Here is a 113,770-nt window from a genome sequence, read left to right as displayed (position 1 = left end):
GCTGCGGCAAGGGCGATATGGGGGGGAGGGGAGGGGCTGGATGGGCGGTCCCACCCTTTCAGCAGCGCGCGGCTCCGGCCCCAGTCCGGGAGCGTTCCACAGCGGCCCAGGCTTGTTGTCTCTGAGGCCCGGGGGGCCGTTGCAGGAGCGCGCGAGCCTCCCGTATTAACGCCCCCCACCCTGAGCGGGGCTCTGACGTCACCGGCCGAGTTTAGGGCACGCACTGCCCGCCGGGGGCGGGATGACCGAGGTGGAGCGCGGGGTGGCACTGAAGGGAGGGTTGTACCACGTGGGTGCCGAGGAGGTCCTCGGCCAGGCTAGGAATCCCAGCCAGGACCGAAGGGGAGGGTGAAGGCATCTTCCCCTCAATCTCGTACCCTCTCGCGATAGTCTCCCCGCCCCCTCCCTTTGGCGACCGAATCACGTGACGCCGTGACGGTGACGTTAGCAGTCATATGACCTGACGAGGGGGGGGGTGTCTCGCGTGTCCGGTAGCAGCAGTAGCCGTAGTGCGGAGTCTCCCCTGCACCTCCTGCCTGACGCGGCTCCCTCATGGCTCGGATCGGTGGCGGCCGCTGGCTGCTCCTGGCCGCTGTGCTGCTCGGTAAGAGGCGTCGGGCCCGGCCGCGCCGCTTCCCCCGGGAGGGGCCCCGATCTCCGGGTCGGCGGGGGCGGTCGCGGTTCGCCGGCTGGGGGGGGCCTGGCTGCGCAGCCCGGCGCGGGTGGCTGGTGCCCACCTGGGGGCTCTGGGCCCGTCCCGCGCTGGGGCCGGCCTGTGACAGGTGGGTGTGCCCAGCCGTGGCGCTGCGTCCTCGCAGCGGCTGCCTAGAGCGGGGCCGGGCTGTGAAGCGGCTGGGGGTGGTGCAGCCAGCGAGCAGCGCAGCCTGCCGGGGGGCGGGGAGATTCAACGCCTCGGCCAAAACCCATCCCGTCTCCTTCAGCCCCTGTGGGGCCTGAGCGAGCAAATCCGCCCTTCAGCGCTGCCGTGGGGGTAGGAGAGGGGCTTGTAGCGTCAGGCCAGAGGAGTTTGGGTGGATGTTGGGCTCTGTTCCTGCCCCACACTGAAAACCTCCTTTGCTCTTATCTTGTTTTCCTGTGCAGTTTTCTATTTTAATGTTGTAACTCTAAACTTGTTGGGGTTCAGGTTTCTTGGCAAGATGCTCAACCTTGTGTGTTGTCCTTGGATTTGCCAGATAAACGTACGCTACAATTTAAGGGCAAGTTTCTTTCCTGGGTGGGGATGGTGGAGGGGTCCTCAATGGAGGATAAGTATAACAGAACCCACCTCCTTTGTGCTCCCTGGGCCACGAAATGAGAGGCAGAAGTTTAAACTTGGAAGCGATGTAGTAATACCCAGCAGAGCTCCCCTGCCTGAGAGAAATTCTTTGAACATACACAGTCAAATTACAGCCTTTTATGTTATTTGGCCCGTAGGTGTCTTAAAATCAAGTATTTAGGGGACTTCACTGCACTACAAAGTTCTAGTGCCTGAATATGACTGAACCATTAAGTTAAATGACATGGTGCTGACAACTTTAATGGTCAGTGTAGATGGGACAAATATAGTCAATGTTGTGTTTATAATGCATTCAGAGTGTCACAGTGCATTGATATCTGGCTGATTCTGCAGACAGATGAAACGGTAGCTCTCAGATGTAGTGAACTTTCCCATTTGTTTTAGGGGCTTGTTGCCTAATGTGACTGTTTCAAATGACAACAGTAGTTTCCTAATGAATACATTCAGCAGAAACAGGGGAGGGTGCAGTGGGGAATGGAATTAAACTTTCATCCCCCAAATGTTGCTACTGATGAAATGTGGAGGGAAAACTTGCAGGGAGGGGAAAACTGAATTCAGTATCACTAAGTAAAGGATCCTCTATTGACTTGGGGGAAACAGTAAAAGGAATGAGTTTGTGAGGGCAATGTGGCCTAATTTTGGCATTACTGTTGTATGTTGTAGGCAGGGCTGTCCTTACCCATACGCAATGGCCCACACCCCAGCCCCGCCTCTTCCCATCCCTGCTCCATCCCAGCCCCGCCCTCAATCCCCTGAGGAGTGCAGCAGGGCCAGGCCTGCAGTCACCAGCAGCAGGAAGTGCAGCAACCTGGCCCCATCCGTGCCACTGGTGAGTGCTGGAGGTGGTGGTTCCCCCTGCCCCCCAAGTCAGCTCTCACCACGGAGGCCTGGGGCCCCACCCCCCACATGGGGAGGCTGCGTAGGGCCCCAGAAGAGCTAAGGAAGGCCCTGGTTGTAGGTGCTTCTTTCACTTAATTCCAGTCTAAGGTGCAACTTTGAACCTTGCCAGTGATGTCTTGGCTCTCAGTTCTTGCATTGGGTGTGCTGATTAAACAGGGTCATCTAACAGTCACTTGCTGGAAAGCACTAACTCATAAAGGCAATTGAGGAAATACTTTTCAGACACAGTAGATGCAGGAACTATGTGGTTAATCTATTTGTTTCTCTTTAAAATGCGCATTGGTCATACTGGGGGACAATACAGGGATTGTTAGGCTAGAAAGCTATTGTCATAGGTTCATAACTGCAGATGGTCTGGATACCAACACTGTAGAACTCTGGAGTTTGAAAACCCATATCTGAATCTTGCAGCTTTAGTTCTTTTTGAAAACTTAAGTTGCAGGGAACTTGTACGTGAATGTTTCAGAACAACTTTGTACTGTTGCTAATCTTATCTTCACCGATGGCTTGTTGAAGGATGCTGTTCTTCAGATAAAAATCCTATATAGCTTACAATGTCCCCTAATATATCAAATCCTGATGAGCCATTAGAGTGGACTTCTATAACTTTTCTGGCTTCTTCTGAAGAAACACGGGTCTGGGACAATGTACTTGGCACAGTGAAAACTCTTGACGGTGTAATAAAGTGCAAATGTTAAGTGGATCCTTTAATCATCCTCTTCCAACTGAGATGAGCTTCCTAGGTGTCTGTTCAAAGGCAGCTGAGTTGTGGCGTTAAGGGTTTGGCCCCTGACCAAATGGCCTTACTAAATTTTCATGGGATGCATGGCATTGGTTACAAGTAGCACTACATGGTCTGCTGGTGAGCTAACTTGGTAAAAACTATTTTCCTTGAGATGCCAATACTAGGAGCCGAAACTAAACCGCAGAGGATACGTCTACATGGCATGATGGAGCAAGCCATCCAGCCCGGGCCAACAGACTATGTTACTGGGGTTTGCTCTAGCTCTCTAAATTACATCTCTGGCTGTGAAGTTTTAAGCATGAGGTTGGACTTAACAGCTTGAGCCCCAGCCCGAGCTGTAACTTGAAAGTACTGTCTACATGGCTGGTTTTAGAGTGCTAGTCTGATCTCTCGACCCAGGTCTGACCTGAGGTGCCTCGGGTAGCCCACAATGAAAATGCCACGGTCAGGGCAGGCTGCTAAAAGGAGAGCAGATTCTTCCAAAACTGGTGGTTAACAATGTAGTTAGTCACCAACCAGCCACAAACTGCTCCTGATTCCCCCACACTCTTTATTAAGAAACAAAGAAAAATAAATCGCACAGCCCCCTTTATTGCATTCCAGTTCTCTGGCTCCCAATCGGCAAGTAAGACCGTAAGAGTGGCCATACAGGGTCAGACCAAAGGTCAGTGTAGCCCAGTATCCTGTCTTCCAACAGTGGGCAATGCCAGGTTCCCTAGAGGGAATGAACAGAACAGGCAATCAGCAAGTGATCTGTCGCCCATTCCCAGCTTCTGGCAACAGAGGCTAGGGACACCATCCCTGCTTATCCTGGCTAATGGCCATTGATGGACCCATCCTCCATGAATTTATCTAGTTCTTTTTTTAACCCAGTTATAGTCTTGGCCTTCACAACATCATAATAGATGCCCAGTAAGGTGGGGAGTTATTTAAAACTCTACTTACTATACAAAATGTTCTTCTGATCCCCAAAGGGTCATCCATGTTACCAGATCAATAATAGTTTGGATCTTACCCAAAATATCCTGCTGCCAGCCAATCCTTTGGTATCTAAAACTAAAGGTTTTATTATAAAAGAAAGAGAAGAGAGCTGTTAAATGGTCAAAGCAATCCAATACGTACATATGACAGACTTCTTAGCAGCATTGGTGAGTTTGCTGGCTTGTAGAGTCCCTCTGGAACACATCCACATGGATGGGTCTGTTAGTCCTTTGTTCAAAGCTTCAGTTTGTAGAGAAGTTACTCCAGAGGTGAGAAGCAGGATAGAAGACAAAATGGAGAAGATGCAGCTGCCTTTTTTTATATCCTTGCCATGTGGCTTATCCATTGTTTGTCCCAAACACAAGCTCACAGCACATGGGCATGGAAAAGCATTTGGAGTCCCATGTCCACAGATGTGTCCCTATATGTCGTCCTGCTGACTCATAGGTGTAACCCCTGCCTTTTCTCAATGGGTTTATTGTACAGCTGATTGTCCTTCATGGGCCATTAAGCAGGCTAGATAGAGCTGATGTAACACTGTCTGGGAAGTGAGGGGTTTTTACCCATGAAAACTTATGCCCAAATAAATCTGTTACCCTTTAAGGGTGCCACCGGACTCCTTACTGTCTGGGAGTGTCACCCAGAAACACAGCACAAGTTTGATATACAAATATACCACACATAATCATAACTCGCAATACATACATAAACCTGATTATCATATTTAGCCAGTCATAACTTTTCCACTGATGCCTTACATGGCATATCTTGTCTTTGAAATTTTGTAATACTGATAGCAATAATATTATAAGTGGTCACCCATATTCCATACAGCATCACACTGGGCTGGAAGGCTTGCTGCAAAATGCTGCATAAATGTACCCTGAAAAGACAAAAAACATAAAGCTGCAGAAAAGTTACCTTGCTAGAGAGACAACTAGCATTTTTTTCAGCTAAACTAGATGCCCAAATTTTGATGGGATTATGGCTTCTTTCTGGTACTAAAGATGCACACTTTTCCAGTAGCTATTTTCATTTTAACTGCTGTCAGCTGTATTCTTTCCTTCCAGGTCACACATAATCATTTTAAAATGAGTAGTGGCTTCAGCGAGAGGTGTTGTGACCAATTCTGCTTTAGCATGTAAACGAGTCCACCGCCAACCATAAGACCATAAAGCTTAGTACCAATTTTAAAACCTATCTGAATGCTTCATTGCACCATCTTTATACTGAATTGTACATGTTTCAAACTACTCTTTATTCATGTGGTGAGACTTTGGCGTGCCAAATGTAATATTTGAACCCTTTTTTTATACTTTTGCTTAGTAACTTGGAGGCATGTTTATAGTTTTAAATAGCTTTGGTTGTGATGTGGATCACAAGGTGAGGATGACTGGTTGGTTTGTTTTTTCTTTGCTCAGCTTTTTCTACCCTTCATTGGCAATGAATAACAGAGTACCAGGTAGTACTGACAGCCTTATTTTTTAATGAAAATGTAACAAGTGTAGTAGCACTCCTTCCCTTTGATCCTAGAACATTCAGCTGCAAATGTGATGTAACATTCCACAATGGGTAATGCATAAGAAACAAAGACAATCTTGGCATTCAGGCTTGGGCACAGCAATCTGCATTTTCATCAAGTGGAAGAAAAATAATTAAGAGGATTAAAATTCCGTTCATTTCTGATAAAGTGGGTTCTAGCCCACGAAAGCTTATGCCCAAATAAATTTGTTAGTCTCTAAAGTGCCACAAGGACTCCTCGTTGTTTTAGTTAATTTCTAGTTTGGTCAGATGGCCCTTTCTAAACAGCCGTCTTGAAAAGAGCACTTAAGGAAGGCATGTACAATTTCTGCATGAAGGCTGAAGGTGCACCGGATCGTTTTGTTTAGATTAGAATGTGAAGATGGTTCACTGAACCAGTTTGGTCTGCACCTCTTCTGTTATCTGTTTTTCTGAGGAGACTTTTCTGTTTAGTTCACTGTCAGCCCTGAGTTTGAGGGTATTCCCCACCCTACCCCATCCCGAAGAAAAAATGTGATTGTGGGCTATCAACCGGACAAACATTTTTTCATTATTTTTTTGCTCTTTTAGAGGAAGAGAATCCTGTTGTAAAACTCTTGAATCGAAACTTTAAGTTTCACATACCAAATGGAACTTGATGCAACTTCACAGTGACTTGACAAACCACGCTTGCAGCTGCTAAATGGCCTTTTTCTTGTTTTATTTAAGCTGGAAAAGTTGAGTGAGTAAACATTGCAGCAGACTTTGACCTTGTCTTTATAGTGGATTTGAGAGCTAAGAATCTACATAAATATTTCCCCCCATAACTGATGTGAAACATTTATTACACTAACATGCTTGAAAATCATGAGTCAAAATTAAAAATCGAATCCTTGGTAAAACTTGCACTGCATGTTGATATTCCACATGATTTCTGCTCTGCCTCTCTGGCGAAATACATTTCTTTAGCTCTATATGGAGTATGATGTAGTCCTCTCTGCTTCATTCTCAAACTCTTACCTTCTGGCTAATAGTTTGGTTACCTTAGGGTAAAACACTTTTGGAGAGTATTTCCATTAGCCTTTACAAACCTGTTAACTACCATGAGCTAATTGGCTATCAGTTAACTCATGGTGGAAATCTAATATAGACCGATAAAGATACCAATAATTAGCAAACACTGTCATGAAAAGTATAGCATAAAAAACAACCCAGTGAACTACATTCAATATTCTGTTTACATTTAATATATGCTGTAATACTTTGAATTGAGTTTCAAAGACCAAATTTTAGCCTCAGTACCCCACTTGGGATTTCAGTTACTCATCCTTCCTCAGAAGGGAAGCCTGACCAGGCTGGGTGCTGTAGAGAATTCTCTTATCCTCTTGGAATAAAAGGAGTCTTTCAGAGGGTTTTTTGTTGGTGGTGATTGTTTTTAAACTTACTTTGACTCTTTAGGTTCATCTACAGCAGAGAAAAAAGCTGTTGCCACTGCTGCTTCAGGCAACTGCAGTGACTGCAAGACACTTCTGTGTCTGTCCTAACACAATACACATGTGGTCCATGTACCATTGTTACATCTCAGGTCAAGTCTTAACAAAGTTTGCACGTGCATTGGCCACTGCATTCACTGTAACACCAGTGTGGATTGGAACAGGTTTTACAGCTGCATTGGTGCAGTTGGTCCCTCCCTCCCACTCCCTGTTCTAATTGGGTCCGAAGGCAGTTGATGGGGGTCTACTCTTGGATCTGCCCATTGCTGTTCCCTGCTGTCCTTCCTCTCTACTCCCAAAAAGGTGGAGAGAGGTAGACTCATAACTTAATGTATGTTTGTATTGCTTCTGTAAAAGCAGCAGAGAGTCCTGTGGCACCTTAGACTAATAGACGTATAGGAGCATGAGCTTTCGTGGGTGAATACCCACTTCTTTGGAGGCATGTAGTGGAAATTTTCAGAGGCAGGTATAAATATGCAAGCAAGAGTGAGTCAGGCTAGAGATAACGAGGTTAGTTCAATCAGGGAGGATGAGACCCTCTTCTAGCAGTTGAGGTGTGAACACTTATGTAAAAGGATAAATGGACACAAATCAGATATTAGGAATGGCAATATACAAAAACCTGTAAGAGAACACTTCAACCTCCTTAGACACACAATAGCAGATTTAAAGGTAGCTATCCTGCAACAAAAAAAACTTCAGGACCAGACTTCAAAGAGAAACTGCTGAGTTTCAGTTCATCTGCAAATTTGACACCATCAGCTCAGGATTAAACAAAGACTGGCTAGCCAACTACAAAAGCAGTTTCTCCTCCCTTGGTGTTCACACCTCAACTGCTAGAAGAGGGCCTCATCCTCCCTGATTGAACTAACCTTGTTATCTCTAGCCTGACTCACTCTTGCTTGCATATTTATACCTGCCTCTGAAAATTTCCACTACATGCATCTGAAGAAGTGGGTATTCACTCACAAAATCTTATGCTCCAATACCTCTAATCTATAAGGTGCCACAAGACTTTTTGCTGCTTTTACAGATCCAGACTAACACGGCTTCCCCTTTGATACCTGTATTGATTCGAACTTGCATGTCACAAAACGTCAAACCTAACCAGGTGCTGTGTTGTCCTCCTCTCCTGTTTCTCAGGAGAGTTAACAAATGCACATTAAACACCCGCTTAAAATAAATCTCGTTGTTTATTTGATATCCCATGATTCAAATACTGCTGTTCTCTCACATCCCTCTCCTCTGTCTCCTCAATCCTCTAACAAAGGTCTTGTACTGGATGTGCCCCTGGGATGCTATTACTGGGGTGGGGGAAGCTCTTCTCTCAAGTCTGGTATGGACCACTCCGCTGTCTGGATGTAGGAGGGAATGTTAAAGAAGCTGTTAATTCAGCCGTAAAACAGGGCCCTAGGCTGCAGGCCCTAGTCAGCCATTGAAGTGACTGTGGGTTGCAGGTTCTAACCCGCAACCGGAAGTACAAGATGACAGACAAACATCTGACTTATTTAGACAAAAATCAAACCAAATTCCTTACCTCCTTGGAGCATTGTTCTACCAATAAGCACCACACCACTTGGGAATATGCCCCTGGCCCAGAGTCTGTCTGGCAGAAGGTACAGGCAATTTCCTGCTACACTCAAGCCATAGTATCTGCATGCACAGCTCTTGCATAGTGGAAAGCAAATGTTAACAGGTCCAAATAACATACCGTCAATTATCCAGCAGCTCAAGAGTGCTGTACAGAAGTTATGGGACAGGCACCAACTTGCACAGATTGTGTTGTGGCAAGTATTATGTGTGCAGTGCCTTTGTTGGCACACACACTGGGCTTATGGTTATGGCATGCTGAACCATTGCAAGGCCATAGTGTTCTGGCAATGGTTAGCTACGCTACCTGGAAATAGTGACATTGTCCATAGCATAGAGCCCTTAAGTGACGCCTGTAACGGGACTTTCATACTGTAGTGAAACCGATTACAATGTGAGATTTCAGTTGAGGTGGATTCTGGTGGCTAACCCCCTTCCTCTCCCCTCCCCAAAAAGGCATAAAACTATTAGGGGGAAACCCCAGCTGCATGGACAATGTGAATCCAAGCTAAACAAAACTGTTACATAAACTCTAGTTCTTTTAAAAACTAATCTGCTGGCTTGAGATCTCTGTGTACCAGGCAGAACTCTAGAATCATGGAACAACCCTAATAATGAAACTGCAGCAGCAGAGTAAATCATTAACTCCTGCAGGCAGCAATTTGGGCAGTTTTCTTTGGGAACAGATACACTAGGGTAGTCAGTAGGTGGACTGTGGCTCAAATCCAGACCTCAAGATACTTTTGAACTGACCCTGAAATCTTTTTACTTATCATTATTCTTTTATTGTTTTCTTCAGAGCCAGACCTGGACCATGACAAAAAATAATTGACTACCTCTGGCATACACTGTGACAACTGAAAACATGTTTCAACAAACATTTCAGTTTCAGTAAGCGCTAAACCCCTTTTTTTCCCCCTCTCTCTTCCTCCCCCCCCCCCCCCCCCATTAAACCTGTTCTCTGTCAGAGGCTGGATATTGAATTTAGTGCACCCAATCTGAAAGGGTAAATCCTATGTTACAACCTTTTATAGATGTAATATTTGAAACTTTCTCTGAGGGTGAAGAAAAGGGAAATCCTGAAATTCTATTTGAGCAGTAAGTGAAAGTTACTTAGCAATGAAAAGTTTAAACAACTAGTATTGTTTTTCTTAGTGAATTGCCTGGTGGCCTGTGTGTGTCTACTTGATTACACTGGTCTACAGTTTTTGAGAAGTCATCTGCTTCAGAGATAAAATGAAACAAAAGGCAAAAAACTGTTCTATACATAGTTTAGACCTATTCAGTGTCTACTCAGCGCTTCTTGGCTTGTCTCGTGTATTCATTAAATGGAGCATCTCTTGTCACTGTCCAGCAATAGTCTGCAAGCATTGATGGGCTCCATTTGCCCTGATAGCGTTTCTCCATTGTTGCAATGTCCTGGTGAAATCGCTCGTCCGCAGTTCGGTGGAAAAAAATCTAGATGAGAGTGCAAAAAATGTATCTTTAGTGACATGTTGCAACCAAGGCTTTTGTATGCCTTGAGGAGGTTTTCCACCAACAACCTGTAGTTGTCTGCCTTGTTGTTTCCGAGAAAATTTATTGCCACTAACTGGAAGGCTTTCCATGCAGTCTTTTCCTTGCCATGCAGTGCATGGTCAAATGCATCATCTCGAAGAAGTTCACGAATCTGAGGACCAACAAAGACACCTTCCTTTATCTTAGCTTCACTTAACCTTGGAAATTTTCCACGGAGGTACTTGAAAGCTGCTTGTGTTTTGTCAATGGCCTTGACAAAGTTCTTCATCAGACCCAGCTTGATGTGTAAGGGTGGTAACAAAATCTTCCTTGATTCAACAAGTGGTGGATGCTGAACACTTTTCCTCCCAGGCTCCAATGACTGTCGGAGTGGCCAATCTTTCTTGATGTAGTGGGAATCTCTTGCACGACTATCCCATTCGCAGAGAAAACAGCAGTACTTTGTGTATCCAGTCTGCAGACCAAGCAAGAGAGCAACAACCTTCAAATCGCCACAAAGCTATCACTGATGTTGGTCATAGTTTATGCACCTCAAAAGTTGTTTCATGTTGTCATAGGTTTCCTTCATATGGACTGTATGACCAACTGGAGTTGATGGCAAAACATTGCCATTAAGCAGTAAAACAGCTTTAAGACTAGTCTTCGATGAATCAATGAACAGTCTCCACTCATCTGGACCGTGAACGATGTTGAGGGCTGCCATCGATGTTGTTGCAGGCTACAAGATCACCTTCCATGAAGACGAATGGGACAAGATCCTTTGACGGTCACGCAACATGGAAACCCTAACATTACCTGCCAGGAGATTCCACTGCTGTAGTCTGGAGCCCAACAGCTCTGCCTTACTCTTGGGTAGTTCCAAACCCTGACAAGGTCATTCAGTTCACCTTGTGTTATGAGGTGTGGTTCAGAGGAGGAGGATGGGAGAAAATGTGGGTCCTGTGACATTGATGGTTCAGGACCAGAAGTTTCATCCTCTTCCTCGTGTGAGACACAGTGATGTAAGCTTTGTTATGATTGCATCATCCATGACTTCTAGGAATAACATGATGCAATTCATATCATGTATAACGCAATACCAGCTTCAGATTGCATCATTCATTGTTTTGCCTAAAAAGCAAGTACTGTCCAAACCCAGTCATAGCCAATCAACAATTTTAAGCATCATTTTCGTTCTCAGTGACCCAGAATTAGTAAAGTTTGACTACATTTATTTCAGAAGCATTTTGGCTGTAGAGCAGTGTTATTTTGTATTTAACAGGGAACTGAAATGGTAACTTTTAACAATACTCCACCAGCATGTTAACATAGCTAAATAAAGGCAGTTCTGGAAATAAAGGCTCCTTCAGTAAGAGATTCAACATACACGTGGAAACACAGACTTCAGGTAGAAATGCAAGTTGCATTGGTTTATTCAGATAGGCAACAGGTAAAGATTCACAAGTGGGCCTTCAGAAAATCAGTCCTATTTATCACTTGCATGTTTACCTGCATTAAGTCACAATTTCTTGAGTATTGTATTTATTGAGCTGTGGTGTAAATCAGTCTTTAAAATTACAAAAAGAACAAGAGTACTTGTGGTACCTTAGAGACTAACAAATTTATTAGAGCATAAGCTTTCGTGGACTACAGCCCACTTCTGAAACCTTTAAAATTACAATGTCTTTGAATACTCTGTACAGTAGTAGCAGTGCAATGAAAAATACTTCCCATGGAGATCACTGGCCTCTCTTCGCTTTCTGTGATCATAAGGTTACTTGTAAACACTAGTCTCTAGAGCTATTTAATTATATACCCTGAAAGTAACCACCAACTTTATGGAACCAGTGCTCTATTGGTAACAAATTGCAACAGTCTTCTTTGGAGCTGTCAACTATTAAACTAAAAGTCAGAAGGTTACATCACCAATTGCTTAAAGTAAACAGGAAAAAAATAGGTCTGCTGAATTAGCCTTTACTACAGTAAGCACAAGCAGTGCTGTAATTGTATAGTATTCCTTAATGAGATGCATTAAGTAAGGCTCAGTTCTAGAGTAGAACTTCTTCCTAGCACTGACTCATTGTAATACATTGGTGTGGGTGTGGATGTACGGTCCCGTCTTTAGCACTGTGACAGTTTATAAATTCTCTTACATCTTATAGATGGGCTGAGACTGTCACATTCTGTAATCTGTTACGATCTGTACTGAAACTGTACCCACAAAATCCACAAACGGCTTCTCCCTTGCAGACTCAAGGGACTTGAGGCTGCCTTCTTTTGGTTTCCTTGACTGTTCTTTCCTAACTCCCTTCCTTTCTGACTGGTCCTTCTGGTATGTTCTCTGCTCTCCCTTTGCTTGTGTTCCCATGTCACTGATCATCTTATACATCACTGTGCCACTTCAATGACCTAATCAGCTCCTGTGGTCTTGAGCCTACACAGTCTACCCTCAACCTACTTCTGACTTCTTCCCCATGTCTATGGGTATGTCTACACTACGGGATTAATCTGAATTTACAGAATTCAAATTTTGGAAACAGATTGTATAAAGTTGAATGTATGCGGCCACACTAAGCACATTAATTCGGCGGTGTGCATCCATGTACCAGGGCTAGTGTAGATTTCTGGAGAGTTGCACCATGGGTAGTTATCCCATAGTTCCCACAGTCTCCCCCACCCATTGGAATTCTGGGTTGAGATCCCAGTGCCTGATGGGGCAAAAAACATTGTCGCAGGTGGTTCTGGGTACAGCCTCACCCCTCCCTCCATGAAAGCAATGGCAGACAACCATTTCGTGCCTTTTTTCCTGGGTGAACAATGCAGACTCCATACCACGGCAAACATGGAGCCCGCTCAGCTCAAGACAGCAGTCATGAACATTGTAAACACCTCACACATTCTCGTGCAGTTTATGCTGAACCAGGACCAGAAAAATGAGGTGAGGAGGCGGCGACGGCAGTGCAGTGACGAGTGATGAGGACATGGACGTGGACACAGAATTCTCTCAAACCGCGGGCCCCGGTGCTTTGGAGATCATGTTGTTAATGGGGCAGGTTCTATCCGTGGAACGCTGATTCTGCGCCCGGGAAACAAGCACAGACTGGTGGGACCACGTAGAGTTGCAGGTGTGGGACGATTCACAGTGGCTGCGAAACTTTCGCATGCATAAGGGCACTTTCATGGAACTTTACTTGCTATCCCCTGCCCTGAAGCGCCAGAATACCAAGATGAGAGCCGCCCTCATAATTAAGAAGCGAGTGGCGATAGCCCTGTGGAAGCTTGCAACGCCGGACAGCTACCAGTCAGTCGGGAATCAATTTGGAGTGGGCAAATCTACTGTGGGGGCTGCTGTGATGCAAGTAGCCAAAGCAATCACTGAGCTGCTGCTACGAAAGGTAGTGACTCTGGGAAATGTGCAGGTCATAGGGAATCCCATTGCAGCAAAGCCATCCACTAACTGTGGTGGGGTGATAGATGGAACCCCTATCCCTATCTTGGCACCAGAGCACCAGGGTAGCCAGTACATAAACCGCAAGGGGTATTTCTCAATGGTGCTGCAAGCACTGGTGGATCACAAGGGATGTTTCAACGACATCAACGTGGGGTGGCCGGGAAGGATTCATGATGCTCGCGTCTTCTGGAACACTACTCTGTTTAAAGGGCTGCAGCAAGGGACTTACTTCCCAGACCAGAAAATAACCGTTGGGGATGTTGAAATGCCAATAGTTATTCTTGGGGACCCAGCCTACCCCTTAATACCATGGCTCATGAAGCCATACACAGGCAGCCTGGACAGGAATCAGGAGCTGTTCAACTACAGGCTGAGCAAGTGCAGAATGGTGGTAGAATGTGCATTTGGCCATTTAAAAGGTCGCTGGCTATGGTTACTGACTCGCTCAGACCTCAGCCAACCCAATATCCCCATTGTTATTGCTGCTTGCTGTGTGCTCCACAATCTCTGTGAGAGTAAGGGGGAGACCTTTATGGTGGGGTGGGAGGCTGAGGCAAATTGCCTGGCTGCTGATTACGCACAGCCAGACACCAGGGCGATTAGAAGAGCACACCAGGAAGTGCTGTGCATCAGAGAAGCTTTGAAAACTAGTTTCATGACTGGCCAGGCTACAGTGTGAAATTTCTGCTTGTTTCTCCTTCATAAAAACTCGCTCCCTTTATTGACTCATTCTCTGTAAGGAACCCACCCTCCCCCCTTCGATCATAGCTTGCTTTCAAAGGAAATAAAGTCACTATCGTTTAAAAATCATTTACTCTTTTTGAATTTTTTATAAAAAAGAGGGCGAGAACCCAGGAGGGGTTTGGGAGGAGGATCAGCGAGAAGGAAAAGGCCACTAAAAAAAGTTTTAAAAAATGACAGCCTTTTGCTTGGGCTGTCCACTGGGATGGAATGGGAGGGTGTACGGAGCCTCCCCCTCCGCATTCTTACACGTCTGGGTGAGGAGGCTATGGAACATGGGGAGGGGGTTATACAGGGGCTGTAGCGGCACTGTTATCCTGCTGCTGTTCCTGAAGCTCCACCAGACGCTCACGCAGCAGCCCCAGCGTTGCATCCTGCCTCCTCTGATCTTCCTGCCGCCACCTCTCATCTTGAGCGTCCCTCCAGTCCTCACGTTCACTGGCATCTTTCCTATACTTTGAAACCGTGTCCTTCCACTCATTCAGATGAGCTATTTCACTGCGGATGGATTCCATGATTTCCGCAAAAATCTCATCTTGTGTCTTCTTTTTCCAATGTCTTATCTGAGATAGCCTTCAGGACGGAGGAGGGAGGCTTGAAAAATTTTGTAGCTGCTGGAGGGAGGGGGAAAAAAGGAGGTGGTTTTTTTGGTTTTTTGGTTTTTTTTTAAAGATACATTTTACAGAACAATGCTTATACTCTTTCACGGTGACCAACACTATTCACATTACATAGCACATGTGATCTCTGTGCAAGGTCGCATTTTGCCTCTTAATATTGAGTGCCTGTGGCTTTGCTGTTAGAGATCACAAACGCAGGTCGGGGCAACAGAATTCGGCTTGCATGCAGCCATGGTAAGCCATTGTCTTTCGGCTTCTGCGCTCTCCTTTCCCACATACCAAGCAAAGCCCGTTGAGTGCTGCAGTTTTCCTGTTAACGTGCAGCAGCAAAAAACTAACCCCCCCCACATCCAATTCTCTGGATAATCGCTTTATCCCTCCCCCCCACCGTGTGGCTGGTATCAGGGAAGATCCCTGCTAGCCAAACGCAAAAAGCTCAGGGCCAGTTCTCCCCCCCTTGCCCCTCCACGCTTGGCTAACTGCAGGGAAGGATTTCTTTTCAGCCACAGGCGAACAGCCCAGTAGGAACAGCCACCTCTATCCCCTTAATTAAATTCCCATATTTCAACCAGGTTACCATGAGCAATATCACTCTCTTGAGGATTACACAGCGAGATAAAGAACAGATGTTGCTTGAATGCCAAACACCGGGACCATACGCTGCCAGGCTTTGTAAACAGTGATACCAGATTACTTGCTACTAGCATGGCGTGGTCAAGTGTCCTACCATGGAGGACGGAATAAGGCTGCACTGCCCAGAAACCTTGTGGCAAGGCTTTTGGAATACCTCCAGGAGAGCTTCATGGAGATGTCCCTAGAGGATTTCCACTCCATCCCCAGACACGTTAACAGACTTTTCCAGTAGCTGTACTGGCTGCGAATGAATCCCAAGCCCTCAGGGCAAAGTAATAATTAAACGCTTGCTTTTAAAAAGTTTTGTATTTTAAAAGGTAAACTCACCTGAGGTCCCTTCCATTGGGTCATGGTCTTGGTTACTGGCTTGGGAGGGTTGGGAAGGTACTTCAGTCAGGCTGAGAAAAAGATCCTGACCGTTGTGGAGAACAGAGCACCCAGCACTCTCTGCAAGCTCGTCTTCCCCGTCCACAGAATCCTCAGGTGTAGCTGATGAGATTGACCATGGATTCCGAGGCGGGAATAGAGGTGGGGTAGTGGTTGGGGGGGGCCCCCCTTAGAATTGCATGCAGCTCGGCGTAGAAGCGGCATGTCCGCGGCTCTGACCCGGAGCGACCGTTTGCCTCCTTTGTTTTTTGATAGGCTTGTCTGAGCTCCTTGACTTTCACAAGGCATTGATCTGAGTCCCTATTGTGGCCTCTCTCCATCATGCCCTTTGGAGATTTTTTCAAAAGTTTTGACATTTCGTCTTTTGGAACGTAGTTCTGCTAGCACTGAATCCTCTCCCCATATAGCGATCAGATCCAGTACCTTCCGTACGGTCCATGCTGGTGCTCTTTTTCGATTATCGGCCTGCATGGTTATCTGTGCTGATGAGCTATCTGTGGTCACCTGTGCTCTCCGCGCTGGGCAAACAGGAAATAAAATTCAAATGTTCGCGGGGCTTTTCCTGTCTACCTAGCCAGTGCATCCGAGTTCAGATTGCTGTCCAGAGCAGTCACAGTGGTGCACTGTGGGATAGCTCCCAGAGGCCAATACCATCGAATTGCGGCCACACTAACCCTAATTCGAAATGACAATATCAATTTTTGGCGCTACTCTGCTCGTCGGGGTGGAGTACAGAAATCTATTTTAAGAGCCCTTTATTTTGAAATAAATCGCTGCGTTGTGTGGACGGGTGCGGGGTTAACTTGATTTAACTCTGCTAAATCCAAATTAAAGTCATAGTGTAGACCAGGCCTAAGCTTGCATATCCTTCTGCATGTTCTGTTAATGCCCTAAATTAAACGCAACAGAAGCTGAACTGTACTTTTTCCTCCTAAACTACCTGGCCTCCTCACTTCATCAGTAACAACTCCACTGTGTTCTGTCGGTCTCCTAATGCTGGAGTTACTCTTTCCCTCTCAGTAAATCTAGTCACTTCCTAACACTTCCCATGCTTTCTCACTGGTTAAAATGCTGATTCATGCCATGGCATGAACTCTTAAAGGGGCTACAGTAAACTGCTCTTCTCCTACAACTTCCTCCTCCTCCTCCTACCTTGACATCACGTAGCAACTAAAATAATCCTCTCCTGCCACTTTAGCTTTGGCCTTTCATTCCTCTTTGCTTAAAGATCAGACTCCTCATCTTTGCTAAGGTTCCACTTCAGTCTCATCTTCCACTCATTGGTCCTGAACTCTCTCACCTTCTGGGGCTCTCTCCTTTCATTGTTGCTTCCTTAATCTCTGACTCTGACATTCATTCCGCTCTTCATGTTGCTCTTCCTTGGCCTGGAATGACATCCTTCCAGTGTGCTAAGCCTTTTCTCTCTCCCTGCAATCTCATATCAAACCCCACTTCTTTCCACTGCTGGCTTCTGTTCCTGTGCCACCTGATCTTAATTCTAATAGCATCATGTTTGTTTAAAGGCTAGAAATCCAGCCATCTGACTGTGCAGCTCAGTGGCACCTAAATATGCGGTAGATTTTCAACCCATAACTCTTCACTCTTTTCATTTGTGGCTCTCAAAGCACTTGCAAAGTATGGGCAAACCCCAGTATCCCTGTTGTACCGATGGGCAACCTGAGGTATAATTTAAATGTAGTGCTGGATCCTCCGCTAATTTAAACCTGAGCTGTTTCACAGCATTCAATGGAGCCACATAGAATTGGTGGTCTTTTTCCCAAAAAAAGGCTTTTTGACTATAAAATAGACTTTCATGGACAAGCCTCCGATTTGGTCAAATCTTTCTGATTTTATTGAAAAACTGAATGTTCATTGTTGGTTTAAAAACTCCTAGTTTTTGGAAGCAGGAGTAAAATGTGAGCCCAGTGCAGTGCTTCCTTCAAAATCAGAAGGCCTATGGACCTTCCCCAGCCCCCCCGCAAGGGTTTAGGTACTGCCTCAAGGTGTGTGTTTTGTGATGAACCCTGATTGTGGAATCATGGAATAATGGAGATCCTGAAATATAAACACAGCTTACAAAACCCTACAAAAACTATCAATATTCACAAAAAGAACAGGAGTACTTGTGGCACCTTAGAGACTAACAAATTTATTAGAGCATAAGCTTTCGTGGACTACAGCCCACTTCTTCGGATGCATATAGAATGGAACATATATTGAGGATATAGATATAGATATTCAGTGGATCAAAGGCAACTAAACAGTGTCCTTCACCCTGCCAATCCTCACTGTGCCAAGTCATGTTGATGAAACTTGCAAAATACCCATCCTGGTGAGATGGGATCAGATTGCTGCTTGGCTGTGTGTAGGTGCCTGGCTTTATCCCCACAGCTCTTTCCCATCATAGGGAAGGAGAGTGACAGATTGGCTTTTGTCAAGGGCTGCTGGGTTGGGAAATAGTGAAGAATCCCCTCATTCTCAAGTAATGTGAGGGAAGGGAGGTGTCATTCTTATCCTCCTGCCCTCTTACTAACTAACCAGCCATTCACTCATTTTAGCACTGACTTTTGTATGTGTCAGTAGCTCCAGTGCTCCAGGTGAGCTGGACATGTATTGGGAAAGATATTTATTTCCACTAATAAAGACAATGGAATGGGAAACTGACCATTGGTAGCTTAAAAAGGCATTCTGTGCTAAGATAATGGGAGATGGCTTCCACATGGAAGATTTAAAGTAGGGCTGTCAAGTGATTAAAAAAAATTAATTGTGATTAAATATGCAATTAATTGCACTGTTAAACAATAGAATACCGTTTATTTAAATATTTTGGCTGATTTCTACATTTTCAAATGTATTGATTTCAGTTACAATACAGAATACAAAGTGTACAGTGCTCACTTTACATTTTTGATTACAAATATTTTCACTGTAAAAACCAAAAGAAATAGTATTTTTCAATTCACCTAATGGAAGTACTGTAGTGCAATCTCTTTATCATGAAAGTTGAACTTACAAATGTGGAATTGTATTTAAAAAAAAAAAAGTTTATTTTTTGAATTAAATATAAAACTTCAGAGCCTGCAAGTCGACGCAGTCCTATTTCTTATTCAGCCAATCGCTCAGACAAATAATTTGTTTTACATTTGCAGGAGATAATGCTGCTCACTTCTTGTTTATAATGATACCTGAAAGTTGTTACCCAAAATTGGGCCAGCTAGTAAGTTTAGGGAGGACTAATGACCCACCAGAGTTTGGCAGAAAGCAGCACGTTTTTTATACTGATAGCTAAGCTCAAAAGAAGTGGGGGAGCTCGCACTCGCATACTCGTGCTCCCAGGAAAAGCACGGCACTGGAGATGTTAGGATCCTTGAAAGTAAGTGTCCCAGTGCAGTGATGGACAGTGTGATGAAGGTAAGCCTTCCCGAGGCACAGCGAACCACTGACTAGGTGGTCTGGGCAAAGGGCCTTTACGGGAGGTACAATCTTGGGCGTGCACTACTGAGCACATGGCCCCTTCCCATTTAAGGACCTGCTCCTCATAGTCTGTGACTAGAGGTGACTTGGCCACATCTGGTTGATCACACTCCACCTCGGACAGTGTCCATACAGTGGGTGTGTGAGTGCTGCCCAGTTAGAGTCCCAGACATCTTGTCTACCTGGGAGCTCTTCTGATCTTCCAGCTGTTCAAGCAGCCCATTCATCCCACAAGCATTCCAGGAGGGAGGGGGAAAGGGAAAGCCACTTCACAGGTATTCAAAGAGGGAGAGGAGACAAAAGGGAGGGGGTGGGAGTGTAACAGACCTTTTTGAGCATACAGCTTGTACATAGCATACAGGTCATTGCTGCTCCTACAACAAAAGTGAGAACAGGTATTTGTATGACATTGTTAGCCGGTATTGCAAGATATTTACATGCCAGGTGCGCTAAAGATTCATATGTCCCTTCATACTTCAACCATCATTCCAGAGGACATGCTTCCATACTGATGACGGGTTCTACTCAATAACAATCCAGACCAGTGCAGACTGATGCATGTTCATTTTCATTATCTGAGTCAGATGCCACCAGCAGAAGGTAGGTGTGGTTTGGTTTTGGGCGATTCGGGTTCTGTAGTTTCTGCATCATTGTGCTGTTCTTTTAAGACTTCTGAAAGCATGCTCCACACCTCGTCCCTCTCAGTTTTGGAAGGCACTTCAGATTCTTAAACCTTGGGTTGAGTGCTGTAGCTATCTTTAGAAATCTGATACTAGAGCCGCATTTGTGTGTGTTGTCAAATCTGCAGTGACAGTGTTCTTAAATCAAACATGTGCTGGGTCATCATCCTAGACTGCTATAACACACAATATATGGAAGAATGCAGATAAAACCGTAGAGCAGGAGACATACAATTCTTCTCCAAGGAGTTCAGTCACAAATTTAATTAATGCATTTTTTTAAACCAGCATTATAAGCATGTCCTCTGGAATGGTGGTTGAAGTGTCATATGAATGTTTAGTATATCTGGCACGTAAATACCTTGCAATGCTGGGTACAAAAGTGCCATGTGAACATCTTTTCTCACTTTCAGATGACGAAAATAAGAAGAGAGCAGCATTATCACCCATAAATGTAAACAAACTTAAGCCATTTGCTAAGAAAAACAAATAGGACTGCATGGACTTGTAGTCTGTAAAGTTTTACATTGTTTTGTTATTGATTGCCGTTATGTAACACACATCTACATTTGTAAGTTTGCACTACAATATTTGTATGAGGTTACTTGAAAAATACTATTTCTTTTGACATTTTTACAATGCAGATATTTGTGATCAAAAGTAATATAAAGTGAGCACTGTACACTTTGTATTGTGTTGTAATTGAAATCAATATATTTGAAAATGTAGAAAAAAATCCAAAAATATTTATTTAATTTCAATTGGTATTCTATTGTTTAACAGTGCAATTAAAACTGTGATCTATTGTGATTAATTTTCTTGAGTTAATCGCGTGAGTTAACTGCCATTAATCGACAGCCCTAATTTTAAAGTATTCCTCCCCCGCCCCCAGAGTACAGAAGTACTAACTAGTGTCTTCAGAACACACCCACAGATCTCTCTGCAGATAAAGATGAAACTGTTTTCATCACAGACTCTCTGGACTGTAACCTGTCACTTCAAGACTTTTATCCAAAGCTTTTCTTGCACCAGTTGGAGAGTTGTATGCACCAGTCCTTCTCTTGGGCTCTAAAGTGAGCACTGTATGAGTGTGTCTATACATACAGTGCTGTAGTCATGCAGCCGATACAGCTGTGCCATTGGAGGGTGTGTTGAAGGTGCTTTATGCTGACGGGAGCCCGTCGGCCTAAAAATGCCACCTCCACAAGCAGCTGGAACTGTGTCTGCAGAAGCTCTCCCACCAATGTAGCGATGTGCAAACGAGCGACATAAGTTAACCGACCTAAGCGCTTGGGAGTGGAACGTTCACAACCTTGAGCGACATGAGTTTTTTGTTGACCTAGGCTATGTTTACACTACAGCCTATGTTTCTTCAAGTAACACTTTGTTTGAAACTAACTACTTGCCACTCTTAACAGTGTTTTTACAGATGTCCTCGTCAGCATTTGAAGTGACAGATCAGAGTGGTAAAGTCTGCATAATAGCTAATCTGTCAGTGTCCTTCTCAGTGGAATACAGCACAAAGAGTGGTCAACAGGTAGGAGCAGTAGCTCAATGTTTACTTCTAATTTGCATTTTAAACAGGCAGACTGATGTTGGTGCAGGTGGGTTCTGTTAGAAGTTAAAGCAAACATTAAGCCAGAAAAGCTGCTTGCGCAAACAGTGCTCTTTAAATCTTTTATTCCTCCTTGCTTCTGGAAGAATGGCTCTCTGACGCTTTATTTCCTGAGTAGACTTTGGGAAAAACTAATAGTACTAAGACTGCCAGCTGCTGCCTGAACTTGAGTGATTTAATTTATCAATTTGGGATCCTAACATCAATACTAGAAGCTGCTGCATTTTGCTGCTGCTGAAGGGTGCATTTAATACTTCAGATTACATAATACACTAGACCAGTGGTCCCCAAACTGTGGGGCATGCCCCTCTAGGGGGCATGGAGGAATGTTCCGGGGAGGGGGGAAACGCAGCAGGACCCAGGCCAGACCCCACTGGCACTGCCCAGCTCTACTCCCAGCCTGGCTCCTGGGGGGTTGCATTGTGAAAAGTTGGGGGACCACTGCACTACACCAAGAGCAGCAACGTTTAGTTTGCCTTACCTCAGTATAGACAATCTCTCAAATCCTGCAGATATTGCTGTTGGCTTCTTTCCTAAATTGTGACCTTCAGTTTAGCGGACAGTGTGCCCTTCATACTGTGATTCTCCTGCTTTGTGTGTGCACTTAATCTGCTTTTATGCCAAGAAAAATTTTAGACCCTATGGACCGCTTCAGGAGAATTCTCTAGATGTCTGTCTGCCAGTTGTATAGCTAGACTCCACTTGAGTCTGCTTGGTTTTGTTTTTTTATGAGAGCTCCAGTGTATTGGGACAATTGCTGAAGCTGCTAGGTTTACCTATCCAGTTTGTAGCTCAGTTATTAGGTCAACAAATGCTATGTGCTCATTAAATACTCATTTGAGTATTTTAATTGTCCACTGCTTTTAGTATTCCTTTTGGAGACAGCATGATACAGCTAGCCTTGCCACCTGGCCAGGTTTTCCCAGCATGTCCCTCTTTTTTGTAGCCATCCCTGGAAATCTGTAAAGGTTTGTACTACACACGGCAAGCTGTCTAGTCTTATGGGCTCAGGATCATCCAGGTGTCTCTTTTTTGTATCTCAGAGGTGACCACTCTAGGTCCAGTGGACAGGGCACTGGGTGGGGAGTTTAGACCTGGGTTCTATTGGCTCTGCTCTGCTACTGACCTGCTGTGACCGTCAAATAATTTTTGCCTGTGCCTTAGTGTCCTCATCTGTAAAATGTACTTACGTTAGCCCTTATATCTAAGGAGCTCTCAAAGCATTTTACAGAGGAAGGGAACAATTGCCCAAGCCAGTCTTTTTCCATATGTAAAGCAACATCTAAAACACTGCATCTGCATTATGCCAGTTTCAGTACAGCACTGCCAATTGAATCTGCTTATTTCAGTTGAAATGAAGCGCTCTTCAGAAGCAGCTGCAAACTGTTTCTGTAAGATTATTTTTGCTTCCCTTATTCTGAAACTTGGAACACTCACCTTTGAGCATACTATTACCTTAGCTTAGTTCATGTCTCATAAATATACTATCACTAAAGCTGAGAGTAAGTAGCTTTTGAAATTTAAAACCTTTTGCATGACATACAAAAAAGTCTTCAGCGATCTCAGTGAGGAGTTAGTTGGTTCAAAGTCTGTTGTCCACATTCTTCATATATTCCAGTGGACTTTATTTGAAATGTTGCTTTCGTTCTAGAGTTGAAAGATAGTTAACTTGTTTGCAAATCAACTGCTTAGTTACTTTGTGCTTCACTTGACTTGATACAGATTTTACACTAGCAAGTTCATTATTCCTAAAGTGCTGCAATGATCATGCCAGATAAAATACAGATCATGAAATACAGAAGTTCAGATCTTGAATTATTTAATTTTTATAGAGAAAACAGTCTAATAAAATCTCCATATCTATAAATAATTAGTAGCACCACTGATTTAAATCATATTGCACCAAGTGTCAGTGATTATCCTCTTTAGGGAAGTGTCTACTGGAAATCAATTAAGGACTGATTCATTGCACCTGCTGCCCTTCTGGCTGAAAAAAATAGAGCTTGTAGGCAAGCAGCTCTTCAAGTTTCACGTCCACTGATCTCACTTGTGTTTAAAACTGACTTGGATTTAAATTAACTTCTTTTAAAACCACTGCAGTTAAAGTTGTAACCCTGGGTACTATTGCAAGTTGTAGGAGTGTATAATGGGTAAGATCTTGTCTGCCTGTCTCTGTCAGCCCTCCAGGATATCACCCTAAATTCACTGCATATCCTAAGGCTAGGAATCATGCTAAAAATCTCTCTCAATCATTCAGTTGAATAAATTGCACCTGCCATGGATGAAGAGAACTGGGAAGTGCTGTATACTTCAGCACTGAAAACTAAAAGGAAATCCATATGCTGATTGGTAGGATGTCTGTTTGGGCTGCCTTCATGGTAGATAGCACTTGGCCAGGGCACCTAACTTTAAAAAAAACAAAAAACCTGTTGGTTGCCACTTAGTCAATCTGGAAAGGAGTTAAAAGGTGAGAGTAGATAAATCGAAGTGTATGTATAGAGAAGAGGAATGCAAAATGAGATGGCTAGTAAGGGGACAGAACAGAATACATTGAACAGGAAGATGAAATTGCTCAATGGGCAGAAATTACTGGATTGTGGGATATGATAGAAACAGAAGAGAGAATGAAAGTAAAACTGGAGATGACTTCCTGTTGTGTGAATACTCATCCTCAATCTTCTACAAATTTCATTATGTTCTAAGGAAACGGTTAGCACAGACGAGATGGAGCCAAATGTCTGCTTATACATCCTGTATAAAGTGCCCTTTTGAGCAGCTAGCTTCCCTATCAATCTGTAATCCCTTGAGCTTCATGCCTCATTAGTAGACAATATTTTAGAATGTCCAGCTCTGGCCTAGCAAGATTTCCTTATGGCATGTATGGGGAATGAGCTGTGGAGGGCCCTAACATTCTGAACTATCTAAAAATTAAGTTTGGCATACACTAACATTCAAAGGAAGCTGCTTTCTTAACTCAAGCCGACAGGCCCTTATAAAAGATCAACTACACACAGTGTTTCTCAATGACTGGTCCATGGATTGGCACCAAGCCCTGAGATCTCCCTGACACAGTTTAAGGCAGCAGCAAGCCGGTCCCTGGTATCAAAAAAAGGTTGAGAAACATTCGTACAGCTTGTTAACTTTCCAGTGTTCACTTTGGCCTTCAGTGCCAATGTAAAACCTTGTCATAACTCCTCCTATTGCTCCTTTTCAGAAAGTAAGTAAAAGATTAATAAGAATCATAGACAAGCAAGAGTTGTGCAAGCTGTACTGTTAATTTAGTCCTTGTTACCCAGATGTATTAGAACACCAGAGAACAAAGCTTAAATTCTCCAAACTTTCACTTTCTATCTGAATTCCTGTACCACAGCTTCTTTAGTTCAGGAAGTCGGGTACAATCTGACTCATGGTGCTAGTGGGGAGGAAATTGGGGGGGGGGGGGGGGTTTCCTTAATTGTTCATGGAGCAAAATGCTATTTAAAAAATTGTAAATCTCAAACACTAAAGTATTTTTTTGAAGGTTAAGTACTTGAATGCTAAGAATGTTCACCCTGTGGTAATGGACTCTGGCTGAGAGTGCTGGAGTAATTGCATAGGATATCTGAAAAGTAACAGTAGGGAAGACATTTACTAATCCCATTTAAAACTCTCTTGATTTTACCCACTTCAGCTGGCAGCAGATTTCACACTTGCACAAAATGCTGAAGTACTGGCAAACAAAAGCAGTTGTGGTAAAGAGAATGCATCGGCTCCTGTACTGGCGATTGGATTTGGAGCAGGACATTTGTTACAAATGAATTTCACAAAGACCTCAAAGCTGTACAGCGTTGATGAGCTAACGTTCCTTTACAATTTGTCCGATACAACTGTGTTCCCCAACTCAACTGGAGGTGAAGTAAACATTTTATTGACTTTCTGTTGTATGCACCTGAATTGTTATACATGTGGAATAGCACTCTTTATTTTTCTGTGCAGTGCTGTCTGGCGACATCCTAATATTTGCAGAACTGTAAACTTTTTTGTTACAGGAAAAAACGAGGTTTCGCAAAAAACTAATATTCAAGCAGACTTGGACACAAGATATAGATGTTTCAGTACCAACCGGATGAATATGTCGAATGTGACCATAACTCTTAGCAATGTTACGCTTCAAGCATATCTTGTGAATCATACCTTAAGTGGAAATGGTAAGTATCTCTGGATTATTGAGAAAATATACTGAGACAAGCAAACCTACTTTGTTGTTCCACTAGGTTTGTGGAGGCCTGTGTGACTAATCAGAAATAGAAATATCCTTTCACCTCGAGATGACTTCTGTTCGCTGCCAGCATAGGCTGGACATGAAAGCCACGATCTGACAGGTGTACAGTGAACTCATGTGGCTTCAGTTCAATTTCTCCTGGATAGGTACCCGCATCATGACAAGCACACATTGGCAGCCTTGGTACAAGCCAAGGATTGTATCTGCCTGGACGTTGTAAGTGTTACAAAAGGGTCCCTGAAGCATATTAATGGTGCGATATAGGAGGCAGTGGCGGCTGCTGCTGCCTGTTCTGCACCTGATAAACAGGACCAGCCATCAAGAGAGGGTGAAATCCTACTCCCACTGATGCTGATAGCAAAACTCTCTCTCTTCAATAGAGTCTGGATTTCACTCTAGCTGTCTAGTACATTCCATGAACATCAAATCAATTAAATTTAAAAAAAAATTCATGCTGGTGATTTTCAGCATGAATGCTCCCTACCAGGACCTCCTCAGCTGGGTCCAGCTTATTCCATGGAAAACTGGGAAAGGGATTTGGGGGGAAGGGGGCATGGATCTGTTGTATGGGAAAGCACAGCCTTCTAGTGCAGGAAACTAGTCTGCAGTGTCTGTCTCTTCAAACCCCTCTTGTTCAATGGGAATTTCTGAAAGGGTGCTGAATGAGGCTCGTCCTTGTGTAAATACAAGTGTAGACTGTGTTCTTCACTGGTTCAGCTACACCTGTATTCATTCTCCTCAGAGTACAATTATGATATTGTAGTCACAAGTTAGACTGGAGATTTTAACTGTCTTGGGATTTACTTAATTATATATTCCTGGTTCTTCTTTCACATGGGGAAGTGGGTGCTGCTGCTGCAGAAAGGGAGACCTGACTCTTACCTGCTGGTAGCAAATTGCCTACTTTCCTGAAGATAGATGTGCAGGAAGTTTACCTGTTCAGTTTTTGCCTTGGTCTAAGATGATACTGAAGGATACAAGCTCATATTCAATATTGGCCTCTGGTGACCAGACAGCTTGGCATCCTTGCTTTAAAAAGGTGGCTGGCTATTATGGGGAATCATCTTTTATAAATCAATGAAAATAACACATCTGCACTGTATTTGGGACTTATTCCCACATGCAAATAGGATCCTTTCTTCTGCAATACACAGGCTAATCAATTTCCCCAAACATACTAACAGCCTCAATATATGGGGCTGTGTAGCTGCAGTAATTGTAGGAAGGTCTTCTGTGTGGCACCACATAAACCTACTGAATAGCACTCTGGCTTGTCCTTAGGCTCAGACGGGGAATGATCTCATAGGCCAGGGCCTTGGCTCAGAGAGCAGAGCCAAACAGGGCTTCCATGCAGCATCTACACCAAGTCCACCGTGGACCGGAAAGGCTGGTCCAGTCTCTCACTGAGATGTAAGCTCCCTGGCATACCTTACCCTGAAATGGCCAGAGATTCCAAAGAACATACACTAACACAGAGCCCTGTATGCTTTGAGGGTTTAATTAGCTTGAAGTTTAAGTACAATCCTTCTTGACTTGCAGCCCACAATAAAACTTATGGAGGCTGAAATTTTGGAGCATATTTATTTAAAACCACTGCTAAGGAGTTAAGTAACCAAAAACTACATGCACAGCATGGAGACTAAACTCAACGAGTGGTTCCTCAGAGACACAAGCCAGATCTGTACTACAGTGTTTGCTGCATGGTCTCTTTTAGCCACATAAAAACAGTAAATGTGACTCTTTAAAGAGTAGCATTCTTGGAATGGGACATAATCATGGCTCAAAGCTTAGGGTCGTATACCGTAGGGATTTCCTTTCCCTGACTTGTGGGCCTGGTTTAGAAAAGGAGCAGAATGCAGGAGCCTTGGAAGAGTTGTTCAAAAAAGTCACTAACTAGCGTTAGGAGACCCCTGGCATCTCTTGGCAAACAATAAGGATGGGTTGGGTCACTGCTCCCCTATGACAACTTTTCCTTCTCCTTTACCACCTGGATCCTGGCTTTGAACTGGACAAGAACAGAAGCTAGGCCGGCCAGCTGAAGGTGCATAAAACAGAAATTGTTCCCTTCAGAGAAGTGGGGGGGTTGGCTACTAGTGCAAGCAGGTCTGACGTAGGAATTGACAGAGGGAATGAACCTCACAGGTTGTGCCTCTGCTAGAGGGGACAGGTGTATTTTGGACAATCATTAGAAGGAACAATACAGAGCAGCCTGTGAACAAGCTCCATCATAAGCTAGATCAGGGGTGGGCAAACTTTTTGGCCTGAGGGCCACATTGCGGAATAGAAATTGTATGGTGGGCCATGAATGCTCCCAAAATTGGGGCTGGGATGTGGGTTCTGGGGTGGGGTTGGGGATGAGAGGTTTGGGGTGCAGGAGGGTGCTCCGGGCTGGGATCAAGGGGTTTGGAGAGCAGGAAGGGGATCAGGGCTGGGGCAGGGGGTTGGGACGTGGGGAGAGGCTCAGGGGTGTGCAGGTCCCAGAATGGTACTATATTAGAAAATGGCTTTCAAGGATAACACAAGGACAAGCATCTGCTTTCCAGTGTGCTGGCAGCCAACAGACTAGGGTTGCAACATGAGCCTAGCTATGTATATGCCGGCAGGGGGAGCTAGCTGCATCATGATAAATTAGGGATAAGTGTAAATGTTCTTGATTTGGTGAAGATACGTTAATGTCAAACTAATGGATGGATAGCTTCTGTTTCACCATAAACTGCTGTTCTGCTAAAACTAATAAGGCTAGACATGTGTCATCTTGGTAACTGAAATAGAATGGGTTTCTCAAAACCCATAATGCCTTGTTCCTAGTACAAAAGTAGAAGAAAGTGAAGCTGACCAGTTCTGTATTTGAATCTAACTGGTAAAAAGTAAATTAGACTCTTGAATTTCTTTCAGTTGTTCTTAATAGACGGTATTAAGACTAAAACTCCTTAAAATAAGGGGATGTTCATTCTCTCCTCTCCCTCAAAGATACATTAGTCTTAATCTTTCTGTTGTGTGAATGACTTCCTTGTAATTTTGTGCAGTTATACTTGATGTTTATCACCTTGTACTCCTTTCGTTCCAGAAACTGTGTGTGCTGCAGATAAGATACCCACTACTCCTGTAGCCCCTACAACTACTAGCCAGACACCTACAAGCCAGGCACCAACCTCCCCTCCACAAAATCCAATGACTGGGAAATACAATGTGACTGGTACAAATGGAACCTGTGTACTTGCTCATATGGGGCTGCAGCTTAATGTGACGTATCTAAGAAAAGATGGAAAGGTATATCTGGTTTGATTTGTACACTATACACTTACAGAGCTAGTGAAAATATTGCTTTCCTATGCCTCGTAGACTGGACTGAGTTAACCGTACTCCATTATGATTCTCCAGTTGAATTGTTTAATATTTCCACTTGATACAGTGGATATTCAGACAATACAGAATTAGTGGAAACTTGCTATAAATAGCGTGTTCCTGATGTACTGGGAGCTGTCCTGGATAAGACCCTTAAATGTGTCTATTATGTAGCAGGACTATACAACTTGAATGTTGAAATCCAACAAACATTTGTTCAAGCCATAGAAACAGTTGAAAACATCAAAAGGAGAATCTGGAAAATGAAGATGCTACTTAAATGTGTTTGCGTCATTTAGACACACAAATCCGTCTGTTTGAAAATGAGGCATCTGAATATGAACAAACTTTCAAATTCTGTGCAGACAATTGACAGTCCTCCTTTGATATTATGATATTGCAATTTGAGTTTGTCTCTCACGGTTTCAGCCAATTTCAAAGGCCAACACACATGAATTTTTGAGGGGGCAGAACTGGTTAATAGACAAACCTACTAGTCTTCCCTGTAACTATATATTTTTTGCAGCAGAGTCTATTGGCACTTTTTCAGTCCTCCTCCTGCCTACTCTTGTTTCTTGGCTCTATACTTTTGCTGCAAAGCTCAGCTCACCAGCTTTGGTGTCAAGCCTGTACCTTCCTTAGTTCATGAACAGATCTGCTGGAGGGGAATAATTGGGAATCCCACTCTGATAGATTGGGCTCTTTCCTGGCAAACCACAGTAAGGCTTATTGGACAGACCAAAAGCTCCCATCCTTGGGAGCTTGCAACCAAAGTCCCCTTTTTGCTGGTCCATGATTTGGATGCAAGTCAAAGGAGATGATTGACATCAAACTTTGGATACTGTGAGGTCCAGAAGGTAAGGCATGTGAACTGGTTTGTGGATGTTAACGTTGCTGGTGACTTGCTTGATCCCTAGTGATTGTATTGATGGAAAATGCGTTTCACAGCCCTAGCTGTAAATTTATGGGTCTTCTATATGGAATCTAGTAAGCCCTTTTCTGCACCATGAACTTCTAGCCCTGCTGAAATAAATATAGTATATCTCCATATATTTTATCTCATAGGACTGGAAGGGACCCCAAAAGGTCAGAGTCCAGCCCCCTGCCTTCACTTGCAGGACTAAGTACTTCCCCCCCCCCCCCCCCCCCCCGATCCCTAAGTGGCCCCCTCAAGGATTGAACTCACAACCCTGGGTTTAGCAGGCCAATATTCAAACCACTGAACTATCCCTTCCCCCCCCAGATGGTTCACTTGTCCCCTAATGCGGTGGCTCTCAACCATTCCAGACTACTGAACCCCTTTCAGGAGTCTGATTTGTCTTGTGTACACCCAAGTTACACCTCACTTCACAACTACTTGCTTACAAAATCAGACCTAAAAATACAAAAGTGTCACAGCACACTATTACTAACAGATTGTTGATGTTCACATTTTTACCATATAATTATGAATCAATTGGAATATAAATGATTTACTTATATTTCAGTATAAAAGTAATTTTTAGTTTGTACTGACTTCACTAGTGCTTTTTATTTAGCCTGTTGTAAGACTAGGCAAATATCTAGCTGAGTTGATGTACCCCCAGGGGTACGCGTACCCCTGTTTGAGAATCACTGCCCTGAAGAATAGTAGGAGTTTATAAAAGATCTCTTGTAGGGCCAGCCAACCTGTAAAATTCTACTGGCAGTCTACTCCCAAAACCTGGTTCTCAGGAGTTCTAAGTATTGCTGAGACAGTTCGGTGATTCCTCCTTACCCCTAGGTTTGGCATTTTGTCCTACATCAGTCAAGACACAGGTGTTTAATCTTGCCAAATTAAAAGAAAATAACTTAATCATCAGAAAGCTTGTATGTGCACATTTCTGATTCAATCCAACAGGCTTAAAACCTTTACCCCCTAGCACTCTGCAAACAGGATTGTCTGAAATGCTGAGATGTTAGCATTGTGTAAATAAAGCCTTTCAAACTGTCTTGCCTTTACATGAGTCAGTAATTGGCAAGATAATCCCTTATGGCCTTTCTCAGTTTTCCCTCCTGTGGAAGCAGAAGAGTGTTAATATGGTTGCTTTAATCTAATTTAATAAGCCTTCGTGCATTGGTGGTGATGGCTGATGTTTCCATCAGGCTCTTCAATGCAGTACTAGCTTCCTTATCCGCAAGATGTTTTAGCTGGACAATACAGTTTGACTGTAGCCAAGGGTCTGGACCTTAAGGAGAGCGCAGCAAGGCTTGAATGGTGGTGTAAGCACAAGGAACCTGTGCTCCCATAACCAGCACCTTTACATGCATGTGTGCATGGGGGTGTCCACATGCAATTTTTCATGCATCTGAGCGGAAGCCAGGTAGCAATGAGCTGAAAGCTGCGGTAGCATTAACATCTCGCTGTAAGATGTAATAACCAGCCCTTCTTTCATCCACAGACTGGATTGGAGGTTCTGAATTTTGTTCCCGTGAATACATCTTTCTCTGGGAGCTGTAACCATTCCTCTGCCTTTCTGAGCCTGACTTTTGGGAAAACCAGACTTGTATTCCATTTCCTACTGGTAAGGGTGCTTCAGTGTAGTACCTTGCACAGCTCTGGCATGCTTTTGAGATGTGACTAAACTGTTCTGGACTCAAGATAGATTTATTTATTTTGTGACAGTCAGTTTTATTCCAAAAAAGTTGGTTACATCCCCTACAGAATGTATAACCAATGAGGAGGGAGAGGATTTTTAAGTAGAAGAAATGGTGGGGAATGAAGGAGCACTTTGTTACGAATACGTTGTGCAATTGTCCATGAATGAGACTGTTGGTAGCTCTGTTACTTGAAAAAACCTTTAGGGGAACAGACTTCTGTAAACAGGTGTTTCATCTAATTATATGACAAGCTTGCAGAAGGAATTGGATTAAAGTCCTCTTAGTAATACTGTTTATAAAGCATGACCAGTGTACCTGCTGCTTCACTGTCTTCTGCAGTGATTTGTTAGGTACTATGCTTCCTTTGTTGCATCAGCAGCACATGTGACAGAAGGGTTGATAGCCCTTTTATTTCCTTGGTGGTGTTCAGGATATAGTATGTTTGTTTACTGACTTGAGCAATTATGATAAACCTGAAATTTCTAATTGTCAGCCTTTAAAGGCTGACAATATTGATGTTGGCTTGAGTTAAAGCCATTAATGTAGACCCTGGCGCTCTCAGGCCTTCCAGTGAGCACTTGTGCTGTGTCCTTGACTGTATTCTACAGATCCCACCATCCTGGGTCAGCAGGCGATTGTGGTGTTGAGAGTATGTCTTGTTTACCATTTTCAAATGCTAACTTGGTAGCTCTTTAAAAAATCTCAAGGCATTTTTAGCCTGACTACCAGTGACCACTTTACCTGGCATATTCTTCCCTAAGTTGAATCCCTCTCCATTGTGGGGGGTTTTTTTCCCCCTAAAACTGTAGTTGGTATCATATTCTAGAATGTCTTGGGTTTTTGGTGGGTGTTTTTTTTTTGTTTGTTTGTTTGTTTGTTTTTTTAGTGACCTCAGCACTTCTAGTGAGGATGCATTAAACTCTTCAATTGTAGAACTACATTGTACTTCAACGGTCTAAAACGTTATGTATGAATGCCAACTCTTTTGTGGTTGTTTTTGTTTTTAAGAATACAAGTACTGATAAGTTTTTCCTGCACGGTGTCGATGTGACCACAACTTTGCCTTCTGAAGCTAAAGGTAAGGATTTTTGTTAAATAAAAAAGTCATAGACTAGCCCTATAAATATTAAGGGAGCCTAGATACATGCACACTAATACTGAGGGCGAAGTCCCGGGGTGGGGGAGCAAATGTGTGTTCTGTCTTTAACTACTTGAATTTTCTTAACCTTTGCAACTTCTGTTTCTCAAACACATTTCATTGCACAGAAACAAAGCTGGAAGCTGTTAACAGCAGCATGAGTGAGCTGAGAGCTAAACTGGGGAACTCCTATAAGTGTAATGCAGAGGAGAAACTTTGGGTCACAGACCATGTCTTTGTCAATGTATTTGATGTTCAGGTCCAGGTTTTCAAGATCGATGAAAACAAATTTGGAGCAGGTAAAAAGAAAACTGCATACATCTACAGTTTAAAGTGTCATGAAAGGTTTTAATGAACTTGCATGTTTTACTGATTTAAGCATATCTGACTATTCTTTTCAGAATCTAGTCTTTAGAGTTAGTAGCCAGTTCAATAAATTCAGCTCTGTCAAAAGCTCACATTCACAGCATGCCTCATTACAACTGTGATTCAGACCAACAAGTACAGCTAGCGGACTGTCTGAATTAAGGCTAGTGCATTACAAATAAATAAATGCAAAGTTTTTTCTTGAAATTGTGCATATAAAGACAGAAGCACACCATTGTAGTGCACAGAATAGTTTTAAGAACAGGAGTACTTGTGGCACCTTAGACTAACATTTATTAGAGCATAAGCTTTCGTGGACTAATAAATTTGTTAGTCTCTAAGGTGCCACAAGTTCTCCTGTTCTTTTTGCAGATACAGACTAACACGGCTGCTACTCTGAAACCTGTCAGAATAGTTTCACTTTCATACCAAGTGTTCTCTTGGGCAATCGTACCAAAGGAGCAAAGATCTGAGAAGCTGAGTTCCTAACTGGTTAAGTGAGCTCTATGGCTGTAGTCACAAGGGAAGGTGTAGGTGAGAGGAGTTTGGGTAGCTAAGAGAAGCTGCTGATGGGCTCCTGTAGTATTGGCTCTATTAATGTGTGGGGAAACTTGTATATATAAATCTACTATTGTATGTGTACCCTTTTGATGAACAACAAGCTGTTCAATCATTCATTCTTTACTGAATGATCTTGAAAAACAAGTTGACTTACAATAGCTACAGTAAGGGAGCTCCTTCCATTGTTGCTGCCAGGCCACAAGTTAAAAGTTAACTGGCTCAAGTTTAGCATTCATCTGGATGCTAGGAGTAGAATCTTCCAACAGGAAATCAACTGAGTTTGGTACCTTTCCTATCAATGGGCCAGTGCCTAATGTGAATTTTTTTCCTCTCTACAGTGGAAGAATGTCAGCTGGATGAAAATAACATGGTGATCCCTATAATTGTTGGCGCAGCCCTTGCTGGACTTGTCCTGATTGTCTTGATTGCTTATTTGATTGGCAGAAAGAGAAGCCATGCTGGATATCAAACAATCTAATAACTTGCACTTAAATGAATCCAGGGGTTGATGAAGAGCAGTTGCAAGAAGTGGGATAAATTAATTTCCCCTACACTGAGATTCCTTATTATAAGGGAGCACAGTCTTTCTTGCAAAATGCTTGTTAAATTCTGCTTTATTAAATGTGAATCGATCTTGCAGCATTTAACTATGCACAAAGGAATAACCTTTCCAATTCTGGTGTTTAATTTTGCTAACTGGTTAAATATTTACCTCCTTAGAAACAAGCTAAGAGTGCTTTTCTGAATTGGCATGAATTTAATGTCAGTTAGAAATATTCCAGACTGGTGTGTAGCTAATTCATTCACTCAGATTTAAGTCTAACAAAGGGAAGCTTTCACTGCTGGTACTACTACCCTCCTGTGATGAAGCTAGTAATTCTACTGATGATACCTTTTTAAGTAATGACTGACCAACCAAAATGTAAAAATTAATTCCCCTGCCACTGTAGTCCACCCCACCCCTCCCCCCCCCAAATCTATGGGTTTTTTTTACTGAGCTTTAAACACAGCATGCCTGGCATCTGCAGGGTATGAACAATGCAATATTCAAACATTATAGGAACTCATATTTACAATTGGGCAATTCCCTATTTGATATTTTTGATGCTCTGCCAGCTTAAGAGCTGGCCCTTTTTAAAATATAAAATGGGTGTGTTTATTTACTTTTTTGGGGGGGAGGGGGGTAAAGTTAATTTCAGTCTCTTCTGGTGGATGTTCCAGGGCAATTCTGTTACTGCAGATATGTACAAGATCAATTTAATCTGCTGCTGCTCTTGCTTTAAACATGGCTGGGGTTGTACACTTAAGGATCAGTTCTTATGTATGCATTGCCTTATAACAATGCTAATAAAGACATTTTTCTGTATAGTGTCAATACCTTTCTACACATCATCGCTCTTGCTTTTTAAAAAAAACAATCTGATCAAAGAGTGAAGCTGTATCTACCACTCCCTACTCACTTTAAAATAGTCAGACTCTAGCAGTAGGTGTACTCTTTCATCAGAGATATTACACCCTGGGCTAGCATGCCAGCTGAGCTTTGCTAAAAATAGCAGGGGAGCTGTGGTGGTATGGGCTTCAGCACAGGCTAGCAATGCCTGTACATAGGGTCATTGCCAGGTTTGTGATACCATAGCTTCACTGGCACTTTTGTTCTAGCTTGTGCAGCCAGAACTACAGCAGGTATACCTACTCCTGCTTTAGTCCCACTTCTCCTTGCAGTGTACATATACCCATCATGTTTACACAAACTAAACTAGCATTTGTAACTGACTGAGCACACACCACTGTTATGCTAAGTACCATTGAAAGGACTGGATTATTACTCCAAGGAGTAGTATAGTACTGGAGGGCATCTGAGACTAGCTTGACTTTCTACATTTTTCTCTGGCAGGAAGGTGGCCAGAAATATTTAAGACGAGATGATGTATCCACTGCATAGCTGGAATCCTTTACCATTTGGGAAGGGCTGGCAATGTGTAAAAACTAGCTCTGATCTGCTTGAATGTAGTGAGTTGCAGCACTGGCCTGCATTTCTCCTTCTACTGTGGGGCATAAAATCCTCAAATTGTGCAGGCCCATCCCTCTTTCAGTGGAGTCTGATGCCTGCAGCAGGAGCAAGTAGGTTGTACTAGCAGGTGCTGAGGTCTTGCAACACACAGTTCTCCCTTGGGCCTGTGTGTAATGTATGTGTATATATACATACAGGGTTGTATTTTTTTTTTTTTAAGAGTTGGAAGCTGTTCATTCTTCCCCAGTTCAAAGTTGGGTGTGAGCCAACTAGAAACTCCTATTTTATAAATGAAGTCTGAAAGATACTGGCTGGGCAACTGAGGTTCTGTAGCCCACGGACTCCATCTCAGTCACTCTGCATGCTCTACTGCCCTCTCTGGAGGTCTGCATCAACAAGCAGTCAGTGCTTGTGCCTACACAGATGATCAACTTCTTCAGGGCATGGCTCAACTCAGTTGCAGCACAGGCCTTCCATCCAACCGCTTTGCAACACTGATAGCCATAGGTGACGGACTTATGCCACGACCCTTGCACTGCAGTCTGCTGTTGCCTCTCCCTCCTTGGGCATATGGCTGCATGCATGTCTCCACCCGCATTGCCTCCAATTGTGATTCCTCTCCCTTTACAGACACCACATGGACCAGCTGGAGGCAAGTCATTGTCGCCCAAATAATTTTGGCTTCCCTCACCTAGTGAACTGACGCCTCCAAAGTTTGGTCAGCACCTCCTTCACCTCCCCCATCCTGCAGGCCATCACAACAGACACCTCCCTTGTGGGAGCAGGGGGGCTACCCAGACCATCACATAGCACAGGGCATCTGTACACTGTGAGAGGCTGAAATCCACAAACATCCTAGAAGTGTGGGCAGTTCATTTAGCATGCCAGGCGTTTCTTCCTCTGATCCAATCACAGCACAGTCAACTACTCTCAGCCACTATAGCACTGATTGTCCACATCAACAAACAGGGCAACACCAAGGCTCCATTCCTCTGTTCAGGGTCCATCCACCTTTGGAACTGGTGCATCAAACACCATGTGATTCTCCAAGCTACGCACCTCCTGGCCACCCAAAATTCCCTGACAGATGTACTCAGCAGGACTCCCTCCCTCAACTGCGAGTGAGAACTCAGTGATGTCACTCTCCGCTACCTCTTCCGCACATGGGATCTCTTCACCACTCACAAAAACTGCAAGTTACCTCTAGTCATACAGGAGGACTTAGGCGACATGCTTCTCCTATCCTGGATGGGTACCCTCTGCTATGCCTTTCCCCCTCTCCCATTCTGCTCCTGCAAGTCCTCTGCAAGATTCACCAGGACTGAGAGCTGTAATACTCATAGCCCTGTTCTGGCCCAGTCAGTGTTGGTTCACAGACCTCCTCAGAGACTCTGCCCGCACAACATTCCCACAAGATCGGGGGAGAGTCAATCTGAGCATCCCAGTCCGGATCCTCTTCACCTCATAGCCTGGTTTTGGATGGGACTCGAGGGTAGACAGAACATGCTCCACCCCGATGCAACACATCTTTACCCGAAGCAGGAGGGCATCCATTAGGGCCTGCTACTGAGCTAAATGGAAACATTTCACCACTTGGGCTCGCTGTCATCAGTTTGAGATATCCCTACCTATCCTCCTCAATTACCTCCTCAAGCTCAAAAAGTCAGGCCTTGCACTCAGCTCTATACAGCTCCACCTGGCAGCACTTAGTGCCTTTCTCTCAGCAATTGATGGCTCCTCTGTCTTTACGCACCCTACCACCACCCATTTTTTGAAAGGTCTCCTCAATACCTTCCCTGCAGTACTGAAACCCACACCCCGTGGGACCTTAATCTTGTTCTACCTGCCCTCACGAAGCCACCCTTTGAGAGACAAGCAACGTGCTCCCTCTCCCATCTCTCCATGAAGGTAATGTTCTTAGTAGCCATACCTCGGCTGGACAGGCCAGTGAACTAGCAGCCATGATAGGTGCTCCCCCTCCCCCTCACACAGACACACACACACACACACACACACACACCCCATATTCCACAAGGATAAAGTTTCCTTACAGCTTCACTCTAAGTTCCTCCCAAAGGTGGTGTCAGAGTTCCATCTCAATCAGTCTGTTCACCTCCCTGTCTTCTGTCCCAAACTGCACACCTCCCATGCAGACAGGAGCCTTCACTCTCTCAATGTCCGTCATGCACTAGCATTCTACCTCCATAGGACCCATGCCTTTTGAGCAGCCACAAAACTCCTTGTAGCTATTGCCAACCCGTCCAAGGCCAAGCACGGGGCAGGAGGGATAGCTCAGTGGTTTGAGCATTGGCCTGCTAAACCCAGGGTTAGGGATCTGAGGCAAAAATCAGTACTTGGTCCTGCTAGTGAAGGCAGGAGGCTGGACTCGATGACCGTTCAAGGTCCCTTCCATCTCTATGAGACATGTATATCTCCATATATTAATTACCCCTACGGCGACTTAGAGGTGGGACTGCAGTCCCTAGCCAACAGCACCAGGGTTGAGTGCAGGCTGCTATTCCTTTTCTGTATCTTATTCTTGAGTTCAGATTTTCACTCTATGCCTGCCTGTGTGCTCCTGTCCTTCACTCCCACCCTTTCCTCTTTTATCTGTTCAGCCCCCCTACCCACTCTTCCACCTGATGGTCTGGTGAAAATATCAGGCCACTGCTCCATTGGTATGTATTGGTGCTAGACTATTTCAGTTTTTTTAATGCTTCTAGGAAGCAGCCAACACATTGCAGGCCAGCACCAAGGGAAGAGTGAGAAAAGAGAAAGGAAGGTAGTCCACAGGGAAGCAGTGAGCAGACATGTAGTGGCAAGTACAGGTAAGATAAGCAACTAAGAGCAGTTCATATTAGGGAAGACTGAGATAGTGGGGCTGTTCATTTTCTGAGAAGGCCTGTCACTGCCAGACCCTGGGAGTCAGATACCAAAGTACGTATAACAACACTGAACTCTATAAAACAGATTTCGACAAATAAATAGAATTTATTTTGTACAAACGGCTGTGGTTTTATGATTAATATACAGAATTGTACATATAGCTTTATCCAGCTATTTACTCAGACATTACAAAATGCCCTGAAGAAAAACAAGGGTAGTGACTTTTTAAAGAATTATCCCACACTGGTCACATTCTACTCTGATAATATTCTAAACCATTTGTAAAAGGTTCAAGTTCCCAGATTACTGACAGAGTACAAAATGTTTACAACACTTACTTGAAAGGCAGGAAAAATTGGTCAAGTGTCAATTGACACTCATGGAAAGTTTAGAAATTGTGCTTCCGTCAGTGCAATGAAAGTAGAGGAATGTGTTAATTTCTGTGGTAACTATCCATCTGTTTAAATATTGTTGGCTGATCCCTGAGCAACCAGCTTTGCTCTACAAGTCTCTCGAAGTTTGTTAACTGTTGCCATGGACAAGCTTCCAGGTTCTGTAAATATTTTCTAAAACAAAGAATAGTTAGTTAAAAACATGATCCCAGACCAAGTGTATTAAAGTCTTCCTAGATTTCACCTACAGATGAAAGGAGCACTAATGAAATGCTTAGGTCCCTCATGTAAATATCAGCACATAGCACTGTTTAGGACTCTTCAGCCATAGATCAGAGTGCTTTTGCAAGGTTGATAAGTATTATCAGCTGCAGAGTTAGGAACAGAACCTAAGTCTCCTGACTCCAAACCACTCACAGTTATCTAGAAGATCTTAATTAGTGGCAACAGTCAAGGTAAGTGTGAAAATAAAATTCCAAATAATGTAGTTAATTCTGAGATACGTTCTGTAGTAAGACAATAAGCCAACTGAAACCATATTATGTTGTCCTTAATTTTACACATTGCAATTCTGCCATACGCTATAAAGTTTCTTGATGGTTCTATAATGAGTAGCTCAGTACTGAACATAGACGTGTCAGGCTGGAAGGGACCTCGAGAGATCCACAAGTTCTGCCCCCTGCACTGAGCCAAATGAACCTAGACCACCCAGGACAGGTGTTTGTCCAACCTATTCTAAAAAACCTCCAGTGATGACAAAATTTCTTGGAAGACTAATCCAGAGCTTAACTACCGTACAGTTAGGAAAAACTTTCTAATATCTAACCTAGATCTCTCTTGCTACAGATTAAGCCCATTACTTCCTGTCCTACATTCAGTGGCCATGGAGAGCAATTGATCAATGTCTTCTTTATAACAGCCCTTAACATATTTGAAGATTTATCAGGACCCCCCTAAGTCTTTAATCAAGACTAAAACATGCCCAGGTTTTCTAAATCTTATATCATTTTTGTCGCTCTCCTCTGGACTATCTCCAATTTGTCCACATCTTTCCTTAAGTGTGGCACCCAGAACGGGACACAGTACTCCAGCTGAGGCCTCATCAGGGCAAGTAGAGTGGGACAATTACTTCCCATGTCTTACATACAACACTCCTAACGATATTAGCCTTTTTCACAACTGTCGCACATTGTTGCTTCATATCAGTGTGATCCACTATAATGCCCAGGTCCTTTTCAGCAGTACTACTACCCAAGCAATTATTCCCCAACTGGTAGCTGTGCATTTGATTTTTGAACATGTATCTAAATTCACCAAAGCCAAACTTTAAATAAAACCAAATCCATTTTATGTAAAAATAAACAGTAATCTGGGCACCGTGGTTCAATTTAGATCTTTTCACTATGGCGTTTCTACCCCATTTTTACTATAAAACACTACATTTACTCCTGCCCTAAACTATACTTTTAGGGAAGTGTTATGCAAAGACATTGTTACAGAAGGGGCATAACATGATTCTAGACAGAAATAATATTTCATATGCTAGCAAACATACACAACAGTTGTTGCTTCAACTGCATTGTGAGCTCTAAAAACACACTAGTCAAACATGAGCTGGCTTTAACATATTTAATAACATCAAAATTTTTGTCTCATAGCCCACATCAGCCTTCAAACTGTTCAAACGGGTCATTTATAAGCTTGCCACAGATATGGCATTGTATTCCTTTAGAAACAGTTACCTGTTTTGAATAGGGAGAAGAAAAAATGAGAAGCCCACAGAATTGAGCTATGAACTCTAAGTAAACTTTAAAAACCATGCTGCAAGTTTTGTTCAGCGCCATGGTGAGGACATTTGTATGGCATTATACCTCAAAATAAAAAACAATTACTCCTCTGCAGTAACTCTTGTTCTTTGAGATGTGTTGTGTGTATACGTTCCACTTTAGTTGTGTGCCCAATGCACTCAAGTCACAGACTTTTGCCAGCAGTAGCAGTAGGTGGCACATACGCCCCTGTTCTTCTCATGCACCCAGCCAAGAGCATAAGAGGGGGGAGTTTGTTCCTTCCCACCCCTGTGAAACACTGGACAAAATAGTGGGAAAGGAGGGAGGGTTGTGGAAGGTGTATGTGCACGACAGATCTCAAAGAACAACAGTTACTGTACAGGTAAGTAACCATTTTTGGTGTATTGTGCACATATATATTCACTTTGGGAAGTTACAAAGTCACCTAAACAGGTGGTGGGATTTCAGATCATTGGAAGAGAGACTGCAGCACTAACTTACCAAAGCTGACATTGTCTCAAGAGGCTTGAGTGATGGGATAACGTCTTGAAAAAGAGTCCAAAGACAACCATGTTGCTGATATGCAGATGCCTGTAATGGGTACATTACTCAGGAAGGCTGAAGAAGCACACTGAGCTCTGGTAGAATAAGCCATTCTTCTTCTCCTTCGAGTGATTGTTCATAGCAATTCCAATTAGGTGTGTGCGTGCCGTATGCACAGTCGTCGGAAAGTTTTTCCCCTAGCAGCACCCATTGGATCGGCTGTGGAGCCCCCTGCAATGGCACCTCCATGGCGCTCAATACATGACCCTGCTGACCCAGCGCCTCTTCAGTTCTTTCTTACCATCAGTGATGGTCGTTGGAACTGCAGTAACTTGCATAGCAAGCTCTCCTCGTTTCCCCAGCCTTTCAGTTTAGTGTAGTTTAGAGTTATCCCTAGTCTAGTCAAGTTTAGTTTAAATAGTTTTCTGTTGTTACAACAGGTAGCTGTTGGAATGGAGTTTGCCCCTCCACCCCAACTGCATTCTCCCCTTGGGGACTCAGGGTATGCTTAAGTCCCAGGGGTTCAAATCTGGTAACAAGCCCATGCTGATGGGGACCCCCACAACGCTTGTGTAAAGTGCCTGGAGGAAGCACACCAAGCGGACAAGTGCAGGATTTGTAAAGGATTTCGCCCCAGAACAAAAAAGGAGTGAGACTTTCACCTCAAGCAGCTTCTTATGGAGGATGCACTTAGACCGCAACCCGCATCGGCGCAGCAAGACCCGGCACCAAGCTCATCGATGCGCATTGCCCCCGTGGCAGTGGCAGAAGCGGCACCACGGAAGGACTGTGGGAGAAACCAGCGTTACCGCCACTCACCGGTGGGAACAGCCCAGCACTGGTCCCATTCCCCGGCTCAGAAGCGGCACCACCAGCAGGAAAGGAGCAGATCTCCAACTCCGAGATCCACCCCTTCAGAGCCAGCCAATGGGACACGTCCCAGGGAGGAGCACCCAGTGCCGAGAACTTCGGAGCCAGCAATGCCAACTTTGGCCCTGCAAGGGGGACAGTCGGGTCCAGTGCCGTTGGACTCCCCGAGCCAGGTGATTGAGGAGGTGGAACTGCTGTCCACCCTAGACACCTTTAAGGCTGCAAGGGACCTCACTGCCATGACAGCACCACGGTCCCCGGTCCTTCAAGCCAAGCCTCCGGTACCACAACATGTGCCACCATCTCAATGCCTTGTCCTTCAGCACCGCCAGCGGAGGCAAGATATAACTCGGACTTGTGGCACTGACCAGACTCGTGGCACCTGTTGCACTTGCGGCACCAGTCCAGGTTGCACCAGTGCTCCTAATCGGGACACTGATCCTCATGCCAATCTCCGTCGCCCAGCAGGTCCCGCTCACGGCACCAGTCGTCCCACAGGTCCACGTCCCCACGCAGACCCTGCTCGCGGCACTGCTCCCCAGCCTCGTGGCACCGCTCGGCACCACCCTGGCCATCGCGGTTCCAATCCCATCTTTAGACTCGGAGGCAGAGTCCAGATAATTGGAGCGGGGCCGCACCCGTTGGATCGTGGAAGGCCTGACATGGGGGCAAGGCCATGGCCTGCACAGTAGCAGGGACTAGCACAGTGGCCGTTTTGGACCCCATGGGCGTTCTACCAGGCCCAGGGCCCCCACTCCAAGGGTTCCCGTTTGGCAATCTCCGAACCAAAGGTGCCGGAGGCATCGGCCAGTCACCCCACTCATAGAGGTGCTGAGGAGGTGCCAGTCACACTACCTCCGCTGGAGCCAACCCCAGTGCCCGAGCCAGACCCAGGGGTGGTTGGCCCTGTAAGAGTCAGGACAGAAGGCCCCTGGGGACCAAGAGGGTCAGGAGGACCCTGTTCCCCCATTAGCCTCCTCGTCATCCTCCACCAACGAGGCGGTTGCAGGCACCTCCGCCTCGGGGCTGCCCCCCATAGACAGCCATGCCTACCAGAACCACCTCCGCAGGGTGATGCAAAATATGGGCCTGCAGACGGAGGAGGTGGAGGAGTCGGAGGACCCTATGGTTGACATCTTGGCCCTGGAAGGCCTGTCGAGGGTGGCTCTACCCCTCATTAAAACTATACAGGCCAACACAAACACCATTTGGCAGACCCCGGCCTCCATCCAACCCACTGCAAAGGGTGTGGAGAGGAAGTATTTCATCACCTTTAAGGGGTACAAATACCTCTTCACACACCCGCAGCCCTGCTCATGGGTGGTGGCTGTGGTAAATGAGAGAGAGGGGCAGGAGCAACAAGCCCCAACACCTAAGTGAAAAGACGCCAAGCACCTGGATTCGTTCTGGTGCAAAATGTACTCCACGGGGGGTCTGCCACTCAGGATTGCCAACCAGCAGGCAATTCTGAGTCGATACAGCTTCAACTCCTGGAACTCGATGCTGAAATTTAAGGATCTGGTGCCAATAAAGTCCAGGGAGGTGTTTGGAGTAATAGTTGAGGAGGGTAAGGCGGTGGCACAGACCTCTTTACAGGCCTCACTGGACGCTGCGGACTCAGCAGTGCGCAACTTGTCCTCTGGTATCACCATGAGGCGTAGCTCATGGCTACAGGCCTCGGGACTCCCGCCCGAGTTCAACAGACCATGCAGGACCTGCCTTTTGATGGGGCAGGCCTGTTTGCAGAGCAAACAGACTCCAGGCTGCATAGCGTAAAAGATTCTAGGGCTACTATGAAATCACGGGGTATGCACACCCCCACAGCCCAACATAAAAACATTTTAAGCCTCAGTAATAGCAGCAGCGCTCCTATCCCCCTCGGCCAAGGCAGGGCTTTTATAGGAGAAGGGGCAGGAATGGCAGGCACAAGCCTTCCCAACCCCTGCCCGGGCAGGTCCAGGGCCCGACCAAACCATCGTCGGGCTCAAAGCAGGCCTTTTGAAGGTGCGCCATCTCATATTTGACCAGAAACTGAATAGATTGGTTCATGTGGAAAGCTGACATCACCTTTGGCATGAACTTAGGATGTGGCCTGAGAGAAACCTTATCCTTATAAAAGGCTGGCAGAGCTTCCAACTCCAAAACACTTGCGGCAGAAATAACTGCCACTAGAATGCAATTTCCATAGATGATAGAGAGAGTGACATAGCCACCATGGTTTCAGATGGGGAAACCCATTAATTTGGATAGGACAAGGTTAAGACCCCATGCTGGTACTGGGTGAGATACTAGAAGGTAGACATTGACTAAACCTATCAAAAATATGGACACAGAGGACAAGGGAAAAAAAAACAAACAAACAAAAACAAAAAAACCCTGTAATGGTGGATGAACCACAGATAAGGACACTAAGTAAAACTCTTACAGAGCTAATTGAAATGCCAGATACTTACTACATTTGAAGTTATCTAGTATATGACTAGCATCCATGCAATGGGGTGATGGGTGCTGAGATCGCACCCAAACAGAAAATCTCTTCCACTTTTGGCATAGTAGAATCTTTGGTCCTAGTAGAATCTTTCCTGCTGTTTAGCAGATAGCCTGGACATCTCCAGAGCAGCTTCTCATGATCATTTAGCCCGAGTTCATCCGCAGTAAGGTTCCCCTGGCAGAGGAGGAGCACTTTTAAGAGATTCGGAGTCCGTCTGTTCATAGTCAGGTTCTGACGTTGGATGCACAGATGTCATGGCCTCCTTCATCAGATGGACTTTTAAATGGCAGTGTCTCTGCTTTGTCATTCTACTGGGGAGGGAGGTACAAATTGGGCATTTGTCCCTCACATGCCCTCCCCCTAAGCATCTTTTGTGTCTATCCATAACAGGGAACACAGCCCTGCATATGGTGCAAGGTTTGAAATCCATGGGTTTCTTCACAATAAACTCCCAGGATGTAGTCTAAAACTAAACTAGCTAAACTAAAATTAAGAACTAACTAAACTAACACTAGTATAAACAACTGGTATAAACAGAAATATAAACAGAAAGATTCCTAGAAAGCTAGATGAACTGTTAGCAAAGCACTGGGGAGCTCAGACTCTTGCCATGGGCGATAAGAAGGAAGTGAGAGGGCGGCGGTGGACATGCTCCTTTTATGCTCTCAGCAGGGCATATGAGGAGAAGGGGGGGGGGGGGGGGGAGTGTGCATGCGCCACCTAGTGGTACTGCTGGTGAAAGTCTCTCACTTGAGTGCAGTGGGCACACACACACACCCCTAAAGTGGAATGTAATGTGCACAATCATACAAATATATTTAAAGCATTGAACTGTCACTGAATCCATTACTGCAGGGTCTACATTACTGAAAAATCCAAGCACTCATGTGACAATGGCAGTGCGAAGGCCTAATTTAAATATTCATAGGCAATTCTAGTGTCTTAAGAGCCAGTTCGTCCCAACTAAATAAGCAACTCCAGAGGACAGACTTGACACAAACAGCAACATGGCTAATTTTTCCTACAGCAATAGTAAGGACGATGAGGTAGCTTTCCTTAGATCACCCACTCCAGGGTGCCCTCCAAACACAGGGTCTAATATTCCTCTATTGAAATCTATACAGTTACCAATGAAGAGGGGGTAAAAGGACAAAAAATATTTCAATACTGACATGTGCTTGTACCTCTCTCTGCAGTGATATGCTCAAGGCAGCTGGAAAGGCTGCTAATATCACTTGACCACAGCAATGTTTTTAACAAGATTCTTCTGCAGTATTGCTGGACAAAAGTGTTTGTGGGAGTCAGTGAATGACTCAGGAACTTTCATTTAGATTCTGGTCTTTCGCTTCCTTAAAAACTAAGTTGTATTTATTTATGAGCATTTCTGTGGTGCTTATCAGCACGTTATCCAAGTGCCTCACAAACACAAATAAATTAATCTTTGTTGTCCCCATTTTTACAGATGGGAAAACCAAGAAACAGTTTAAGTGACTTGTCCAAGGGAAGTCTGTGGCAAAATTGGGAAGGGAATTGGGCATTGGGCTCTGAACTCTGTCTTAAATACAGAATTGTTCTGGGGACATACGTAAATTGGTAGGATGTAATTCGTGTACCCAGAGAGATTGACAGAAGAGGTGCGTAAAAGTCATAACAAACCTCTTCTCATTCATGATTTAAAAAAAAAAAAATTGTGGCATCTCTTGTTATTGGAGATAATTTGCTTCACTCAGGTTTCAGTCTTCTATAAAACTGTAAATCCAAAGCTCTGGGCACGCCTGACTTACATTGACAATAATTTCCAAGAATAATCCTTGGCCTGCAGCATATGAGCCGTTTGTTGTGAGATTTTACGATCTAAACGCCAGACATTTTGAATGGACAGACCATGTGGTGGTATGGTTTTGTGCCTTGTCTAAGTGTATTCTTGGAATCTCATTGCTGGTGTGAATGCTTGTGGAAAAAAATAAAAATTTCTCTTTGATCATTCTGGAGCAGTCACTTAAAATTCACCACTGAAAACTCATTTGCTTGGAATATTTACAGAAATCAAAACAGAATCAACCCACAATTTACTGAATTGTTTGGGGGGTTTGCCATCCATATTTGTCCTGCTCACATTGGCACAAAGTGCCATTTAGTATAATGCAGGTGATGTAAATGAATGATTGGTTACATATAGGTTTATAGGTCATTTCTTTGAAATAGCTTCTTAAAGTTTAAGACAAGTACATTGCCAAGTACAAAGTTCGTTTATACCAGAAGTGCTGTTCAGCCTTTTGAAAATGCACATGGATGCAACTCTCAAATTTTAGTCACCTTTTGGGCCCTTCAAAGTCTATTTGGTTTCATAGCTTTTACCTGTTCTGCACTGTAAACTGGAAACACTTACCTGCATAAAGGTGTGGCACTCTGTTACAAATGTCCCTCTGGTGATCTGCTTAAACTTATCACAAATGTCGGGGAGATTTGTGGCTTCCAAAATAAAAGCTTGGTGTTGCTTAATTAATGCTAAGGCCACACGAAAGATGATTTTCGATCCCTCATAGAATAAACAGTCCCAAATTCGGAGAACAGTCTGTAGAAGAAGAAAGCTGTTAGAAAGGTTACCTTGCTGATTTGTAGTCAGTAATGATTATTAAGGCATTATCAGTGGGATAATGATCTAACATATCAGTTACCAGGCAAATCACACCTTAAACCCCTTTTTGTCCCTCCTCCATTACACCCCTCAGGTCAGAGGACTGGCTTGCTGTACCTCACTCTGGGTGGAAACCCAGTCTAACTACTTCTGACTGGATCGCTGAGCTGTAGCCCATTTCCACACCTTATTAGCCCAACAGACCCACTGGGTTTGGTACCTGTGATTCCTCCAGGAACCTGCAACAGGGGTTGATTAGTGACTCAAAACCAGCTTCTTCAAAACAAAGCATTATTTATTCATTCACCCGAAGCTGCATAGCTCACAGAGCAAAGGGTCTATATGGCATATATCCTCTTAACTAATCCTAAAACTTTCCTTGCCAGCTTTGGTAAATTCCCCTCAGCTGGGGGAAGCAGACTGTCCTGTTCGCAGCATGCTCTATCTGTGTGCGTCTCCTTGATGCTCCCTGGGTTTTTGGTCCGGAAAGAATAAAGCTTGCCAGAGTAGTGGAGCCAAGCAAGGGGTATTCCCCTAATTAATGGTACCCCTATTGTTTCCTGGGGACTCTTGGTATACCTTATTATAACCCCTCATCTTTGCCATTGCTTCATTTCCTGTTAGTTTCTCTCTCACAGAGCTCTATGCGTTCAGGCAGGAGAATACCACACAGGTAACCTGAGGGACATATGACATTTTTAAAAAATACTGCACATAACTCCCCTGTTCTCTACTCACGTATATTAAAATATCTTCAAGTTATACTTACCTCTACTGGAAGAATGTCAATAAACAAGCATATAAACCAGCGTGACACTATCAGAGTCCACATGACGCCATGTCTATCCATTAACTCTGCCACTGCTGGAACTTTCTTTCTCACAAGTTCTCCAAGGACCTCCTGATCGGTCTTCAACCCCATCATTGCTGGACTATAATAATCTTTAGAGGAAGAAAACAAAAATTTGTCAGAGACCAGTTTGAAAACTCCATAACATTAATTTGTGAATTTCCTGTAAAGTTTAAGGTACTGAAGTTATAAATCACTTTAACCATTTGAGCCCTGAGCACGAGTTAAATAAATTACACTGAGGAACAAGGGTATTTGCATCCTTGGCTCATCAACCTCTGATCCCCCCAACACAAAAAATTACTTCCTGCAAGTCTGCCACAACCACCTCCCTATCCCAACTCCTTAACAGTTCATTTCTCAGCTTTGCTAAATGTTTTTGTAACCCCAGCCACAGCTGATCATTTCCAATCCAAGCAGAAGGAGCAGCTAAAGCCAATTTGGGGGGTGGTAGCTAACCCTATCTAAACTAGAAACCTAAAAAAGCCTGTGTGCACGTATGCAGACACATACATGCGTGTCTATATTCTGTTAAAGAGAGTTAGCGTTCGTAGGCACGGGTCTGACAAGACCTCAGTTATTAGTATTATTCACTCATAGCACAAAACAAGCGCACCAACTGGTAATGCAAGCATCTCACTGTGCCTTCACTTACATCTTCATGGGATAAGAGGATTGAGAGTTAAGTCTTCATGTCATTTTTGTTGGTCTCTGCCAAGACTCCCAAACACACAGGACAAGGACAGAGATGATTTAAGTGAAAATGAAGCAATCAGGGGGAGAAAAACCCACTAGCCTTAAATAATTTTATAACCCTATCATCAGCCCCTACACAGTAGATTTCTAAGTATCCTTGAGAAGCTCAGAGGCAGCAGAGGAACACAACACAAATTTCCACCTGCAGAAAACTGAATTCTAGAATAGCAAATTATAATGGAGATTTTATTATTATTAATTATTAAGTTTAAAATGTGTGCTAGGTACTTTACAAAGACTTACACAAGCAACCTCACCCTCCCCTGCTTGCAACCCAATAATAATTCTCTCTACATTTCTCATATCCAACTTCCAGAACCACTCTCATGGCACTACAAAGCACAACACATAACCTTTCGGATTCTAGCCCTTTATTTGTAATCTATGGTTTCTTCCTTCTCACCCAAAATTCACCTGCTCCTGCAGAAAGCTTTATCCATGTGCATTATTGCTTCTATATACATCCCTTCAGTCTCCACTCAAGGATCAGCCATAGGAAAGCTCTGAGTACTAAAACAAAACAGTCAGTAAGATGTATATGGACCCCTCTGAAAATTCCAGCTGCCAGAGTGGAGTAAAAAGGAATGCAAGAAGCATCAAGTCTGATCACAGACAAATAGCCAATACAACAATTCTCTTCCTTCTTGTTTTATGCTTCTCTGACTCGTTTGCAACTTTTGTGACTTGGAACATAGGTAAAGAAAATAAATCAAAACACTTAAATGTACAGAAGCATTAGTTTTCTGTAAACCAGGAATTTAAAAAATGCTACTTCAAAGAAAAGAAATAAGCACTTTAGCAAAAGGAAAAGGAAGCAGGAAAACAAGCAACCCGCCCCAAGCAATTAAACACAAAGCAACTTCTCTTTTTGAGCATGTTTGAGATACAGGAACATTAAATAGACTCTAACCACTGGAGAGTGTAGTGGTACTGAAGTTCTACATGCTCTCTGCTATGTATTGGGTGTGATCATCTGATATGCTGAAATCAACAGCAGCTGCTCTTTTCAATCTTTATGGTACTGCAACAAAAGGAATGTCAGGATCTCAGTGAGTGTGTCAGGCCACCAACCCAACTTGTTAGAAATGCCAGAGTAAAATTAGATAAGTCATTCCTCAGCTACTGGGTTGTCTGAATTAAAAACTGCTGATTAAACAGTTGCAGGGAAGCCTTGTTTAGATTAAAAATATATTATAAACTATAACTAAACTGTTACATAACAGTGCTACATGGCTGAGCAGTGTCTTCCTTTTCTAACTAGGGCAGCCTGGTTGTTCCTAATGTAACAGTTTCCATGCTGGCCTTCATAAGCAGAAATGGAATATTAAATGTAAAATGAAGAGAGAGTTGCAAGACAACTGAAAAAAATAAAGATTCATAATTTTAAACAGACTTATAGCATAGATTATCAAGCCTTTTCCAGGATATTATAGCCAATACAGAAAAGAAAAGCACATACTAGAAGTCTGAGGGCCTACGGTATTTATTTTTTAGATCTCAAAATTGGGAGCATAGTATTCAAGTACAACCCATAAGTGTTCCTGAAAGTTCCTTATGTAAAAAACTACCTATAGATTTTCAGTCATTTACAGTGATTTTTATGACAAATGTAATAGGTTGGTGAAAATATAGTTTTGATGCAGGGTGGATAAAAATCAATGGTTTTTTTGATAAAATGCTTTTTGAGAAAAAACCTATCTAAAGGTAGTTTTAATTAAGATACATTATAGCTCAAAGATATCTCATCATGGAATAGGGATTATAAATTCTAATTCTATAGTATGAGACAATATATTCATGTAATGTTTAAGAAAAGTTTTGTAAATGAGTTCCAATAGTTCCTGGATTAGGGACTCAATTTTATGGGGTTCCAGGGGCTTCTGTATAGATTATTTAGGTTAATCTTTCTATCTACCCAATGGGACTCAGTGCTCAGTCTAGAAGATATCATCAGAGATGCTTAGTTTTGCAGTTCTCAAACTGTGGATTTGTGTCTCCAGAGATAACATGCTTGTTAACAGCAAAAATGTTGTTAAATAAATAAATAATATATAGTGGTGAGAAATAACAGACCTCAACCCTATTGACCCTCTGCAATCCCTTACCTCTCTCTAAAAGGGCAAAGTTTCAAAAAGTTCAATGAATAGAAGATCGTTGGGGGCGGAATAAATCTGGACAAGGAGAAGAAGTCTGGAGATAAATGTGAGAAGGGAGGGACAGACAGTAGAAACAAAAGTGAAACTGTTTGAGCAGCATATCCCAGAAGTCTTGAGGTCTTTCTGAGTGTAGCCTTCATTGATTTGAGATCTACCATACCATTCTCTCACTAGAAGGGAAAATCTATAATGGCAGCAGGCTGTAAAGAAGACCGAGTTTGGGTCTCATCTATCTCCGAGTTGTGAAGAATATGTATTAAGGTTATAACAACCAACAAGAATGCACTTTTATGTAGAAATCCATGATTAAATCGCGTCTTCCTGACTAGTGATTTAAATCAAATCAAATCCACCCTGCTTTGGATGTTAACATTCTAATTCTAAAAAGATATGGCATTAAAAGAATCAGCAGTTTGTCACAGTAAAGCTTAAATTCTATAGGTGAACTTTAGCGACCACAGAGTAGAGAGAGGTCTCCGCATACAACCAACTGGACTATGCAGCCACAGATGCTCCATACAAAAGGTCTTCAGTTTTCACAGAATCATTTGGGTCACAGAGGACCTCTAGCAGGTCTTCTGTGACCCAAATGACCTTTTGCATCACAGCAGGATTAATCTCATTGTCCATGCCATCTTTGACAGATGGGCATCTAGTCTCACCACAGTGAAGATGATTTTCCAACCTCTCTGCAGCTTGTTTCAGTGCTTAACTGTTTTCATGGTTATAAAAATTCCAATATTTAACCTAAATTGCTCTCCTATTTTGGCATGGTTTACTAATGAGAATTCATCCCTGGCCTTTTCTGTAAACATCCCGTCACATGCTTTTTAATAGTTCTGTCTCTTATCCATTTCTCTTAACTTTTCCCCATGTGCCTTATTTTCCAAACCTTCTATAATTTGCTGCTTCTCTCCGAACTCTCTCCAAGTCTTAAGGAAAAAAAAAATAATACATGAAACTAAACAGTATTTCAATGAAAGCCAAATTACCATTTATAAGCAGGGCACTACTATTTATAAAAGGCAATATAGCATCTGTCTTTCTGCACCACCACCCCACTACTATTTTGACAAATAATAATAAAACATCAATATAGCACTCACTACAATATTTAATCCTTCTGTGTACTACTACCCATATTACCCCATTATATATCATCTTATTCCTTCCTGTAAGAATAATTTATATTTACCCATAACCAATGTAATTGATGTTAAACTCTTTTTAAAGTTTATTATCCTTCCATATTGTACTCCAAAGTATTTGAAATTCTTCCTAGCTTTATACTTCCAAATTTCTTTAGCATACTCTCTTACTTGCCCTGTAAGTAGTTTACAAAAATATTGATTAGCAAAGGACCAGAATGGACTTCAGTCAAAATCTCCTCCCAATTTGATACCAGCACTAATTATACTATATTAGATTTTTTTTTAAATTAACATATGGTGTAATTTCACTAGGAGAATTAATCTTGATAGGTCTTCAGAAGACAGAGACATACTAGGCCATCTGGGTTCTTTATCCACTAAATTTTCACATGAAAGAAAGTAAGTTGCATGGTAAAAATTTACTAGATAATGTTGCCTATTATTTTTCAACATTTCCCCTTTAGGTGCTGACAAATTCATCACTTTATTAACAATTCTCGGAATTTACTTTGTTTGAAGTTAAATTTACTGATCTGCAATTCATTCTCCCAACTTGTCTTAAAATACAAACATGATGTTTACCCTTTTTTCCAGCCCTCTGGGACCTCACCTGTCCTCCAGGAGTTCATGGTTCCAACACTGCAAATACTAGTAGTACTCTAGGGTGAGCTGTGGTAGGCCAATTTGATTTTAATACCTTCAGGTTAAACAGCTCTTAGCCAACTCTTTCCCCATTTTGTCTAATAGCTTCTCTCTTTTCATTACTTACTGCAGGTATCTCATTACTAATTTAGGTAATTTTTACTGACTGTTTGACTTGCAACCACCATCGGAAGCTGCTAATCTTAAAGTTATGATGTAGTATAGTGCTCCCAACTGTCAAGACGGCACCCAAGTTCACTTCATTCACAGTGATCAAACACAGAGCCATCCACTTAATGCAGCATCTGTTCTTAATCAAAGATATAAAGTACTGATCCTGAGAACTGCTGAGTTCCCGTCGCTCCATTGGAGTTGTGGGGCTCATCACTTCTCAGGATAAAGATTTTTATGAGTAATAAAAAAATGTTGAAACCATTTTCACAAACTTCCCACACATTTTACCATTACTATATGATGCTGGTATGTGTATTTAGACATACATTTGAGAGAGAGAGAGAGAGAGATCACTAAACAAGGGATGGTCCCAAGCTATTTTTTTTTTAAGTTGTTGTGTTAATCCTGGGGTTTGATGAACTATCAAAAAAAATTTTTTTTAATTGCAAAGTGTTCTAGTCCAGTTAAGAATTTATAAAACAGTGGAAAGCTGCTTTAAATTGTATTTCATCTGTCCCTGTCATAATCATTTGTGTCTGCTTGAATCCTACAAGTAATGTGTCCAATACAAAGTTGCTGAAGATGGAATTGCCTGCTAGTGCTATAGAGCAGTAATGAGATTTGCAGGAAATAAGGATAAAGATTGTAAGGACTCTATGACCTTGTTCTCAGTTAGAAATAGATTAAGAAGAAGATCCAAAAATAAAAAGCACTACATATAAAACTTTTATATCCTTAAATCACTGAGAGAGAGAGAGAGAGAGAGAGAGAGAGAGCGCGTGTGTGTGTGTGTCAGTGAGAGAGAGAACGAGATAGAGAATGCTACTCCAAAAAGTAACTTGATATGAATTCAAAACTGTTGTGGACATGGTTGCAAAGAATACAAAGTTTCCACACAGAAACGTTACAGGTGTTTAAACTACTACATGTATATTCCAAACACATACACATCACAGGAGCTTTGAGGCGTCACTCAAGTTCGGAATTTGAGGCAGTAGCCAACACCTGTGACAGTATTGTAGTTCTGTTGCATACCCTACATAATTTCTGATCATTATTTCAGATGTACATATCACCCCGAGACTGGGAGAAGACATGTCCAGCTATGTGGCATAGTTTTGATCCATGAAGTAATTAAGGAATTAAAATCAGGTTTTGCAGAAGACCTTAAAAGATTTTGTTCACAAGAATATTTTTACTATGTTCGTGACAAAGGGGAAAAAAGCTACCACATTTTGGGATACTGAGCTATTTGAAAACGAGCCCTGATGTGTGATTAGCAGATAATCTGATGCATAAGGTGCTCAGAACAGTATTTTAAGACTATATGCCATATGTAAGAGTCACAAACCACAGAGGTGCTAAGCACGAGCCTGATTTTTAGTCCTTGAACTAAGACTTAATATATTTCTTTAGTTTTGTGTAGCAATCCACCACAATAGACCACCTCTGTTTCCAAACCTTTGCATGGGTAGGACTATGAAAGTTACTTCGAAAAACTACTACTACAAACTACCAATTACTAGATTCAGAAAGTGATCTGTAAAGTATTACTGATTACTTCTGTGTTTATTACCACCAAATTACTTGTCAGAACGATAAAAATCAAAGACAAAGATTACAAGTCATTCAGGTCACTTTCTAATGTTTATTCTAGTCTGTATGTTAACTAGTAACAGACTCCTAAATTCTATCATAACAAAAACAAGAAAGAAAGATTAAATGAGCTCTTTGTTAAATGTAACAATTTTCAATTCACCCATCAGCTAGCTGGCTTCTCAAAGATGTCAGCACCCAGGCCTAACCTAAAAGGGTTCAAAAGGGGAAGGTAGAGAAGTGTTGCAAATGAGAATAATTTGCTTTAACAGGTACTTGAAGAAACAAGAAAGGCTCTTGCCCTTCTCCTCTGACACTGAACGTTTCTCTAAAATGTCCATTACTGAAATTCATTGTCCCGATTGTCCAATATTGTTATATCCACACTCTCCAGCCCTGGTTTTGGGTGTGTCCGATCTGTTTTACTGAGGGTGCGGTCGGTACATGCAGGACTTGCCACCTATCCCAAAATGGACAGGATCATCTCAAAATTAAAAAGTTGTGTCTATCATTCCAAAACATTAGATGAGTCTGTATTTAGTACCTGACCCCCCTTTTTATATTATATAAATACATACATACATGTATAGTCCCTGCCTTACCAGAACAGGTGAGATTGGAGCTGGGGCTGCCTCTGCAACACTGAAAGAAGGCTGCTTGGTGCAGGTAGGGGCTGCTGTTTGAGGCTGGATTTCCCTGCACTCCATATTCTGGGATCCAGGGAAGCACTTGGTGTCAGAGAGAATTAGCAGGAGGCAGTAATTGGCAGAAGTAGTGGAAATAAATTAGTTACTTTTTATGTAATGAAAAGAATAAGATCCCTCGAGTTTACATTTTTATAAGTAACTGCTTTAAAGTGGATAGGATTACATGTTACTGAAGATTGTGATCCATTACTTTAACAATCTGGCATTGAGAAACTTTCCTTTCTAAAAAGATACCTCATAGCTCAAATAGAAGTTATAGGTTTGATGGAAGAATCACTAGGTGAAGTTCTACAGCCTGTGTTCTGTGCGGAGTCAGACTAGATGACGAAATAGTACCTCTTGGCCTTAAAAATCTATTAATCTTGCTCATGCAGCTCCTACATGGCTCGCTCACTCACTGCAGCTCTCTGGTTGGCAATCCATGGCCTGCTTTGCCCAATATGGCACAGCAACGTTCTACTCCCTGATCAGCTGCATGGGAGCTGAATAAGTAATACTCCAACACCATCATGTTTGAGAGGAAGTGGGAGAATCACAACAGGAAGGGGAGGAGGAAGACTTAAAAGTTGTCAACTCATGTGGCAATATTTGGGGTTTTACTTAAAGCCCCAGGTCTTGAAGATGTGTGATTCCGTGATAAAATCATCACAGCTGAGATTTTCTTTTTTAAGTAAGTTTCTAACTCTCTGGGTTGTGGAGACAAGCTTGAAAATAATGACCTGAATGCACCTGAAAGGCTTAAAACCTGGAAGGCAAATAAAAAGAACCCAAAGTTTGTTATATTTAAACAGTCTCATGATTTTTAAGAATCTCATGGGGGGGGGGTTAACTCATTTTTGAGCATTTGGGATTGGCAGTACTGAGACTAAGACTGAGACTACATGAACTAAATTAGCCATTTCTCCCTAGACAGCAGAACAGAGAGGTGGAAGTCTTATATTTACATAGCTGCGTTGTGTATGCGCCTAAAAAATACAGTCAGAGTATGTCATAAAAATGAAAAAAGCGAGGAAGTTGGCTTGCCTCCACATCCTCAGTAGTGCAGCACATACAGCCTGGTACAAGGACATAATAAATAAAATCACCCACACATTTTACAATGTGCCTGATTAATGATGTGACAAGTTATTATACTTAGGCAAAGGGTGTCGTAAGGGATAAAAAATATAACGTAATTTTCTACTCATTCCGAAATAAAGAGACAGACATTCTATAGCTTAATGCTACAAGAGAACATTCTCCCAAAATGTTACACCACAAAAATACTAACCAAGATTCTCAATAAGGATTAGTTTTTAATTAATTTGAGGGGAGGTTAACGGTCAACTCCTTTTTAAACAACCATGTCCTACTGGAGAGGTAGAGCAGAGGTAGAGAAGATTGTTTCCGATAAAGATAATCGAGTAAGAGAAAAGAAGGGAAAGATAATATAACAAATTGTATTTCATTTTGTTTGCTGTAATAATCATGTCCAGGCTGAATTCTACAGTCACCTCACAGATATAGAGAGTCAAAACAAAACCAATTTTATGTAGTAATGATATTTGCAAGCGTTACAGATATTGGAGAACATGACCTGCTACCTAGGAAAATTCTAACCAGATTAATAAACCCACTTCTTTTCAAATAATTAAAGGTCTGAATTAAATTACTGAATTTAAATATACCAGTTACTCCCGTCATTGCTATGTCCACATCTAGTTTGATAAGTTTTGGCTACCTACGCACTTTCAAATAGGTTGTACGAAGTTTAGGAAGGAAAGAGAGAAAGCAGATGCTCAGCGTCTCCTCCTCCATAAATGACATGAATAGCTCCTTTCCGAAACACAGCGCTTTTCATAATACCGAGGAGCTGGCAGATACAAGGTTACACAGATTATTCACCCACTGGATGTTTCCAAATAGTCTGGCATATCTCCAGCCACTGAGCCTGTGTCACTCATACAGTGTAAATAAGTGAACACTTTACAGTAAGAGAGTTTAGGGTCACCCAATTGCTAACTTCTGAAATGATGTTTAAGTAATTCATTCATAAATCATTTTAGTCTCGTACAGCATTTTAGCCTAAACGACCCAATTGACTGGAATTATTCAAAAAATACAATTTAGCAAAAACTTCTTTATGTGCTTATAAAAGAGAGACAACTGCTCTTTTAATGAATTCACAGCTGTACAATTAAGTCTTAAGGACTGATGCCTTCTACTAAACAAGGATTTCTGGCTTTCTATGTTTGTTCATAGGATCCTGGAGGACAGCTATATTGTCAGTTAAATATCAAGTACAAGAAGATTACCTATTCTTAACATAGCTAAGTGAGAAATGCTGTGCTTCTAATCAGATTATTTTGTACTTAAAAATAACCCTACAAAGTTAAGTTTGCTTTACAAGAGTGCTATAGTCACACTGAGACATACACAGCATGCAGTGTTCTATAAAAGAGTTGGATGGAGGGATAAAGTTTAAAATAGAAAGTTCAACACACATACACACTCGACTCTAGTTTGAAATTTGGTGATGGAAACCAGTCCAGTTCTTCAAACTCTTATTATGTAGCAAAGTAACACAATCCACTTATTTCAAGATTAAAGCAGCAATCAACAGAATTAATTTTAATCTCAAAATACCAGTTTCCAAATATAGCAAGCACAAGTGAGATTTCATTACCAGCAGCAAGAGAGAAAACCTAGTATATTAAAGACTTCTAGCAAATCAGATAGATAATCCATAAAACGATGACTAAAGTTCCTACATGATGCTTGATTCTCCTAGCTTCTCTTTGGTGGTAATAACTAACAATTTCTAATACATATAAGTGGACAAAAGTTACAATACATACTGCATAACAAGTTCCTCATATACTTCCATAAATGACATGTTTGTGCTCAGTGTTATGTATAAACTATATTGACATCAATTCAGTAGCATCTATTGCTAACAGTTTAAATTTATACAAAATAATAACTGACCCAACAACATTGTGAAACAGTAAAACAGTTTTGCAAAATTTTCAGTTACAAATATAATGAATCCTAGTAAACCCTACCAATTACACAGCATTTCCCCAACTTTTGAAAGTTGAGCCCTCCTTCAGGAAAGTGAAATTAATTACTCTACCACCACCCACTAACACCCCTTCAGCTCCTCCATCTATAGCAGAAGTGGGCAAACTATGGCCCGCAGGCCACATCCGGCCCGGCCCCTTAGCTCCTGGCTCAGGAGGCCAGCCCCCAGCCCCCTCCCCCACTGTTCCCCTTTCCTTGCAGCCTCAGCTCTGTGCTGCACTGTGGCGTGGCTGGCTTCAGCCAGGCAGCGCGGCTGTAGCGCCGCCAGCCACTGGTGCTCCAGGCAGCGCAGTAAGGGGGCAGGGGGGGTTGGATAGAGGGCAGAGGAGTTTGGGGAGCAGTCAGGAAGGAAGGGGGGTTGGATGGGGCGGCAGGGAACAGTCAGGGGTGGGGGTTCTGGGGGCGATCAGGGGACAGAGAGCGAGGCAGGGTGGATGGGGCAGGGGTCCTGGGGGGGCATCAGGGGGCGAGAAGCAGGCAGGGGAGATAGGGGACAGGGGCCTGGCTGTTTGGGGAGGCACAGCCTCCCCTAACCGGCCCTCTATACAATTTCTGAAACCCGATGCGGCCCTTAGGCCAAAAAGTTTGCCCACCCCTGATCTATAGGCTTTTAACACCAGAGACGGAGAGATCATTCAGAGTCCCTGGCATTTGAGTTAGCAGCTACTGTACGCCAGAGTAGTTGTTTCAGTCTCTCTGCAAATTCTGGCAGATAAAAGTGCATTAGTTACACTTGGATCACGTTTCCAAGCTTTTTAACATCAATTTCCAAGCTTTTCTTCAGACTCATAACACAGACTTTTAAAAAAATTAAATCAGAGTCTCTGGAAAAAACTGAAAAGCCTATTTATTCCCTGCCACTCCTCAAATCCCCAGGTGGGTTGGCACATCCCATGCTTGGGACATACTGCTGTGATGCTTCCCAGGGACCAGAGCATCGGAACCTTTGTAGAAGTAGGGGACCCAAGGCCAAAGTGCCCCCTCCTTCTCTGTGGCTGGCTGCTCCGGTGGTGAGCCAGCTGACCTCTCTTCTGGCGCTACAGCAGCCCCTAGTGGGCAAAAGGTGTAATTGCAGCTCCTCCCCATCTGAATCTATTGTTGCGGGGGGGGGGGGGAGGAGCGGAAGGAGATTTGTGAGGGACATGTATTCTGCAGTTATATTTCTTTTGTTAAAAAGTGGGGGGCCTCCTGGTTCCAGCACTGGTGCCCAGAGATACACAGAATTGTGAGGCACCTTCCCCCACCTGCCCTTAGTGTGAGGAAGTCTTACCAGTGTCTGCTGTGGATCAGCTCCCTGACTCCACCAGCCACTGGCAACACAAGCACTGCGTTCCAGGCCTCATACTCTCTGTATAGGTTAGCAACAGGTACACACCAACTACCGAGTCCTCCAAGAGTTCCTCTGGAGTGCTCAGCCTTTATTCCACTGAACACTTACAGAATTCTTAGCTCCACTATTCCCACACAAATAGTACACATCAGATTCAACTCAGGATCACCACTTGACTTAATGCACAGCACTTCATATATATTCTCTCTCTCTCTCACACACACACACACACACAAAAATAAGAATCAGTTTATTATTAAAGAACAGAGATTCAGTGATATAGAGTGAGAATACTGTACACAACTGGTTACATATAAAACAAAATCATAACACTTTCTGAACTCTAAACTTAACTAACATTCCCCTATCTCCCACAAAATAGCTTACCCCACGTCCTCTTCTCAGCATTTTCAACCAGTTTGGCTGAGATCCCTTCTTATCAAGCCTGCTGGCAGGTTGTCCTCACAGATCAAGGAATAACCCGGGGTTCATCTACACTCCAGATATAGTTCCAAAAATACATTGTCTTATTCCTGAACAGGATGACCCCTGCTATTTTTGTTTTTTCCTGCAATCGCTGCAAGCTCCTCATTAATATTTGACTTAGTGTGTAAATGGACATTGTAAAGCTTACAATACTTAATTTACATGTTGCCAGAGAGATAAATGATGGTTACCTCCTGTCTGGGGGAATCAGTCTAAGCGGGTCACCAAATATATGCTTTAAGAACATCATTTTTGTACAGATATCTAACTCCTTAAATATCACTCATACATATATCTTGTGATGATTAAGAGGACCGTCTGACACAGGCTTTCATTAGAGACCCTACATAACATCTTTGGTGAACTAAAATGTAAATACCAGATCCAGGGGATTCTTGTAACACCAATACACCCCTTATGCATCAAGAGGTCCCTGAGTCACAACCTCATTTAGACTAAGTCAAAGTCTGAGCATTTAATCGAAAGTATAAGGAAAAAAAGATGGGACGAGGAAATCTACACTGTCTCAGTGGTCCCACACCAATATCTCCCACTCATCCCCATTCTCTAGAAATCTTCTTTATACTCCTGCAGTATTTTAAATCAAGTTTCTCCACAATTAATTATTTTATTGTAGCTGCATAGTAGAAAAAGCTGTATTTAAGGTTCATAGTATGCACAGAGTGGTTGGGTAAAGGTGGTTCTTTGGAGTGTATTTGGAGGATGAAGTGTCTGACCCTTAGTAGAAGAGTGCATGAACTAAATTTAGTGGAGTTGCCTAAGGGTTCAGAAAAAGTGGATGAGGAAGTATGACCTGTTAAAATCCCACCTAAGCGTATGTCTACACTACCCAGCGGATCGGCGGATAGTTATCGATCCAGTGGGGGTCGATTTATCGCGTCTAGACGCGATAGATCGACCCCGAGGCACTCTCCCGTCGACTCCTGTACTCCACCGCTGCAAGAGGCGCAGGCAGAGTCGACAGGGGAGCGGCAGCAGTCAACTCACCGCAGTGAAGACACCGTGGTGAGTAGGGCTAAGAAAAACTACTTCAGCTGAAGTTGCGTAACTTAGATCGATTCCCCCCGCCCAGTGTAGACCTGGCCTTAGTAATAGTAATTTTGCTTGGTGTGGGTTTGTTTTAAATTATGGAGACACCAGTCCCAATTCCACACTTAAAGTTGAGTTCTGTTTTGAAAGGGGATGAGAAAGGGATCATGGTGGAGAAGCAATTCAACATGAGCCGAGTGTGATGGTGTTGCAAAAAAAAGGCCAATGCAATCCTTAGCTATATAAGCAGGTTACTGCTGAATAGGAGTAAGGGAGGTTATTTTACCTATTTTACCTCTGTATATGGCATTGGTGTGATTGATACTGAAATACAGATGTCCACCTTTTAAGAAGGGTGTTGAAAAATTGGAAAGAGTGCTGAAAAGATTTAGGGCTATAAAAAAATGCCTTATAGTGAGAGACTTAGAGAGCTCAACCTGTCTAGCTTAGTGTATAAGTACCTTCACAGGGAGAAAATACCAGGTGCTAACAGGCTCTTCAATCTAGTGGGAAAAGGCTTAAGCAGCAGCAATGGCTGGAAGATTAAGCCAGACAAATTCAAAGTTAGAAATAAGGCTTTTTAAAAAAAAAAAAAAAAAAAAAAAAAACAGTGAAGGAGATTAACCATTGGAACAAACTACCAAGCGAAGTTGTGAATTCTCCATATCTTGATGTCTTCAAAACAAGACTGGATGCTTTTCTGGAAGACATGCTTCAGTCAAACCCAAATAACTGGGCTCAATGCAGGGGTAACTGGATTTAAATTCTATGGCCTAAGTCATACAGGGGGTCAGACTTGATGATGTAATGTTCCCTTCTGGCCTTAATCTGTGAATATTTGTATCTAAAGCAGGGATTCAGTCTTTTATGTTTGAAACATACACACAAACTTACAGCACTTACTGAGAGTATATAAATGAATTTTCTAAGAATTTACAAGTAAATCAGTAAATTAGTCTGAGTTAAAATTATGTTTAGAATAGACAAGTTTAACCAACCATCTGTAGTCTCATTTTATATTCTGCCAGCATGTGTCCTATATTTCTTGGGTGACCTGTCCAAGCAATATGCTTAGAAAGGCTGCATCAATAAAGCTGTAACTCAGACTAATGAACAAAACAAGGAGTTTTTAATTAATCTTTTTCAGAAGTTTGCAATACCGTAAGTCAGCTGAAAAATAAAAATATTAATGATCATTTGTTAACAATGCGAGGAACAGATAGAGACTAATGTTTGTTTGGAAATACACCAGAGAGCTCAACCAGGAATACTCTCAGATCAAAGAAAAAAGGTGGCATATTGACACAAGGTTGAGATAATCAAAATATAGCTCAAAGCAATGGCTGGTAACATCAAAGACTAGAGAATTCTAAAATGAGCTGTTTAGGAAGATGCACATATACATTCATATGTGCATAAGGACATTACATGGAGCCCCCAAAGTGGAAGTTCTGCTGTTAGAAAGTCAAGAGATGTCCGCCACAAGGAACAAGGTAAATTATTCATTTTGGCCTTGCCCACCCTAGCAAGTTGTATGGCTTTAACTGTACCAGTATAATTAAAGTGACAACCCCTTAGTGCAGATGCAGGTATACCAGTACAAGGCGCTTTATAGTGGTACAGATATTCCTGTACAGAAAGGGGAATTACTATATTGATAATAGGTACTATATTGACATCTTTATACAAGTGTAACTGTATCCACAGCAGGACTTTTACTGATATAACTAGTCACAGATCTAGGTCATGGAAACAGCTGTGGATCTCTCCAGAGTAGTGCCACAGAAGCAGGGCCAGCTCCAGCTTTTCTGCCACCCCAAGCGGCAAAAATACATAAATAAATAAACGGATGAGCGGGGCATTTCGGCGGCAGCTCAAACACGCCGCTTCTTCGGCGGTGGATCCTTCACTCCCTCTCCTCCTCTTTGGCGGCACTTCAGCGGCAGCTCAAAGAGGAAGAGAGGGAATGAGGGACCCGCCGCCAAATTCCCACTGAAGACCCGGATGGGCCGTCCCGATACCGGACAGAGTGCCACCCCTTTGAACTGGCCTCCCCAAGCACCTGCTTCCTTAGCTGGTGCCTGGAGCCAGCCCTGCACAAAAGGCTTAAGAGGTTCAACTCAAGCCTCAGGAGTCACTAACAGAGGCAGCTAACAGGAATTTCGGAGAAAGTAGCTAAAGTCTGTGCTTGGAGGTCGCAGGACGTAGTGGACAGTTTATTTGGTCCATCTGTGGGCTGTTTGGTTTGTTCTCTGGGTACAGGCTGCATAGATAGCTAGACCATGGTCCCCTGAATAAGCAGGGTTCCTGCTAAAGGCCACAAAGCTCTGGCCCTCAGATGGTTCATATCTGCACTAATGACACTGTACTGTGGGATATCTCACAGATCGATTATTTCAGGGTAATCAGAAGGATGCTGAAGAAGAAAAAGGAGAAGACTGTCAAAGCGATTGTCTCTGTGGTCGTTCCTGTCCTAGAAGCAAAGGAAGACAGAAAGCAGAAGATTCTGGAAGTGAACTGCTGGCTAGGTAAGTGGTGTAGGGTAGAGGATTTTGGTTTTGTGGCACATTGGTCCACCTCCTACAGGTAGAGGGGACTGTATAGTTTGGATGTCCTCCACCTCAGTAGAAGGGAGACCAATCTCCACGGGGACAGGCTAACTACAGTAGTCAGGAGGGGGTAAAACTAATAGCAAAGGGGGAGAGTAAGAAGAGAAGATATGAGCACTCAGCACAAAATCGAGATGTTGAAAACAAAATCCATCAAGGAGCCAAAGGATATGAAGACAAGAAATTCTTTAATTGTCTATATACCAATGCTAGGAGCCTGAGTAACAAACAAGAGGAACTGGAACTGCTCATTTGTGACCATAAATTTGGTCTAGTTGGTACTACTAAAACATGACAAGATGTTTCACACCACTGGAATGTTAAAAATCAGTGGCAATAACCTATTTAGGAAGGACTGAATAGGCAAAAAGGAAAAGGGAATGGCACTGGATGTCAAATATGGCATTATCTGTTTCCGAGTCACTGAGAACTCAGAAGAAAATTATCTTGAATGATTATGGAGGGAATTCTGTGTTATACCTTGTCCTAACAAATAAAGAAGAACTGATCACAGAACTAAAAATTAATGGTAGCTTAAGTACAAGTGATCATGATTTGAACACACTTGTAACATGCAAGCAGAATGGAAGTCCAGATCAGGAATATATAAACTTGGTGCTTTAATAAGTCCAATTTCACAAAGCTAAAAAGAATAAATAGCCAAATCAGGTTAAAGGACGAATTTAATTCAAAGAGTGTGAATGATAATTGGGAATAATTTACCACCACCTTATTGTATGCCCCTCCCCCGCAAAAAAAAAAAAATCCCACAATTGAGAAAGAAAGCCACGTCGATTAAAAAAAAATGACCTGGTTTAGCAGGGAAGTGAAGGCAGCTATAAAATATATAGATATAACAAATGGAAAAAAGAGGAATTTGACAGTAATGAATATAAATAAGAAGTTAGACAATTGATAAGGAAAGCAAAGGGAAACCTGAAGAAATCTATAGCCAGCAGAGTTAAGGACAATAAGGAGTTTTTAAAATATATTAGGAATAAAAAGAATCATAACAACAGTATTGGTCCATTACGAGATGGAAATGGTAGAATTATCAATACCAATGCAGAAAAGGCAGAAGTGTTCAAAACATGTTTCTGTTTGAGGATCCGGATCACTTGGCAAACTGGTTGCAAGCAAACAATATGCATTTTAATATGGCTAAATGTAAATGTATATATCTTACAGGATGGGGGACTCTATCCTGGGAAGCAGTGACACTGAAAAAGATTTGGGGGTTGAGGTACATAATCAGCTGAACATGAGTTCCCACTGTGACGCAGTGGCCAAAGGGACGATCAAGATCCTGGGATGCACAAGCAGCAGAATCTTGAGTGGAGAGCTTCTTTTACCTCTATATTTAGCACTGGTGTGACAGTTGCTGGAATACTGTGTCGAGTTCTGGTGTCCATAATTCAAGAAGGAAGCTGGTAAGCTGGAGAGGGCTCAGAGAAGAACCATGAGACTGATTAAAGGATTTGATTTTGAAAGCTTGTCTCTCTCCCAACACAAGTTGGTCCAATAAAAGATATTACCTCACCAACCTTGTCTCTCTAAAGGATTAGAAAACATGTCCTACAGTGATAGACTCAAAGAGCTCAATATATTTAGCTTAAGAAAGAGAAAGTTAAGGGATGACTTGATTACAGTTTATAAGTAGCTATATGGAGAACAAATATTTATTAATGGGCTCTTCAATCTGACAGAGAAAGGTATAACATGATCCAATGGCTGGAAGCTGAAGCTAGACAATTTCAGATTGGAAATGAGATGAGAGTAATTAACCATTGGAACAATTTAGCAAGGGTCGTGGTGGATTCTTCATCACTGACCATTTTTAAAATCAATATTGGAAAGATCTGCTCTAGGAATTGTTTTGGGGAAGTTCCATGGCCTGTGTTATAGAGGAAGTCAGACTAGATAATCACATTGCTCCCTTTTGGCCCTGGAATCTATGAATTATATTAATACAAAACCCTTAACAAGGAGACAGGCATGCTTAATCTTTAGGGGGAATAAGCCACTTAGATCTTTCCTGCAGTATAAAACACAACCACGTCAAGGAACCTGACTCAACACAACAGTCCCCAACTTACTACCGTTGTTCCAGTTTGTAGTGTGGACTGGATCTTAAGTATATTTCATAGACAGGCTAAACCCAAGGATTCTTACATTCTAGCCTCCTCATGTCCATAGAAAACTGGGTTTTAGGCATAAGAACGGCCATACTGGGTCAGACCAATGGTCCCTCTAGCCCAGTATCCTGTCTTCCAACAGTGGCAAATGCCAGGTGCGTCAAAGGGAATGAACAGAACAGGTAATCATCAAGTGAACCATCCCGTCGCCCAGATTCTGGGAAACAGAGGATAGGGACACTTTAGAGCATGGTTTTGCATCCCCCTGCCAATCCTGGCTAATAGCCATTGAGGGAACTCTACCCTCCATGAACTTATCTAGTTCTTTTTTTAACTCTGTTATTGTCTCGGCCTTCACAACATCCCCTGGCAAAAAGTTCCACAGGTTGACTGTGCGTTGTATGAGGAAATACTTCCTTTTGTTTGTTTTAAACCTGCTGTCTATTAATTTCATTTGGTGACTCCTAGTTCTTGGGTTATGAGAAGCAGTAAATAACACTTCCTTATTTACTTGCTCCACACCAGTCATGATTTTAATAGACCTCTATCATATCCCCCCTTAGTCATCTCTTTTCCAAGATGAAAAGTCCCATTCTTATTAATCTCTCCTCATATAGAAGCTGTTCTATATCCCTCATCATTTTTGTTGACCTTTTCTGTACCCTTTCCAATTCCAATACATCTTTTTTGAGATAGGGCAACCAAATCTGCACGCAGTATTCAAGATGTGGGCGTACCGTAAATTTATACAGAGGCAATATGATATGTTCTCTCTTCTTATCTATTCCTTTCTAAATGATTCCCAACAAAAGTGTGGCACACTCTAACACCCTGCCCAAAACAGACTAACAAATTATCCAACATATTCTCTTACTATTGAAGTATTGTTTGATTTCTTCAGAGTTATGCATAGGAAACAAAATTAGTCCAAGAATAAAAACAACAAAGGAGTCACATTAAGTCAATGATCTCCCACTGTCCAAATCTTCTGAATTTTCTGGCAGTTCAAATTTAGAAGTAAGTAGTATTTCAGGCTCATCAGGATTTCTAAATAGATACCTAAGATCCCTCATGCCACTTTCAGCTTAACAGGACAACATATTTAACTCCTAGATAATACAACTGCCCTGTAATGTTCAAAGAAACTTGCTTTCATTTCAGCTGCTAAAGGCTAGTAATCAAATATGTATGCCTGTCTCCTTGTGATAGGCCTTACATTAGGTTTCAGAGACAACTACACATGGTTAGTGTCTCACTCCTGATTAAACAGCAGCTCTCAAAACAGGAAAGTGAGGCAACTTTGCCAGCAGGCAATCTTGTAGCTTGGTGCAGCTGACCCAGCAGGTTCAACCAGCAGCACAGAACAATTCAAGCTGTGCAGATTCGGTTTTTGTGGGGATATGGCCACAAAGTAAAAGCTTTTGACTTTTGCCTTCTTTTCCAGGCCATTTTACCAGTGGCGAAAAGCCTACTTGTCATTAGTGACTTTTGTAAACATAGCATCATAGCCTCACAAGGATCTTCCTACACCACAGACATCCATCTCTGGTTTTCAAACCTTGTCTGAGAAGGACCACGTTCCTTCAACACATTATACTCTCATGCATGCCATCCAGCTGCTTGTGAATTAAGTCTAGAACTTGTGCTATTCAGGTCTAGCAAGTCTTTTTCCTACCCCGCTGAATGAAATGTTCCATGAAGATTCCACTTCCCTTTTGAGGAAGATATTTTAAACATACAACTACTTACTCACCTAGCTCTATGCTTAGGGATTTCACAGTGCTCTGTCCAAGTATTAAAACAAATTTGCTAAAAGAAGGAAATAAATGTGCAACTAATTTTAGTTCAATAAGGTGCTGAATAAACATTAGGATTATTATTTTACACCATCTACAAGAATGCTAAGTGCTTCAGAAGTAACAGCTCCCTGCTCTGAAGTGTTTATAACCTTGATGATGGACTTAAAATTCTCACTTCTCATGACACTAGGAAGGCAAGGAAGTTACAGATTATAGGTATGCAATTATGCAGTTACTCAGTTTAGTGTTTAATATATGCATAACTAAACTGAGTAACTGCATAATTGCATACCTATAATTTGCAACTTCCTAGCCTCTCGCCTTCCTAGTGTCATAACATTGTATCCAGCACCTCTGCTGTACATAGGCATTCCACTCAATCTAAATTGATGTTGTCTCATGCCGCATTTTCTGCCATAGCAAACAACACAGGTTAGCCTCACCTCTCTCTCTCGTCTTCCAATTAGGTGATCATTCCATAGTTTGAAACTTAAGTTCACAGGGCATGGCAGATGAAATCCCATTTTTCATTGCTCATGAGGCAAAATTTCCATTCTCCGAGGCCTACATTTCATAACCAACCCTGCTTTCAGAAAAAGGACCATAAGAAAACCAAAACAATCACAGCCAAACTGCTGCTTTCAAGGAGTATCTGAAATCCCAGTGCAAGTTTAATTAGGGTTACCATATTTAAAAACTAAAAAAAAAAAAAAAAAATAAAGGACACTCCACAGGCCCTGACCCCGCCCCTTCCCCAAAGTCCCGGCCCCGCCCCTTCCCCAAAGTCCCGGCCCTAACTCCCCCTCCTCCCTCCCAGCCACGCGAAAAGGGCTACCCGAGCGCTACTGACTTCACAGTTTGCCAGGCAGCCCCCAGACCCTGCGCCCCCGGCCGGCGCTTCCCCAGCGCAGCTGGAGCCCGGGAGGGGAAGCACCCAGCTGGGGGCGCAGGGTCTGGAGGCTGGCCGGCAAACCGTGAAGCCGGTAGCGCTCGGGCTTCGGGCAGCCCCCATGCCTCCGGACCCCAAGCCGCCAGCTGGGCACTTCCCCTCCCGGGCTCCAGGTGCTCTGCTTCTTCCCTGACTCTTCGGCTCTGTTTAAGAGCCAAGCTGCCCAAGCGCTACCGGCTACCGGCTTCGGGCAGCCCCCTTGCCTCTGGACCCCAGCCGCCGGAGCAGACCAGCTGGAGCCCGGGAGGGGAAGTGCCTGGCCGGTATTTTTCCCAGACATGTTCGACTTTTTGGCAATTCCCCCCGGACAGGGGTTTGATTACCAAAAAGCCAGACATGTCCGGGAAAAACTGGACGTATGGTAACCCTAGTTTAAGGCGATCTCCAAGTTTCTCAACACATTTTTTTCACTCAACATAACATTTATTCATGAGCACAAAGAAAAACTAGCCAAATAATATGTCACTTTGTATTTAACAACAACAACTAAGGTTAGCAAAGTTCACTTTAGAAAGCATCAAATAGTGGTTAAGATTCCAATGTTTCTCAACAGCAAGAGTAGGAATAAAACAGCATGCAAAATACTAAATTCGAACTGAGAGGGTACTTATGCTCGGTCTGAGTTTGAGTCAGTTTTATGCTTATCAACCCACAGTGGTTCCTTGGAATATTTAGTCCACTCTCCATCATCAACTGCTCTAGGCATATGCTTGCATACAATATTGCAAAGTGAATTTGTAGATAAAGAACTCCCCTGACCACACAATACTTCAGCCTGCTAGAAACAATTCTGGTGTGTCTCTCACTGCTTTTAAGGAGTTTTACTCCTAACCCCTGAACTTCTAGAATTTACTCAACTGTTCTACAAGACTATGGCCTTGTCTTCAGTAGAAACTTCAATTGTTTATGCTTCATTTGGTTTTTGCTTATGATTAAGGCTAAGATTTTGTCACGGTTATTTTTAGTAAAAGTCTCGGACAGGTCACAGGCAATAAACAAAAATTCACGGGAACCCGTGACCTGTCCATGACTTTACTAAAAATAACCGGCGGGAAATAGGGGGGCAGGGCTAGGTAGGGGAGAGGAATGGAGTCCCAAGGCAGAGGGGACTGACAGGCCAAGCCCCTCGCCATGGCAGGAGGCACAGCCCCCACTCTGGAGCTGGCTGCAACTATGGGACTGGGGGTGCGCGGCCTCAGCTGCAGCCCCGGCCACAGCAGGGGGAGAGGTGCACATGGCCCTGGGAAACTGCGAGGAGAGCGCACGGCCTCGGCTGCAGCCCCAGCTTCAGCCCCTGACAGCTGAAGCCGAAGACGTCATGGAGGTTGAGAAAAGTCATGGAATCCGTGACTAAATCGTAGCCTTACTTATGATCCACAAATGACTCAACGACTTAGGGTATCGGGAGGACACTAGTAGAGGGGAAGGCATTTCCAGGACTGCAGGGAAGGGCATAATCTGGAAGCATTTCTGATGTGATGCAGGGGGAACAGACGTAGATTAGATGGAGTGGAGGTGGTACAGAAGAGGAAGGAACAAAGAGTGAATTCTCAGCTGGCAAACTAAAGGAGATTTGCCGGATGTTAGAGTTGTCAGAATTAACAGCCCATCATCTGTGCCAGCAAGATGCATCCACACTGGTACTCGATCAATTTGATCTGCAATGAGTGAGACTCAGTTATTGCTTACCCCTACAATGTCCTGGAGTAAATGCCATGTTTATTTGGTTACCTTACAGTCAGTTCAAGCACTTTTGCTTAAAATATGCCTCACTTTAACATCCAATTGAGGGGGAGCAATCACTTATCAGGGTAAATTTCTCCAGCACATACACGGCCTAAGACACTCATTACACTTCTGTGCAATTATTCCAATTATTTTACCTGTTATGCTTTAAACTTTTATAAAGAGAACAGCGCAATTTCTGGTAGTCAGGGTAAATGCCAGCACTGATAACATCAAAGAACTGTCTTGGAAATCCGCAGCAAAGCTGTGCAACCACTGACAAAAAAATCTGAAAACAAAGTCTTGCATTACCCAATAACACCGATATTTTAAAAAGATAAAGTCTTTAGCTAGAACCCAGATAATGTATAAATGTGTCTATATTTATTTTAAATACTCTACTTAATTTGATTTGTCCCATTGCCTGTCACACTGTCTGTACTAATCAGTGCCGCTACTAGAATAGGTAAAGGGTCATAGAAACAAATAGGAAAACGAAACAAGACTGCCTTTTCTCATTAACATATTTGCCAAGTTTAGGAGCTAGGTGCTGAAGAGCTACAGGCTTCATGGAGATATAACTATTTCATAGAACTGGAAGGGACCCTGAAAGGTCATCGAGTCCAGCCTCCTGCCTTCACTAGCAGGACCAAGTACTGATTTTTGCCCCAGATCCCTAAGTGGCCCCCTCAAGGATTGAACTTACAACCCTGGGTTTAGCAGGCTAATGCTCAAACCACGGAGCTAGTCCTATCAAAACAAATTCCATAAAAGGACTGATGAATAGAGTCCTGAATCTCACAGACCTATGAATCCACTCCTCTATCCCAGAGAAAAATAAAAAATTATAAATGATTAAACACAAAATCATGGAATAAGTGTTAAACTTCACTGTACAATCGCACTGCCTTTCACCAGGTGCCTGATCCAATGTCTACTGAAGCCAATGAGAAGACCCGCATTGAATCACATTCTAGCTAACAACTTCATTCTTCTACATGTTCCAACAGGGGGCTTGCTATATGCAGTATAGGCTATATAAAATAACAGTAGCCAATTGCACTGTATTCTAGTGACTGTTCTATAATTACAAATAATTAACAAACCTAATCATAAGTTTTATAGCAGGGGTGGGCAAACTTTTTGGCCCAAGGGCCACATCTGGGTATGGAAATTGTATTGTGGGCCATGAATGTTCAAGAAATTGGGGTTGGGGTGAAGGAGGGGGTGAGGGCTCTGGCTAGGGGTTTAGGCTCTGGGGTGGGGCTGGGGATGAGGGATTTGGGAGGCTGCTCCAGGCTGGGATCAAGGGGTTCAGAGGGCAGGGGGGCGGGAATCAGGGCTGGGGCAGGGGCGCAGGAGGGACTCAGGAGTGCAGGCTCCAGGCAGCCCTTACCTCAAGCAGCTCCCGGAAGCAGCACCATGTCTCCCTTCTGGGTCCTACGTGGAGGTGTGGCCAGCTGGCTCTACGCGCTGCCCCGCCCACAAGTGCCACCTGCGGCCAATGGGAGCTGCGGGAGTGGTGCTTGGGGCAGGGGCAGCGCATGAGCCCCTGGCTGCCCCTAAACGTAGGAGCCGGAGGGGGACATGCCATTGCTTCCGGGAGCCATGCAGAGCGGTCGCCAAGCCTGCTTCCCGGCTGGAGCGCGGGAGCAGGACAAGCCCCAGACCCCGCTCCCCAGCAGGAGTTCAAGGGCCGGATTAAATCGGCTGGTGGACCAGGTGTGGCCCGTGGGCCATAGCGTGCCCCGTGGGCCATAGCGTGCCCATCTGTTTTATAGTCTCAAATTTCTTACGTTGATTTAGCCAGGCTTCTATATGCCTTCCACATTTGTCTCAGAAGTAGTTTCTATCCACACACTCTTAAAATAGGCCTTTTATGAACCGAACAATTCTGATAATCTCTACATGCAAGTAAAAATTGATTTAGTTTGTTACATGACTTATTTACCCTCGAGAATTATTTTTTGCTGTTACTCAATGCCATCAGAAACAATTACACCAGTTCTCTTTCCTTCCTCCTCAAAGTCTTTCCTTTTAGAACAAAGAAAAATGTAAATTTTATTTCTTTACATCTTAAATGAGAATAGCTCTAGAAATCCAAAGCTCTGGCAAAAAGTCAAGCACAATCCTGGATATTACTGTCATGCAATAATTTGATATTTTAATAATATGTTCAGCCTCCAGCCCTTCAGGATAGCAGTTCAAGAAAGCTCTTCAACAGCAAAAGGAGGCCAGATAAGGGAATGTCAAAACCTACCCTTGGTATGCCACTGTACTAAATTTTAGGCACCATATACACCTGAATAAAAGTGTACTTATGTGAATTCATGGGGCATCCATTCCTCCTTCATAGGCTTTAGTGTTAAATCCCTAGTTGGAGTGCTCATGCAATCTATTAAAAATTTTTTTTGAGGGAGGAAATGTCCACCTTGGTCATATTTGAATAATTTAAACTCATGGTTTCTAAACATAGGGATCATGACCTCCAGGAAGGTTACAAACCACCCCTCGTTTTCTTTACAGCCTGATGGGAGAGGGATCCTGACACTTTTTTTGTTGTACAATGGGGTCACAGTGTGGAAAAGGCTTGGAACCACTGACTGAACAGTTCCTCAGCCCTAACACAAACTTCTTGCAGACCTTATCAACTAGCTGTAAAGAAAGGCCAAGCTGCCTCCTTTCAGTAGCATCATAACCTGCTACTTTATATAATGGCCAGCACAAGATGCTCACGCTGCAATGAGACTCGTACCCTTCCTTCACTTGAGACTAATTGCTTCAATCTTTCCATCATATCGTTTCCCACAGGCCAAGGAAAACTGCTAAAGTCCCAGGCATTCCCATAAGCCCTGGCATCTTGCCTAGCATTGAGCCACTGGAAATACAAACCATGGTAGTGGTGAGTGAAAAGCAAGATATGTGTTACAAATTAAAACAATTCTACACCAGCTGATCAGATTTCAGTTTCTTACTACTTTGTTGTCTAAAGACCAGCGTTTTAGTTTCAATTTGGTTCGACTTGCATCCTGTACACCCACACTGAAATCAGGGCAGAATTAGACCCCTACAAACTAAGCAGGCCATTGAAGTTAAACAGCAAGGCTTATCTTGCCACATAGGGCTTCTATAAATAAAAATGAATACCCAAGCTCTAATGTACAGATAAAATAAGAGCCGCTAGCATACCAGGCAATATTCGTCCAATGAGAGCATCTAACAACCAAAAGGATTCCTCTTCATTCTTTGTAATAAGAATCAGGTATCCAGCTATGAAATTCATGCCCTGAAATAAAAAGAAAGCTTTTATAATTTCTCCACTTACCTCAAAAGTTTCCTGTTTAACTTCATAATACCAAACATGAACTTCAAAGTACTGATTGAGTGAAATAAAAGGAAAAGCATTGTGCCTGCATGTTCCTTGAAAGATACCAGAGACAGGATTATTACAATTCACAAAATGGACAGGATAGAGGAAATCTACTAACACAGTCTACCAATTGATTAACCCCGCAACTCCTGGGCAACGAAAGCCCATGAAAGCCAGGGGAGAAAAAAAAAAAAAATTAAAGCACTAAGAAATTAAAAAGTAACGTATAGACTTTTTATTTTAAAAAATCCCAAAGCCCTTTCCAAACAACAAAATAGATTCTTTGACCAACATTGAAATGTAGCTATCTCTGGAGTGAAACTCACAAAATGATAGGTGGTTAATAGTGGGCAGTAACACTACCGAACAGTTATAGGTGGAGCATGGCCCACCCAGTTGAAACTACAAATGTAGTTTAGGAAAGCAAATAGGAAGCAGCAGAGTTGTAATTCCACCAGGTTTTACAGGTGCAGTTTATGCAGCTATTTAAACTATTTTTGTCCAGAACTAACAAACAGTATTTATTGTTTCTATTTGCACCTACATTATGCTAGATCCCTTTCAAATCACGGAGGAAGCCATAGTTCCTGCCTTACAACTTACAACAGGCAGACACACAAAGGTGTGGGAGTTAGAACTATATGTGTAAAGCATTAATTGGCCACATCCTGACAGTACAATGTGTTGGGCTTTTCATGGCAAGATTTCAGTGGAGAGAAGATGTATAAAATATATAGACCCGGATTCAGGAAACCAACCCTATTCAGGAATAGCATGTGTTTAAAATTAAGCATATGCTTAAGTAATTTCCTTAGAGACTATCTCTAAGGCCTGGTCTACACTGGGGGGGAGGGGTTAATCTAAGATATGCAACTTCAGCTACGAGAATAGCGTAGCTGAAGTCGACGTATCTTAGATCGACTTAGAATCACTTACTTCGCGTCCTCGCGGCGCAGGATCAACGGCCGCCGCTCCCCCGTCGACTCCACTTCCACCTCTCGCCATGGTGGAGTTCCGGAGTCGACGGCAGAGCGATCGGGGATCTATTTATCGCGTCTACACTAAACGCAATAAATAAATCCCCTATAGATCGACCCGGTTCGGCGGGTAGTGTAGATGTACCCTAAGTAATCCATAATATCAGTTTAGTCAACCAGTTAGTTTTAGCAACATTATTAGGATGATTTACATTTATAGCATTTTATGCTCCTTTTGGCTTTTAGAGTGAGAGGATTTTTAAAAAAGTATATTTATTGCAATATAAACAAGATGGCATCTAAAACAGTACATAGTGCACCAGCATGAGCACACACAATTCCCAACAATTTTTTCAAAAGCCAATGTAAAATTGTCTTTAAATATTTACAGGCTGTGGAGGCTCGTGTCAGTTACACTTGTTTAGTGCTAATCTTAGAAATCCTTTCCAGTTTTATCCTTTTCTTTTGTCTTCTCCCGGACCTCTTTCCCCCAAGCTCTCCACTCCAGGATTGTCTATGGGGACAGGCAGTAACATTGTCTCACTGTACCCAATAAGCAATGCCAGCTACAGCTCAAGCAAGAAGAGCACTGCGAAAACTGAAACGCTCAAAGGATTTTGGAAACCAAAAGTTCTTGTCTTGACTGAAATCCAATTTCTTGGATTCAAGTGGCTTTGCTCACTTGTCTTTTGATATACAATGCCAAAACAGTCTCTACACATTTGAATTTTAAAATATTCACTCTGTTCTAGACATTTATTTTCAATCCTTAAACCTCTATATTAGTTGTTGAACTTTTACAAATTGCTGAAGTTGCCTGGATCTGTGTTGCATCTCGGGTGCTTGGCCTTCTGCCTGTGAAGACAGCTATTCAGTTCCCATGCTGCCAGATAGTTTGATAATTGCATCCATGGTGATAAGAGACTATTTGGCACTTAACATAGCAGGCACAAAAGCCTGCTCTTTAGAAAATATTCACAAAGCAAAGAATTTCACTAGCTGTTCACACATTGGTAAGAATTCCATAGGACTACGGTACAGAATGGCAATTCGAAACTTGACTAACTCCCTGGTTGGGAACTTTTCAGTGGTGACTCGCCAGAGAAATGTTTTGATAATGCTAGTATGGTGTGGAGGATCTACAGTTAGTATATAGTGCAAGCCAGGAAGAAATACACAAAGAATTGGGGGTGGGTGGGAGGGTTCACTTTAATTGTCTACTGTTTCAGAGGACTCCTGGCCCCATTATATGGTACACATCACCATTTATCTTGATGAAGTTTGCTGCTTCACTAGGACAATAGCCAGTTTTCTAAGAAATACACTGATTTATCACAAGTACAGGAGGGGAGGCTCCAGCCCTTGGTTTATGTAGTTACACCCTTGATGGATAACCCATCTTTTGAGGGAACAATAGGGGGAAAAAAGTCCCTTGGTCTCTTTTTAATGAGACTTAAATGGGTGTTTCTGTGCAGACTTAACAAGGTTTTAATGTAAAGTAATATGCATCTCTTCATATATCTGTCTTGCTTTATTTAGAGGCCTGATTCTGCAAATACAGGGATCAGAGATTGACCCTTTGCATTTTTCTCAAAAGAATATAATTTTAAAAGCTTTGTTCTCTTAGGATGAAATATTATATATGGAAAAAAACACAAGGAACTTTTACTGCCACATTTCAAATTACCATTATTAACCTCAGTACTGCAATATGTCAGGGCCAAACAGTAAGTCAGATTTCAGCGACTTTGATAATGATTCTTAAACCTAGATCGATCTCCTTCTATACTAAATTAAATGAGCAGCAATTCAATAAATGTAATTTATACTCTTTAATAAAGGCTTGCTATTTTTATTTTATTATATCAGTTTTCTTGACTGGTACAAGACACCTGTAAGTACATATAACTGCAATGCAATAGGGAAGGAGAAAGGGGAGACTTCACAGTTGAACTGAACAGAAGACACAGCTTTTGATTGTGCCAGTTACTGTTCCTTTATGACATGCAAAGATAGCCACAAAGTTATTTCTATTTTAAAAAGTTTTCTGCTTGTTTTTTTACCTTAGAAACATCATGAATTAATTATTTTCCTTCCTTGTATCTTCCACAGGAACCTGTAAAGGACTAGGGAACTGGAGCAGGAGCATTCTCAGTCCTCTAAGAGTTATGAGTTTGAATTTTACACAAACAAATTTTCCTCCTACACGTTTGTCAGGAGTTTGAGTTAAACAGATGTTACAACCAAATCCACAAAAACTAGATTTAGACCATTTGTTAATGTCATATGACCACTAGTTCTCCTCTACCCAAAAAAGTTCTCCAGAAAGACAATGGACATCAAGACCTGATAATTCTCTTGTAAATGCAAAGGAACGATTTACAAATAAATAAATAAATACATAAATAAAGTTTTTCATGCCTTTCTAGAACACCAAGTAGCAAAACAGGACACCATTTTTTTAGTTTACCGTTCACCTTTAGTGAATGAAACCAATTAATTCACTTGAAAAGGAAGGAAATTGGGGAAGCACACATTGCTACTTGACCTTGTTTAAAACGATTACATTTAAAATGGTTCAAAAATGAGATTGGAAAGATGCTATGAGCAACTGTTTATATGACTATGTTTAGCCTTCCCCACAACCTTGCCTATCGCCCAAAAATGTACTTTAAAATTAGCAACAATGATATTGTGAATGTCTTGGAATATCTTTTTAAATATCTAAGAAGTTACATACCTGGCAGTATCCCACTGTTTTATTATGGTGCCCATATGCTACTAATACATTGTAGAGTGTCTGCTGTAAACAGGGATCAGCAGTTTTGCGGAATTGTACATTATCTGGAAATGTTCTGTTCATGTCTAGAAAAAAAAGAAATGAAAGGACCAAATTTAAGCCATGTTGCCATGCTCCTTAATAAATCTTAGACTTGTAAGATGTACAACTGAAATCTGACCATGGGCTCAGAGAAAAGGAGTCTAGTAGAGGAAGTTAGCAAGAAACGACCTCAACACCCTATTTTAGTTCATTAGCCTACATTCAAAAGAGATCCATTCCTAGAAAGAATGACCTCTCTGAGCTAGGGGTGACTTACAGTCTCAAGCAGGATTCTAGGCAGAGACTGATTTATGGGCAAATCCCAGGAATTGATTACATTTCACATAACCCGCTTCAGCAATTTAAACTAACACACCATGTACCGAATTTATCTAGTGCAGTGCTAAGGTATTAGCTGCAGCGCTGGGAAGGGATAGTCTCACAACAGATCGGTTTAGTTTTCAATGAATCAGAGTTGTCCTTTGCTGAACTTATCTATGTGGATTAGCCCTAAACAGTTCATTTTTAAAAGATTCTATTCTCATAACTGTTTGACTGTTATGTTTGACTCTAGCATATATATATATATATATATATATATATATATATATATGCGCATGCAATTACACATTGTCACATCCTGGAAAAAAAATCTGCTTCTTTACTCATGCAAGGTCATACAGAAGGAGATTTGTCAAAGAAAGCAGAGATGCCTATCCATGTATTTCAAGTTTAGTCTTTACATTTGATCTGTGATTAAACAATTTCAAAGCAGTAATTTCTTAAAGAGCCACTGTCCGGTCAAATTTGGTCCAAAATTTAATTCTATGAAAATATGCTCAAGACTTTAAAGGAAATAAAAATCTCCTTTTTTTTTATTTTAATTCTAATGGAAAAATCTAAACCTGTTTTCTGCAATGTTTGCTATACACATTAAACAATAGACCACTTCACTTTAGTATTTAATCCACTTCTAGACACTTTCATTGTTTTAACAGAGAGAAAAGCAGGACAACAACAAGCAGCACGAATAGTGAAAAATAAATTTAACTTTTCAGGGCTAATTAGGCAAATAAGGCAGTTTGTATACATTAAATGAATATATAATTACACATGCAAACTCATGGGTGTATGAGCACATGCATCTATGTGTAATCGCACATATTATACACACACACACACACCATCAATTTGTTGCAGGATCTTTATTGCTCTCTGGAGCACAGTGCACATTCATCCATACAGATTTTTAAACTGATTCTGTCCCTTTAATCAAGTTAATCATCACCTACTCAGCTTTAAGGACCCACAACCTAAATTAGCAAAAAAAAGTCTCACACTTTCTGAAAAATCAAGCCACTTTAAGAGGTCTCAAGTTGAACAACTAAAAATCACTACTCGCTTTTGGAAAATAGAGGCCACTACGCAAAAACTGGTCAATATTCTGGCAGCTGGATTTAATTTAAAATGACAACAAAAGCAACTTCACTTTTATGGTGGTCAATATCCAAGGCCACACTAAATTATTTAAACATAACCAAAATGTTTGAACAAGCAAGTCTAACTATAGCATCCCACACAGATATGCCTGACCTCTGTACATCCTAGGAGATATTTTATCTTAGTGCTTTTCCTTCTTAAAGGAAACAGTTTGTTATGACTGGCTTCCATGACAAAAAGCTTAAAACTGAGAGAATCTATGAGAAGAAAACCCGTAAAAATCATGGTTTGTGCCAGGGAATTCACAGCCAAGATAAATTCATTGGCCTAATCACCACTTCTTCCTTTTAAAATCAATAAATCAGTTATGGAGTCATAGGACAGGGAAATACTGTAATTCACTCCCATGCAAATTTAAAAATCAAGGAGACCAATAACCCTAACAAGCTTGTGTGACAGTCTGATAGTTATAGGCTACAGAAAACTTGTTTTGTTTCTGTTGGCAGAAAGTGTGGTATCTGCATAATCAGAATACTTTTTTTTTTTTTAATCTTTCTTACAGTAAAGTTACAATAAAATGTTCACACACTACACATTACTGATTACTTATTTGGGATCAGGTTAATATACAAAGAACCAGGCTAAAGACTCTGGCTTGCTGGCTGAGGAGCCCTTTTCCTCTGAGTATGCTAAAAAGAGTGACCAAATTCCTAAATACCTATCCTCTTGTGAACGTACTTGATGTGAAAGCTTTTCCACCACAAAAACAATCCATATTTTACAAAACCACACACATTTTTCCAATAAAGTGGGATATAAAATGTTATTACTAACAATACAAAAAGGGAATTTGTTGTTCTGTTTAAAATGTTGATCCTTTACTGGAGCATTAAGTAAGCAGGTCAGGGGATCTCTAGGATGCTGGCTTTTTGTCATGTAATCAGAATAAGTTTATTAAAGTATACTTTGGAAATTGCTGGAGAGATTAGAGCTGACATATGCCGACAGGCGCTGCCCCCGCAGCTCCCATTGGCCACGGCTCCCGGCCAATGAGAGCTGCGGAGGCGGCACTCGGGGCGGGGGCAGTGCGCAGAGCTTCCCTGATCGCACCTGTGCCTAAGACCCAGAGGGACATGCCAGTCCCATCCAGGAGCTGCACGGAGCCAGGGCAGTCAGGGGCCTGCCTTAGCTCCGCTGCACTGCTGACGGACTTTTAACGTCCCAGTTAGAGGTGCTGACCGGGGCTGCCAGGGTCTCTTTTCGACCCGGCGTTCTGCTCAAAAACTGGATGCCTGGCAATCTTATTTGTAGGTTGTCTACCAGAACTGTAGACTCTTCATGAGCAGAAAGTGTCTTTTAACATGTCTATAATATTTAGTATAGTAGGCTGCATGTGCATTATTTCTGCATTTACAGAAATAATAAAATATACTGTTGTATTTCTTCCTCCAATGCAGTACTGCCAACCACAAGCATTCAAAAATCATGAGTCAGGCCCTCAAAATCATGAGTTTTTAAACATAATAAGTTTGGAGTTCTTTCTACTTGTCTTTGAACCTTTAGGTCCTAATTTTGTTGCCATCGTCAAGTTGTGGTAATGATTAAAATGAGATTCTCAGATTAATTTTCCTTGCTTTGATGGTGCTAATAGAAGTATCTTAGGTAAAACTATTACCTTAGTGCTAAAACTACAGCACTTTATGGAGCATGACTGCCAGAAGATTTTGAGAGAATCACACAAATTGCAGATTTGTGAAGCGAATACTAACAAGATTACATATTTTTCTTTACTTTACCTTTTAAATCTATCGCAGCATTAGAAATATTTAATATAAAGCAGGAATGTGCTGAATATTAAAATTAAACTGACAAGTTACACTGAAATGGCATTCAGATGAAGCCAAATATCTGAATAATGGACAGGAACACAAAGTTTCACGAAATTTAAAAATTGCGTAAATCTTTATTTTTTTCCTACGCTCTCACATATGCTCATGTTATTCTTTCACCTCTAACAATATTGTTTTCTATTTCTTATACAGCTACACAGAGATAAAAGACCATGGCACGGCTGTCACTGGGCTGGGTCAATTGACTTGGGTTTGGGCTCTGGTGCTAAATATTGTTGTACAGACGGTTGGCCTCAGGCTGGAGCCCAAGCTCTGGGACACTCCACCCTCACCATCTCTCCTCTTCTTCTCGCAGCTTAATCTGTTTTTTCAGTTCCTTATTCACTATTCATTTTAATTCCCATTATCTCCAATTCTCCCCGTTAGTCTTTTCCTCCCTCCTTATTTCTTCCTATAACTCACTTGTGTTCCCTTTCCCCCTCATCCCAACACAGCGCTTTGTTTCACAGACTGACTTAGCCAACCAGTCACCAGCTGTGCTGGTGAGGTCCCTGGTTTTACTGCCTAGCATTGCAGAGGGATTGCTCTCATTGCCTTCGCTCTCTAGAGGCCACTGGTCAGGCTGACCTTGGACAATCATCTTAGTTGCTCCCTCTACACATCCCTAAACTGCAGCTCACAGTTCAGCATGGGAATACTGAAGCTTGATGATTTCTGGTCTGGACATTCTTCCTGCAGGAGTCTGAAAATGCATGTTCCAAAATGCCTTACTCAGGTATGTAAGGCAAAACTCCCACAAGCTGCTGCAGATATTTTGTTTTAAAATTGAAAGCTGGCCAAATAACTTTTTTTCCAAGGACAAAGTTGCTACAAAGTTAAGTCAATTACCCATTTCTAAGATAAAATTTGGTACAACCCTAACTTAAAGCACCTGATACTTTCAATAGTCATGAAAAAGAAAAAGAATGCCTGCTGGATCTGTCATCCTAATGAAACAACTTTAGAGCTGTGCAGACACCGAGGACAGCAGTGCACAATGAAACAATCACAGAACTGTGCCAATTTGTGTGTCAGCTTCTTTAGAAAAATGTCATTATTACAGTTGGATCAGTCTGAATATCAAGTAACCGCAATCTACTTACCACCACCACCCGGCCATTCATTTTAAGTTTGGAAGGAGCATTGTTGAGTCTCAAGAGAGTGGTGTTATTACAGAATTTGTGGCTATTCTAGTTTTCACATTAATCATTATTAAACCACTACTAAACATTTACAGAAATACAGCTTTACTGCCACACACAATTTAATGTCACTCTTACTTAACAATACATAGTTATTGACTATATGTAGAAACATTAGGACATAACCTGTCTTGATTGCTTCCACCAGTGTGTCACTTTTCTCTCCCTCAAGTAGTTTATTATAGTATCCAGGGTTTTGTTCCATGTTGGCCTGCGCTCCACTTACAATCATCCAGATCAGCGCACGATGCTCATTGGGAATGCCTTTTCTGATATATCTCTTCACTGCAATGCAACAAACAAAAAGTTATTTTCTTCTGGAAACAAACAGGAAGTTGAGAGGTTCTAGGAGAACTCTTGACAAGCATTCATTGATTACAATGCTTCCTCCCTCCTCCACGTAAGAGGCCAAAAGTGAAGACAAACATTTACTTATTGAGTATGCAGCAAATTTCAGTGGCCAGAATATACTGTACTATACTCAGTGTCAAAATACAGCCACAAACACACACAAAACCCCAATCTCCCCTCCCACAAAACACACAATTAAGCAGGTGGTTTCCAGTGACTCCACAAATTCATCATAAAGCTGTCCTTTTCCACAGACTTAATGTATACATACTACAGGGAGAGTGAATTATGATCAGCTGAACACTATCCAGTACATTAGAGTTTTAATTTTCCCCCCTCCCTTTTCATTGTGATGTTCTCTTGGATGGAGATTTGAAAATAAATGGTTTTTCCATTGATTTTTTTCTTTTTTCATTTGTCAAATATTGATTTTTCTTCTTTCCTTGTATGTCTAACAGGACGTTGACATTGTGGTTTTTTGTTTGCTTGATTATGCATCAGTATCACTAAGGTGGTTAGCATGAATCTGGGATTAGGGTTTGGCAGTTCACTAGTGCTGCTGCAAAGCCCAGTAATAGAAACACTAGACCCTGCAAGTGCATATTTAGTCACTCAGGGCTAGTGGCTACTGTCTGAATGACCCTATTGGAGAGCCAGGAGGAATGAGAGAGAAACAATGGATTTTTTCACATGATAGCTGGAGAGGCTTTTGTTTTTATAAATCCAGACCAATTCCCTGTCACACACACACTCCACCCACCCTCAGATTCTTACCACGTTAATGGGCATCAAATTATAGGTCTAAACTACATGCCAGTATCCTTTTAATACCTCTTCACCATGTCCTCTCTTATTAACACACACCTAAGCATGAGCAACAAGGATACAAGCTTACAGGAAGATTCAATAACACAGGAATAGCTAAAGTAATTGCCTCCTAGGAAAGGTATCTGAATACTCACAAACACCTGCTGCTCAGAAGTGGTATTCCTAAAATACCAGCCACGTCATTTAAAAGCCACTGTGAATCATGAAGCTCAAGAAATACTGTAGATATGTCCTGCACTACCTAATTTCAAGTGATTAGCCCTGCCTAAGCCAAGAGGTATGTATATGTGAAAGAATCTATGCATGCCCCTAAAAGTGTACTCACTTGTTAGGTTGAGGATTATTTGGTTTTATCATAATGAATATTATGCCTTTTTCTTAAAAGGATTATTCCAAAAATGTACTCCCCCTTGTAACTGGTCTGCTCCTGGCATAACTATTTACTCTGAAAGCCTAGCCAGCATCAAACATAAATCTAAATCAAATGCAGGAAGCAGGGACAAGCCTTTGACTTTGGTATCCAGTACAAGGGGACAGCAGCCCTGCAGCTTAACATACTCTCATTACTCCTCAGTGTCACTGTCCTCATGACAACAAATGTCCTTAGGCTTTCAATGAGAAAGCCCAAGTATAAGGGATATACTGTTGACCACATACCCCCAAACTCAGTTACAAACAAGGCAAGTTCTTCTGCAAATATTAGCACTACACATCAGAGCCTTTTTACAGTGCTGCCTCCCTCATGTCATTATAATGCCTAACATAGTGGATTTTAAAATAAAGCAAGAACTGCCCACCATCATCCAAGAGAAACCCAGCCTACAGAGGTGATACAGGAGCTCTAAAAAGAAAGGTTAGTTATAATTTTCCAAAGTATTATTTTCTATAGTTGATAGGAAAGTGACTGGGAGGCAGGCTAAGAAAAAACACAAGAACATTTCATAGAGTAGAATATCCTCCAATTACAATACTTGTAATGCTCCTTAAAAGAAGTTACATCTTGCATGATTCTTCCTCCCTCACCGGACTCAGACTGCAAACTAATCCAAAGGTCCTGATCCCACAAAAGACTCCAGAAGAGCAGGCCCCTGAATCCACGCAATGCTCCACGGACTATCAAGGTTGATGGCACACTTGGTGTCATTTGCATGAACAGCAGTACATGTAATCTCAGTTTAAACTGAGCCTGCCCACTTGTATAATAAATGAAAAAACCTTTAAACAAGGTATGTTGTCTGTATAACACTAGTGAAAAGATGCTGCCAACCTGAAATCTAGTCCATTTGTAATTTGGAATGTACAGCTGTATTCGGTTTAATAGGATTTTGAAAATTACTCTAGTTCACTTCTAAAATTATTAGAAGAAAAATTGAAACCATGTCCAAATACCTCACATCTGAGCATGCCATATCCAGTCGGGACAACAAGCTACAAAGTGGAAACACACAGGAGAAGCCTGTGCATTCATTCAGCCTTTGATATGACATTTCTGACAGGTTACAAATTATAGAATCTGGTTTCACAAATATGCTGTATGTCCACAAACTGCAGACCCTTTTCCAACCCACAGCAGCTTAGTGCATTCGCATCAGAAGGCTGATAAGGTTTACAGTAAGTACTTTCTGCTACAAGTTGTTTCCAGCAGCAAGTAGGTTACTTGAATTTCTTACACAGGCACATTGTAGGTGGGAATTAAAGTAACTTTCAGTGGTCACGTAAGGCTCTCGTATTGCACCTCTGGTGCTTGTTGACCAGCTGTAAATGAATCAAAGCAGCAAGCTGACTTGCGACACTGTAAAGAAAGCACAGATTGCAACAGAACAGCTGGGGGGCAGGGGAGAAGAAGGCAGGAAGGAGAAAACTTGTCAGGTAATGGGAGTGTGAGTGAGAGAGAAAAAAGAGGAGCAAGAAGAAGAACCAAGGCTGGGGAAATGAAAGACAGCAGGACTGAAATAGCTAGGACAAGGTGAGGAACAAGGTAGAAGCAGGAACAAGGTAGTAGCAAATACTGGATGAAAAAAGAGCAAATGGAATGATGATCAAAATTCATATGACCCATGTTTCTGGAACTCTGTGATCAAGGGTAACAGGATATACAGCAGAACAGTTGTTAAAGCACCCTAATTAGTTTTCTTTCAAGCAGAACAGAACTATGAATGTACACATGCCATGTCAGACACAAGGCATCTGCATGCAACAAATCAGCACAAAAATATGCTGTATTTCCAAATTAATGAATTAGCATTACATCCCTTCTTCTTGTCAGTATGATAGGAATTAGGAGCCTGGGGAACTTATGGGCGTGGAACTGCCGAGATATCATACATTAAATGGTCCTTTGAGGTCCAGTAGAACTACACTACACATTCTGAAAGGGTCTCAGATCTTCCCTGGGGAAGTAGAAAATTAGGGTGTGGGTTGTGGAGGTTCTCAGAGGAACTGTATGGAAGAACTGTAAGTTAAATACTCCTCACTCTGTTTTGCATTATGATCAGTTTGTCTTTGGAATAGACATTACAGGATCACCAAATTCAGACTCCTAAAGCATCAGAGCAATGAAACCAAAAGGTGGGGGTCGGGAAGATGAAGGGTTCCGAGGATTAACAGACTGACATGCCACTGTTCCAATGGATGAGTGATCCTGAAGGATAAGAATGTCCTCACAAACTGGCAACTATCCATATATGTTTGTGTCCAGTATGGGAATATACCACAGACATGGTGGGTCCTAGTACCTGTACCCTGGGGCAAGTGTTTAAATCAACACTTTTACAGAATAAAAGTAATCTGCCACTTTCCTCCTCCAGCGTTTCCAGCTTTAGCAATTTTGGGGTGTCACTGCACAATGGAGCATGGAAGATTTGTCATTATAATGTGCGTTTACAGTAACTCCAAACAGACTGCCTCAGCTCTGCTGTATTCCTTTATATTGATCATATTCTTTCTAAAGGTGTGTAAGAAAGTATACTGTAAGCAATTCTGATTATCTTTAGTAAAAAGTTAGTAACTGAAAAATTGATGCAACAGCCATCCAGGATCTCTCTATTGCCATTATGCTTCACGTCCTTCATCCACACATCAGATGTAATGGAACCCCTAATTCCAGAAACAATGGCAGAGATTTTACAAGTATGATGTAATGCTAACACTGTAGTAAGAGCTATTACTTTTGTTGCTGCATTAACTCCCCCCCCACACCCAAAAAAAGTAGTAAGCGAAGCCTAGTGCTGAAGCACACCTCTGAGGTTTTAGGTGCAATTCAAGGGCTTGTCTACCCAGGGACACTCAGGAAAATTAGTCCAAATTAACTTTTTAAGTGGATTAGTTGAATTAAACTAAACCATATTAAGGCTACTTTAATGTTTGTGCTGGGCACCATTGTGAGAATTCCAAATAGGATCCCCAGAAAGGACATATTGGACACATCATTAAGTGCAAAGGGAAAAATTAAGAAGCTTACACAGAAAAATTTCACTCCCACAAGGAAAGGAAGAGAACTTGCAGCCTCACATGATTCCTTGCCCACAATAACTCCCTTTAATTACATTTCCCCCCTCCAGTTTCACACCCTAGACTTCCATACACTGGGCTATTGTAAGAGGTTTTCCTGCTTTTTTGAACTGGCAATTAAGAGTTCTGTTAACATCTTCTCAAATATTTGCACCTAGTTCTTCTGTTAATTTTACTTTCTCTGTTTTTAAATTTTGATGATTAAGTCTTAGCTCATAATAGTGCTTTTTAGCCGTAAGACAACCCCCTTTTCACAGATGGCGGAAAAGGAGGCACTGAAAACTAAAGAAACTTGCAAAGTGTCAGAGAACGAATCAATGGCTCGCCAAACCTGGGAGAAGAACTCAGATCTCCAGTTCTTTATACTTTCTGCTGCACCATGCAACTATCCTTTAATGAGGTCGCTTGAATACACAAATATGTAAAGTACTATAAGCAAATAGTAACAAAAAATCTGGTCTCTCACAGGTAGAATCCTTCTTGATTATAGATATAGTGACTAAGATATTATGATACACATCAAATAGGATTACTCCCTTGTGAGCTTTAAATCAAATTGATTATCCCTAGCACAACAGCACATTTGTTTGCATATTATTACTGAATTCAGTCTGTTATTACTTAGAGCAGAAAAGACATTTAGTATTGTGTTCTCAAGTGCAAGCCAATTTAAATTTAAGTTCTATTCTCAACACTGATTTACATTCAGGTCCAATAAGATACAAACATATAACTTACCTTTTAAACTTTTCCCTATCCCATTATTCCCCTTTAGAAGCTTTGACCATTTTATTGCTCTTCTAGTGAGTATCACCAGATATCTAGAAAAGAATTCTTCATATGACACATAATCAAAGTCTTCTGGCCTTTCAAATCCATATGGATCAACCCTACAATATAAAAAGTTATTGTACACAAAATTTCTCCACATGCAGATTTAAAAAGTATGCTTTAGTAAAGTAAATTCTGGTGGTATTTCTGAAAAACAGTTATGGAACAACAAAACAATGAACTGGAATGTATGTAATTTATGGTCCATGCCAGACTTCATTGCTTTTGGCAATAGAGAGATTCAGAGCCGAAGATCTATTTTGTAGACAATTGGCTTAAACTGTAACTAATTGGGGAGAGGTTTTCATAATACAGAAAAAATAGGCAATAACAAATGCAAAGAATATAGATTGCAAAGGTAAGAGTCTATGGTTCAAAGATGCAAAAATTTAGTTTTTCCGCTAGTTCTATGCTAGTAATAACTGATTCAGTTACAAAGATGACCTTTAAAATGTGCTATGTTTTGTAACTTTTTGGCAATAACCTATTTAAAACAAAACACTCTGAAAAGTGACTACATAGTAATGGCCTCCATTTCCCCCTTCACCAGATCTACTCCATGTGTGTGTGTGGCATCAGGTGTACTTATTTACAATAATTAGGGTTTTTTGTTTTTACAATTTTTTATTCCCATTAGCAATGAAGAACCAACACTGGCTATTGAAAAGTGAATTGGATATTATTTTGGCTCATATGTCAACTGAAGTGGTGATAGATCCCACCTGTGCAAAATACTTTGTGTGGAAGGACCATTACACTTGCCCCAGTGAAGTCAATGGGTCTTTGCCTGGGCACAGGGATCCACTCATGCAGAGCGGCTTGCAAGATATCAAGGCCTAAATTCCAACTGTGAGGGCAAATTCAGCTCTCAGTTACACAAGTCCAGCCTTCAATAATGACATATGGAATTGCACGGGTGTAACCATAGGGAGAATTTGACCCATTGAATCTTTTATTGGTGGTGATACATGAGTCAGAAGAAGCACTACTGGATGTTCAGACCCACTGAGTTTACAGGGCTGGCAGTTAGAAAAAAAGTCATCTTTCATTTGTATGCTGACCAAATTTGATGTGGAATCAGAGACAGATACAAACATTGAACCCTATAATACAGTTTTTAAAGTCAGAGTCACTAATCATTTAATCATGGTCTTATTCGGACATTTTTTAATTTTATTTTTCATTAATTTTATAATTAAAGAAACCTTTCACACTCATACACACAGCATTAAGACAATTCAAGAAAGCATAACACTTCAACCCACTCATGTCATGTTTAGGATTCTGATAATAAAGATAGAGAACACAGATTCATTTCATAATTCAGTCTCACTGTTGGGAAGCAGGAAGGAGACAGGTTTCAAAAATTATGACAATATTCTCCTCAACAGTTAGGTAATCCCACATCTACAGGCACTGTGCCTTATCCGAAGTCCTGGGTGGTCTCCTGATTTTACAAAATTTTCTTGTTTGTTGTTTAACAGAAGCTTGTATGTATGTCAAAGCCATTAATCTATTATTTTTAAGCGATTCTTTGTTCCAGTGCATCACTAATGGTTTTTTGGAAACGGAGAGAATGACACTGACAAACTTCCCTTCGGAATGTATTCATCCTCTCTAAACCCCCACGGCATGACACACTTCTAAGCTTTGTTTGACAATAGTTAATATTCACATTTCTATATTTACTATCTCTAACCTTTCTAGCAACAGGTATATATCATTAATAAAATTATACAAAACTGTTTTACATCTATTTATGGAGAATGTCTTGTAAAACAGATATTTAATTACTCATTATTAATCTTTCCAAAGTCATACTTCCATAGACTTTGCTTTGCCCCAAACCCTTCATTATTTCATGTAAGAAATGGATAGAAAAGATACCACTTTGAAGGCCCACTACCTAGAAAAAGTATCTCTTTCCAAGGACTGAAAGTTGGGTTTCGTGGATCCTGCGTTTTTTTTTTCCTTCTTCCAACTGAAGAAATGGTTTAAATATAAAAAATAAATAAGCAAATGATTAAAAAATATTTTGAATTGCTGCACCTCCTTTCAATTTTTATGGGCATTAAAGGTTATCTACCAAGAGAAAATCTTAACAGAACATATGTCCCTGTGTAAGAGGCTTTTGAATGTTAATCTCAGTTTTGTTTTTTTTTGTTGGTTTTGTGGGCGGGGGACTTTAGAGCCATTTAATCCAGTGAAGCGCCAATATATTGTGATATAGCCCTCCCTAAGAGAGAAAACCTCAAAAACATGGGCTTACCCAGCACAGTGAAAATGCTATTGCTAATTATTAAGGAAAATCTCAATGGTGCTGTCTAGCTGCAACAACGGGAATGAGGGCAATTTTGATCAATAAGTAAAATTACAGCGAAAGTGCCATTTCTTTGGGGAAAAAACACCCACAAACGCGCCCTTCAGCACAGAGCCAGCCTTTGCCAGCGTCCTCAGCTTTAACCCAGACTACGGAGGAATCTCCCTCCAAACAGCAGTGAGCTGGGAGCCCGGCCGCCCGCCCGCCCTCCGGCTCCCTGCCTGCAGCACACGCGGCACCTACCCAAACACACAGGGGAGCGAAGTACAGCGCTAGGGCGGGAGCGCTTAACAAGGAAACGAACCCCCCCCCGAAGCGGACCCCCGCCCCAGCCCGGGCATGTGTACCTGGGAATGCCGGCCCCAGGCTCCCGCGCGCCGCCTTCGCCCTCCTCCATGGCCGGGCAGCGCTGGGGGCTGCCCCGGCAGAGACGGTTCCGCGCCGCGCTGGCCCGGCGGCGGCAGCACTAGCGGAGCGTGCGGACCTGAGCGGAGTTTCTCGCCGGGCCACTCCAGCGGGAGCGAGCGCTCCTCACACAGGGCAGCAGCGGCGGCAACAGCGCCTCCTCCGCCGCCGCCTCCTCGGGACCGGCCCCATAAGGAGCAGAGGCTCCAAAGTTCAGCCCCTCGGCGCCCCGGGCGCTCCTTCCTCCTCCCCCGCGAGAGCTGCCGTGACACACCGGAGAGACACGCGGGGAGGCAGCGCTTGGCCTCAGCCTGCGGGCAGCTCCCGTGCCAGAGCCCGCTCGGCGCAGTGCCAAGGCAGCTGCCACGGCCCGCCCCCACCTGGGCTGTCACCTGAGGCGCTGCTGCCCCCGGGAGCCCAGCGCTAAGTTGCGGAGGTTGCTGCTCCGGCAGCGCAGCGCGATGCAACCCCCTCGGGGCCGGGCCGGGCCGGGCCGCCTCCGGGGCAGAGCCCTTGTCTCCAGTGACTCCGCCTCACCTGCCCCTCCTCCACTGCTCTTTCCCTTACTCCCGACTCTCCGAGGGGCGGGATCCCGGGCCCCGCCCGCTGACTCCTGTGCAGCCGGCCGGGAATCAGCGGGCGGGCGCTGCAGCCTGTTCCCGCTTCCCCGCCCGCACTCGGGGCCAGGCTCCCTTAGCAGGGTCGGGCTCGCGCCCTGGCGAAGAGGGGTCGGTGCCTGGCCGGTCCCCGCGCTGCAGCGGAGCTTCTTCCTTTGCAGCTGAGCTCCTGAGACCAGCCCCGCCTCTCTCGCTGCTGCGCGGCACTTGGCCAGCCTTGCACCCACCCCCACCTATGGCCCCATGCGGCTCACGGGAGTTTGGCTGCAGATCCCGGTGGGAGCGGGCAGGATGATGCTCCCAGACTCTGGCACTTCACTGGCTCAGCAGCTGCAGGCTTCACCTTCCCAGGATGGCATAAAAGGTTGTTACAAAGAGGAGGGAGAAAAACTATTCTTCTTAACCTCTAAGGCTAGGACAAGAGGTACTCCTAGAGGGAATTCTGTGCCAAAAAATTAAAAATGCTGTGCACAATATTTTAAAATTCTGCAAATATTTTGTCAAAATAACACTATATAATCACTAGTTTCAATTATTTTGATAATTTATTACAAAATACCTGTCATCAGCAACCCTACCCCTAGCCCACACGCTCTCACCCTCTACTCCTGCACCACCAGCCCAGACACTCACAGACCCTACCCTTCTACAGCCCAGGGATCCAGAGGGAGAAACAGCCTGATGCTGGGTCCCAGGCTTCCATGGCATTTCTTGTGTGCCACCACCTCCCTCCTTCAGGGCATGCTAAGAACTGCAGCTGCTGGGTGTTGGGATAGTGCCAAATTGGTGTGACCATACTGAATGAATGGCGTGTAACTTGACATGACTTAAACATGGCTGAATGGCTGCAGAGGATCCTGGGAGCAGGTTCCCTTTAAGCAGAAGCAAATTTAATAAAAGACTGGTAAAGTCTGCATGTACGATCAATATTGAACCTATTGGTCAACAAATATGGGCCCATGCAAAAGTAAATATAAAGTTCCAGCATGGAGTACAAGTCAACCTGGTTTTAGCAACCTTACAGCAAGTACATCATGCAGAGAGCCAGAGTGAATGATTGCTGAGTGAGTAAACGTGGGGTGGGGTGATGTTCATTTGGTACCACCACCTCCAACCCCTTCTAAAACACTAAATTAGGTAAAATTAGTAATAACATACCCACTGGGCATGCTTTTAAGACATGTGACTCCTTTGAGGAAAAAGCATATAAGAATCAAGCAAAGTAAATTACTGTGGTTAGGATTCCTTAACGAATGCTTGAAGAAGCAACGCTGCTAGACAGAGTAGCCAAAACTCTGCTCCGCGGGCTTGAGTAGAACTGTGAACCAGAGGGGTCTCAAGGCAACCAAGGTCTTGCTCTGAGGGAATCTGAGACACACCAGAGGGCTGAGGAGAACAGACTTGGAGAGAAGTTATGGAAATTATGCACACCCAACATTAATTTCTGGAAAATTCTGCATTGCGCAGTGGTGCAGGATTCCCCCAGGAATAAAGAAGCAATGGGCTTAAATTTCAGCAAGAGAGGTTTAGGTTGGACATTAGGAAAAACTTCCTAATTGTCAGGGTTGTTAAACACTGGAATGAATTGCCCAGGGGGGTTGTGGAATCTTCATGATTGTCTAACTTGCTTTTAAAAATCTCCAAACACCTGCCAGGGATGGTCTAGATCAGTGGTTCCCAACTAGGGGTCTGGGACCCCCTGGGGGGGCGCAAGCAGATTTCAGGGGGGCTGACAAGCAGGGCCAGCATTAGACTCACTGAGGCCCAGGATAGACAGATGAAGCCCCACCACTTGGTACTGAAGCCCTGAGCCCTGCCACCTGGGGCTGAAGCCAAAGCTTGAGCAATGTAGCTTCTGTGGCATGAGGCCCCAGGCAACTGCCTGCTTGCTACCTCCTAATACAGGCCCTGGGTTTTATATGCAGAAAATCAGTTATTGTGGCACAGGTGGGCCGCAGAGCTTTTATAGCATGTTGGGGGGGAGGAGAGTAATCAGAAAGAAAAAGCTTGAGAACCCCTGGTCTAGATAATACTTAGTCCTTCCATGAGGGCAAGGGACTGGACTAGATGACCTCTCAAGGTCTCTTCCAGTCCTATGATTCTATGACTGGGACTTGCACTGAGCCCAAATAACAAGGGTTTGTAGGGCAAAGCAGGGGAGTTCTGCAGTGGGCCTTTTCTCCTCCCACTGGAGTGGAAGACAAAACTCTCACCAGCAGACACCTGGTCCCTTTGTGCCATTTCCCTAAGGACTTTATGTTAAACCATCCTTATTTTTACCCCCCGCCTTCCGGCCCAGTACTGCTGCTCCCTGACTATTAGTGGCCAAGTTCCCAACATGCAGGATTGGGCCCTTTAGGAGATGCGTGAGCTCAGGATCATGTCTAAGGGGCTTATGTATTTTTCCCTGGTCACAGACGGAGATGAACTCTAAGTAACAGCCTTTCACTGATGCTAAAAGCAGAAACTCCTAAGCTGCCAGGGCAGTTTTAGATACTGTGCTCCGCATGGCCCACCCACACAGAACAATTTGCAGGATTGGTTCAGTATGCAGGCAGGTTTTAAAGATAGAGCAAAAGTGTAACCTGTATGGCAGAAATATCAATTGCATTTTACAAAATAACCAAAACAGGTCTCTGATTTTTCATTTTTTTTTTTCTTTAAAAAAAATTGTGTAATATTAATTTGATTTTTTTTTTTGTTCGGTTTAAAAACATGTATTGTTATTTTTGAAAATTTCTTTAGTTTATTAGTTGCAATGAATTCTTCTCCTCTCTTAGGTCTTAATCCTACAGTAGCTGCATAAGTCTTTCCAGGATCAGGGCCTAAGTGAATTGCACAAGGCCACACAATCCTGCCCTTGGTCACACTGGGGCAAACCTCTCAGCCCACAGAGAGCCCAACTGAAGTGGCTGTGGTTCAGCAGAGGTGCAGATGTCTGTGTCTGGCCATGCAGAGCCATTTGCAGGATCTAACCTTCAAGCATGTGACTAGTCCCATTAACTTCAGTGTGACTAGTCATATGAGTAAGTTACAGATCAGCATAAGCGTTTGCAGGATGGGGGTCATGTTTTAAAAAGTGGCCTCAATTTTGGGAGCCCAACGTTAGATACCTAAGACATGATATTCCAAGGGGCTGAGCAACCACAACTCTTGCTTACCTCAATAGCAGTATGGATATTCACCATCTCTGAATATCAAACATAGGTACCTATTTTAGCACCCAAAAACCAAGACATCAAAATTAGACCCCAATCCTATAAAGCCTTCTGCATGCTAAAATCAATGGGCATAAGTTTTTGCAGGATCAGGGCTAAATCCTGTGGTAGAATAGGGAATAGAAGACAGACCTACTGAATCCCATCCTCTACTTTAACTACAAGTCAGTCCTCCCATCTTTTCATTATACTTTGTCTCACAGAACTGGTATGAATAGGTGTCATTTTGACAATATTTCAGATATATTTTGAATGTTAAACACGATTCATACATCCTCTAAAATTATTTTAAAGGATATTTCTTCTGCAAGAGAAATCTCTTTGAAATACTCACAAAAAAGGGAGAGAGATTTCTAGTGCTGTCTTAAATTCTATTCAAATAGAGGGAATTTGCCTCCAAATGAGTGAGACTTGGCACCTATATTGGTTTGGAGGGTTTTTTTTTTTTTAACTCTAAGTCTGGTAACCTTTGTTTCTGCAGCTTGTGTTTTATTTTTCCCCTGAAGAGCTGATTGGCAGTAAAAGTCAATGTTTTATTATGCTGATATGATAATATTATTAGCTTAAGTTTTTATTTACTTATTTTCTACCATCATGTAACAGACTAAAGCCAGATAAAAATAATGACAGCAGCCAATGAGTTTTCCCTGTTTCCCAAACCCCTCTGTCATTGCAAAATCTGCAGCACACTGTTTCCTTAAAGAGGCGTTTTCCTTCCTTCTGTGACCTAGAGCAAACCAAGAACACACCCACTGCAATAACCAGTCACCTGAAACATAGGTCTTAAGAAACTGTGTGAGAGAACAGTAGCAGTGTAATGATATTCCTGCCTGTGCATTTTTAATCAAGTCCTGACTTTCCAGCAGGCAAGCTCTTAGAAAATTACAATTACTGCCAGAGAAACATCATCTAGTGGAGTCAGCAAGCAAGTGGTTGCTGAAGAGACTGGCTGATAGGATTTCACAAAGGAGATAAACAGCTGATCCCTCCCAGCATGATCCTCAAGGAGGCTGCCTCCTACATATGATCAAAGACAACATACTACACAGAAATATGGACATGGTTCAGCTCCAAAGGCATAAAAAGAAAGGGGGAGGGAGGGAAGCAGATGGTGTTATTCCTCTTAACTGCTTGCCTGAAAATATAAAGTTTGCTGCTAGCCCAGCAAAACGTCCTTGACTTCGTGAACTCTGAAAATCTAGGAAATAGCTGTAAGGTTGTGCATAAGCAGGGTGTAACTTTACTCATGTGAGAGTAGTCCCTCCCACTGAAGTGAATAGAGAAAAGTTATGCACATGCTTGAGTATTTGCAGGATTGGAGAATTGCAGGCTTTGAAAGAGTTTAGGGACAAAGGGTAAAATGTTTAAAAGTGCCTAAATCCCATTTTTAGATGGCAAAGAGTATGTCTACAGTGCAGCTGCCTCCCTGCCTGGGTAGACAGACACATGCAAACTCTACTTGAAATAACATGCCAAAAATAGCAGTGTGGACTTTGTAGCACAGGCTAGCCACCTGAGTGTGGACCCAGGGTCTCGGGCAGGCTTGTACTCAGGTGGCTAGCCTGTGACATCACCTGTGCTGCAATGTCCAAACTGCTATTTTTAGCATGCTAACTTGAGCAGAGCTAGCATGTGTCTGTGTACCCGTGCTGGGAGGCTTGCTTCCAGCTGCTATGTAGATACACTGTTGGGCACTTAATAGCATAAAGATTGAGACTCCGAAAGAACAGATTTTCAAAAGGTATTTAAGCACCTTAAAACATAGATTGAAAATCCCATTAGCTGCCTATCATCAGTTTTACTTTCTTGTTTGTGCATACAAGTAGAATGTTGTCATAATTTGGTTCACAGTAAGGAAGTGTTAAATCCAAAACCTGTTTTCCTTGAAGTTTAAAAAAAAAAAAAAAAAAAAGGTTTTCTATTAGGTTTGAATACACCCTCCCGCATACTGTTTTTATTAAAGACACAGAGCATTTTTCCCAACATTTATGTATTCATTTATAGGTATTTCTATAGAATTCACCATAAGCTATTGGAGCACCTCACACAGATTAAAAAAAAAATTTATCCTCACAACATGTCCTTTGAAGTAGGGAAGTATTATTATCCCCATTTTATAGGTGGGGAAACTAAGAAAAATACCATAGCCCTAATCATGTGAACTACTCAGATGCTAAAATTAAGCACATATGTTTGCAAGAATAGAATCACAGAAATGTTGGGATATAAAGGACTTTGAGAGATCATCTAGTCCCGTCCCCTGCACTGAGGCAGGACAAGTAAATCTAAACCATTCCTGAAAGCTATTTGTCTAACTGTTCTTAAAAACCTCCAATGATGGTGATTCCATGCTCTCCCTTGGAAACCTATTCCAGAGTTTAATTAACTCTATAGTTGGAAATTTTTTCCTAATATCTAACCTAAATCTTCCTTGCTGCAGATTAAGCCGCTGCACCCACAAGCAGCCAAGCTCCCCGCCGTGCCCCCCACCTCACCTCCACCACTTCCTCCCCTGCCCCCTCGCCTCCTCCCTGAGCACGCCATGTCAGGGCCGCCCAGAGGATTCAGGGGGCCTGGGGCAAAACAATTTTGGGGGCCCCTTCCATAAAAAAAAGTTGCAATACTATGGAATACTATATTCTCGTGGGGGGCCCTGTGGAGCCCGGGGCAAATTGCCCCACTTACCCCCCCCGCCCCCCCCCCGGCAGCCCTGCACGTTTCCACTCCTCCCCCTTCCTTCCCCTCCCAGCACTTGCCTCACATGTTGGCTTATATTTAATTTGCAAATCCCTAATACTTTTCAGCAGTACTACTGCCTAGCCAATTATTCCCCATTTTATAGTTGTGCATTTGAGTTTTTTTTCCTTTCTGAGTGTAGGACTTTGCACTTGCCTTTACTGAATTTCATCTTATTGATTTAAAAAACAATTCTCCAGCTTCTCAGGGTTCTTTTGAATTCTAACCCGGCTCTCCAGAGTTCTTGCAACGCCTCCCATCTACATATTTTGTAAGCATACTCTCCACTCCATTATCCAAATCATTAATGGAAATATTGAATAATGCTGGACCCAGGACTGACCCTTGTGGTATCCCACTAGATATGCATTCCCAGTCTGACAGTGAATCATTGATAGCTACAGCACGCTGAGTAGTCTTTCAACCAATTATGCACCCACTTTCACAAGTCAGGGCAACTGCACCTATATTCCCCCTCTGTGGCCCACCAAAGGCACCCACTCTAGGCCTCAGCCGTTGCCTTTCCTCAGCTTGTCTCCACAAACACTTTGTGGCAAGTGGGGGTGTAAATCTGTCCTGTAGTAGCTTCCCACGCACTAAGTGTCCCTGTGGTGCCTGCTGTGGGCACAAAAAGCTCCCTAGTGCACTTTAATCTACTTTCATTTCAAAGCAGGGTAGATCAAAGCACACTGGGGAATTTGTGCGGCAGCAAGGCAAAGCTAACCGCAAAAAGCCAGATTCACGCACTTTGCTTTCCTGGGCTTTCAGACCAGCAGAGCTTTGAGCATGGAGAAAAGGCAGTGCTTTTTGGCATCAGTTTACTAATGTGTATCCCCAAAGCTTTCAAGTTGTTAGTAAATATGTTTGCTAAAATTTGTCCCACTTCTTCTGCCATGTGGAGCATTTGAAACCTTAGTTTCACTTTGGGTACTGGAAGATAGGAGGACAGACTTGCTAAAACATAGAAGAGATAAATTATGAAATTAAAAATGCATGAAAAGGGAAAATATATCTTTAAACACACTGTGAGGGAACAAGTTGATGTATGAAAGACTATTAGTAACATTTTCATTATTTGTATTACCAGGATCCCATTGTGCTAGGCACTGTACAAACAGAACAAAATGATTGTCCTTGTCCCTAAGAACTTACAATTTAAGACAAGAGACAACAGATGGATACAGACAGATGGCAAAATACAAGGAAACAATGAGAATGTATTGGTCAGCATGACAGGCAGTGGTCAGAGCCAGGGGTGAAAGTGGGCAGGTACGACATACTGGTAAGAAGCCGGTACTGGCCTGTACGCAGCCAAAGTTAAAGCATACTGCAGCCCCTTTCCTACCCACCCCCGTCGGCGGTCCTGCCCATAGGGATCTTACCAGCAGGGCTGCTGACAGGGGGGAGAGGAGCAAAAGGGACAGTTGCCCCGGGGCTGGCCATTTAAAAGGGCCCAGGGCTCACGGCAGCAGCTGGAGCCCCAGGCTCTTTTAAATTGCTGCCGGAGCCCCAGGAGACACGGGCCAGGCGGCATGGATGGGCTGGCTGGGGGAGGCTGACTCCCAGCCCCACCTACTTCCACCTGAGTCCCTGCCCCTTCCGCCTGAGGCCCTAACCCTCATTACGTTTTTGTTGGCATCATGGCATAAAGTTTTAAGGAGGGTTTTGAAAGAGGATAACAAGGTGGCTTTGCAGATGTTTATGGGGACCTCATCCAAGACTGAGAGACAGCATAGGAGGAAACACAAAAGTGCTTGTTTGAGAATTTAACAAGAGGGCAATGAAGTCTAACATCACTGGCAATTTAAAGGGGAGAGTCAAAATCTTGAAAGTGAAGGAGAGATGATACATAGGCCATGAAGGGCCTTGAAAGTGAAGACAAGTAACTTATGTTTGAGAAGGTGGAACCAGTGGAGGGATGCAAAGAGGAGGGATGACATGTTGCAAAGATCATCTTCCTAGCCCACCACTTTGAACAGCAATTTGAATGGATAGGAACAGGGCAACATACTCAGAAGAATCAAACAGGCCTGTCACCAAACCAGATCCAGAGAACAGAAGAGTGTGCTGTTTGCCAGGAGCAAGGATATAAGATGTGGACTTGAAGCTGAAGAGCATCCTGATGGGAGTGGGAAAAAAGCCACTGATTGTGCTGCGTGTCAGAATGAATGACACTGCTAGATTCCCATTGGAATGGACCAAGAATGACTATGCTTGACTGGGTAAGACGCTTAAGGAAGTGGAAGCTCAAAGTGATTGTCAGCAGAATACTTCCAGTCCCTAAAGAAGGAGAGCGAAAGTATGACAAGGTAATGAAGATAACTAAAGGATTGGTGCTAATGGATTGGGACCATTGAAAGGCATTAATTGAAAGAAGACTCTTCTCAACTGATGGCCTTCACTTGAGTACCTGGGGTATTAATCTTCTGCTAACAAGGCTGGCATGATTGATAAGAAGGACTGTAAAGTAGGAGATGAGGGGAGAAGGCTGGGAGAGACTCTCGAAATCTCCACTTCTGACTTCAGTACACAGGAACAGGAAAATCAGCTAAATGAAGACACAACCGAGCATAACGAGCTAGAAAACTGGGTGAGGATCAAAAGAAACAACTGAAATGCTTGTACATGAATGCAAGAAGTCTGGACAATAAAATGGAGAAACTGGAACAACTGGTGCAAGAAGCCTAACCAGATATTGTAGGGATTACAGAAACATGGTGAAATAGCACTCAGGACTGGAATACATCTTATGGAAGGATATGCTGTTTAGAAGAGATAGAAATAAAGATAAGGGAGGTGGAGTTGTGCTGTATATCAAAGAAGCAGTAAACTCTAAAGAAATATGAAGTGATAGCATGGACAAAACAAAATCTGTTTGGGTCAAAAGTCACGTTGTGGAAGCAAATTAGATTCTGTTGGGATAGTGTTATAGGTCTTCTATAGACCCCCCCTCCAGGGTCATCCCCAGATATGGATAGTGATCTCTTTATTATTAGAGAGAAATACTTTTGGGAATTGTCATAATGGGAGACTTTAACTTCCCGGATATTGAATGAAGAATAAATGCTACTAATACTGGCAGGGCCAAATTATTCCTCTATGGGATAGATAAAAGTTTTCTTCATCAAATTGTGTCTGAACCAACAAGAGGTGATGCAGTTTTATACTTGGTTTTATTAAGTAGTGAGATCATCATAGAAGATATAACCATAGGAAACAAACTTGAATCAAGAGATCATAAATTGATTCCATTTACATTAAATGGAAGGATAATCAAAATCCAGTCAAACTACAGTTTTTATTTCAAGAGCACAGACCTTGGGAAATTAATGGAATTAGTTAAAGAAGTCAGCTGGACAAAAGAGCTCAGGAACTTAAATGTGGAGGAGACTTATAATTTCTTCACATTAACAATATAAAAACTATCTGAAATTTCCATCCCAAGAAGGGGGAGGGGGAGGGAGTTGTAAGGAAAGGATCCACCTCAAAAAGGTTATTGAGAGTAAGCAGAGAGACTATAGGGAATGGAAAAGGGGGGCTGATCAGCAAAGAAAGATACATCCTGGAGATAAGGAAATACAGGAAAAAAGTGAGAATTGCTAAAAGTCAAGCCTAATTAGCTCTTGCCAAGGAAATTAAAATAATAGTTTTTTTAGTTTTATAAATAAGAGGATAAGGAAAGATGAGTTGGGGCCAGTGTGATGTTCCCCTCTGGTGTTATCCAGACCGGTGATCTGCTAGGTCACTCCAATCCTTGACTCTGGGAACCAGCCTTACCCTGCTCTGCTGTGAGAACCCCCACTCCTGGGCTGTTCACGCACAGTCTCTGGCATGTGAGCTGCTCCTTGGATTGTGTAACCGAATGACACTAGCCAATATCCCCGGTCCCAGACACAACCCTAGAAACCTCTGTTTTACAGTGTCCAGTTACGCCCACTGGACACTGCAAGCTTATACGAGTTCATCAATTTAACAAAGAAATTGATATATACCAGGCTTGTTATCCCAAGGGGAGTCTCTGACATGCTTCAAACCAAATGCACTGCTTCATGTAGAATAAACAAACAAACAGATTTATTAACTATAAAGATAGATTTTAAGTGATTATAAGTCAAAACGTAAGACAGATTTGGTCAAATGAAATGAAAGCAAAACACATTCTAAACTGATCTTAACACTTTCAATGCCATTACAAACGTAGATGCTTCTCATCACAGGCTGGCTGGTTGCTCTTCAGCCAGGCTCTCCCTTTAGATCAGCGCTTCAGTCGCTTGTTGTGGTGTCTGTAGATGTAGGTGGGTGGGAGAGAGAGCATAGCATAGCAAATGTCTCTCCCTTTTATCATGTCCTTTTCTTCCCTTCCCACCCCCCCAGTTCAGAGTCAGGTGAGCATTACCTCATCGCAGTTCCAAACTGACCAAAGGAAGGGGGGTGACCCCCTCAAGAGTCTAACAGATTCTTTTGCCACTGCCTAGGCCAGTATCCTTTGTTCCTGTGAAACTGGGCTGGGTTTGCCCATACCTGACCTGATGAGGTGTGAACTGCCTCTCTGCTCTTGGAGAGTTTTTGCCTGGGCTTATTTTAAGGCATGAGGATACATTTTCAGCCTCATAACTACATACATGAAATTATAACCTATAACCTTACTATAACATTACTGTAACAATTACTATAACATCACTATAACAATCATCCTCAGTGGATCATGAGCCTTCCGAAGACACCCGACATGACAACATTGCGTTGGATACCACACAATCATTTTACAAGGATGAACATGGGGTGCTGGTTGTTCCCCCAAGATACAGAGTGTCACAGCCATTATGCCATGAGAATGGGAAGGAGATTAAAGATAAAGTAGGTGTGGCCCCAAAACTAAATGAATACTTTGCCTCACTTTTCAGTAAAGATGACAATATGTAACATATGCATGAAGGCAGTATGGCTGATGAAAATGAGTCTCATGAAATGGAAATTACCACATCTGAGGTAAAAGAAAAACTTGAGGAGCTGAATGCACTCAAGTTGCGGTGACTGGATAATTTCCATCCCCGATTACTGAAAGAAGTAACACATGAGATTGCTAGTCTGATCAAAAGGATTTTTAATACATAGATTTTAATTATGGTACTAATCCGAGTAGATTTATTATTTAAAATATGACTAGATAATAGCTAATGTTTATTTCTTTCTTAAAAATAAGTATAAGTGATCCAGGCAATTACAGAGTTGTTAGTCTGACCTCAGAAATATGCAATGTTTTAGAACAAATTGTGACAAAGAATAATTAAATTTATAGAAGTAAATAGTAAAGGGGATGTAATGCAACATGGGTTTACCAAAGGTAGATCATGCAAGACTAACCTGATTTCCTTCTCTGAGAAAATAACTGATTTTTTTAAATAAGTACAGTAGATGTAATGTACTTCAGTAAAGCACTTGACATGCTACCACATGGGAAATTATTTGTTAAATTAATTAAGATGGGGATTAATATGAGCATTGTAAGGAGGATAAGAAATTGGCTAGAGGGGAGAAGGCAACAGGTTGTGCTAAAAGATGAATTATCGGACTGGAAGGAGGTTACCAGTGGAGTTCCTCAGGGATTGGTTTTGGGACTAATCTTATGGCCATGGCACAAAAAGGAGCGTGCTAATGAAATTTGCTGAGGATGCAAAGTTGGGAGGCATTCTCAATACAGAGGAGGGTGGGAATATTACACAGGAAGATCTGGATGACCTTAAAGACGGGAGTGACAGAAATTGGATGAAATTCAATAGTACACAGTGCAAGATTCATGCACTCTGGGTCTAAAGATAAGAATTTGTGCTACAAGACTTGGGGGGGTGGGGGGACTTATCAGTTAGAAGTGACAGAGGAAGAAAAAGACCTGGCTGTGTTGGTCGATGACCATGAGCCACCAGTGTGATGCGGCTGTGAAAAAGGCAAATGTCATCCTAGGATGTACTAGGTGAGGCATTTCCAGTAAAAATAAAGTATTAATGCCATTATACAAGGCACAGGTAAGACTCATTTGGAATACAATTTGTATACAATTCTGGTCACCCATGTTCAAGAAAGATGAATTTAAACTGAACAGGTGCAGAGAAGGGCTAGTAGGATGATCAGGGGAATGGAAGAGCTATCTTATGAGAGGAGACTGGAAGAGCTTGACTTGTTTAGCAAAAAGAAGGCTGAGGGGATATGAGTGCTCTCTATAAATACTTTAGGGGGGTAAATACCAGGGAGAGGGTAGAGCTATTTAAGCTAAAGGACAATGTTGGCACAAGAACAAATTAATATAAACTCTCCAGGAACAAATTCAGGCTGGAAATCAGAAGGTTACTAACCATCAGAAGGGTGAGATTCTGAAACAGCTTCCCAAAGGGAGTTCTGGGGACACACAACTTAATTAGTTTTAAGAGAGGTGAACAAATTTGAGTGCAATTGTATGACAGGGTTGCTTGTGATGGCAGGGGACAGGGCTCAACAGTGCTGGGGCTCATTTCTCAATTATGTCTTATGTTCCTAAAAGTCATGCTTCAGGATTTCAGGCAGCTATCGGCAGGGGTCAGGAAGGAATTCTGCCCCTCCCTCCCACAATCCATGTATTCTGGGAGGGTTTTTTAATCTCTTTTCTGAAGCATCAAGGAGGGCACAGCTGGAGATGGGTCATTGGGCAGGATGGGCCAGGGCTCTAAGGTGGCCCCTAACAGTCTCTCTGAGGTGCTTAGCTGGCTGGTTCTTACTCACATGCACAGGCTCTAACTGATCACCATATGTGGGATCAGGAAAGAATTTCCCCCCAGGTCAGATTGGCAGTGGCCTTGGAGGGTTTTTGCCTTTCTCTGCAATGTGTGGGTCACTTGACAGGATTATCTGGGTATATCTCATTTAATCATTTCCCTTCCATTGAGGGGCCTCGAGCACTGGTGCACCTTGGTCTCTCCTGTTCTCTTCTGTGGCATGTAATAGTTTAGTCTCCTGTGGGTTGTAATACTTTGATCTTATTTCAGTTGTTGGGTTTAGTGTGTGGGTGCTGGGCAGTGTTGGTAGCCTTTGATATACAGGAGGTCAGACGAGATGATCTACTGGTCCATTCGGACCTTAAACTCTCACTCTTTTTATCGAGGCCAGAGAAAAGAATGTTGCAGGAATTGAGACAAAAAAATGAGAGCCTGTGAGACAGATATAGCAATCCCATGCAAAATCTTTGGGGACCATGTTTTGTGAAGTGTATGTATTGCTGTGAGCCAGGGATTATAAGCAACTCCTCAGGGGATGGTTATGATAGCTCCTCCAGGGATGATTAAGGTGAATTACTTAGGTTGTAAACACCTCTAGGGAGGTACCATTGCTGGGGAGGCTTGCATATACTGGTTCAAACTGAGATTTCCAGAAATCAGTAAAGAAAGGGTTTTTTAAACTGACTCAGGGTCATCTTTCTTATCTAACTAATGGATGGACCTTCTGTCCAAGGGAGACCCAAACCTTGTGGAAGGGTCAGAAAGACTTTAACCTTATACGGTCCCATAAGACTAATGGGTGACCTCCAGTAAGCTTTTAGCATGTGTATAGCAACTTCTGTATATGGTTTCTCTGTAATGCTTTACTGTAAGAATATATGTGCTTGCTTAGAAAGAGCTGCGTGGTAACTTGTAATTGCTGGCAACAAATTGTTCATAGCCCTTGGAGAGAAAGCCACACACAGGCGCTAGCCTTTAGCCTGGCTTACTGGGGATATCACAGTGAAAGGCAGGGAGCTCTACAGCTTTAAAACCTCCAGCCAGTAGGCAGTGGTACAAGGTACCCTGCCCAAAGATGGGCGATGGGCAGAGACATGACTTGAAACTCCTGGAGTGAACCACAGAGCAGGGATAGAATCATAGAACCATAGGGTAAGAAGGGACCACAAGAATCATCTAGTTAAAACCCCGGCTAAGATACATGATTTGTTGTGTCTAAACCATCCAAGACAGATGGCTATCTAGCCTCTTTCTGAAAAGAAAAGAGGTACAGCTGCCCTAAAACCATGACAGCCTGGACGAGAGTTTAGCTGTATGGTTAGATAGGAAAGGAGGTATTTCATCTCAGGAGATATTATGCAGAAAGAATCAGGATTTGGACATAACATAGACATGAGGACCTAGAGAGAGAGATCGAAGTTACAGACCTGAGTGACAGCCAAGATGGTGGTGTTTACCATAGAGATCAAGAAAGGAAGTAGCAGAGAGGACTTGTGAGAGAAGATTAAAAGCTCTGCTTTTTGATTCTCCCCTATCCCTGCTGTTTGCTATTTATTTGTATTGTAGCACTTAGAGGTCCCAATGTGTTAGGGTATGTCTACACTAAGAAATTAGGTCGAATTTGTAGAAGCCGGTTTTATAGATATCGGTTTTATACAGTCGATTGTGTGTGTCCCCACATAAAATGCTCTAAGTGCATGAAGTCGGCAGATCGCGTCCACAGTACCGAGGCTAGCGTCGACTTCCGGAGCGTTGCACTATGGGTAGCTATCCCACAGTTCCCGCAGTCTCCGCCGCCCATTGGAATTCTGGGTTGAGATCCCAATGCCTGAATGATGCAAAACAGTGTCGCGGGGGGTTCTGGGTACATGTCGTCAGGCACCTCCCCCTCCGTCAGAGCAACGGCAGACAATCGATTCGCGCCTTTTTACCTGGGTTACCTGTGCAGGCAACATACCACGCCAAGCATGGAGCCCACTCAGCTCAGCTCACCGTCACCATATGTCCTCTGGGTGCCGGCAGACATGGTACTGCATTGCTACACAGCAGCAGCTAATTGCCTTTTGGCAATAGACGGTGCAGTATGACTGGTAGCCTTCATCGGTGATCTGGGTGCTGGCAGAAGTGGGGCTGGCAGACATGGGGCTGCATTGCACACAACAGCAGCCCCTTGCCTTTTGGTAGAAGATGGTATATTACGACTGGTATCCGTCATCATCGTACTGCAGTGGCTGTCAATCATGGGCACCTGGGCAGTCTCGACGATGATGGCTATCAGTTGTAGTATGCTATTTTCTGCCAAGCGCCCAGAAGATGCTGAGGGCTATCAGTCATGCTGCACCGTCGTCTGCCAGCTTAAGATGTAAAAAATTGATTTGTTCTGTATTCATTTGCTTCCCCCTCCCTCCGTGAAATCAACGGCCTGCTAAACCCAGGGTTTTGAGTTTAATCTTTGGGCGGGGGGGGGCATTCTGTGTGACAGTTGTTTGTGTTTCTCCCTGATGCACAGCCACCTTTGTTGATTTTAATTCCCTGTACCTGTACGCCATGTTGTCACTCGCCCCTCCCTCCGTCCGTCAGATACTAGTTTCGCGCCTTTTTTCAGACCAGATGCCATAGCACTGGGATCTTGGAGCCCACTCAGATCACCGCAGCAATTATGAGCACTATGAACACCACGCGCATTGTCCTGGAGTATATGCAGAGCCAGGACATGCCAAAGCAAAACCAGGACCAGCCGAGGAGGCGATTGCAGCGCGGCGACGAGAGTGATGAGGAAATTGACATGGACATAAACCTCTCACAAAGTACAGACCCCAGCAATGTGCAAATCATGGTGTTACTGGGGCAGGTTCATGCCATGGAATGCTGATTCTGGGCCCGGGAAACAAGCACAGACTGGTGGGACCACATCGTGCTGCAGGTGTGGGACGATTCCCAGTGGCTGCGAAACTTTCGCATGCGTAAGGGCACTTTCATGGAACTTTGTGACTTGCTTTCCCCTGCCCTGAAGCGCCAGAATACCAGGATGAGAGCAGCCCTCACAGTTGAGAAGTGAGTGGCGATAGCCCTGTGGAAGCTTGCAACGCCAGACAGCTACCGGTCAGCCGGGAATCAATTTGGAGTGGGCAAATCTACTGTGGGGGCTGCTGTGATCCAAGTTCCCAGGGCAATGAAAGACCTGGTGATATCAAGGGTAGTGACTCTGAGAAACATGCAGGCCATAGTGGATGGTTTTGCTGAAATGGGATTCCCAAACTGTGGTGGGGCGATAGACGGAACCCATATCCCTATCTTGGCAACAGAGCACCAAGCCACCGACTACATAAACCGCAAGGGGTACTTTTCAATGCTGCTGCAAGCCCTGGTGGATCACAAGGGACATTTCACCAACATCAACGTGGGATGGCTGGGAAAGGTACATGATGCTTCAGGAACTCTGGTCTGTTTCGAAAGCTGGAGGAAGGGACTTTCTTCCCAGACCTGAAACTAACCACTGGGGATGTTGAAATGCCTATCGTTATCCTTGGGGACCCAGCCTACCCCTTAATGCCATGGCTCATGAAGCCCTACACAGGCAGCCTGGACAGTAGTCAGGACCTGTTCAACTACAGGCTGAGCAAGTGCCGAATGGTGGTGGAATGTGCATTTGGACATTTAAAAGCGCGCTGGCGCAGCTTACTGACTCGCTCAGACCTCAGCGAAAAGAATATCCCCATTGTTATTGCTGCTTGCTGTGTGCTCCACAATATCTGTGAGAGTAAGGGAGAGACATTTATGGCGGGGTGGGAGGTTGAGGCACATCGCCTGGCCGCTGATTACACGCAGCCAGACACCAGGGCGGTTAGAAGAGCACAGCAGGGCGTGGTACGCATCAGAGAAGCTTTGAAAACGAGTTTTGTGACTGGCCAGGCTACGGTGTGAGACTTCTGTTTGTTTCTCCTTAATGAACTCTCCGCCCCACCCCCCCACCCGGTTCACTCTACTTCCCTGTAAACCAAAAACCCCACCCTCCCCTCCCCCTTCGAGCACCGCTTGCAGAGGCAATACAGTCATTGTTACTTCACATTCATGCATTCTTTATTAATTCATCACACAACTAGGGGGATAATTGCCAAGGTAGCCCGGGATGAGTGGAGGAGGAGGGAAGGAGAAGGAGACACTGCAGTTTAAAACTTTAACTCTTATTGAAGGCCAGCCTTCTGATGCTCGGGCAATCATCTGGGGTGGAGTGACTGGGTGGCCGGAGGCCCCCCACCGTGTTCTTGGGTGTCTGGGTGAGGAGGCTATGGAACTTGGGGAGGAGGGCTGTTGGTTACACAGGGGCTGTAGCAGCGGTCTCTGCTCCTGCTGCCTTTCCTGCAGCTCAACCATACGCTGGAGCATATCAGTTTGATGCTCCAGCAGCCGGAGCATCGACTCTTGCCTTCTGTCTGCAAGCTGACGCCACCTATCATCTTCAGCCCGCCACTTGCTCTGTTCATCCCGCGATTCAGCCCGCCACCTCTCCTCTCGTTCATACTGTGCTTTTCTGTAGTCTGACATTGACTGCCTCCACTCATTCTGCTGTGCTCTTTCAGCGTGGGAGGACATCTGGAGCTCCGTGAACATGTCATCCCGAGTCCGCCGTTTTCTCCTTCTAATCTTCACTAGCCTCTGTGAAGGAGAAACAGTTGCAGCTGGTGGAGGAGAAGGGAGAGGTGGTTAAAAAAAAGACATTTTAGAGAACAATGGGTACACTCTTTCACGTTAAATTTTGCTGTTCACATTACACAGCACATGTGCTTTCGTTACAAGGTCGCATTTTTCCTCTTATAGTGAGGGCCTGCCAGTTTGGTGTGAGAGATCATTCACGCAGTGCCAGGCAACAGATTTCAGCTTGCAGGCAGCCATGGTAAGCCACAGTCTTTTGGCTTTTTTCACCTTCTTAACATGTGGGAATGGTTTCAAACTGTAGCGCCCTCATTTCCCATACCAAGCACCCGTTGGGTTGGCCATTTAAAATGGGTTTGCAATGTAAAAGGAGGGGCTGCGGTTCCCGGGTTAACATGCAGCACAAACCTAACTAACCCCCCCCCGCCCCAACACCCAATTCTCTGGGATGATCACTTCACCCCTCCCCCCCACCACGTGGCTAACAGCGGGGAACATTTCTGTTCAGCAGAGCAGGAACGGGCACCTCTGAATGTCCCCTTAATAAAATCACCCCATTTCAACCAGGTGACCGTGAATGATATCACTCTCCTGAGGATAACAAAGAGCGATAAGGAATGGATGTTGTCTGCATGCCAGCAAACACCGGGACCATACGCTGCCATGCTTTGTTATGCAATGATTCCAGACTACGTGCTACTGGCCTGGCGCGGTAAAGTGTCCTACCATGGCGGACGGGATAAGGCATCCCTCCCCAGAAACCTTTTGCAAAGGCTTTGGGAGTACATGAAGGAGAGCTTTCTGGAGATGTCCCCGGAGGATTTCCGCTCCATCCCCATACACGTTAACAGACTTTTCCAGTAGCTGTACTGGCCGCGATTGCCAGAGCAAATTAATCATTAATCATTAAATACGCTTGCTTTTAAACCATGTGTAATATTTACAAAGGTACACTCACCAGAGGTCCCCGGTGTGCCCTCAGGGTCTGGAAGCATGCCTTGGGTGAGTTCGGGGGTTACTGGCTCCAGGTCCAAGGTGATAAACATATCCTGGCTGTTGGGGAAACCGATTTCTCCGCATCCTTGCTGCTGTGAGCTAGCCACATTATCTTCATCCTCCTCTTCATTGTACCCTGAACCCTCTTCCCTGTGTGTTTCTCCAGTGAAGGAGTCATAGCACACGGTTGGGGTAGTGGTGGCTGCACCCCCTAGCATGCCATGCAGCTCCGCGTAGAAGCGGCATGTTTGTGGCTGTGCCCCAGACCTTCTGTTTGCCTCTCTGGCTTTGTGGTAGGTTTGCCTTAGCTCCTTAATTTTCACGCGGCACTGCTGTGCGTCCCTGTTATGGCCTCTGTCCTTCATGGCCTTGGAGACCTTTTCTAATATTTTGCCATTTCTTTTACTGCTATGGAGTTCAGCTAGCAGTGATTCATCTCTCCATATGGCGAGCAGATCCCGTACCTCCCGTTCGGACCATGCTGGAGCTCTTTTGCGATCCTGGGACTTCATCACGGTTACCTGTGCTGATGAGCTCTGCGTGGTCACCTGTGCTCTCCACGCTGGGCAAACAGGAAATGAAATTCAAACGTTCGCGGGGCTTTTCCTGTCTACCTGGTCAGTGCATCTGAGTTTGAGAGCGCTGACCAGAGGGGTCACAATGAAGCACTGTGGGATAGCTCCCGGAGGCCAATAACGTCGAATTCCGTCCACAATACCCCAATTCTGACCCGCTAAGGCCAATTTTATCACTAATCCCCTCGTCGGAGGTGGAGTAAAGAAACCGATTTAAAGGGCCCCTTAAGTCGAAAGAAAGGGCTTCGTCGTGTGAACGTGTCCAGGCTTAATTCGATTTAACGCTGCTAAAGTCGACCTAAACTCGTAGTGTAGATAGGATGACCAGATGTCCGGATTTTATAGGGATAGTCCCGATATTTGGGTCTTTTTCTTATATAGGCTCCTATTACCCCCTACCCCCATCCTGATTTTTCACACTTGCTATCTGGTCACCCTAAGTGTAGACCAGGCCTAAGACAATGTACACATATCATTAGAAAAGACAGTCCCTGCCTCATAGAGTTTACAGTCTATAATGGCTGATGCCTGTATCCCTTATCCCATGCTAATTATTTTAATTAGCATTTAAATAGTGCTTTCCATCTTTCAAGCACTGATAGTGTGTTAAGTTTAAAAACAAAAGGTGAAGAAAGGCAATGTGTTGTACAGTAGCTGGAATAAATGCTCTGTGGCCTTGTCTATACTTGGTCAATAGAGGAATTAATGTTCAGCCTTCCTTGGCTGGAAGGACAACTGTCATGGCATAGAGGCTTGAGAGCATGAGGAGTAAAGGGACAAATAATGGAACCTTTAGGATTTCTTTTATGGGTCTGATCCAGTAAAGTGTTGAATTCATACTGATATCAATGGGAGATGAGGGCACTCAGCACTTCAGTGAGTGATACTTTCGTGTTCATATATGTGGAGCATCCCCTTATTAAATATAACAGTGTACACAGAATTAACAGCCCAGGAAGGGGGGTTAAGAGGGATTTAAGCTGGAGAGGGCCTCAGAGTCAGGAAACAGACAGCACTGAAGTCCCAGCTAAGTTATGGCAGCCTCCCAGGGCTACCCTAAGGGCCACAGAGCTACCCAGAATCTCAGCAGCGCAGCATGCTGTGGCCCTGTCCCCAGAATGCCCCTCCTCCACCCTGCACGACCTCTGGGCCAGGGCTTTTGAGGGGGAAAAAGAAGAAACCTTACAGCTTAAGCCTTCGATAGTGCCTTTGTTGGGTGAATCCTCCCCTTCCTGGATATGGGGATTTTAGAGCCCCTTTATGCCATTCCCAACGTGGAAGATATGTATGTTATTTTGAATGAATATATCTCCATTTACCTGCCTGCTATTATTTGGCTAATAGCATGGAGTTTAATCAAAGGAGGCTGTTAAGGAGAAACAAGCAGGAAACAATAGCAGATAGGGTATCTCCAGGGAGAATACCAAGGTCCTTTAAGAACAATGGGTGAGCTTTTCATTGGGAAATACCTACTTGCCTGTCTCAAGCCAAGTTAAAAGGTCAATTTTTCCAAGGCCAGAGCCTAAGACCCAAAGAACACAAAGAGTATGTCTACACAGTAATAGTTGTGCATAGGCTAGCATACCTGAGCATAGGCGTGCGCACGTAATGCAGGGATGGGAAAATGGCCCCACTCTCCCGGCGCGGCAAGCCACGGGGTCCGCACTCCCAGGCTGGAGCGCCCGGCCAACCGCAGCAAGCTGCCAGCCCCTCCCCCGCCTTTCCTGGAGCCATGCCGCTGTGCGCACAGCGCTCTGAGGGCTGGGGCTGCGCGCTCCCACGGGGCAGTGTTTGGCTCCACGGGGAGGCAGACACGCTCCCCACTTATCTGGAGTCCTGCCGCCATGCGTGCAGCATTCTGAGGGGCGGGGCTGCCAGCTCCCGCAGGGCAGCATGTCTGGCTCTGCGCAGAGCAGAACATGCAGCTAGGACCCTCATGGTAAGGGGTCCGAGGCCAGGGGGGGTTGGAGAAGGGGTGGGGACAGTCAGGGGACAGGGAGCAGGGTGGGTTGGATAGGGGGTGGGATCCTGGGGGCATAGTTGGGGGGGGTCTCTGGAGGGGGCAGTCAGGGAGCAGAGAGGGTTGGATGGGGCATGGGAGTCCTGGGGTCTGTCGGGGGCAGGGGGTGGATAGGGATCAGGGCAGTCAGGGGACAGGGAGCAAGGAGGGTCCTGGGGGGTAGTTAGGGTGGGGGGGTGTCTCTGGAGGAGGTGGTTAGGGGACAAGGAGCTGGGGGGGTTAGGGGTTCTGAGGGGGGCAGTCAGGGGGTGGGAAGTAGGAGGAAATGGATGGCGGCAGGGCGGGGGTGAGGCTAGGGCAGGCTCCCTGGGTGCACACCCTAATGAAATGTGCTGCGCACGTCTATGTACCTGAGCTAGCTTGAGTGCAGCCAGTGCAAGTAACAACAGCAGTGAAGACAGCACAATGCAGACTTCAGAGCCAGCTAGCAAGCCAAATACACATGCAGGGTCCATGCCAGGCTTGTATTACCTGTGCTGTCTTCGCTGCTCCTCTTGTTATCCTCATTAGCTGGCTTCAAGCTAGCTTGAATAAGCTAACCTGTGCTCAGTTTTTGCTATGTAGATATATCCTAAGCCATTAAAAACCCCTGCCTAGAGAGTAAAGTGGGTGGAGTGAGCAGCAGCTGTTGAGAGAGATATGCTGAAATGTGGCTGAGGCAGCTAGGCTTGTGAGGGAAGTGATAAGCTTCAGGCACAGTAAAGGGATGCAGACCTTTGGTAGTCCTAACCCTTTTCCTGTGCTTGGTGTGAGTCTTTGAGTGAACAGACTGTTTGAGTAGCTTTACATTAGGGGACCTGGAGCCAGTCCCCCCCTTGATTGGAGACAGTGTTTTTTAGAAGAGGTGTTTGACCCTGGGAGAAGGGATTATTAGACCCAGATGGGGTCTGGTGATTCCTACACAAGGCTGAAAGAGCTCAATTGAAGGAGGAGCTGCTGGAAGCAGGTGGGCTTCTGTGGCTGACTGTGGAGGGAGAGAGATGCAAAGGGAAAGGCCTTTGGGCACCTGCAGCCTGCTTTGGTCAGTGGAATAGTTTTGTTTGGGTGTTAGCTTGTGAGTTTTATGTCTGAAGAATACAATTGTGCCCTGAAGGGAAGGCCTGATCAGACTTTGGGCATGGCATCAGTACTTTCTAGCTGTGGGTGTGTGACAGGCCAGGAAACATGAAATAGGCACATGAAAAGCCTAATCTTGTGGCTACCAATTACAGCCAGGCCTGTCATGTGAACACAACTTGAAACGGGGAGGGGTGCTACCCCAGGGTCTAGTTTAAGAGTGATAGAACTTTTTGGTTCCTCATGGAGAGAAGTGAAGGTAGGAAAATGTGTCATCTGAGGGGTGCACTTGAGCAGGACTGCAAGTCAGGCTAAGATTGTAGCCTGTAATCTAGTCTAAAGTGAGGTGAACCCTCAGGTTCCACTCTAGCTGATGTGTGGGTGGAGGCCTGTCTCTTGGAAAGAGTGCTCTGGGGAGAGATTACAGGTGCCACTTGCCCCTCTGTCATCACATCCAGGATTAAGGGGTTGGAGCAGGGTGGGTATGTCACCCTTGGAGTTTTCAAATGGCTATTATTT

At 43.3% G+C, this 113,770-nt stretch overlaps 2 protein-coding genes across 3 annotated transcripts; one reads left to right on the top strand and one right to left on the bottom strand.

Annotated features, from left to right (window-relative positions):
- Positions 1-465: 465 nt before the first annotated feature.
- LAMP1 (lysosomal associated membrane protein 1) lies at positions 466-35,269 on the top strand. Its single transcript, XM_054011125.1, has 9 exons — positions 466-604; positions 21,408-21,526; positions 25,275-25,494; positions 25,633-25,791; positions 28,933-29,135; positions 31,631-31,753; positions 32,838-32,907; positions 33,096-33,266; positions 34,233-35,269. The coding sequence occupies exons 1-9, from the start codon at positions 553-555 to the stop codon at positions 34,370-34,372; spliced, it is 1,257 nt and encodes a 418-aa protein (XP_053867100.1). The 5' UTR covers positions 466-552; the 3' UTR covers positions 34,373-35,269.
- Positions 35,270-38,876: 3,607 nt separating this feature from the next.
- Positions 38,877-91,129, bottom strand: GRTP1 (growth hormone regulated TBC protein 1). Of its 2 annotated transcripts, none has more exons than XM_054011174.1 (8): positions 91,027-91,129; positions 87,817-87,968; positions 82,516-82,674; positions 77,778-77,902; positions 73,880-73,976; positions 48,282-48,454; positions 47,264-47,449; positions 38,877-39,357 (listed from the first exon to the last, which is right to left on the bottom strand). In XM_054011174.1, the coding sequence occupies exons 3-8, from the start codon at positions 82,619-82,621 to the stop codon at positions 39,253-39,255; spliced, it is 792 nt and encodes a 263-aa protein (XP_053867149.1). In that variant the 5' UTR covers positions 82,622-82,674; positions 87,817-87,968; positions 91,027-91,129; the 3' UTR covers positions 38,877-39,252. The 2 variants fall into 2 exon arrangements, with proteins under 2 accessions (XP_053867149.1, XP_053867142.1); XM_054011167.1 differs by lacking the exon at positions 91,027-91,129 and adding an exon at positions 90,577-91,011.
- Positions 91,130-113,770: the final 22,641 nt, after the last annotated feature.

The sequence above is a fragment of the Malaclemys terrapin genome, chromosome 1 (genome assembly GCF_027887155.1).
Source record: "Malaclemys terrapin pileata isolate rMalTer1 chromosome 1, rMalTer1.hap1, whole genome shotgun sequence".
Lineage (NCBI taxonomy): Eukaryota > Metazoa > Chordata > Testudines > Emydidae > Malaclemys > Malaclemys terrapin.
The sequence above is the reverse complement of the archived record's forward strand: the minus strand, read 5'-3'. Positions and strand labels throughout refer to the sequence as shown.

Excerpts from the sequence above, each read along its gene's own strand:
- LAMP1 (XM_054011125.1), top strand. The coding sequence starts at position 553 with ATGGCTCGGATCGGTGGCGGCCGCTGGCTGCTCCTGGCCGCTGTGCTG. Across the intron at positions 25,495-25,632 it reads GTTCCCCAACTCAACTGGAG|GAAAAAACGAGGTTTCGCAA; the intron begins GTGAAGTAAACA and ends TTTTTGTTACAG. Across the intron at positions 29,136-31,630 it reads ATCTAAGAAAAGATGGAAAG|ACTGGATTGGAGGTTCTGAA; the intron begins GTATATCTGGTT and ends TTTCATCCACAG.
- GRTP1 (XM_054011167.1), bottom strand. The coding sequence starts at position 90,626 with ATGGAGGAGGGCGAAGGCGGCGCGCGGGAGCCTGGGGCCGGCATTCCC. Across the intron at positions 87,969-90,576 it reads CCTGGGGCCGGCATTCCCAG|GGTTGATCCATATGGATTTG; the intron begins GTACACATGCCC and ends TTTATATTGTAG. Across the intron at positions 73,977-77,777 it reads AAACAGTGGGATACTGCCAG|GGCATGAATTTCATAGCTGG; the intron begins GTATGTAACTTC and ends TTTTTATTTCAG.